The 124,443-nt window shown below is 40.3% G+C and overlaps 3 protein-coding genes across 3 annotated transcripts in view; 1 reads left to right on the forward strand and 2 right to left on the reverse strand.

The window, feature by feature from the left end:
* The window catches only part of TRAPPC9 (trafficking protein particle complex subunit 9), a 352,653-nt gene extending 308,270 nt beyond the window's left edge, over nt 1-44,383 (reverse strand). Inside the window, exons 1-9 of the mRNA XM_063131169.1 lie at nt 44,330-44,383; nt 41,938-42,538; nt 23,274-23,419; nt 22,386-22,514; nt 17,206-17,232; nt 15,717-15,838; nt 13,338-13,463; nt 8,357-8,573; nt 5,256-5,399 (exon numbers count right to left, since the gene is read on the reverse strand). Of these exons, the coding sequence (XP_062987239.1) occupies nt 5,256-5,399; nt 8,357-8,573; nt 13,338-13,463; nt 15,717-15,838; nt 17,206-17,232; nt 22,386-22,514; nt 23,274-23,419; nt 41,938-42,521 (1,495 nt within the window). The 5' untranslated portion in view covers nt 42,522-42,538; nt 44,330-44,383. The remainder of the gene's footprint in view (nt 1-5,255; nt 5,400-8,356; nt 8,574-13,337; nt 13,464-15,716; nt 15,839-17,205; nt 17,233-22,385; nt 22,515-23,273; nt 23,420-41,937; nt 42,539-44,329) is intronic.
* Nucleotides 44,384-45,269: 886 nt separating this feature from the next.
* Nucleotides 45,270-48,991, forward strand: CHRAC1 (chromatin accessibility complex subunit 1). Its single transcript, XM_063131172.1, has 3 exons — nt 45,270-45,438; nt 46,576-46,702; nt 48,210-48,991. Exons 1-3 carry the CDS (start codon nt 45,286-45,288, stop codon nt 48,344-48,346), a joined length of 417 nt encoding a protein of 138 aa, XP_062987242.1. The 5' UTR covers nt 45,270-45,285; the 3' UTR covers nt 48,347-48,991.
* Nucleotides 48,992-63,164: 14,173 nt separating this feature from the next.
* AGO2 (argonaute RISC catalytic component 2) lies at nt 63,165-120,535 on the reverse strand. Its single transcript, XM_063131183.1, has 19 exons — nt 120,401-120,535; nt 98,459-98,654; nt 94,461-94,581; nt 88,685-88,866; nt 87,734-87,870; nt 87,446-87,580; nt 86,463-86,550; nt 85,207-85,354; nt 83,676-83,795; nt 82,954-83,076; nt 81,670-81,803; nt 78,143-78,327; nt 76,650-76,809; nt 74,305-74,395; nt 72,218-72,412; nt 69,407-69,541; nt 69,076-69,177; nt 66,689-66,888; nt 63,165-65,291 (listed from the first exon to the last, which is right to left on the reverse strand). Exons 1-19 carry the CDS (start codon nt 120,441-120,443, stop codon nt 65,183-65,185), a joined length of 2,604 nt encoding a protein of 867 aa, XP_062987253.1. The 5' UTR covers nt 120,444-120,535; the 3' UTR covers nt 63,165-65,182.
* Nucleotides 120,536-124,443: the final 3,908 nt, after the last annotated feature.

The raw sequence follows: 124,443 nt of genomic DNA on the forward strand, positions 1-124,443 counted from the left end.
TATAAGAGCAAATAGGAGAGAACATGCAAATAGGAGAGACGGCAGAGGCAGTGGATTGGTCTACTGATTGGCGATGTCACAATGACCTATAAGAGCAAATAGGAGAGAACATGCAAATAGGAGAGGAGGCAGAGGCAGTGGATTGGCCTACTGGTTGGTGATGTCACAATGATCAGCAGGACTGGTTTTGAGGAGGCCTATTTCTTCGATTTTAAGACAAACCTTTGACCTCATAGAGAACATAGTTACATAACAACGCTCGCGTATTCGAACGCAACGCTGTGTCAAAATTTCAAAGCAATCGGTGAAGAACTTTCGGAGATATAAAAGCATGTTTTTACGGTGAGGAGGTTACTGGAAACTCATGGCAGTTACCTTTCTTCTGAACGTGTAACTGTCACAGGTGTGACATCTATATTCACTCAGCCAATTGCGAGAGTACATGCAAATAGGAGAGGAGGCGGAGGCAGCGGATTGGCCTACTGGTTGGCGATGTCACAATGATCAGCAGGACTGGTTTTGAGGAGGCCTATTTCTTCGATTTTAAGACAAACCTTTGACCCCATACAGAACATAGTTACATAACAACGCTCGCGTATTCGAACGCAACGCTGTGTCAAAATTTCAAAGCAATTGGTGAAGAACTTTCGGAGATATAACGACAGTAACGAACGGTCTTTTTCATTTTTATTTATATAGATGTAGTCAGTCAAGTACCTAAGCAGAATCACCTGTGTTTTTCCTTCCCTTTGACTCTGTTGTGGTCAATACACCTGAAACAAGTACCAATGTGTATCAGTTCATGGCTGGCAGGCTGTAATGCAAGTACTAACTGGGCTAATAAACACTAGGTATGATGTTGGAGAGTAATTTCTCTTCATCTGTAGAGGGATTGCTCAGCCATGGCACTATAGAGGGCATAAGGTACGTGGAATTTATGGAATTGGGTTTTGTTCCCCAGAGAACAGCAAGGAAAGGGACCAAAATTCATGGATACATGTATTTGGAGCCTCTCAGGCTCAATTCCCCACCCATAGAATGGAAATTATGGCAATAAAGTTCAACTGGACATTTTGAGGGCAAGCTCAGATTATAGAGCAATTTGCAACTGTAAAAAAATGCTATAAAATTGGTAAATGACAGCACAAAACAACCTCTTTGCATCATATCAATACTGATAATATACACATATACTGGTAATACACAGAAATACAGTGGTGACTGTAAAAGTGATAATATTTATAAATATTCAGAAACATTTTCAAACTCACAGAATGGAGCATCAGAAGTCACACACAAATATTTCAGTTTTAATCAGAACCACCTAAACATACGCCCCAAAATATATGCTGTTTTGTTTTTCACCATTATAATTAACCAGTTGACACTGGGGGGGGGAGTTAATGAGTTACGCAAAGACAAGTTGCAGGCACTTTCAGTTAACCAACATAGTTTTCAGCACATTAAACCAGCTCATTAGCCAAATGTCACATAAGCAATCCTTTACTTACACTCATGAATTAATGCCAAATATTACTTTTTTTAACAAGAGTCCCTGCTCAGTCTGATTATATCCTCAATTATTTCAGCCTTTAAATCAATTACCCAACATTTATTTAAAAAATAGTTTTCCGCAACTATCCAATATAACTTGTGTAATTCACTGTTAAATCCAAATGGCATATTACAACTGTTGCTGAATACAGAGCTGAAAAATAAAACCCAAGTCAGTCTGCAGAGTGTTTTCAGTGGGAGGACTTTTCTTTTAATAGTCTCTAAGAAAGCTCCAACTTTCCAGAACTAAGCCTGCTGTTCCCTCTGAGATACCAATTATGAATGAGGTTGGTGCAGATGTATGAATCCACAGCGAGCTGAATGTAAACGTGGCCTGAACATTACGGCACAGAGTGTACTTACCAGATAGCTACAGAGCCTGCTGTAAACACATCCATGTGGAGGCACAATATAGTTCTAAATGCATTATTGCAGGGTTTCAGTGAATGGTCTTAACCTGTAGGCTTGTGAAAAGTCAGTAGGTCTGGGCTTGGTCCCTATCTGGATGGGAAAACCTATGTAGGAATCTCAAGCCACAGCTAAACCTAAGGTTTATCCTGGGATCATCCAGGGTTCGCCCCTGCCTGAGCACTGGATCCCCTGTGTGTCACCTAGATGAACAGATTTGACCCCTGGATGATCCAGGGATAAACCTTAGGTCTAGCTATGGCCTCAGTCGTTGCTTGAATTAAAGCAAGGAAAAGTAGTGAATTGCACAAGCCCCATTGCTGATTACATCACACCCCATTTTAGCCAAATCACGAACCTTCTAAAAACCACAGGTAAGAGAGCCAACCCCTCTGCTCCCCCCTCAGGCACAATAATTCAAGCACTGATCTAAGATACAATATTATATGTTCCCTGACGTCAACTGAACAAGTAAACTGGCAAATTGGATCAGGTATGGAAAAAGTTACAAGGGAACTTAAAATTACTACACTATAACATAATATTAAATCAAGAAAGGATTCTCAATTTTATGCAGTGAACACATCCTCTGCACATCCTACAATATACCATATTGCATACTATTGAACGCAGCAAAGTCTGTGTTTAGGTTTCCATTTTTTTGTAATATTTGGGAGACTAAAAATTAGCTATCACCTGCTTGCCTTTGACTCTGCTCTTGTGATCTCAGAAAGTGGAAACAATTTACATATGTGGTGGGACTGTAAACATGTGCAAAAGTTGTGGAAGATGGTTTTTTATGAGATTGAGCAGATAGTGGGATTTAAAGTAGAAGTCACACCAAGGATTGCACTACTTTCACCGCAAGAAGAACTTAAATGTAATAAAGAAACGAAAGAGCTAATAACGAATCTGTTGACGGCTGGGAGACTGATTGTAGCCAGGAACTGGAAGATGCAAGGAGACTATTGTATTGAAGAATGGTATAAAGAAGTGTGGGACATTGCTATAAATGATAAATTGACATGTAATATTAAAATGAAAAAAGGTATAGCAAAAACAAATGATTTTGAGGGTATATGGAAAAAGTTCCTGGAGTTTGTATTTTCTAAAGGCAGTGGGAAACCACCAACAGAAGAAACTATGAGTTTTTGGAAACAGGAATGAGATCCCGAGGGGGGGGGAGCACTGTTATGTTTAGCATAAATATGTTTAATAGGCAAAATTTGAATATTTGATATTAAGGTAATTTTATGTATATGTAACAAGTTTTTTTATTTGATGTTTTGTTGTTGTTCTATGTTGTTTAATAAAAAATTTAAAAAAAGAAAAAAAATGAAAAGGAAAAAAAAAAAAGAAAAAAAAAAAAGAAAGTGGAAACAATGCAATATTTGCACAAACAATACAACTTCCATGGAGGGAGTAAAAGACCATTTTGGTTGGAAAAAATCTCCCACAAAACCTAAGGGCAGGAGAAGGCAGGCAGGCACCAATGTGAGCAGGCAGTTATGCTGACTGTCTGGGGGAACCATGTGAGGGAAGGCCTGCAGTGGCTGAAGGAAGAGAGAAAACGTAGGGAAGTGGACTGAGTAGCAGGAGCCTCAGGAACAATGGAAAGCCATTTCCCTCCACCCACAAGGGATGGAGTTCCAAAAACTGGGGTTTGTAGTGGAAGACTGAGCTGGACACCTTGCTGCTTGGAAACCTAGAAAGAAGCTAAAAACTGGGATCTGGAACAGTTCCCTGAGGAGAACCCTATAGGGAATGTTGCACCAGGAGGAAATGGGAGGAGGCTGCCCCTTCCTGGCTCCCAATTCAGGACACATGCTTTTACCAGCTTCCCATCCTCCCAAGTAGGACTACTGCAATAAAGAACTCAGGAAGATAAGTGGGTGCTTTGTCACCAGCTCTGGGCTTCCAACTGTCTGTGGGGATGGAGAGCTTTAGCTATAGGTTACTTGGGGTCTCCAACTGGGCCAGGGGTCATTGTAGTCCAACCCACTATGACTTGCAGGGTTTCTTATTCTGATTTGCCAGCCAGTTGCTATCTATGCCAGCATGGCGTAGTGTAGTGGTTAGAGTGTTGGACTGCAAGTCAGGAGATTCAAATTCTAGCCCCCACTCGACTATGGAAGCTCACTGGGTGACTGGCCGAGCTACCTCACAGGGTTGTTGTTGTGAGGATAATATGGAGAGGAGGATTATGTACACTGCCTTGGGTTCCTTGGAGGAGAAAAGGAGGGATATAAATGCAATAAATAAATAAATAAATGTTACTTCATACATCACAAACCTTAGTTACACTGTGGCTGTTCTGAACTATAGCGTAATGTCAGAGTAGATCCTGCAAGTCTGACTAAAGCTAAATTAAATTAGAAACATGTTAAAATTAGCACAAGAATATAAATGAAACTGCTATCAGTGACTTCACTTATGTTCCCAAGAAAGCACATGTTTTGGGCTCCTCTACTTTTGAAGTTTAATTTCATGCACCAGCCATGCAAAGCAGCATCTTAATCCATCTCTGCATTGTGATTTTTCAGAAAGCTATTCTGCATTAGAAACTTTTATTCTTTATTATCTCATTCTTTACAACAACTATTTCACTATAAAATGCATACACAAAGAAGAATACTTCAGGTAGTTTTACAGAGCTAGAAATAAACATTACTATAGCAAACCACCAATAAACCAAAACGGATAAAAGCAGAACATAAAAACTGAAAAATAAATACTAAAGCCACATTAGATAAAACAGTACAATACTAAAATAGTTATGCACAAAACACTGGATACTCTAGAATTAGCTGTCGATAAAACAATAAACTATATTAAAATGTCTGAGCACAAGAAATAATTTTTATCTGAAACCAAAGAATACAGACTTATGGAGGACATTCCAAAGACAGGGTACAACCATAGAAAAGGACCAAACTTTGGTGACCATCTACTTAACCTCAGTTGGTGGTGATAGCAGGAGTATCTCCCGAGAAGACAGGAATAGGCAGCCCTTGCAATACCATTTTCAAGCATTATAGGTCAACGCCAGCACTTTGAGTTGAGCCCAGCCGCACACAGGAAGTCAGCATGACTGTTTTAAAACTCGCACGATGTATTCAAGATTTAAATTACGGGGATTTTCAAAATCAGTGAGTGATAAGGCCAAGGGAGAGGAGCAGCGTGCTGCTCAATCAAGGAATACCGTGAATCCCACAGGGCATGCCTAAAGTAGTAATTTGGATCCCATCGCTATAAAATAGATAATTATATATATATATATATATTAAAAATACCTTGATCAGAAAGAAAATCCAGCATGGTTTGCAAGAGAAAGGATAAGTGTCGGACAGAAAGTGCTGGATTTCCCATTCTTCTAGAGGCATACACTAATTCATGAAGCAAACGCATCTGCACAGCAGCCCAACCACGATGAGTTCCTTCAATAACAAACAACAACAACAAGTCAAAAATGTTTGTTGAATTAATAAATCCCCAAAGTGAACAGCAATCATTGTTCAACAATATGTCTTCTGTAAGTCCATTTGATGGTGAATTTTAAGTCCCTTTAATAGATAATTTTACAAATCCAGACAAACACTATCTAATAGGTAGGCTGGAGCTGCAGCGTTCAAGCAGTTACTCATTTGCCACACCCAATTCCCAAGACAGCCATCCTGTTGGGTAATGCCTCAACAGAGGGCTGGGGGCAGCTCATCAGAGGTCACCTACCTCGTGCCTCACCAAAAGATTTAAACACGTCTCTAATGCCAATAATGCTGGTCCTTGGGGTAAGAAACTTCAAATTAATTGTGCCTAAATCCCCCAGAAACCTCTGAACCACCCTGCAGAAATCTCCATTCTTATAGTACAGTACTGTACAGTATTCTATGCAATAAACATTTTTTATTTTTTGCCATCTGAAAAATAAATGAGATTTATATTTTCCATTTCATCAACTAAATTACACTGTAGCACAGAACACAAATCATAACAATCAGCAAGGTGTTAATTTCTTCTTTCTCTCAAATTCTTTCTAGTCATTACCTCATCATTCTCACTAAATTTAGTCATTCAAGCTACAGAAAGATCATTAGCACCCCCTGAAAACGGGGCTTAAAAATCAATTCATATTAGTCAAATCTTAAAAATGACAGGTTGGATCTCATCTTTCGCAAATGGAAGGGCTCCTTCCATGCATGGAAGATTTTGATTTAGTTGAGGGATCCCGCTGGCAGATTGCCACCCCACCTGCATTCTCTTCGCCTTTCCCCACACTGTTCCAGAAAATCCCCCTGTTCTGTTAGTAGAAGTGGACTGAATCCAGAAAGCGAAACGTTTGGCAAACGTTATAAACAGCATCCAGAACTATGAAACACCAGAGCCAATAAGGCCAGGCTTCCAACAGAGTGAAACCACCACTACTACTACAGGACATAGTGGCTCAGTTCAGACAACACGTTTCTCAATGGCGGTTTTAGAACTCCACAGTGGAGTTTTTACATCACCGTTGAGAAATGTGTTGTCTGGCGGGAAAACTCCACCCCACAGTGGAATTTTTGGGAAAACACTCCACACAGAATATCCACACTGTGCAGAAGAGAATTCTTGCACAACCATTTTGTTGCATGTTGTGTGGAGGGCTCCATGGAGTTTTCCGTTGTGTTGACTTTTCCCACTGGCTAGAGTTACCTGGCAAGAGCGACAAAGGATTGAGTGCCCGTCTAGGAGAGCCACCGGGATATTTTTTCCAGCAATGGCTGATGGGATACCATCAGGAGAACCAGGGGAGAGAGGGTGGAGGAACTGTCAATCAAACGTCACAATAGATTTTACTCAACTTCACGGCAACTCACTATCACACAACAGTGGCGTTAGGACATATTTGTGAGGAGTACCTCCTAAAATCCAACCGCTGAGTGGAGATTTCACACTGTGTTGACTAACATGTTGTTTGAACTGAGCCACTGAGCATGCTGATGTTTTGATTCACAAGTAAGCCGGGCTCATAAGGAAACTTACTAAGCTCCACGCAGCTGCTAGGGAACGTTCCACTTCCTTGTGACCCTGTTTGCACCCAAGCTCTGCACCCTGGGTGGCCCCTGCCATTGCACCAAACTGCTTTAAAAACCAAGAACATATTGAGCCTTAGCTTACATATTTTGTGTGTGTGCTCCACTACCAACAATATTCCAAAACCCCAACCCTCCAAAGCAGATTTTTGGAGGATGCAAACGCTCCAAAACATTTCACATGATTCTTGCTCAGGAGTACCTGTATCGCTTATTATTATGAAGTATTTAAAATCTAACCATAACAAATGCTCTTAATATACACTGCTGGGCATTTTGTCTTGTTTTGCAATTTCATTTTGAATATATTCAAGAGCGAGTCTTTGAACCTTGCTGTGAATCTTGCCACTTCCACTTCAAGCTTTTTGCCATCCACTCTTTATGAAATCTGAAATGGCAGTCCTAATCCTTGCTAACATTCTCTCTAACACAAACTATTTCTATTAAATATGTTGAAACTGACAAATAATCAGATGCTACATAAAGTTTATCACAGCTGGCATAGAGAAAGCCACCATTCCGTCTCAGAAAATTTGCTTTCTACTTGGCCTTTGATTGCCTGGCTTTGCTTCATGACTGTACAAAGCCATGGGTTAGTAACCAATTGTGTCCCAGTACACAATGATGTTGCACCAGTATAAAACAACGCTTATGCAACATAACTAGTGTTTCCCGCCTTGCTATACTTTAAAAGCAGGTAAAAACTTCTTTGTTCCAGCAGGCATTTAGGAATAGTCCGGATCTTTGTTAATGCCTTGGATTTCTTGCCATTTGCCTTTTAATCTTTTAAATGTATAACTAGTTTGATTATATTTTTTTTAACTTTTGTATATTTTCATTTATAGGTTTTAATTGTGTATGTTTTCATTTTGTAAAACCACCCTTGAGAGTTCCAGTATTGGGGAAAAGGTGGGATACAAAATAAAATAATAATGATGATGATGATGATGATATTAATAATAATAATAATAATAATAATAATAATAATAATAATAATGGCAATGGGGAAAAGTGCCAATTTGCCAACGAAATCTGGTGGTGGCAACACCAGAATTTCAGCAGCAAAACATCGCTTTCTTCCATTGCTCTAGCAAGCACGAGCTGCATTGCAGAAGCGCTGGTTTACGCTACTGCAACATCATTAGTGCTAGCGCTGGGGCACAGCTGGATATTACCCATAGGGCTGAATGGTGTATCTCCCATTCAAGTCCTGATTTTAATCTACTGACTTATCTACATTCATTGACTAAACTCCATAAAAAGCAAAACAATGGCAGTTTTCTGGATGGCAATGGCGGTTTTTTATTCTTTCTTTTAATGTGTACCTTTGCTGAAGTCCTTAGGATCCAAAGATAGACTGTAACCAGGAAGAGTCTCCAGGAGAAGTTTATAGCAGGCTCTCCAGCCGGGCTCTGTTATGCTAGGTGCCACACACTGCATCGCTGCCACACGCTTGAAAAAAGCTGATTTGCGATAAAATCCAATACGCTCATAAAGCTCAGAAAGAATGCTGTAACGCTGAATTTTTTCTTCTTCAGAAAGCTGAAAAGTTAAACGAAAAGAAAATTAAGTGTTATAATAAGCAAAAGATTCATCCAAAACAAGTTGACATGTAATACATGAACGTACGTAGACAGTTATACAGCCTCAGATAAAGACAACAAAAATATGGAATTGGTCAAAAACCTCACAATTGTACAGGATGACATCTAAAGAGAAAGGCAAGTAATGACAGCCATGTAATGTGACAGGATGACCCAGTAATGCAAATATGCTGGAGAGAAGTTTCCACTATACATACTCATGCTGCAGTTTGGCTCCTCAGCTGTAATGGTAAAATATCTTAAACCTTCTGCTAGATGTGCAGTTCTCACCTGCATGCCTGCACATTTTATTGAATCGTGTCCATCAAGAGCAAACCAAATAAATCCTTGACCACAGAACCAATATATGTTTTCCATAGCCCATATTAATAGGGTTTGGTTTTCTCTGCTACCTACATAATTGGTTTTTTTGCATGTTATTATGATGATGCTTTTAACTTACGTGAGTCACCTTGAGCGGTTCAAGTACTGAGCTGGAAAGGTATAAGTTATGCATAAATAATCAATTATATGGGCAATATTTGTGTGAAGCCTATATGAAATATTGCAAGCACAGCTCTGAAAATCTCAGCAACATAAAGATTAACTATATCCCAACAGATGGATGGTGGTAGGGGAGAGAATACTGTCACATCTCCAACATATTAAAAATTATTCTGGGTTCCTAAACAGTTTGATATAAACACTTGTGGAAAAATATAAACAGAACTTTAATAAAACATAGGAAAAGTATCTGTATATTAAAATTTGTATCATAGTTGCATTTTTATGGCACTGTAAAGTGGGCTTGGTGTTATGGCCTATAGATAGAATCCAAAGACCTATTAAACTAGTTCCATACATATAAGTTACTTCAGAATTGAGTTTCTTGAATGGCAGCTCACATGAATTGTAGAATAGTAGAGTTGGAAGGGGCCTATAAGGCCACTGAGTCCAACCCCCTGTTCAATGCATGAATCCACCTTAAAGCATGCCACATAGCCACTTATTATTATTATTATTTATTTATATAGCACCATCAATGTACATGGTGCTGTACAGAGTAAAACAGTAAATAGCAAGACCCTGCCGCATAGGCTTACAATCTAATAAAATCATAGTAAAACAATAAGGAGGGGAAGAGAATGCAAACAGGTACAGGGTAGGGTAAGCAGGCACAGGGTAGGGTAAAACTAACAGTAGAAAGTAACAGTAGAAGTCTGCACAACATCAAGTTTTAAAAGCTTTAGGAAAAAGAAAAGTTTTTAGTTGAGCTTTAAAAGCTGCGGTTGAACTTGTAGTTGAATTGAGGTAAGCTGCAAAAGCAGTCAGTGAATGACACAGGGTTCAGATGTTCCAAGAAAATAAAAGGTCAACTGTTCTACTGGGCTAGCACATCTTGGAAATAGAAATTTATTTATTTTATTAGTCCCCACAATACAGAATCTGACCAACACTTTCACTGCAGGACTATATCTTATTTTAAGAACTGAAATTTTAATGTTACTGACTACTGGGCGACAAAGAAAATACTCTACTTCTAGATGGGATCGAAATAGTATGTTTTAGCTAGACAAAAGATTGACAGCAAGAGTATAACATGTAAGCCACAACAGAAAGTTCTAGCAATCAGAGATTCCCAGGAGATTCAGGAGGGGAAGCCAAATGACATTTTGGTTTTTTACACATCTAAAAATTCAGACATCATCAACTGTTCAGCAGATAGTTCTTGCTAAGAATCCAAGTTGGGTGACAAGCAATGAAAGTCTTGAGGGGCATCAAATAATACAACTAACCCAAAATACCAATTCTGTTTCAGTTGCATCAAATCCCATCAGGACTCATTATTTCTGTTGTTTGACTGGAATATTTTTAAAAAGAAATAAACCCACAAGAGAAAATAAGCCTGCAAGAGAAAAGTATTTTGTTTGGATAACTAAAGGATCCGTTAAGCAATATTTTACATCAGCCGTATTCCAGCCACAGCAATCACAAGTTCTTATAGTGCAACACTGCTGACCCCTAGTGAATAATATACAACATGAACTTAATGAAAGTCTGCTACAATTCCTGGTGACGTATATCCAAACATCCTGAAAAAAAGTTTTCCTTTGAAGAACAAAAAATGAGAGCAACACAACATCAGCAATGCCAAATATTTAGAAAGAAAGAAAATGTAAGAAAGAAAATTCCTCCAAGGAAAAACATCTAATGATGTCTGTTTGCTTATTTGTTTATTTATTGCATTTCAACAGCTGAGGCTCTCTGAGCAGTTCACAAAAATAAGACTTGACCAATTATATTCATATTCAATGAACACTATAAATTGATTTTATAAAGTGTTAGGAAATATTCACTTTTGTCTACTCTCCAAGTTCACAGAATCATAGAATAGCAGAGTTGGAAGGGACCTATAAGGCCATCGAGTCCAACTCCCTACTCAATGTTCAGTCATTTCTATTCCCAAGAGCTCAATTTAAGCTATTTTAAAGAAACTTTACAGATTACACCAGTAATCTGCACATTCACATCTCACTACTGAAATGGTTAAATAGTTACCATTAAAAAATCAAATATCAAGTTAGGATATATATTAACAAGTGAATATATTAATTCAACAAATACTTTACAGATATATGTAACATATACTTGGCTCAGCAATCGATAAAGATCTTGGAATTGTTGTAGATCACAAGCTGAATAGGAGCCAACAGTGCAATATGGCTGCAAGAAAGGCAAATGCTATTTTGGGCTGCATTAATAGAAGTATAGCTTCCAAATCACGTGAGGTACTGGTTCCTCTCTATTCGGCCCTGGTTAGGCCTCATCTAGAGTATTGCGGCCAGTTCTGGGCTCCACAATTCAAGAAGGATGCAGACAAGCTGGAGCGTGTTCAGAGGAGGGCAACCAGGATGATCAGGGGTCTGGAAACAAAGCCCTATGAGGAGGGACTGAAAGAACTGGGCATGTTTAGCCTGGAGAAGAGAAGATTGAGGGGAGACATGATAGCAGTCTTCAAATACTTAAAAGGTTGTCACACAGAGGAGGGCCAGGATCTCTTCTCGATCCTCCCAGAGTGCAGGACACGGAATAACGGGCTCAAGTTAAAGGAAGCCAGATTCCAGCTGGACATCAGGAAAAACTTGACTGTTAGAGCAGTGCGACAATGGAATCAGTTACCTAGGGAGGTTGTGGGCTCTCCCACACTAGAGGCCTTCAAGAGGCAGCTGGATAGGCATCTGTCGGGGATGCTTTAGGGTGGATTCCTGCATTGAGCAGGGGGTTGGACTCGATGGCTTTGTAGGCCCCTTCCAACTCTGCTATTCTATGGTTCTATGAACTTCTATAACTTCAAATTAAAAGCAAACAACTCCATCCATCTGTAAAGTAAATATGAAACTGCTCATATGTAACAGACACCAAATATTTCAACGATAAATTGGATTTCTTCAGTGGTCTAATCACAATTTCTCAAGTAAGTTTATGGGGAAAAAAGAATAGTGCTCTCAGCCAGATCTGCCAAATAAAGTTAAAAAGAAAACAGTAATATCAACAATGATAAAATATCACAAAATTTATTTTTTATTTAGTATTGCATTTATATCTTGCCTTTTTTCCTCCAAGGAACCCAAGGCAGTGTACATAATCCTCCTCCTCCTCTCCATTTTATCCTGACAACAACAACCCTGTGAGGTAGGTTGGGCTGAGAGCACTATTGACTGGCACAAAGTAACCCAGTGGGCTTCCATGGCCGAGTGGGGACTAGAACCCGGATCTCCCAACTCCCAGTCCAACACTTTAGCCACTACAATAAGACCATTAGGTTATGTCAGTAGTGATAAAACAGGTAAGTTGGCTGATTTTTGTTCAGTTTGACTGATATCAGGCCTTTCAGGAGAACATAAAGCAGTATCCAATTAGAGATGAGCATTAATGCTAATTATGCTGCACTACTGTAAGGAACTTCTACAGCAATGCCAATAACATTAGTTAGTTCAATGGGTTTTCCGAGGAATCCCATCACACAGCGAACAGTATTGCTGTTGCGTTACAGGCCCCCTACACTAGTGCAGCATAATTTACATTAGTGCTCATGTCTTATTGGATAGAGCACATAATCTTTATGCTCAAGCACCTCCATACTTGTCACTGGATTTTCGCTGGAACAGGTGTCACTGTTTACAACATAGGGTTATAGAACCCAAACATCAGAGCTGAGTGCTCCTCAAATTGCACATTGCTTTGACACTTTCTTTCTGCATTGTATTCATCTAGAGCTCCCCGTTACATCAAAACCAGGAAACTCTGACATTAAACCAAAGTTCTGCAGTTTATTATTCTGGCTTGTTAACTAAACCAGAGTTCCCTGTTACATCCGAAACAGGGAAATCTGGCTTAATACAACCCAGAAATGAAGCACTGAAGCAGGAAATGAGGGGAGGAGAGGGGCAAGGGAAGAGTGTTCAGCCCCAACATTTGTTCCCAGCTTCATAAACCATTGTACCATAAAATAGATGACAACAAAATAATACAGGCTCTGAGATTACAAGTCTGGACCTGGACCTTGGGTTAAGTTTCCGCAAAGGCATCTGGTTGGCCACTGTATGAAACAGGATGCTGGATTAGAAAGGCCTTTGGTTTGATCCAGCAGTTTTTTTTCTTAAAACAGTTCAAAAGTTGACAGGTAAATTATTTCTTACTTTGAAACAAGGAGTGTTCTCACCTGACGAAGGTTAATATAAACAGCATTCTGAAGGAATTCAGAAGCTTCCATGCTTCTTTTCTGAATTGCCAGCACTCTCACCGCCTTCACACAGGCTTCCAACTCGATGACTCCAGCACTCTTGTACTACAAAATAAGAACGTATAAGTGACTAAGAGTACACCGTCCTCAGCTCCTTGGAGGAACAGCAGAATATAAATATAATAATCAGTTAATTAAAAATAGTTTTCCCAGACAGTTTCAAAACTGTAGGGCCTTGTCTAAAGATGCAAAGAATCACAGGAAGCAATTATGTTCTCATCCAAGGACAAAATGCATTCCGATGTGAATCCCTAACACAATGAGCAGAATTCAGAGAACCGTGAGCAAAATTCTACTCACAAGATTTTCCCATCTTTTCCTTTGCAATACAGCCCTTGCATATCATATATAGAATACAGAATATCTTATTCCAAGCTCCACATTAGTGTAATACCTTTATTATGCCAAACAAAAGGACACAAAAAATGTGCAAACTTTCGAGATCTCCAGATCCCTTCATCAGGCAAGATGTTACAAAAAGCAGTTGCGGGGTGAGGGGGTGGGATAGGGAAACAAAGGCGGGGGGGAAAGACTGAATTGATGTTGGAAGTCAATATGTCTGCATAACCATAATCTTGAGATGGAATGGAGGAGAAAGGGTTTGCAGACGTGTAAACAGGGCTCTATCAGGTAATGTGATTGTTTCCGGGTTTCACCAAGAGCTGCCCATAGCATTGCTGGGATGAAGAAGGGCTGATTCGTTTGATTCTCCATTTTTAGTTACTATAAAATGCAATTTAACCACGGATGGCAGATCACATACTTGATGTGACATTGCAACACAGGACCAGACTCACCATAAAGCAGCTCTTCTGGTAGCTTTCCTATAACCCACAGCCCCACAACAAAGCAGAGCTTTTAGGGCTCTGAAGCAATAGGGAAGATGGAAAGGATAGGTGTAAGTCAAGCAAATCGACTCCAGCAGATATACGGCTGCCTGGTAATCAGGTTTTTTAAGAGAGAAATGCTTATTACTCCTGCCGTTTCTCTTTCTTTTTCTGTTTCTTCTCAGTACATCCCTTATACGTCCTGCCCTTCTAGGCCGTAAGTCAAATAGCAAGGGACAATGATCAGAATTGGCTTTACTGCTCAACCACAAGGCAAGAACGCCGCTATTTGTAACAACAAATGTGGCAGGAACCTCTGATGACAGAGGCAAGATTTTCCAAAAGGTTTATTGAGTTTGTTAATTTGGTAAATCCACCTCTAGAGCTGCAGGGTGTGGGACTCAACCCCGCAACACCATGACTTGCAAATCTTTTTAAAGCCTTCTCAATTAGCGTTGGGCTGTATTTATTAGTTGTATTTAAAAGACACCTATAAAACTACTCCTCTAGATGTCATACAATTATTTTGAAACAGAACAATAATAAGATAAAATACAAAGATCTAAATCTAAATCTAATAAAATACAAAGATCTAAACACTCATACATTCTCCCCCCTCCCGTCTCCAGTGAGGCTGAGAGGAGAATATGAGTTTTTGCTTCAGTTTTCAATAAACAATGAACAATGCTACATACATCTGAACTGCAACTGTAGTTAGCATTAACTACGGTTTAATGAAACAAACCAGCTTCATAAATCTCACTTTGAAGTTGGCTTGTTTCCCCTAAACTAGAATTAATACTAACAATTGTTTCTCCACGTTTGGGCATAATGCTACAAACATGTTCATATAAAAATTGAAGTGAAACTTTTCAGTCACAACCATGCCAGATAAGGACATCGGTAGCTGCTTTATACTGATATCAGACCATTGATCCATCGACCCCATTATTGTTGACACTAGCTGGCAGCAGCTCTCCAGGGATTCAGGCATTCATTTTTACAGACCTACCTGGAGATACCAGGGATTGAACCTGAGATCTTCTTCACACAAAGCATGTGCTCTACAACTGAGCTATCTCTCCTCCCCAAGGGAGAAGGGAGCTGACAAACCTGAGGCTTATTCACAATGATAAACTGTAGTTTATCTTTACAGACAAATACTGCTAATCTTCTGAAGATAACATATATATTGTGTCTGTTCACTGTAATATAGGAGCACAAGCTTAGAACTGTACCCTGAAACCACAAATTCAAAGTAGATTTTTTTAAAAAATCAACATTGTGTAAGTATTGGCAGCCACAGGGTCTGGTGCTGGTTCATATTATCAGCATCTCCACACAATCCCCACTGTCTTGGAAGCCCAATAGAAGTCCTGTGCACTCTCACAGGAAATCACCCACTACCATAGACATGAAGTGAAATTGATGGGCTTTATTTCACATCAGAAACTCAATGTAACAACATTACCTTGCTGTAGTAAGAAATGGCCTCTTTGTATTTATCTATAATGTCTTCAGGGCTAAGACAGTTCTTCGCACGTCCTATTTCAGTACTGGTATCTGCATTAATGCCATTCGAAGTGAGGGCCCCTGCATTGGAGTGAAGCAGGAAATTTCAAATTAATAGTGAATGCCAGTAAATATGAACCAGGATAAAGTAAAACAAAAAACTATGTTTGAGGAATTTCTTTACCCACAGGAAGTTTTAACAAAGAACTAACTAATCAATAATTCAAAGTACAAAGTGAAGAACAATGAAAACAATCAGGATTATTTATCCAATATACTCATTTATTATATAATATATAAGAAGGAAAGAATGGGAAATATGTAATATCGCACTCCGCTTCCACTAATTCCACTGCACCATGGTATCTACCATAGCACAACAGGAGCTAGAGCCTCCAAAAGCCACCCTGGAAACAAGTAAAATGCAAGTTTCCGGAATGAGGCAAGTCAGTAGAACTCCCTGAGCTCTGCTGACCTGCCCTATTCAGGGAAATGATTGTTTCCACTTGCGTCCCACTAGCATGTGTGTGGCATTGGAAGAGTATCCAATATATATCATTTGATAAGCATACATAAAAGAATATCTGGCGAAAATAACAAACTTATCCAAAACTATGGGGCTGCTCACATATAATGGCAGTAAATTGTGGGTTAATTAATCACCACCACAATTTGCCTTTTTTGAATATTGAACCACCAATTTAGGGATGCTATATGACATCTGAACTCAGACAATATTGGTTAATTGTGGGTTAAACAACCCACAGAAAACCTAACTACTAACTGAAGGTTATCTGTGGGCTGTTTAACTCATGATTAATCTATAGCATCCAGGTTTGGACCTCATATAGCAGGCCCCAATTAGCCTAATTGGGGGCTAATTATTCAAAATCACCACAGAAGGTGCCCAGGACAATATCCAGTCTTAACATGCAAATCTGGTCTATATGCTGCTTACGTGTTACTGAAATGCTAACAAAAACTTAAAGTTCTGTAAAGTCTTCTCAAAGTCAAGGCAATTTATTGCCCTAACAGAAGGAAAAGCTTCCTAATGGTGCCCAGCATTTTGCCTGTTGGCCAATATGGGGGTGAGAAGGGGGGAGGCTTGTGCTTAAATATTTTCATATACTGTCTAGAAAAGTTTAAATCTCCATTTTCCAAAGGCACTATAATTAAAGAGAATTAAAGTTTAAAGAAAATCCACATGCGTCTATTATATTTTAGGAACATGAAGGGGGAACCCAAACAAATGAGAATTTTCATATCCAAGTGCATATATTAGCTTTTTGAATAGTGGATCCACAATTTATCAAGATCAGTGGAGGTGGGAACTGAGATACCAAACTCAGATACCATTAAAAAAAAACTGCAACACATAGACACTAGAAGGAACAGTTAGCAAAAAAAAAAAAAATTATTGACACAACACATTTATAAAGACAATATACCTGGATCAATAAGAACTTCTTGTGCCCCTAAGGGAAAACCAAAGGGACAACATTAACCTTCTGCATTGCCAAAACAAAAACGGCTATTAAATATATTTTACAGAGAGCCAATCAGCTACAGAATACCAGAAAGCCAGACTGCTGACACTAAAACAAGCATGGGAACATACCAGCTGTCATATGACTATGATATAATTAATTTTATCATTCAGCTTTTACAGCCTTACAGATGGCTCCACACACATTATTAGCTCACAAACATGTTTAGTAAGCCATGTGCTCTGGCCTGTGCCAATATATCATAGTTCTTTGGATATTGGTCAAGCTTCCCTTGATGGCTGCCCAGAGGAGATTCTTACACACCACAGGTAATCAGGCAACCAGGTTATTTACAAACTTAAAATATTATGTAGAAGTGGGACCTGCAACACAGTGTTGCAGAGTATCAATATCCAAAGAGGAATGTTCCTGTTCAGAGCTTCAGGCAGCTTAGAACAACCTTGTAATACTGTCCAGGCTACTCAGGGAGGGAAAATTTCAGAAATCGGAACCTTCTCTTGTTATGCTGTATGGTGGTAGAGACCTGAGCATTTCATGGTTACATAGTAAGGGGCAGGAGGTATGAAGTTCTGGAAACTGAATCATCAATGTATAGTGCACCTCCCATTTTATTAACTACTTCCTGAAAGGTGGAAAAAAAAATCATGCCATAGATTTGAAACCTGAGAGAGCTGAGACGGATACCAACATCATCTTATAGATCTAGTGATGAAAATTGCTTGTTATAAGATATTGATATTCATAGTTATAGATCTAAACTCAACTTTCCTTTTATTCCATGCCAAACAATGATATTAATAACAATATTTTAAAATCACTTGATCTGTCTTGAAACCATAATAAATTATTCAAGGACAATTTGATTCATTCTCTTCTGTTTGAGTCATCTTATTGAGTCTAAAATAGTTTGTGCTAGCTGCAGGTTTGAGGCATAATAGTAATAATATTATACAAATATTTTTTTTTTGTTAGTCACATTGGATTTCTTTTTGAAAGAAAGGTAGGATATTTTAATTAATATAAATATTTATAGCTCTGCCTAAAAACTCAAAAGGTTTAATTCCTACTTTAAAGTAAGAGCAGAAATCCAAGCTTGTAAATAGCTCACTTGTCTTGTTGCCTGCAGTGATTAAGAATTGCTCCCATGTAACAAAGCAGCAAAATGACTGTGAGATAGAAGAGAGATTTAAATCTTCCTAAGATACAAGAGCATATCTTAAAAATATAAAAAAAGACACGCTACAAATGTGCTACAAATGATTGACATAGGTATTTGTGGACGAAGAGGCTAATAACCTTTGTAGAGTTATCTGCAAGGATGGTTAAAATCATATCAATTTTAAGTTTAGCCTTCGCTCTTATAAAAACATTTTGTTTTGCTGACTCATGAAGCAAGTAGCAACTGCCCTCCTAAACAAGGAGGCATGTGTACTCTCTTATAAAGACGCAAACGTCCATAATGTAGTGGGTAAGAAACTAAGGCTGGAATACTATGCTCACTAACCTGGGAGTAAGCCTCATTGAACTCAATAGGGCTTATTTCTGAGTAGACCTACATAGGATGGCACGGTACACTATGGATCAGGAAGTCTCAGTTTGGACATTAAGGACACAAATTCACTAGGCAGCATTAAGCAAGCAACTTCCTCTCCGCCTCATTGTCTACTTTACGGGGTTGTTGTAATCCTTACAACAAGATCATGTACGTAAAGCACTTTAGAGCATTAATAATACATACTCATTAGAGGATTTTAATCAAGATAAAAAAGTCTGGCTACACATGTGATTTGGCAAGTGGTGTCCTCTGTTTAACATATAGGAACACAAAGCCAGCTGCTCACACTACCCATTCTTTGTGAGGTTGCAAACAAAGCTATCTCATGCCCTTCTGCCTCAAACGGAAGCAGACTTTTAAGCATAGTGAACATACACTGTGTCTGTCTAGAACAAGAATGTTTCCACTGACACTTCCTCAGGCCTACATATACAAGGAAGACAGAGACCATGTATCAGACATGGGTTTATCTTCCTTTTGGTCTGCGGGTGGGGAAAGAAGGGCATAGAGATCTTTCTTTTGCCTCTTTTTGCTTTTGTCTCCTGGGTTCAAGGCAAGCACTCAGAGTAACAGCAGCCTGAGGATCAGGAAGAGAGGAGAAGGCAACCAGACAGTCATTGGTGACACGTTGCACTGTAATGATTTGCAGCGTTGCCTTAAAATGTTATAAAAATAACCATGAGAACGTAAAATGGAAGCAATCTCCTCTCTGACGAGGCTAGAAGCAAATACAAGTTATAAGAAAAAAAATAGGCTGCACACCCTGCAGAAGTGTCTCTTCCAATTCAAGTCTAAAAATGGTTTACAGGTTCTGTAGCCCCCTAGCAGACTACTTCTATGCACATCCTCTCAAAAGAAAAGCTCACTGAGTTCAATGGGGCTTTTTGCCCCAAGTAAATGTGCACAGCAGCCTTCTCGAACCTGGAACCTTCCAGACGTTTTGTACTTCAACTCCCATCCTATGAAAATTACCCATGCTCACTGAGGCTGATGGGAGTAGTAGTTCAAAATAGCTAGAAGACACCGTGATGGAAAAGGCTGGTACCTTCCCTTTCTTACTGTTTTATTACAATTTTATTAGAATTTATTATTATAAATTCAAGCCTATTTATTTTTATTTTATTTATTTATTTATTACATTTTTATACCGCCCAATAGCTGAAGCTCTCTGGGCAGTTCACAAAAGCATATGCGGCACAGGGTCTTGCTATTTTGTTGTTTTACTATGTACAGCACCATGTACACTGATGGTGCTATATAAATAAATAAATAAATAAATAATAAGATAGCGACTAACAAGTGTTCTGCATAATTTCCATACTAAGAAAGTATTCCATAAGCATAATTCACAAAAGTAATATGTTCCGTTAGAGTCCACTAATCAGGGGTTGCATAAATAGTATTGAAACACACTTAGTATATGAAATTAAGTATATACAATATTAACTATAAAGGAATGATTCATGAATATTGCACTTCTATACTACAGTTTTAAGCCATTATATTTTATATTGTATTTTATGCTGAATTTTGTAGTTTCAATTTCTGTGAACCGCTGAGAGATCTTCAGCTATTGGGTGGTACGGAAATTTAATAAATAAATAAAGTGCTGGTGACCTTCAAAGTTATAAATCAATTAAAGATACACATTTCTGATGGACCACTTGCTCCAACATAACCCTACCCAGCCATGAAGATCCACAACTGAAGTGCTCCTCTGTAACCCAACAATGTCAGAGTTTGGCACGAACACAAGAAGGGGCCTTTTCCGTGACCACACATAGGCTTAGTTCAGACAACACGTTAGTCAATGCAGTGTGAAAACTCCACTCAACTGTTGAGTTTTTAGGTGGTACTCCCCCCAAAACATGTTCTATCTCCACCGTTGTGTGACCGTGGGTTACCGTGGAATTGAGTAAAATCTATTGCGACATTTGACTGACAGTTTCTCCGCCCTCTCTCATCCTCCCAATGGTATCCCATCAGCCATTGCTGAAAAAAACCACCAACCCAATCCCAGTGGTTCCCTTAGAGTGGCACTGCCTCCTTTCACCGCTCTTGCCAGGGAACTCTGTAGCCAGTGGGAAAAGTCAACACAACGGAACACTCTATGGAGCCCTCCACACAACATGCAACACAATGGTTGTGCAAGAATTCTCTTCTGCACAGCATGGATATTCTTCGTGGAGTGTTTTCCAAAAAAATCTACACTGTGTGTTGCGTGGAGTTTTCCCTCCAGACAACACATTATTATATTTATTTGTATCTCGCCTTTTGCCCAATACTGGGCCTCAAGGCAGCCTTACAAAATTTTAAACATATACATTTTAAAACCTATGAATAAAAATATACAAAAGTTTAAAACATATTCCAATATTAAAACATTAAAACATTAAAAATACATGACAATTTTAAAAGACATTAGCACAGATGGAAGCCCAAATTAATCAACAAAGGCCTGCTGGAACAAAAAAGTTTTTGCCTGCCACCGAAAGCACATCAAGGAGGGAGCCAGTCTAGCTTCCCTGGGAAGAGAGTTCCAGAGCACTGGAGCAGCCACCGAGAAGGCCCTCTCCCATGTTCCCACCAGTGCGCCTGTGAAGATGGTGGGACTGAAAGAAGGGCTTCCCCAGAAGATCTCAAAGCACAGGCAGGCTCATAAAGGAGAACACGGTCTTTCAGATAACCTGCATCCGAGCCGTATAGGGCTTTATAGATCATAATCAGCACTTTTAATTGTGCCCAGAAACAGACTGGAAGCCAGTGAAACTGTTTTAACAGGGGAGTTGTATGCTCCCTGTAACCAGCCCCAGTCAACACTCTGGCTGCAGCTCTCTGAACCAGTTGAAGCTTCCAAACACTCTTTACAGGCAGCCTCACATAGAGCATGTTACAGTAATCCAATCGGAATATAACTAAGGCATCTGTGAATTTTTGTGAACCGCCCAGGGAGCTTCAGCTATTGGGCGGTATAAAAATGCAATAAAAAAATGTGTCACGATGGTGTAAAAACTCCACTATAGAGTTCTAAAACCACCATTGAGAAACATGTTGTCTGAACTGAGCCACAGACTTCGGAGTTCTCTCCCTCAAAAAGTTTACCTTTCCTCCTTTTTCATGACTTTCAGCAGGAAGCGAAATGAGCTGATTTTAACTGGATATCTTTAATTGTTGCTGCCTGTAGGTAAGATTAGTGGTTTTTTGTGATTTTGTTTGTTTGATTTCTTTGGTATGTTATTTTTATTTTGTATTTTTAATAGGATTAGTTTGACTTTTTGATGAATTTTCTTTTTATCGTTAGCCACCTTGAGCAATATTCTGCTTGAAAGGTGGGGTAAATGTTCTGAATAAATAAATACTTTCTAAAGCTAGCTACTTGGAGTACTGTCCGAAATGTACTTATGAAAGGCTAAAATGCAGCATGGGCACACTTTGAACAGGCTACATCGGTTGGAGAGAGAGACAGACACACATGCACAATGAAAGCTAGAGGCTGCCCAAAAAATTTAAGTTACCAAATACATTATGGAGAAAATCCACCACAAATATCAAATGTATGGCTTACCTGGTCTGTGCCTGTTGCCTGCTTCTGCAGGAAGGGAACTTCCTTGTGCCCTGCGAGAACCAGATTTACCTCCTGTACCTCCGGGATAGTGATAGATAACAGAGGCTGAACATAATCCTTCAAGAGCAGCTACAGATAAAAAATATTATTTTAAATAGCTGTAATATCCTATGCACATAATTGCAAAATATATAAGGCATATAGACAGGGAGTGAGGCAGGCCCAGATAAACAAAATTGCAAAGGACTGCCAAACCAATCTTAACATCCACTGTGCTTTTCATAGGAAGGGGGGGAGGTTCAAGCATAGGAAGTAATGCTATAAGTATTTATTTTACACACAGGGAAGTAGTAACTATGTCTCTAAAAAGTGCTACTACTTAAGGTGAATTCACAGAGCAATTAGGACAATGAGTCTCTTATCACACTAATATCATTCACACACTCCGGTGTCATGAAGTTTCACTCCAGTACACCTCTCATGCTGAGAAACAAGGCTAGGGAATGAATTTCTATCTCGTAGATAGAAATTTCTACCTATTCCATATTCTTCAGTCCAGAAAACCAAGACAGCACTAAGAAACAAAGAAAATGCACACAAAACAAAGAAATAACTGCAAAATACGAACAAATAGGAGTTAAGCTGTTCCCTGGTGTGTGCTACAAACAGCATCAAACCAAAAGCACAAAAACCTAGCTGAGCCCTGAGGACTACAAATTACTATAAATTTTAGGGTCATCTCTATTCTGACTTTTATTAATTATTTTTGTTAATATATGGCTTCAAATATTCATTATTTTCCCTTAAGTGCAGCTAGTAAATAGGCACCAGGAATTGAGACTCAAAGCTTTCTAAATACAGTTAAGTTCTATTTTCAGTCATTCCTACCTCCAAGCCACAAAAAGTCATTTACAGAACGGAGAAGTTCCACAGCCATGTGGTAGTGTACGAGAGAATCTTGTAACATTCCAGCTTGCAGACATAGGTCACCGACATGCTTTCGCATACGACCCTGGCAACGCTTCTTATAATGTCTAGAACACAAAACACACAGTGCAAAATTAGTTCTAGTAAAGGCAATGGATTCATTTGCTTTTAACGCTCCTCTATTAATTTAACCCATCACTGACAGGAGTATAGTCATTTCTCCTCGCCAATGAGCAAATAGACCAATTCCAGCTACCAATGTACTCACTATAATGGGCAAAATACAAGCAATGACGGCTGCCATCGGAAAACATTGAATCAAACATATGGAAACAAGCCCACATCCTGTATATGTAATACTAACAATGGTTCTGTCTTTACAACCAATTGTTAAGTGTTGGCGAACTTCACCCAAAAGTTCTATATGCCCTTTCTGATATTTCACTTTGTCTGTTCCATTCCTTTTTTGATGCCATTAATTGACCTGATGTCATGCTGGGCTTGTCAAACAGAGGTATTATCCCATGTAACTGAGTGCTTATGAGAATTTGAGGAAACGTAAAATAGAGGTTCCAAAATCAGTGTGCATGTTGTGTTAAACTAAAACCACACATCCATTACCTACTGAGGGCTGATAAACTGAGACTCAATCCAGAAAAGACAGAGATACTTATTCTGAGTGGTTCATCTGTCCAGTTCAGTGGCATTCAACTCTGGTTTTACACAGTGCCAAAACTTAAATCGTATTTTGGAGTATTAAAAGAGTAAAGCTAAATGAAGCAAAGAATGAATCTTGTTATATTTAGTACAACATCTTAAGGAGACATATATGGGAAAATAGAATTTAAAATAGCAAGATATTTGGGGATCATTCTCTCTCCTGAAATGAAGGTACTGATAGTTATCAACAAGGAATTGGTTATTTTTTTTCAAAAATAATAATAAATACAGATCTTGAAGAATAGGCTGATCATACATTTTCATGGTTTGGTTAATTAGTATTCACTAAAATGATAACCTTGCTTAAAGTTTTGCTTTTGTTACTAATCTTTCCTATTTGTATTTCTTCATTAAAAAAAGAAGTGGGCATTTGTACTACTAAGTCCTTATGGGTTTGGGAATAGAATGTGTGGGTTATGGCTGAAAAATTGCAAAAGAAAATACAAAAAGGATGTATAAAAATGGCTATCCTCATGCAACGGTATAATACAGAATAGTTTGCTGCGCTTATATAGCTTGTGTATGTACAGAGCAAATTAAATTAGTCCCAACAAGAACAAACTGAAGGTCATATATTGTAAGCTCAGTAGTAGAGAACTTGCTTTGCATGCAGAAGATCACAGATTTGATCCTGGCATCTCCAAGTAGGGCTGTAAAAAATCCTGCCTAAAACCCTGGAGAACCACTGCCAGTCAGTGTTGACAATATTAGGATAAATGGACCAACGGTCTGACTTTTTACCCTGGACAGTGCCAAGACATATAACAAAGATTATTAAAAATAGCTCTGTTTCATATGCTACATTATAAATTTAGAATACATACAAAACTAAAATCAGTTCAATCTCCTATGGATTAAAAACCCAGGACAATTATCTTGAGAGAACAGAATATAATTTATTGTATTTATATCCCACCTTTCCTCCAAAGGGCTCAAGGTGGTGAACATAGTTCTACCCCTCCACTATTTCACCCTCACAACAATCCTGTGAAGCAAGTGTTAAGTATATGAAAAGAAATACTTGCTTAGTCATTAAAATTGTGTGTGTATGGCTATCTCAGGGTTAAACAGAGAAAGTCTATCTGTGGGCAATTACCTTGAGATAGAGGCTGTTCTGGGAACTTTGCCAAGATTCTAAGTTAGCCTCATCACAGCTGTATGTAATGTAGATAAGAATTGTGTAAGATGTGTATATAGTTTCTCACTTATGTAAAATGGAACTGATCACTGCTCTATGATCACTGCTCTCTGTGTATGCTTCAGTGTGCTGATCTGAACTGATCTGAATTGAACTGCACAGAAGCCTGAAAGAAATAAACCAGCTCTGCTGTGTAAGACCTGCGTGATGTGTGTTTGTTTCTGAGCACAAACAGAGTTCCAGACAGAGAAAAGTTCTGGCACAATAACCCAACAAAGGTTATGGGCCCAGTCCAGTCCAGGCAGCCTACGCCAGCCTAGACCAGCCTACGCCAGCCTAACCCAGGCAGAAGAACCAGAACTTGATGGGAACGGTGCAGTACCAGAACCAGGAGTCTGCTAAAACAGAAAACTGTTGATAGAAGAAGACATCAAGCTAAAGCCAGTGCTGCAAAGTGAAGAAAAATCTCAGTCGGCTGACTCTGAAGAAGACTCTGAGCAGGAGGACGGTGAGATACCAATTCCTAAAGCAGAAGAAATGGCAGGAGCTAATATGTCTAGTTTACATCAATTGTTAGAAAAGCTGAATGACTCTAACTATGCATTATGGTCTTACAAAATGCAAATGTATCTGATTCAAGCTGAACTGTGGTATGTAGTCACAAAAGATCCACCAGATAGAGCAGATCCACAGAATGCTAAATGATTTAAAGACGATGCAAAAGCAATGGCAGATATTGCATTAGCTGTAGAAGACTCTCAAATTTCCTTCATTCAGTTTTTGAATACATCAAAAGAGTGCTGGAATGCGCTACAAGCTGTATATCAAAGAGAAACAGCGAGCAGTAAAGTAATTCTAACCCGGAAGCTGTATGGAATGAAGCTGAAACCAGGGGAGTCTATGTCAAACCATTTGAAAAGCATGAGAGAAATCTTCAATCAACTCAGGGCACGAGGGATGGAGTTTACAACTATACACCAAGTCTATGTGATTTTGTCAAGTCTTGATTCATCGTACGACGCGGTTGTCACCATGATGGAAAGTCAAGAAGAGAAAAATTTAACCCTCGAGTATGTAGCTGGAAAACTACTGGAAACCTATGAAAGAAGACAAGCTTCAAAACAACAGAGCTTTAAACATCCTGTGGCTGAATTTCAACAAAGCCATAAATCTTCTGATGTGGTGGCTGCATTAAAAGCAAGGAAATGCTTTAATTGTAGTTCCACAGAACACTTAAAGCGGGATTGCAACAAGAAGAAGAAAAAGCTGTTGACAGCAAAGTAGAGAGAAGAAAACAACATGAATGAAGCTGAATCAACAAAGAAGTGTCTTCTAACAAGAGTCAAAGAGACAATGAATCCTTGGTTTTTGGACTCTGGGGCTTCAATAAGTATGGCAAAAGACAAACTTTCATTTGTAACCTTGGAAACTTCTACTTCAGAGCAAAAGTGTGTTACCCTTGCAAATAGAACAAAAATCCAGATTTGTGGTGTGAGTAATGTATGTTTTGATTGTCTAAGAGTTGAACTACAAAGTGTTTTATATGTACCAGAATTAGAAACAAACCTTCTAAGTGTGTTTCAGTTAACAGAAATGGGGTATGAGGTTTCTTTTACTGAAGAAAATTGTACTATAAAACAGAAAAACAAGGTGTGTATGCAAAGAATAATGAAAGAATCTTTGTATGTGATTAATACTTGTACAAAAAATGAAGTTGTAGCCAGCAAAGTCACAACAAAAACAATAGCCAATTGCAAACCACACCAAGAGTGCATCCATTTGACTCATAAAAGGTTTGGTCATGCTAACTATAAAATAATTTCTAAAATTCCAGAATTGTGTGAAAGGGTGAAAATCAAACCATGTTCTAACTATGTAGAATGTAATGTATGCAGTGAAACCAAGTGTCATAAGTCAAACATTCCAAAACATAGTGAGAGAACAACAAAAAGAATTTTTGAATTAATTCATGCAGATCTTGCAGGTCCTTTTAAGACAAGTCAAAGAAGAAACAGATTTTTCTTGTCTATTGTTGATGATTACAGTAGATTTAGATTTGTGTATGTGTTAAAACAAAAGAGTGAAACTTTTGGAAAGTTTAAAGCGTTTGTTAAGTAGAATAAAAATAGATTTAAAGAACCTATAGCTAATCTAAGAACGGACCAAAGAGGTGAATTTCTTAGCAACCAATTAAAAAAATTCCTCAGTGATGAAAGTATACAACATGACCTTACTGCTCCATATTCACCATTTCAAAATGGAGTTGCAGAAAGAAAAAATAGAACCTTGCAGAACATGTTAAGAGCTCTATTGAAAGAGTCAAGATTGTCTAATCTGTTCTAGGCAGAAGCTTTGTCCACCTCAAATTATTTGTTAAACAGGCTTTACCACTCTGTACATGAAAAAACCCCATATGAAATGTTTTACAAAAGAAAACCTAGAGTGTCACATATAAGGGTTTTTAGAAGTAAATGTTTTGCTCATGTTCAGAAAGAAAACAGACCAGGAAAGCTAGCTCAAAGAGGTTTGGAATGTAAACTGTTGGGATATGATACACAAACAAAAGGCTATCGTTTGTGGTCTCCATATCACAAAAGTGTAATTGTGAGCAGAGATGTAGTTTTTCATGAACAAATGCAAGAAACAAAACAGTATGTAAGTTTGCCTGTAGAACAGAAAGCTGTAGAAACAGAAGAAATTCCTGAACAATCTCAGCAAGAGAGAGATAGAGAAGAAACTGTAGAAGAAGAAACTATGCCTGTAACTATGCCAAGACGATCAGAAAGAGAACGCAAAGCTCCAATTCGTTATTCAGATGAATACCAAAGCAAACAGGTTTCTCATAGAGCATTACTAATAGCCTATGAACCTACTTCATTTGAAGAAATTCAAAAAATAGAACCTACAGAAGCTCAGGGCTAGCATGAAGCAATGTCAGAAGAAATCAGAGCAATAGAAAAAAATGAAACGTAAGAGCTAGTACCTTTACCTGAAGGTCGCAAAGCCATTACCTGTAAATGGGTATTCAAAGTAAAACAAAATGAAAAAAGACAGGTAGAACGTTACAGAGCAAGATTAGTAACAAGAAGATTTGCTCAAAAATATCTAATAGATTTTGAAGAAGTTTATGCACCTACAACAAAATACTCAAGTGTAAAACTTTTGTTAAAAATTACAACAGAAAAACAATTGAATGTATTTCATTTTGACATCAAAACAGCTTTCTTATATAGAGATTTAACAGAAGAAATTTACATGACTCAACCAAAAGGTTTTGTTAAAAATCCAAGGTTAGTTTGTAAATTGAAAAAATCCATATATAATTTGAAGCAAGCAGCAAGGTGTTAGAATAAGAAACTAGACAATATATTGATCAAAATAAGTTTTAAACAAAACAAAGCTGATCATTGTTTGTACACAAAACAAGATAGTTCAAATGTAGTGTATTTGCTGATTTATGTAGATGATTTGTTACTGGTTTTTAATGAAAAAGAACAGAAAAACACATTTGTAAACCAGCTGCAAAGACATTTTGAATTAAAAGACCTTAGTTCAATAAAAAGTTATTTAAGAATGCAAATTTCAAAAGATTCTAACACAAAGTCATTTCTGATTGAACAAAGTAACAAAATTAAAAAATTGCTAGAAGAACACAGCATGAAGAATTGTAAAATTGTTGCCACTCCTATGGTCACTGATTTTCAAAATCAGACAGACAGTACTGAAATAGAAGACATACAGAAATATCAGAGTGTGATTAGAAGTTTACTTTATCTAGCAAACCTAAGTAGACCAGATATTACATTTGCTGTAAATCTTTTAAGCAGAAAAATGACAAAACCTTCTGTAACTGATTAGACAACTATAAAACGTGTATTGAGATATTTAAAAAGTACAATCAATTACAAATTGGAAATATCTACACACAAAGATAGAAATTTCTGTGTTTATGCAGATGCTGACTGGGCTAACGCAATTGATAAAAAGTCTACCAGTAGAGCAGCATTCTTTTACAATCAATCCTTGATTGATTGGTATACAAAAAAACAAAATTGTGTAGCAACCTCTAGTGCAGAAGCAGAATATATCAGCTTATCTCTGGCTTATAATGAGATTGAGTGGTATAAACAATTATTTGCTGATCTAAGGTTAGAAATTGAGACACCAATAACCATATTTGAAAATAATCAAGCATATATTAGTATGGCTACATCTGAAAAGTGTAAACCAAGAACTAAACATGTAGATGTTCGTTATTCTCATATAAAAGATATAATTCAGAAGAGCTAGATTAAGCTTGAATATTGTCCATCTAAAATGATGTTGGCTGATTTATTCACAAAACCAATATCAATAATAAAACACAAAGAGATGCTTTTAAAGCTGAGTCTCAGATTGTAACACAATTTAAACAACATGCGCAAGAAGAGGACTGTTAAGTATATGAAAAGAAATACTTGCTTAGTCATTAAAATTGTGTGTGTATGGCTATCTCAGGGTTAAACAGAGAAAGTCTATCTGTGGGCAATTACCTTGAGATAGAGGCTGTTCTGGGAACCTTGCCAAGATTCTAAGTTAGCCTCATCACAGCTGTATGTAATGTAGATAAGAATTGTGTAAGATGTGTATATAGTTTCTCACTTATGTAAAATGGAACTGATCACTGCTCTATGATCACTGCTCTCTGTGTATGCCTCAGTGTGCTGATCTGAACTGATCTGAATTGAACTGCACAGAAGCCTGAAAGAAATAAACCAGCTCTGCTGTGTAAGACCTGCGTGATGTGTGTTTGTTTCTGAGCACAAACAGAGTTCCAGACAGAGAAAAGTTCTGGCACAATAACCCAACAGCAAGATGGGCTAACAGTGTATGATTAACCCAAAAGCCACTCTGTGAGCTTAGTAGCTAAGTAGGGATTTGAATTCACATCTCCACAATTCTAGTCAGACACTCTAACCACTACACTATACTGTGAATGGGTCACACAACTCAATGTTTTAGACAGACAATAAACGGATTTTTAAAAATATACATTGGATTTTGCTAAAAATCAGAAAGCAATAATGACTCATTTCAATGTTTCAAATTAGATAACTGGAGTTTGAAAACTTTATAAGGAATCTTAATGCAAGATTAGTATTTGAAATTGCAATACTTTCAGATTTTAAGTACTGCTAGCTAAATTATATTCAATCTGTATTTATATTTTGATGAGTAGCTTTTTATATGTAAATAAACGGGGAGGGCTTAGTAAAAGTTAGTTACTAACTGAACAGATATACATATCGGGAATATCTATGAAAATACACTGATATCTCTTGATAACTCAGATATTAACCATACCTATGCCCTTCTGAAGTCTCATTCTGCACACATTTTGAAACATGGACAATGAAATGGAGTTTCCTCAAACATCCTATTTGCCTCTCTACAGTACTTAGAAATCAATGCATAGAGAACGGTAGTAAAACGATGCAAAGATTTCCTTCAAAATCAATCTAGTTTTGTCCAAACAAAAGGAGTTCCACTAGAATTAAAACAGAAATCTCAATACAAGATTTTAGATGATTTAAAAGGTTACTTGTAAGAATTGTACTGCAGTATTACATTTGAAAAGATGCAGGTTCATGTTTTAACCAAACCATTAGTAATCACAGAATCAGCAACATAAGAATTAGCTAAAATGTATAGATTTGATGATACCAAGGAGAAATAATGCAAAAATTAAAGTTTTAGAAGTGTTTCAGATCATTAGTGTTATTAAAGCATTAAAAAACATTATTGCTGGATGTTGCTGCTGCCTGTATCTCAGTAACATATTTTCACATTCAGTATTTAATGAAGTGAATAAACTTAATGCCCCCTAAAGTATGTTTTCAATAGCCATATGTGAAAGAAAAAAGATAATAATCACTAATACCCAATAATATAACAGTAGTAATTTTACTAGTTTTTTACATAGTTTTTTTTAAGACTTTAAAAAGAAAAAAAGGAAGAAATAAATAAAGAAGTTTCCTCTATAATTAATGTACTGGAAATATTTTATATAAGCAATTGTAATTCTGGCTTTAGGCATGAATCTGTGCTATTTTCCAGATTCTATATTCTGAGTGTTGTGAGTCACCTTAGTACTCCAAAGCAAAATAAAACAGAATAACAATTAAATAAATCATTTTATTACAGGGGTGAGCAATTGGAGGTCTGGGGACCACAGTCAGCTTCCAAATGCATACTATCAAGGGGCTGTGCTGAGAACCAGGTCACACCCACTACCCATGCACTTATTATGTACCTCAGCCATTTTCTCATAAATTGGGACACAGGCAAAGGGTTCTTGGGAGGCAAATTACATGTCAGAGACTAACATATAGTACATTGTCACAATACCATTTTTAAAAGAGCAAAGAAACTTCAAAGGCAAGAAGTAACATTAAAGTAAAGTAAAACCGTAGCTAGACCTAAGGTTTATCCCAGGATTGTCCTGGGGTCAAACCTGTTCATCTAAGTACCTCACAGGGCATCCAGCGCTCAGGCAGGGACGAACCCGGGATGATCCTGGGATAAACTTTAGCTACAGCCTAAGTCTCTCCTTGACCATTTATCTGCTCAGAATCCATCACTTCCCCACAATGCGCCCCATCCCTATTGAAGCTACTTTGCTCCTTACAAAACACTGTTAGTATACTATTACCTTGATTAGTATGTGCTGTGGAGTTACAGCTGACCTACTTCCTCCCCAGTAAGAGCTGCAACTGTCTCTCTTCAGCTCTTACACACTTCAACTGTACTCCCATGCTTGCAACAGGACGTAAGCAAATGGCAGTCAAATGCACAGTGGCGATAACTCCAGTAGAGCACCTGCTGCTCTTCACGCTAAGGAAGGGCCCTTCACCTGGGTCTTTGTTCACATGGATGTAAGTCCATGGGCAGAGCCAATAGTGCCGGCTCTTCAGCAATTGCTCAATTCAAATAGTCCCCTGTTATTGCCAATCAGGAAATTAAGGTCATCAGACTTGGGCAATCCTAAACTCCCGAGCTTTCATTTAAAAAACAACAAAACTGGCTATCACTCATGTCTATGGAAGAATGACCAAAGTTAGTTATAAAGGTGATCTTGGTGACCTCCATCCAGCTGTATGTGAAGGCTTTTATGTCTCCTAAATTTCCAGCAATTAAGGAGCACACAATCTAGAATATGCCAGGGGGCATAGAACCAACATGTATAACCCATGCAAGAAAACTATACTTTTCAGTATGAAACTTCTCATTTGAAAGTATGCAGACAATACCATTTTGTACTATTTTTCTCAGTTATCAAAGGATGTTGAACAACCGAGAATCACAGAAGAAAAATGATACATGCCCACTACCCATATTATTTATTATTATTTATCTATTAATACTTATATACAGGCTAATATAATAAAATCCCTAAACTTCACACTGTGCATAGTTAATCTATAGAATTCGCTATAACAAGATGTAGAAATGGACACCAACTTGGATGGCTTTAAAGGGGGGTTAGGCGGATTCATGGATGAAAAGAGTATCAACAGCTCCTAGTCATGTTGGCTATATATTACCTTGCCTATGAATACGTTGTTGGGGAACACGAATGGGAGGGGTACTTTTGCATTCATGCCCTTCTTGTGGGCTTTCCCTGGACACCTGGCCAGCCATGGTGGGATCAGAATGCTTCCTGAGACCTTGGAGACTGATTGTCAGACAGACAATATTCGGCTAGATGGTCCAATGATTTAAGTAAATATAATAAAGCTTCATATGTTGTCTCAACATTATCTCTTCTACCTCTTTTCTTTCTCCTCTCATTCCCTTCCTCCTTCTCTTAAGAAACAGTAAACAAGAAAAGAAAATAGTGGTGGTGCACTAGTAAAATCCACTTTAGAACAGGCCACAAACTAACTGCAAGAACCATCACATCATTTGGAGCATTTAAATGGAATAATCCAGAAAATCCTTTTAATTGCTATTAATGTAATAATCCTTATTTTTAATTTTAATGTTTAATTATTCTGTGAGCAAAGTGGTGTATTTACAGAAGATTGAATTCCTTGACTGTTGCAACACAAATGCTACCTTGCCTAACTATATTACTCCCTCAGATCAGTTATGTTATGGACCAGAGAAAGTGGTCCATAACATAACATAACTGGGTGTCTAGAGCTAACTTTTAAAAAAAGAAAAACAAGAAGAATTTTGTGACATCTTAGGTAATAGATTATGACAAAGTTTCATGGACTACACCTGAGTTCAGACATATGCATTAACAAATGTTACACAGATGTGCAAGGTTGGGGGTGTTATTGAATGCACCACAGAAGTAGTTCATATTTTCCAGTTTTCCATTGACATTTTTGAAGGCAAGCAAGTATGACTGTTGCTGTTTTACAGATGATGTATCCAAGCAGCATCCATACCATGCCGAAAATTACACTGTTTATTTATTATATTTATATCCTGCCTTTTTGCCTCCAAGGAAGCATACATAATCCTCCATTCCATTTAATCCTCACAATAACAACCCTGTAAGGTAGGTTTGGCTGAGAGTCTGTGACTGGTCCAAAGTGAGCTTCAAGACTGAGTGGGAGCTAGAACCCATATCTCCTGACTCCCAGTCCAACACTCTAGCACCGGTACACCACGCTGTTGGCAAGATGTTGGCCTAAGTAAGTCCCTCTTCTCTCATTCCAAGGTCTAACATCCTCGCAAGTTACATCTGTGAAGGGCTTTCCTAAAGAAGTCTCCATTTTTGCCATCAATTTTGTATATGTAAAAAATCCTATATCCCACCTAAAAATAAAAGCATTTCCCAAAATAAGAGCCAATTACCAAAGACTGTTAAAGAACAGAGGTTCAGAATTTCCAAAATATGCTCACCTAAGCAGTGACAACTATGGGTCTAATTCTGGCTACTAGCAGGAAAAGCTTTTGGTGTGCTTCACCATAGCAGTAATGAGGGTTTAAAAAAAAACCCCACAGATGTCAGCATATAAAGGCAAAGAATAGCCCTATACACTTGTGCCAGGAAGCAGTATCAGCTTCATTGTTTGGAAGGAAGGGCCTGTCGCATACTGCCCACTACTCTTCTGAAGTAAAATCACCGTCTCATTAGTGGGCACAAAAGACATACATTTGTTTGACTCAGACATTTGAAGCTATAATACTAATCGTTGACTAACAGAAACAATTATCAGCTCAAAATTCTATTAAATTTGATGGACTCCTGCAGAAGCAACCATCCTCACCAAGCTGCTTTGTGCAAGTAACCCAACATAAAAGACAGTGTTATGTAGAAAAACAAATAAACAATCTAAAGATGATTCAGTGGAGTTTATTTCCACTTTCTTTCAGAACCATAAATGTACTTGGGACAGACAATGGAATGCAGTGACAAAGACTCAGTTCAGACAACACGTTTATCAATGGTGGTTTTAGAACTCCACGTAAGAGTTTGTACACCATCGTTGAGAATATCCACGCTGTGCAGAGGAGAGTTCCTGCACAACCATTGTGTTGTGTGTTATGTGGAAGGCTCTGTGGAGTTTCCTGTTGCATTGAGTTGACTTTTCCCACTGGCTACAGAGTTCCCTGGCAAGAGGGGCAAAAGGAGGTAGTACCACTCTAGGAGAGCCACTGGGGTTGGGTGGTGGGGTTTTTTGCAGCAATGGCTGATGGTATACCATTAGGAGGACTCGGAAGGAGGAGCTGTCAATCAAATGTCGCGTTCACTTTTACTGAACTCCATGGTAGCCCACAATCACACAACAGTGGAGTTATAACATGTTGTGTGGGGAGTACCCCCTAGAAATTCAACCATTGAGTGGAGTTTTATTTATTTATTTAATTACATTTATATACCGCCCCACAGCCGAAGCTCTCTGGGCGGTTTACAACAATTAAAAATAGTAAACATTAAAAGTATACAAAAATTTAAAAAACATAAAAACAGTATAAAAACAACAGTATCCATTTAAAAACAACAATTCTGGGGTCCATTAAAAACAAACTTAACATTGTTAAATGCTGTTAAAATGCCTGGGAGAAGAGAAAAGTCTTGACCTGGCACCGAAAAGATAACACTGCATAGAGAAACGTGTTGTCTGAACTGAGCCAAAGTCTCAGAATACTGCAAAAGTTTTCTTTCTTGAAATAGCACAACGTATTTCAGCCTTGTATCATATATATGGGCCTTCTTCAGGTGTCAATATTTCTTTAAAAATGCCTGTAGCGATCTCTGAAAGGATATATCTCCAAGATGCCATGATTTATCCTGAGACTTCGCCTCTTCAGTCCATTGAGCCATAAATGTAATTGCCAATCAAAAAAAGAAGAAAAGAAAAGAAAAAGAAAAGCCTGATTTTTATTCCTTAGGCTGCATTATTTCTTTCATTTCTTATTTTTACCCTTCTCCTTTTGTGCCATCTCTATTAGATTGTAAACGAGGACAGGGATTATCTTGTTTGTTCATGATTTTATGTAAAATCTTAAGAGTTTTCTTTGGCTGAAGAATGAACCAAAAATATTTAAATAAATAGTAAAATTCCAATAGTATAGTAGCCTGTGGAAACAATCAGTTGCCATGATCCTTTGTTCAAAGACAGACTTCATCTGAACAGGAGGAAGGAGTCCTATATATTCTAGGCAGAAGATAAGAAGTTGCTGCCTAGAGCTACTAAGAGGAAGCAAGCAAGCTACTTAGATGTAGAAAGCCAGGCACATAATGGGCAAGAATGCTTGATCAAGGTAGAACTGAAAAACAGAAGGAGAACTACAGCTCAAACAGGGAATTTTAAACAATAAGAAGGACAGGAACATTTAAACAAGGGAGTGGGCAACATGTGGCCCCCTAGGCCTTTTTTGCAGACCGCCATCACCAAATCTGCCTTCAAACTTCAGGGATGGGCAGAGACTTCACCCCTTGTGTTTTCAAGCAAAGTATGGTTGGAACAAAACTTAGTTAGTCCAATTCAGATGCAATGGCAAATTATGTTATGTCACAAAAGAAGTCAACAGAGTGTGAAGGTATGAGGGAGAATTCAAGTCCAAAGCTCATGCACATTATGCCAAACCATGGATTTGGCGCTACATGTCAATCAGCCCACTGTAACATTGCATTTTCTATAACCTGCAGTGCATGCCAGAAAATGGTGTGTGTTCTTTCTCCATGTTAGTTTCAAAACTACCATTCACACACACATATGCACAGGTTAAAATATGCCACATTTCTCTTAGTATAATGTTAGAGATCATTTACAATGATCAGAGTTCAAAACAATGTATCATTCATTCCTAAACTGAAAGACAATTTCAGAAGGAATTATTATCTCTTCAAAGTTTCACAAGCAAAACAAAACCATGCAAAATAATTTGGTGAAGATTTTCATGTTACAAGAAATATTTACACCAAATTCAAGTTAAGATGACATGCTTATCTACAAGTACTGTCAGCTGTAACATCACTCAGCCTTTTGAAACCAACAACAACATTACAGTTCCATTAATTTTAAATTTTGAAACTGAACAGGCAAGACCTCAGAACACCTGTACAGTTTTAAACCAGAATAATACACACAAACTTAGCAGATTCTGGAAGTCAGAAGCTACTGAAGAAAATCATTTTTTTTTACTACTCTTTACTCCCTTCCCACTGCTCAAAAAGGCAAATAAGAATTAAAAACAGAATCATCAAAGGGATTTGCCAAATGCCAAAAGAGATTAATCAACAGTAGGAGTCCAGGCAGCAACAGTCAATTGCTGTGTAAAATAAAGATAAAGAAAATCAACACTATATTATGCAATGGAGGCAAAGTAAGAAGGCAGCACACAAAAACTAGCTAGTTTTTAAAATACGTGATCAAAAGCCTACCTTTTGAGACCCAAAAACACACTCACAGGGCAGTACGAGAGAAGAAAAAAAAAAGAAACAAGAAAGGAAGGAACAAAACAAAAATTAGAAACATACAGGAATTGGGGGGGAAATAGACAGCCACATACACACAGAAGTACTGAAGTTAAGTACATTATTTATTTAGTAAGAAATGTTAGTAAGTCATACCATAAGCATTACAAATTTGAAGAGGAAAGTAACTGTTAATTAACTGGTCTTCATCAACATGTTAACAGTAGAAAGCAATGTGAGATGCTTTATCAGTCCAATATCAAATGATGTGTACGTTATTGCACTTGGATCAGTTTACCATTTGACTAAAACACTAAAAGTAATTTCTCTGTTTTTAAAAACTACAGAAAATTCTTTAACAAAACATAATCCCAATTAGAACAGTTGACATTATTAAGGATGGAACAGCCAGAGACTGAAAGTTGAAAGAGACTGAATTTGTGTTAAATGGTATTCTATGGAGTTATGTGTTCCTGGGTTTTTCTGCCTAAGAAGCACGTATCAAGAACCCCAGAACTGCCTGCAATACCTCAAGCTTTTTAAAGATTTATCAGCACATAGCTTCTAGTTAAGATCAAAAGCCTTGGCTTTCTTTTTGGAACAGCACAAGACACACAGCTTTCTTAGATCCCACCCTATTTATGATTCCCACAAGCGTAGAAAGTATTTGGTGCATTGTGAGGAAAGGAAAGGAACCTCTCGTGCAAGCACTTGAGTCATTGCTGACTCCTAGAGGGACGCCTGCTTTCGCTGATGTTTTCTTGGCAGACTTTGTAGCGGGGTGGTTTGCCATTGCCTTCCCCAGTCGCAGTTACCTTTCCCCCAGCTAGCTGGGTACTCATTTTACCAACCTCGGGAGGATGGAAGGCTGAGTCGACCTGAACCAGCTCCCACTGGGATCGAACTCAGGCCGTGGGGAGAGTTTTGGCTGCAGTAACTTCCGCTTACCACTCTGCGCCACACGAGGCTGTGAGAGACAGTCGAATTCTCCCCTATTTATGTGAATGAGCTAAATTCCTTTTCTTTTCGCTTTACTACAGAGACATTATTAAGAGTAATTAGTTACCAGCTGTTCCTACTCTTTTTGAACTACTTTAGAAGCATCCTGGTGTAATTCTTCAGGAGGATTTAGCTGTGGATAGACATCAGTTATAAACACATACATGGTGCAAAGTCTTCCCAATCATCCCAACATAAGACTAATTTCCAGTATCAATAAAATACATATGTTGCCATCTCAGTATAAATGCTGATGTTGGATCTTTATTTCAGCACCATGGACAGTGGATGGGGTCCCAAGAACTGCTTAGGCTCATGCATGTGTCTTAGTGAAATGTATACATTTGTCTTTAAGCAGCTGACGTATCAAAAACTGCATCTGAAATTCTTCTCAGCTTCGAAAGCAGTTCACGTGGTAGCATGAGAGACTGCCCCTGGGAAGGGGGAGTCTAAAGGCTACTTGGGCTCACATGAACTAATGGTTATTTGGATTCAGGACAGTAAATTTCCAAAACACACAAAAATAGGAATGTTAAGTTTGTGGTGGAGGAAAAAATGAACTTTGAGCTGGGAGCTCTCAGCTAACCACACACTCACTTGAACAAATAATATTGCTTGTAGATTTTGGTCCAGCATTTCTTGTTGTTTTTGTTCACTAAACACAAAGAGGCAAGAAATAGAGCATTTACTGAAAAAATTAACTATATAAAATTTGGTGGTTACTGAGAGGTGGAAAGATCTGTATAGAAATTTAATTATCCAGAATCTATCATAGGAAATATTCTTAGATCAAAAGGGGCAAAAAAATAAGTCAGAGGCTACCCTATTTCTTCGATTCTAAGACACACTTTTCCCCCCATATAAATATCTCTAAAAATGGGGTGTGTCTTAGAATCGCGGGTGTTTCTTAGGGTTTTTTTTCTGTTGGTGGTACTGAAATTAGTGTGCATCTTACAATCGATGGCGTCTTACAATCGAAGAAATACGGTATATACTCTGAAGGAAAGAAAACACAGTGTTGCACACAGTTGTAAGATTCAAGACAAATAAAAGGAAGTACTTCTTCACACACTGAAGGCCACCAATTTGGATGGCTTTAAAAGGGTGTTGGATAGAAGCCTATCAATGGCTACTAGCCCAGATGACTATGTGCTACTTCCAGTATCAGAGGCAGTAAGCCTTATGCACCAGTTGCTGGGGAACCTGGGTGGGAGGGTGCTGTTGCATCATGTAATAAATAAATAAATAAATATGTCCTGCTTCGTTGGGTTGGCCAATGTGTGAACAGAGTGCTGGACTAGATGGACCCTTGATCTGATCTAGCATGGCTCTTAAGTTCTTACCCCTTTTTATCTTTGCATTTTCTGTCACATTATTTATTTATTACATTTTTATACTGCCCAATAGCCAAAGGTCTCTGGGCAGTTCACACTACTCTCAGCTCCAACTTAATGACTCTCTTCTACAACATTTTAGAAGTAATAGTTCCACTACTCCATAAAAGAAAAGAAAGCATTTTCTCTTTGGAATATAATATCAAATCCAGCCTGCCCTGCAGTTATTCCAGCACCGCTAAGGGCCCTGCCACATAGCATACCCATGTAAAGAGGAACAAACAAGATAATTCAGGTCTAATATAGTTCAGATAAATACAGATAATAGCACCCTAATCACATCTGCAGAGCAGAATACATGCACATCTGCAGAATAGACTATATGCATAGTAACATAAAACTCACCCTTGTCACATTGTAATTTGTGTAGACCAGCCGCTCACTGATATGCATTCAATTTTCAATAACATCTAATGTCAGTACAATAAAATGCACTTCCTAAATAATGTATAGAAATCAACCAGAGTCACCTAACTGCTATTGTCTACAAATAAGTTACTAACTTCTATCGGTTCGATCTAATGTTGTGCAATCAGATCTTGGTGGTGTGGGGGACTGCAGGGGCAAGGGGAAATACATTCAGCTAGCAGATGACCAGCATAGGATGCAATGTGCATATAACTACTACAAATACCAATAGCATGGGATACTTTACTTTAAAAAAAACACCAATTACACAACCTCTGCAAAGCACTTTAGAAAATAAGGAAGATCATTTCTCACCTTTATTGGAGTCCCAAAAATAGAATAAGATTTCTTGTTGATTATCCAGCCATTATATGATTTGGGGGGGGGGGGGTCCCTCTCTGAATACGTCACAGAAAAATATTTCTCTCCAATATTATTACTATTATCCCAGTAAGGTTAAAAAAAAAAAAAAGGAATTCACTTCTCCTTTATGTCAACTAGGATTACAAATCAATTCTTCCTGTGTACTTTTATCAGTTATCTTATGAAGTTTTGCAACATGCAATATCTTAATCAGCCACTAAATGATCATAGAGGATTTTCATATAGCTTTTAAATTGTAAACTAAAACATGCCTACCTTTACATGACCCCCATGGTTTTGTGTGCAGGGAAGATCTACATGAGTGCAGCCACAACCACTCACCTGTTTGCCTACAGCAAGCAGAGTGGATAAAAATCTATGGTTTTTTTAAGGTAACTTGTAAATAATAAGTTAAAGAATAATGTCGTTATTAAATAATCTAATAATAAGCATGTTAGAATTAATTAATCTCCAAACTCTTTTAGATCACTGAGTTAATGAAGGTTTTCTATATCAATTAAGAACCAATCTGATAATTCCTCAAGTATGACTATTTGATGCAGAGATTTTGGGTTTGCATTATTGTTCAGAAAACATCCGATTTAAATTGCCTTCAATCACGACAACCTGATGTCAAGTAAGAATCAAAGTCAAGCAGTCAGGCAAGCATTTCCAAATTGAAAGTTGTTGTTTCAGACTGTTACTGTGGCACAAATGTCTAGCATTTGTAAGGGTGAGCAGGTGAGCTAGTAAAAACAATATGTAGATTAGAGCAGTGCTGTTGAAGAGGAATCAAAGTATCTTCTGCAAAGGAAAGACCTGTCTTAATAACTTTTCAGAATTCTGTAAGTGTGTCAATCAACAAGCAAATGGATAGGAGTGGCCCTGCAGACCCAGGGCATGTCTACACCATAAGGTGTAGAGGGAGGCAGGGGGGAGGATCGCAGACTTACCTGCTTCCGTGATCCTCCCCCAGCGTCTTGCGGCATCCTGGAAATAAGGAGGGACGTCACGGCCTCCATTATTTTCTAAACAAGGAAGGAGTGCAATTGCACTCCACCCAAAAAGTTTTTTAAAAAACAAAAACCTGAACCCACTCCCCACCCCCACCCTTGGTGGGCACAGACTGCTCCATGCCTATTTTCAGAGCCCCACTACTTGCAGGGACAACCCAGGAGCAGCGGCCACACGGCCCGCACTCCTTGGGATGGTCCCAGGACCACAGAACAATTGGGTTTTCTGCAGTTCCCGATATCCCAGGGAAAGTCCCTGGTTGCCCCTGGGATCCCCTTTGCATCATCTGGAAGCACAGGGATGATCCAAGGACGACCCCGGGATATAGGCATGGTGTAGACATACCCCCAGTGGACTTGGACTTTCAAAAAGCTTTTGATGAAGTCCCACAACAAAGGCTCCTTGAAAAATTTAGCAGTTATTGGATAAGAAGATGCCACCACAATCTTTCAGGATTCCCCCCTTTCCCCTCAGCCTCTCACCCCATTCAGCCAGGTCCCCCGCCCCAACACTTGGGGGAGTCTTTTCAGAAAGATATAGCGGATAAAAGAGGAATGGAAAAGTCAGCTTCCACCAGCCCCATTGTACATCTTCAAATACAGCACTGTACAATTAGATATAGCTGACTTGTCAAGATTCATAAATTCTAGGAGCTCTGAAGCTACTTACCTACTGTCTGTATCCAGACCTACAAAATCTTTCTTTTCAAAAGGAACACAAAGAAGTGGGATCTTATCTCCGGATTTATCTGTGGCTCTGTCAAGACGTTTGGATTCCAATACAATAAAGAGAGATTCAATGAAGTCCTCTATTCTCTTCTCCACATTTTCACATTCATCATAATTAGGATAAAATGCCACATCTGTTCGAGGTTGCTCTGCAATTTCTCCTTGAAGCCCGAAAACAAACAGCCGCGAATCATAAAGAGTCGAACCATATATTTCCTTCTGAACATGGAATTTTTCAAAGGTCTGGGGCCAGTCCTTTCCAGAGGAACAGTCCGTAATGGTTATGAGCCCCACAACTTTGCGGTGTGTCTGAAAATCTCCCCATTCATTGTTCTCTGGTGGGTAGTGATGCCTGTACCGGATATAAAGTACACGCTGAGAGTCACGGACATTGATCTGACTCACTGTTGAGATTCGCTTGTAGATCTTGAAAAAGCTCTCTTCCGGAACAATCCCAACTGGCTGGACCACAACTAGCAAAGTTTGATGATCCTCCGCACATTGCATGTAATCAGGGACACTCATTTTGCATCATGTGTATGCTAATAAAAAGAAACAAAAGAATTATTTCTACATTGCTATGGGAGTGTAAATCATTATTAGACTGATACTTTATTTCAAAAGTGAAGTATTAGATCTACTTCACTAGATGCAAAGGGGAAAGGCAAAATCTGAGCTGTGAGCCAATACCCATACTCCATGGCTCATTATGGAGATGGCCTTTGGATTTATTTCGTATAACCTGCCATTTCCCCTCATTTTGTGCCTTACAATGTAGTTGTCCAAACCAAAAGATAACTATATTCAACATGTATTAAGTTAACACAATTATTTACTTCTCTTAATTTTGAAGGCAAAAGAACATGCAGAAACTTTTCAGAGATGGCCTGTATCTAATATATTGCAACTTATCTTCAGCATTAATCCAATTGAAAATAGTTTCTGAATAAAAAAGCTCCCCCCCCCCGGAACGTTTAGTGTGTACATGCATGGAGCAATTTTCACACATCACATACTTGGGTCAGGGGATCTAGTCTTTACAAGACAAGCAATGCCCATGTTAAACTGGTCCCGGCCCACACATCTGACAAACCAGGGGGAAAGGCAACATTGGCATATTGTGTCGTTTTCTTCCTTTTTAAGGAATGTCTTCCCATTTAACACAAAACTGCGAATCTGCAGACCTAGAAATCTATGCCTCTCAGAATGCACAATATTAATAATATAATAATGCACACCTGGATTTAGTTAGAGACATGGGATTAGGCTAAATGATAGTTTAAGGTAGTTTAACAACACTCGGTCCAGGTTATTTGAAGACCGTATTCTCCTTTATGAGCCTGCCCGTGCTTTGAGATCTTCTGGAGAAGCCCTTCTTTCAGTCCCACCATCTTCACAGGCACGCTTGGTGGGAACATGGGAGAGGGTCTTCTCGGTGGCTGCTCCAGTACTCTGGAACTCTCTTCCTGGGGAAGCTAGACTGGCTCCCTCGATGGGATTTCGGAAGCAGGCTAAAACTTGTTTGTTCCAGCAGGCCTTTGGAGAATAATCTGGTCCTCCATCTATGTTAATGTCTTATAATTTTGTTGTGTATTTTAAACTATGTTTCTCCCCCCCCCCCATGTATGTTTTAAACTTTGTAAGGCCGCCTTGATGCCCAGCACTGGGCAAAAGGCGGGATTCAAATAAATATAATAAGAACAACAACACCTCCAAGGATTATAAACTGAACTAGATGCCCCACATAAAGGTGAAGCAGCGATGAGGGGGTCTCTGAGCATGTGCAGTGTGCATTTCCCCACCCCCAAGGAGTACAGGGCGTAGAGAAAGTCAGTCGAGGTGCGAAGCAGGAAATCCAGGCTTATCAACCGGGGGTAGAAAAACGGCACCGGCTGAAATCCCGTTTTGGCCACCCCTGTTAAAGCTCCACTCCCCCGCTTTCGGGGCCCTAACAGGCCTGTTTACTCAAAAGTAAAGCCTTATCTCATCCAATGGGTCTTGCTCCCAGGTCAGTATGCATAGGACTATATAAAATGAGTTAACCACAGCATATGCACACACGCACGGGCCTTGCTTGTGTGCGGGCGGAAAAATAGGCAGAGTTTGCAGTCGGTTATAAATTCAGAATATTAATTGCAATTATTATTGTTGTTGTTGTTCACTGAGGCATCTCTAACAACGAGGGAACAAGATTGGACGATATAGGGACCCCCACAGAGGGAGGGAGGGAGAGGGGGGCAACTCCTTCCCCTGACTGAGGTAAATATTGCTGAGGCGGACGCGCGGCCCCCTCCCGCCTCCCCTCCCCCGCCGGGTCAGGGGCTCTGGCTCACCCACACAGCCGGTGCGACGTAATAGCTCCGCCTCCTCTCCCTCACGGCGCCCGTCAGAAGGGAGCGGAACTGACGGCAACCACTGCGCAGCCGCGTCGCCTCGGGAAACTGCTTGCGGACTACGCATGCGCCGGGGTCTTTTCCGCGCGCCTCATAGCTGCCGCTTCCCTCCCCTCGCGCAACAACAACAACAACAACAATCATCATTCAAACGCGCTGTCACATGTCTGAGGGGGACGGTAGCCGGCAGGACTCAAAACTAACCGTCATCGTAGTCACGTGGCTCTGCCAATCCGTTAATTTTAACTTTTTAAAAAATAAATTAAAAAATCATTTTAATACCCTCAGAGAGTGTGTGTGTGTGTATGTGTATATATATATTTATTGCATTTTTATACCGCCCAATAGCCGAAGCTCCCTGGGTGGTTCACAGAAACTGAAACAATTCAAAGTATAAAACAAACCGTATAAAAACATGATATAACACACATTAAAACGGATTAAAACGTATCATACATGATTAAAACATCCTGAAAACGTTCTAAAATTTCACTGGATAATATATATATATACTTGAAAGAACATTCTGCTGACACAAAAGAGATTTATTTATTTATTTTCGCTCCAAAGGTATTAAATATACCTAACGGGGTTAACATTTATTTATTTATTATGAATAGCGTGAGAGGTTTTGTTTTAATGTCCACGGTTGCTACGGCATTTCGTTGAAGCGCCTGGTGGGATTTGTAGTCTTTCCTCTGAAAGAACTCGGGAGTACGTTCTAGGGGAGGAAAAGACGACGGAGGCGTGGGTGTGTTCGCAGTGCACGGCGGGAAAGGTAGTTCTTTGTGCCCAGCCGCGCCGTTGCCGCAGGCGAGGCGGAAACTACCACCCCCACGAGGCAAGGCGAGACTTCGCGCGGGGGGGGGGAGGAGGTTGGATGGTCCAGGCGGAAGATGGCGTCGAGGTTGAGCGGAGGCGCGAGTGGCGGCTGCGGGGAGAACCGGCTGGTGTCGTTGCCCTTGTCTCGCATCCGCGTGATCATGAAGAGCTCGCCTGAAGTCTCCAGCATCAACCCGGACGCTATTTTCCTCACCGCCAAGGCTACGGTAGGCCCCGCCGGGGACTCTCCGAGGGGCTCGGAGCGAGACCGCGGAGGTCCCTCTGCTGAAGGCAGACGGACAGACAGCCCGTTCGTAGGGCGCGCAGATTCCTGTGGGGCTCGCATTAAAAAGGAGGCGAACCCTCATCAAAAGCCGAAAAAGAAAAACAGCCTTTTGGCCTAGCCTACCTCACAGGGTTGTTGGAGGGGGGAGGGGGGCTAGGAAGGGGAGACGTTATTTCCGCCCTGAGCTCCTGGAAAGAACATAAGTAGATGCCTTATTTATTTATTTATTTATTACATTTATATACCGCCCCACAGCCGAAGCTCTCTGGGCGGTTCACAAAAGTTAAAACAGTAAACATTTTAAAAAAAATTATACAAAATTTAAAAACCATCAGAAACATAGAAACAACAGTATAAAAACAAGAGTATCCATTTTTTTAAAAATGGGTGCCAGGTCAGACGGTTTTTGTGAACCCCCCAGAGAGCTTCGGCTATTGGGCGATATAAAAATGAAATAAATAAATAAATAAATCACCTATTCCACTATTGTCTGTCTTCTACTCTTAACTGCCAGCAGTTTTCCACGATGTCGGCCCAAGAGGGGCCTTTGCATCGTCTGCTCCTTGGTCCTTTTAACTGGAAATGCCAAGGGCTGAGCCTGGGACCTTCTCTGACTGACCTTATGGGGAAGGACCGGGGGAATAAAAACGTAGTTAAGATATTGCTGTTTCCAGCTTCTGAGAAATAAATCACTTTTATCAAACTAGTGGTTCTTTTTATCCCTGAGTGGAGATTTCAGGAGATCCCCGTTTTGTTTATAGTTAATATTCGTTACAATATAATAAGATGATTGCTGGGAGATGATCACTTGTACAAAAGTATTAATAGAATGTGTATTAATAGTTCTAAATTTTTGTGAACTGCCCAGAGAGCTTCTGCTATCAGGCAGTATAGAAATGTAAGAAATGAAATGAAATCCAAGTGGAACTCAAGATGCTTAGTCTTTTTGTGAAACTCATGCCAATGTCACTGGTGTTTGCTTCAGTGTCTACAAGCCTGTCTGGTTTTAACAAAGTGATTAGTGTAATTAAATAAATACACCTGAGCTATAAGCAGATTGAATTCTTCTTATCCTTAGGAACTATTTGTCCAGTATTTAGCCACACATTCCTACAAGCATGGCCAGGGCAAGGAGAACAAAGCCCTAACCTACAATGACCTGTCTCGAACAGCAGAGAACTCTGAGACCTTTCAGTTCCTTGCAGGTAAATAATGACCAAACTTCTAAGAGTAAGTAGGGGGAATAATTGGTAAATGGTGGCAGGAAAAAATGGAAAATTTTCAAAGCATCAGTCTTAGAGACATGCTAAAATTTCTGGGATATACCGTCTTGTGCGAAGTCCAAATAAGAGAGTTCAGAGTGGCTTGAGACATTAAAAAGAAACATTGCCATCCAAAGCTGCAAAAGATAGAACAGTTCTGTATCTGCTTTCTTTAGCCACAGTTTTGCACCTAGCTCTGGTTAGTGGATCTCAGGGTTATCTAGTGAGAAACAAAGTAAATTCCATAAACCTTAGGGTTGCCCACTCAGTGTCATGGATGATGGACAGAGAGCAAGTGCTCTGTTCAAACCTATTCTGGTTTCTAAGTCCTTACAAGCCACTTTCCATAGGTTTTACCTGTCCCACCATGGTGCTGTCCAGATGTTTGGACTAAAATTCCCATCAGCCCCAAGCAACATGACCAATGGTCAGAGGTGATATAAATTGTAATCTAAAACATTCCCATCATGTTGGGGAAGGCTGGGTTTTACAAACTGTTCCTGGACAACTGTTGGCATGAAGAACATTTTTAAGTAACTGCTCGGATTCTGAGACTGAAAAATTGATTGATTGATTGTTTGCATTTATACTACCACCCCATAACTGAAGCTCTCTGGGCGGTTTACAACATTTAAAAACAGTAAACATTAAAAACAAATATACAAAGTTTAAAAACAAAAAGCGTAAAAACAGTACCCTTATAAAAACAGCTATTCTGGGGTCCGTTAAAAACAAATAAACTCAGCATATGTTGTTAAATGCAGTTAAATGCCTGGGAGAAGAGAAAGGTCTTAACCTGGCGCTGAAAAGATAACAATGTTGGCGCCAGGCGAGCCTCGTCGGGGAGATCATTCCATAATTCGGGGGCATCACAGAAAAGGCCCTCTCCCTTGTTGCCATCCTCCAAGCTTCCCTCGGAGTAGGCACTCGGAGGAGGACCTTAGATGAGCGGGTAGGCACAGTGAGCGGGTAGGTTCATGTCGGGAGAGGCGTTCCGTCAGGTATTGTGGTCCTAAGCTGTATAAGACTTTATAGGTCAAAACCAGCACCTTGAATTGGGCTCAGAATCGGTCTTACATGTTCAAACCATCTGGTTCCAGTTATCAATCTGGCCACTGCATTTTGCACAAGCTGCAGCTTCCGAACTGTCTTCAAAGGCAGCCCCCGTAGAGCATGTTGCAGTAATCTGATTTGGAGGTTACTAGAACATGGACAACTGAAGCTAGGCTACCCTGTCCAGATAGGGGCATAGCTGGGCCACCAACCAAAGTTGGTAGAAGAAGGCACTCCATACCACCAAGGCCACCTGAGCCTCAAGGGACAGAGATGGTTCTAGGAGAACCCCCAAGCTGTAAAATACTGTTTTGGGTACTAAATTCCATGCACCCCTAGTTATTTTGCAGCAGCTGAAAGAGTACTTTATAATTTAATGAACGTGACATTCTTCTAGATATCCTGCCAAAGAAGATCTTAGCTAGCAAATACATGAAAATGCTTGAGAGAGAAAAAGAGGGAGAACAAGAAAAGGAGGAGGAGGAGGAGGAGGAAGAAGAAGAAGAAACAACTGAAGATGAAGAACTATCTTGAGGATAACAAGTGATGATGTACACCATATTTTTAGATGATGTGCGATAAAAGAAATTCCTGCAATCTCTGTATTGGTTAAAAATTAAGCAAGCGGATTTCCAAACCAGTTGAACTTTCAATTTGCTTTACAGTGATTATAGTACATCCAAGATATTTCTAAGCAGGACTAAATATATACACAGACTTTGTGTGTGTGTTATTTTAGTGTTTGGATGACCAGTAACCGCATATTGGATGTTCTTGTCAGGTGAATAGTTGATCTCCAATTCAGAGATTTCATCTTTGCCCATATTGGGCAAATTCCAGAAGTTCAACAATTTTAACATGCCAGAATTATGGCAGTAAGAATATTTCATGTATTCTCTAAAAGGGAACAGTTGATAGAAACTTGAATATCATCTGTTCTAAGTTAGACTGTCCAGCTTAGTTGGGAACAAAAATAAGAACTCATTTTGGTTTTGTCAATGACTGTGCAGTGTTGGTATATTGCATCTTAAAAGATGGGAACAACCATGCTGCCTCATGTGAATATGTATATTTAGGTTTGTTTAGACTTAGTTTATAGCAGAGCTGTGCATTGTTTTGATATATCTGTGTAACAAAAGTTTTTATCATATGAATAAAACAGAAATCTGTTTTTGGTAACAGTAGAAATATTTGAAGGAATGGGGTGAAAATGTCGGCAGTAACACATGTTTTATCAAAACAGATGAGTCAGGAATTTTATGATCTCAGCCTTGGGTCCTGAACAGTGTTCCTGCAGATATCTGCCTTGGCACCACTTTTTTAACTGGGAGCCGGGCACACTGCAAAGTAGCGGGCCAGCCTGCAGGCCATCTTCATTTCTAAGAATGCTTCAGCCCCACATGGGTTCCAGAGGCATTCTTAGAAAATAAAATGGTAAGCATCTGTAGCCCAGTGCTTAATTTTGAAGTGTGCCAAGCCACCCAGGAAAGAAAAGATATTAAGGGAAGGTGTTTTACCTGCACTGCACGTGTCTTTTATCGATTTGGGATGTGTATGTCCTACCTTGTTTGCTTTTGGTCTCGTGTGTGTTTTTGGTACTGTGGTATGTGTGTTGCCTGGAGGGGGGAGATGCAATTTTGTTGTTGTTCTGGGGTCCAGTTCCAGCAGTGGATGGGGCTAAGAGTCCAGTGGGCAGAGAGAATTGAAAAGTGGGTGGAACCAAAGCAAACTGGGTGAGGGAAGATATAAAATGTACCAATTAGTTCATCTTCCCACCAAGCATACAAGTCTTAGCTCAATACTTCATTTATCTACTCAGGAGTAAGCCCCAGTGCAACAGCTTTCACACCTGAATTATAAAATATAAAAGTATGTAAGTACAGCTAAATTCTGAAATACAAAGGTATTTAAGGTTTAAATACCCAGCATTTAAATCACTTTTATCTCCAATTAGTGATCGGAGTTAACAGTAGGGGCTTCTTGAACTCAGGTGAAGGGATGGGGTCTCTGGAAGAAGCTTGCAGGCCAGAGATTCCCTATGCCTGTTTTATGGAGATAAGTATCGCCAGTTCCATCTCTCTTGGCTTCCTCACCAAAGTAAGGGTGACCTTGTTTATCCCTCAGCTTATGACCCTTGGGTGAAAGTTCTGGGTGATATGGTTGGCCAAAGAGCATAGCACACTATTGATAGTGCTTCCGAATGTTAATGGTGAGCTGGTCAGATGGTAATGTACATTTCAATATCTGTGTAGTCAAAGGATGAAAAGTTTCACTGGAACTGCAGTCAGGGGAAAGGGGTTTAGCATCTCAAAGTGGCATATTGTTAAGAAATATGTTCACTCTGGAGCAGGTATGAGCAGGTACATTGGGTTCTTGATGAATTTGAAGCAGTCTGAATGGCTTTTAGCATGTGCATTTGTTCCTCCATTTGAGATGGAGACAGTAGGATTCTGACTCAGGCACTACCAGAATTCTAGGTAGCATTAAAAATCCTGGACCCAGTGTTGAAACGGTCAAGTCCCAGACAGTGCAAAATCATGTTACCAGCCTCCTATCTGGGTGAAACGGGGCAAGCCAGAATTGGGCATTGGTTAGGTCTTTTGGAATACCTTACTCTGAAAAAGGAGGACTTCATCTCATTTGCTTCAATGGACATGGGTCCATGAAGCCTGTCTCCCTCAGACCTGGTGAACGTAAGGGCAGCCTTAATTGCCAGGACTCATTACAATTGCAGAGACAGAACTTCTTGCTGCCAATCCACCTTTCCCAAAGTTGTGGCCCTGTCTGTGTAGCAGAAAGTCTCAGTGTTACCTTGACCTTGCAGTCCATGATACAGTGTTACCTTGACCTTGCAGTCCATGATATGTTCATCCTGCTACTACCTTCTGAACAAGTTGTAGTTTCTGGACACTGAAAAGCATAACCTTATCTGCAGCATGAAGGAAAAGCTCATACAGAGGCCAAAAGTAAAACCTGATGTCTGAAAACCAGAGTACTACCAGAAGCTGAGATGATCCTGATTAAAGGAAGACAAAGGGCACACAGTTGCCCCAACTTGAGTTTTCAGTGACTGCTAAGTCCACCCTTTGAACCAGAGAATTATAATGGAAGGGTAAGGAATGTCCAAGACAGCCATTATAAAAAGGGCATTAAAAGTTTTCTGAATGAAGTTTAGATGTTCCTATGCATTTTGTGAGCAAGACATTTCTTCCAAGTTAAAATCTGTATAGGGATAGCCGTATCTGATTGACCGTTGCCATCAGTCTGTCCAGAGTCCCATGGGAATGAAGTCCATAAGGAAATAGTTCATCTTCTACACACAATACCAGTGATGAAAAGTATCAGAGCAGTCCAGAGGAGACTGAGGCTTCTTTCCCAGCAATGACGTTCACTGGGTGACTGACAATGGACTCATTTATCATCCCTTCGGTTAACAACCTCCCCAGGGGGATTGTTGAGAAAAAATTTTACCACCATGGACTCCTTGGAGAAACAGCAGGTAAAAATCTAATTCTTATTATAACAGAAAATGATTCATTTGAACTTGTAAATATGAGTAATTTATTGACATACTATGAGGCAGAAACAAAATTGACACCATACAAAATAACTTTATAAAATATCATTCACATATTTCATCAAGATTTACAGCATTTTGAGCTTGTTACATGTCTGATGGTATGGAGGTAAAAAAAACACTACGCTAAATCTTTAGTAGTAGTTTATATAATATATATATATATATATATATACAAACACACACGTACACAAGAAACCAAAACAAAAATAGAAGGTTAATTTGACATGGGTTTATTGCAGAAGTAGTGCAAAGTATTTTACTAGCAAGCTGTAAAACAAACACAGAAAGAGGAACCACCTAAGCTTAAAACAGGACAATAAATGTTAAATTTCACAGTCTTCTGAAGCGTCCTTCAAGAGTTTCTCTCCCTCCACGCCCCCACCCTAACAATTCCCTCTTTATCCATGTTATAATATGTTTGAGCCACGAAAACTACATAGTTATTCTGAAGGAAATTAGATCTAAACATTCCAAGCAACAGGGCACATGTTGTTTGAAATCACTTGGAAGGTAACTCAATTTCTGTATTTGCAGAAATTAGGGTGGGGAGGGGAGTTTTTGGCATAGCAGTGTGGCTCAGCCTTCCAGTTAGGTTATCCTAACTGATTTGTTAGCTTATTCCTTGGTCAAGATATAATCATTACAGGTCCAAGTTGTAAAGCAATAAGCAATCCCCCTGTCTCAGTTATGTCAAATAATTATACAGAAAACATATAAACCAAGAGGAAACATATTGCCTGTTTTACAACCTTAGTATCCTTCTCAAAATCTACTTTGTAAAAACAGTCACTACATCCTCTACTGTACAATGCAGGGCAGACTTGATATAAAATACTGAACTAACACCAGTAAAGGATAAGGATATCTAACCAAGTGAAGAGAGACAAACTCTCTAAATTCTTCAGGAGATCCAACAAGTACAAATTAAAAGCCAGGTAGCCGGTAACAACAATAAAATTAATGAAAGCCAAACAAAATGCTCTATGAAATAAAAAGGAACAAAATGCAGCATATTCAGGCTCTTGTTTCAATCTTGAGGTACCTGTAAGTCTTCTTACCTTCTGCCCAAAGTACTATGGTATATTAAAACATTTTAAAATTCTTTACCATAAGCCAATTTACAGGACATTATTACTGAGAAAGTGCAACAATGCTGATCACTTCTATGCAGCATATTAAAAGGATGGTTACTCTTTTATAAAATATAGCTTTACTTATAGACCCGTCAGGGCAGTTTTGTAACGCACACATTTATTTCCTGTTGATTGAGTCTCTCTGCAGCAAAAAATCTCCTTTAGGGTATAGCTTAAATCCTGCCACTTAGGAATGTTGATGCTCTGTTTTTTATTTTTTTGCTTTTTTCAATATTAAAACTAAATATCATTTTACAGGAAAAAATTCCATGCTGTATTGGTTACTGTTTATAAAGTCAAATTTCCAATCTTCAAAAGCAATAGTATATTACAACTCAGTCTCCAAAAAAAGTAAAAAAAGTTTTATATAAAAAGGGTATTCAAAGTGTTATATAAAAAGCATGCAGAAAGTTACTTTGATGTTTTATTCCCTTACCTGACATATGCACACACCACTTCCACTTTTTATTATACACATGTATATGTACAGCTTGGATATTAGTAGCTACATATACACACATTTTCACACACACATACTGAGCTCCGCAGCCCACAAAAGAATCTGGACGATCAAATCCCAGCTTAATAAGCCAATACACTTGCACTTCAAGCGACTCCATGCAGCCACTTTTGCACAGGCAAACAAGCCAAGAAGTGTGAACAGAGTGCTAGACTAGAGGGTTCCTTGGCCTGGTCCAGCATGGCTCTTACATTTTTGAGCCACAAATAACCATCACACGGCAAGTATGGTTAATGGCTTCCAAACAAGCCAGGATATGGAAGCCACCTTTGAACTATGGCTTCACATTCAGGAATGTTTTGAAGCCATTAACCATGGGTTCCTAGTTCAAGCACAGTGGGAAGCCATGATTAATTATGGTTTCCTGGCTTGTTTAACTACTTGCATGAAGGGAGGAGCCAAGTAGGTGCAGAAGGCTTGTGCATGTCCTGGCTAATTAAACCAAGGTTTTGATATTCCAAATGTGGCCAAACATGCCCCTATTTAAATGAAGGAAGCAATTCCTTATGTGCAGATGTTCTTCCTTCACCAAAAGAAATTGGGCAGCTCACACACACTTTAACTTGTGCACACTCGTCCCAAGATTAAACGGCCAAGCCACTTCCTACTGGGCAAACCAGCTGAGAAGCTCAACGGAGCATGGTGTATGACCATGCAAATGTATGCATAGAATAATTTGGGATCTAAGTATCAATGCTTTGTTTCTGCTTTTAAAAAAATTCTCTCCGTATTACAAGCATTCCTTGACGCAGTATATTTTTTATAGTTCAATACACAAAAAATACACTTTCATATTTTTATTTTTTTAGAAACCTGACACAGTTTTCAGTTTTGCTGTTAAAAAGGATTTAATTCTATTATAGGAGTATGACTTGATTTTGCTATGCATTGGGACTCAACACAAAAGGCACAAAGAAGAAAAAAATTCAAATGCATTTTTGTAGCACAAACCCCGTCCCCACCCCCACCCCAAATGTCCTTTTCTTCAGAGGACAAATAATCACATACTGTTTGGTCACTTTGGACAATCTCAATGATAATTTGAATAAATTAGCACCCAACTGCTTAGTCTGAGGTAGATCCAAACTGGAAAGAGAGCTGGGTCCCCGCCACTCCATTTGCCACTCTGATTAATTTTGAAGATAGGATTCAATGTCAGTTATAAGATGCAAAAAACCATCACTATTGCAGAATTTAACGTATTTACATATTTAAAAATAGTCAGACTCCTTTTTCACACAACGACATTTCGGTTGGGGAAATGAATCAATATCTATATTAATCCTCTAGCCCTTTAAAAAGAATTTAATCAAATTACTTAATATTTTCTCCACATATCGCAACACTGTTAGGATCAACAGCATGGCTGTATCCTGGAGTCAAATCCAGGGAACACAATTTTTGTTTTAAAAAAAACAAAAAATCAGTAGGATGAATTATAGGCAAGTGCCTACAGTGAGTGCCTCCTCAAAACTTAGAATGGTTTTAAGGATAGAACCATTTGCTTTAAAAAACAAAAAACCCTCTTGTGCCTTCACAGGAAAAGAGCAAGTCTTGCTAAATTAATGTTTTTGCATATTCTGATCTTGGACAAATTTAATACATTTGTTAAGGCTTAAGTTAAAACAAATCATCCAATAGCATCAAGCAAGCATGTAACTAAAACTGCATAAGGTACATACACTGCGTTAATACTAGCTCTCCTACAGGGAGCTTTTACAAATGAATGTGTAGAGTGAAGTATACAATCTATATAATGAAATGGAAACTGTACAACATTGCTAACAGGTAAAAATAAAATTTCATTTTCCTCAAGTGCTAATTTTACAGTTCTGCAGAGATTATTATCCTGTGAATCTAGAACCCTGCAACACTGAGGCAGCGAAAGGGTGTAAACTAGTTAAGGCTGCAATCCTATACCTACTTACCTGAAAGCAAGCCTCACTGAAAACAATGGGACTTACTTTTGAGTAGACATGTACAGGATTGTGCTGTAAATAAATTAATGCTTAGTACCCTTTGAAGTAAGGCCCTTCACTTCTCTCCTTTTTCATTAACTCATCATTTTTGAATGATGACCAAAAAAAATTTTTTTAAATTCCAAGCCTTATTCTTTTTCCTTAGCAAGGGGAAATATGCATGATAGAGAAGTTCCCAAGTCTTTCTCTCTCCGCACTCCACCCTTCTCAATGGATTGGATCCAGGTTAAGTTAGTTGAGCTTGGGTTCCACTGAAATCAATGGGACAAGTTAATCATGACTTATATCCCACTGATTTCAATGGGAATGAAGTCTGGATCCCACCCCCAAAAAAAGAACTAAAGAAAAACACCTACATTAATTGCTACATTAAACTACAAGTTAAAATACTCCCAGGAGATGTCAGTTAAATCTGAAGTTACCAAAGCTTAAAGCTCAGACTATATTATACATTCTAGTCTTTTGTTCCCCCCTCCCACACACTTCGTAGAAAGGTTTTCTACAATGTTCTATCATAGATTAACAGCTTTTGGCCAGATCATTCACGTTTGTCCACATGCTCTGGGGTCTCATAACCTGCAACTGCTAAAATTCTGAGGCCATTTCACAAATTACACAAACAATAATCCCATGCTCACCATCCAGGAAACACTCAACAAGAAAGCGCAACCATTTTTTGATCAAACCCGTGTGGCTTAATGTGTGAAGCAACCCTCTGAGGAACAGAAGACACTGTGGCTTTTAGAATACACGGCAAGAAACAAAAGAAAGATGTCGATGCACCTGCCTCCTGAGAAAAGCCTGGATTATCATCAGCAGTTTCTATCAGTAGGAAATGGGAAGTCGGGAAGAAAATAGCGCCAAACGTCTGTCTCCCTACATCCTTTTATCTCATAAAAACTAAAAAGGTGCCCACAATACTGCCCACTCATCATAAAGAGAGGTGGGGGGGTTAAGAGGGCAACAGGCCCAAATCCTTTTCCTAAGCAGCACACCCTTCCTGGGCATAATCTTGAAGATCCACAATATTGATAAAAGTCAGAGCTATTTGCAAACATTATTCTTGCTTTGTTCCACCAGTATTTTAGGGCATTTTGACATGTCTAAGAGAAAAAGCTGCCTGAATTCAGAGATTTCCCAAAAGATTACAGATGCACACCTTATATATAGACTTACTCTAGAAGCAATTGCAGAATCTTTCTTTCAGAAAGGATCACAATGTTATTTACTTGCAGAGAAATCCATAATGATATGCAGAATAAAAGCTCATCTAGGAAGTTATCACTGAGCTACATCTTTGTATTCTTTATGGAGTTTGACAAGATTCTGAACAAGAGATACAGAGAAAGGCAGCCTTTCGATTTGTAAAGTATTCATAGTAGGCTAGCCCTCTTTGATGTTTGGTTGTCACTCTTGCAAAGTTCACAAGATTCCTATTATCTCCAGTCATAACAGTTGTGAGAGGGCTGTAGACCTGAGCATCATAGAGAAAGTCTTCCTCATTTCTAAGTGGTTAGAAAGAAGGGACAAGAAACACCTGACTGACGTTCAAGAAGAAATATCTCCTTTCCCCATGGTTAAAAACTCTCCTGAATTGTGATTCAGGAGAGTAAGATTCAATGTTGGTTTCTTTCAAATCACAGTTCACAAAATCAGGGGCTGCCAAGTCTTAAGTGCAGCCCTATTGGATCTTGTTTCCTGGTATCCAAGATGTCTCCAGGAATGCATTTATACTACACTGGGGAGGAAGAGATAGAAAGATATGTTTGCATGCATAAGTCCATTTGGGACTATCAAGATAAGGAGCCAGCACTGCGTTCCGAACAGGGCCTTAAGACTGCTTACTATTTCTGGCAGGCAACCTGAAGCTAGTTACTTTGCCTGACCATCTCTTTTTTCAAAATGAGGTGGACATGAGCCAAAAAAAAACCCCACCTCTTAAAGGGGATCACACAGAAAGATCTGATAAGGCTGGGAAACACTCCTATCAAGAACCTGGAGAACTGCTATCTGTCATTGAAGACAATGCTGAGCTAGGTGCACCAAAGATCTAAGAGTATAAGGCAGCTTCCTATGTTCCAAAAGTAATGCTGCACCTCCAAGGCAGTTTTGAGGTTGTGTTTGATGCCACTTGAAAACCTACTTTTGAATCTCAGGGGAACTTTCAAAAGCAACTTGTGATGTGGCATGACAGGGTCTGCTGTTCAAAGACAAAAATCCCAATCCAAGGTTGGGGGCCTACCTTAAGTGGCTCTGGATCTTGGCCATTATTAGCAGAAAAATATAACTGACACTTTGCCATTGCTCTTACTCTACCCAAACATCAAAGGATGGTTGGAATTATAAACAGACCTATTTGCAAACCACAAGTGAATGTGTCTAATCCTGGATAGATTACATTAACATTCTAAACTACAAAACGCTGTTAATAATGTCCTAAACTATGCATTAACGATCCTATGTCACAATAAGTGATTTATGAGTAACAGCTCTATGATATGCAGTAGCAATCTTGACAACAATATGCTTACATATGAAAAGCATGATGTATTCAATCATCAGGATAATGTGATGATTACAAGAGTTTTCTACATCTTAGTTTGAGGTAAAAGCACCTTTAGTTGCACCTGCAACTTATTTTAAGATGTGAGGTGTGACTAAATCCTTGTTCAATGAAAGAGAACACACTCATAAACATTTAAGTTTGGGGGGGCAGAGGTTGGACATTTAGAGTATAAGTTTTGACTGGTTTAGGGAAAAAATAGCATCTTCAAGGATGTTTCATGAAATGCTACCTAAATAATAACCTAAAAATATTTAACTCAGAATTTCACTCTAGATTCAAAATGTTTAGCACCTTCAGGTTACCTTTGCACTAGTTCTTATGCCCAAGGAATCTTTGGACTTGTGTTTTGTACAGCAGCTCCACAAACCAAAGAGACAAAACCTCCTCTGTAAAGGGAATTTCAAAATCAGCATGTGATATGGAATGGGAGTCTGCCATTGAAAGGGAAAAAGTACATGCCCGAGCTCATGGATGTATCTAACGCAGCTTTCTGGATGTGGGCCAAAACACCCCAAACACAAACTTTTCTAGCATGAGATACAATGCCGAAACACTAAAATCTTTCTTATTTGGAAACAGCAATCTGGGGGGGAAATGCAGTTACAAGACTGAACTTGACAAACGTACTGTTATCTCTAAAGAAAAATGTGAGCATACCAAATTCGTAAGAACAATTTGCCTCACACTTTGCACGGTTTACGGAAAGCTTCATATGGATTTTATTCAGCCTTGCTTCTCTTTCTGATCAAAGATGTTAAAAGACCCTATATATGGCACCTATTGATCAGAAGTCAGTAAGTCATAGCAACTCAGGTCCTTCAGTGAAATTTGGCTACTTTCAGTAATGTTAAATATCATTGTAGCAAGGAAAGCACCCTAATATATATTTTAAGAAATGTAGGAGGTAGTCTTTAAACTCTTTATCTGCTTGCTAACTAAAGAGTACTTTCCTGCAATCCAGCCAAGTCACTACATTCTCTTTGAATACTTCAGGCAAAAACATGAAAAAGAAAGCAGAAACTTAAATGGGACACAGTCAGGGACATACCACACCAAACAAACAGATCATGAGAAGAGGCTTAACCTGATAAAGTGACTGACGCTGAAAAAAAAACCTCCCTAACAGTGCAGGGACATGGGATTTTCTTTCTATGAGCCATGCCAAAAGTAATTCAATAGTATGGAGAACAAGTTACTAGCAGATATATTTATGCCCTGGAGCATCTTTGGATATATATCACATAACAGGCTTTCCAAGTCACAGCTATTCATATGGACTGTACATTAGCATGTAGATTTCTGGATGAGATTGGGTCGGAGCAATTCCCCTAGATAAGCAGCTCTGGCACACACAAGCCTGTGTTTCTCCCACTGATAACCGGTTTCACACAGCCACTGTGACGGTTTGGTTTAGTTCACAGTAATGTTAAAACATCCCCAAGCGAATCAGGTGCTGAAGTTCTCCACTACTAATTTCTATTGGCACAATCACAGAAACTGCGTTCTTTGTACATAGGAAGCATGGGCAATGGTCACAAAGGCAGAGAGTAACTGCATGGTAGAACTATGTACAGCTGGCTGATTATAACATAGCAAAGTGCATTTCAGAGAGGGACAGAAAAGAAATTATGGAGTGAAGGCAGACACACAAAAAATCACAAAAAAATATAGAGCAATAAAAGCAAACTCTGCCCTTCAAGGGTTTGTCAGCTACACAGAAATGGATAAAATGCAGAAATTATGTGCATTCAGTTCATCTCTTAATACTGTAAAATGGGTCATTTGCTCTAGAAATAAAACAGTGAACGCAGACTATTTCTCTCTTGGCTAGTCCTAACACTATGTACAGTATTATTCAAATTACTACAGCAGATGCAAACAAAGTCCATTGCAGTACAAAGAAAGTTAAAATAATCAGTGCAATTACATCCTGCTTGAGTTTTCTCCTAGAAATAAATGACTGCTAGTATTCCTTTATATGCAAGTTGCCAACGTGTAAAGGAAGATACACTGCAGGGTCTCAACCTCAAAGAGCCAATACCATATTTTGAAATCTACAAAGCTGTAATAAAAAATGAAGAACCTCTTTTGAAGAAACACGCTCAAATTAGCAAATGCAATTTAATCTACAACTACTACTTACTAGAGACAACTTATTTACATTCTTTTCCTTATGTGTAAAAGACCTTATGGCTTACATAATGCCACAGGAGTTGTAATATCACATATGGGGACATTTCTATCTACAATCCCCACAACAAGAGACCCTATCTCATCCACTGTTCTGGCACCTTCCCCCTGAAGTATCAAAGTACAAATGAAAAGGTTTAAAGAGTTATTCAGAAAAAAATGTCACTTTTAAGTAGGGGTCAGAGTTCACATTCTTTGCACATAGAGGGTTCTGGGTTTGATCCCCTGTATCTCTGTGTGTGTGATATGGATCAGGTCACAGATGATATGAAAGTCCTCTGATTGAGACCCTAAAGAGCCTACTGTCAGAGTAGACAATACTGGCTAGATGGACTAAAAGTCTGACCTGGTAATAAGGCAGCTTCCTGCGTTCCAGCTATCCCTCAGAATTGTGGGTAGAGCAGGGACCATAAAGAGTGCATTGCTAAACACAGAAGACCCATGTCCATTTCTGTAGGTTGAGGGAGATTATGTGGACTCCAGGAGATAAGACTTAGTATTCATAGAGTGTGCTTGCATATTACTAGATACCTCCAATCCAATCTCCCTTTCGTTGTTCCTGGTTTGTTTTTAAAAAGCTCTGTGGGGGCTAGAGTGCTAATCTGTTATGGCCTCTTCCCCCATGTCAAGTTTAGGGAACACATGCCAACCCCATGCTTAAGAACTTAAAGCAGGAAGAGTCAACACACACACACACACACCTACCTATCTTTCTCCAAGAATTTGGTATCTCACTATGCTTCCATGACTTAGGCATTCTTGTATGCCTCTCTTACAGCTACATGTTGTTGACTGGATTTTAGGCACAAGTGTAAGCTTGTAGGAACCTAACTGTAACAAGGGAACAGTTCTGCAGCATGTTATATATGTGTAAAGCAGAGGAACCCGGAGCGGAGCGGGGCGGGGGGGAATGACACGCTGTGAGAATTCATCTCTCCCCTGAGTAAAACCACCACAACCAAACCTGCGGAGTCCACCTGCAGTCACATGATACGTTCCTTCCAAGTTTAGACAACCACCACAAAAAGCCATTGCTAAGCTTTTAGATCGGACCATTATTTCACTGCTCTAGCCATTATTGTAGCAATATTCAACAGCAGGGCTTCAAATGTATTGCATATCCCAAACCAAGTCAGCACCCGAACAGTAATAAAAACTAAGTGGCTCAATTGTATGTGTGCTTAAGACCCAAGATGAGAAGAAAATTCAAACAACTTGGCTGGGCCTGAAAACTGGTCTAACTCAGATAACAACTCCAAAAATAGCCAGGGAGGAGAGTCAGCCATGGCTCTCCCTTTCCACACCTCACATCCTCATCTCTGGCCAGGAGAGCACAGCCTCTGAGCAAAGGGCAGCAACAGCCATCCTCGTATGCTCCAGAAGACACCAGTGCTCTCTGCATCAAGAACATTTGTTTAAAAAGGCACAAGAGACCAATTATAGTACATTTGCTTTTAAAACTAAAATGGCTTCAGTTATCATGGCTGGTTCATTGGTTCGCGCTCCAGAATAGCAGCATTTCCTTTGATTGCTGCACTCTTCTTCTTTTACATCTCAATACTGCTAACATTCTAGAACAAGGAAAAGCAGGGAACGAAAGTTACAGCTGGCAAACTTGAATCCTATGTATGTGTTCTTCCCGAAAGCTTCCAACAATATGAGGTTTCTTACTTAGCAATATAAGATCAACGGCATACAACTTGTGTTGACAGGGCTAGGGCATCAACCCTTTGTTCCATACAGAGAAGTTACATCAATTTTAAGCATCAAACTAGCAATAGAATACATAAACATCCAGCACACCCTAATCCTTACAGCTGAAGTATGAGGAAATACTACAGTAATTACAGGTAACACAATTCTGCAACACCTGTTTGGCTACAACTGAATATGGATGCCTGGTTTGGCTACAATTGAACATGGATGCCAATTTTTACCAATTATGGGATTCATTAATTTATTTTTTAAAAGACCATGACAGACAATCAAACCAGGTTTCTCTACAAGCAAAAGAGAAGCAACTTTTTAGAAAGAAGCCAAATTAGTATCAAAACAGTTTCATTATGAAGTGATTCTAACAATAAGACAATCAGATTTAGAAGCATTTCCAGGTATGTATGTCACAAGCCTGAACTTCCACTCAGTTTCTGTAAACTATTCCCCTTTGTTCTCATGGAGAATGTTTTGGATAAAAGTGTAAGAAATTATTCACCTGAGATATTGCTGTGCTTACAAGAAACATTGCAGTAAACAGCTACTTAGAAAGGTGTGTTCTTTGTTTCAATTTGGAGTTTTGGTTTATGCATATATTATAAAAAGCAGTTCCTGTGCATAATCAGAGTGCCCTACCTTTTCAAAGTGCATTGTCAATTGTTAAAAAAAAAATTACAACCCTCCCCCACCCCTGAAGCTGAATTTTGCTAGACATAGCTCGCTATGCATCTTACAAGGAAAAAGCAAATGCCATTTTTAAGATTACAGTATACAAGATTAGAAGAAACAGAACCACATGCGTTTTCCCTTTCTGTCCCAACAACATCAAACGTTCAGAAAATCATCATATTCCTTCTGCACAGAAAGTGATGCACACAAAATGGCCGCATATGCCAGTGACAAGACAACATTAATTCTTTGGAGAAGGATCTACACAAGCCCCTGACAGTAATTGTGGGTATACGTCCGCAGTTTGAGGAACCTGACTGAAGGATAAAGTTGAAAAAAGGAAGAATGAACAAAAAAATTAAGTGGCTGCAAACAAGAACGTAGAGTTAGCAGCTACTGTTTTAGCTCATTGCAACCATGGAAAAGAGCTCTTTGCCTGTGACCTGGTCACCCAGTTCTGGATAGGAAGACAAGGAAGATTCCACCATCTTAGCCCATCTTTTTCTTCCTGATATAGGTTCAAGGTAATGGAGAAACAAGGAAAGAATAAATGAATGTCACCTTAAATGCCTGCCTAGAACAGACAGCTAATTAGGACAAAACTTCAAAAGCAGGAGATTAGCTTTTAAAACTAGTTTGCTCACTGTCTGAACAGTGGTCAAACTCGAACGTGACTTCACATTTCAATCTCTCCCCTAACACTAGCTGGAAAGTGCAACAAATCCATAAACGAAAAACTACATACTATAAGTTAAGAAGATGCTGCAATCTGCTTTTCACAGCAGAATAACAGAGACCCTGTTAGGATCTTGTTTTTCTTAAATCTATCAAGACGCTGACACTGCAGTGTACAGCATTTTAACACACACACACACACACAGTTTAACAAAAGAAATTATGATGTACTCTTGCCCAAAATACCTGCTGTTCCAGCCATATCCATTTGGCAACACGAGGCACTGCTTACTAGTTGCAGACTTTAACTGGTATATAACTTAGATTCCTAACATTTTTATAGGCAACAAAATATGTGAGCATTTTTTTGCTCAGGCATAAACAATCAGTTCTGCAATACCATAATAACCCTAGCACAGCCTGATCCCATTTTCCCTACTTCACTGAATGGAGAATGGGCACATATCTTGCAACAGCAGCTGTTCTGCTTTTCAGGAGAAAGAAAATAAACCTGAATGAATCTTAGGAAGGTTTAAAAAATATTAAGGTATTTAACACTGACTCAATGTGATTAGTTTTTGAGTGTTTTTTTTTTTTAATTCAGTGAGATCAGATTAAGAGGAAAACTTCCTGGGCTTTGTTTTACAGTATCCTAGTAGTGTTCCTGTTGTCATCATTAGTGCAATGGTGTTTGTGAATAATCATTTTGATGAATGTTGTGCAAATAGACAGAAGCTTTTATTTTTAGTAGATCTATGTCTGAATTAATGCTTCTCTAAAGAAAATGGCATCCATCCTTACCCCTTTCTATTCATTTTATGTGTAAGACCATCACTTCCCTCTTCAAGTAAACATTAAATGTCTTTCCTTCCACTTCTGAGTCTCAGATGATCAAACAGAAGAATTATTTTTGTGTTTGAATTAATCTAGAACTGTTCTTTCATGTCCATGAATAAACTACAAGGTGTTAGATGTACTGAGCTAGTTGAACTCTTCAAAATCCTTCCAGATACAAGCTGAAGAAATGATATATATACACCAGGTAAATCTCTCAATTCTGCCACACAAGTCAGTTGCATATTCCTGCTTTTTAAAAGGTGCAATACACCTAGTACTGCTGCAGCATAACCTCTATTCATTTTAATGGGTTTTGGGTAAAGCACTGTTGAAATGAACAGAGAACTTGCGATAGCTATGGTTGATGAATTCTGACCCAGATCACTAGTGTCCACACAATAAATTTCTCATTTCTAAAATCCAAAGCTTTTTTTCAATTTATGATATGTTAACAGAACTATGTTGAGCACTCCTTAGTAAATAAAAATAAATAGCATCTAGTCTATCATGTTAATACTGTGAAACATATATAAATTTTACATTAATTCAAACATAACAGTGAAAAAGATTGTACTGTATCACCACAGACCCGTATTCTTTAGAAAAGCTTTGGAAAATTAAGTGTCACAGTCCTATAGGACAAACTCCATGATTAATAATTGTAATGGATATTTTTTTAAAGGAAAAAATATATTTTTAAATGGCACGCTTTGCTAATCTTTCAGTGGACCTAATAAAAAGTATAGATAAAGCTCCTTTTTCTAAATGAAAGTATTCCATAATCCATTCTACAAAAAAAATAAACAGCACAATGAAAGACATTCAAGAACAAACTTCAAAAAAATACTTTTTGCCCATAGACCCTCACAGACTGTTCATCTATAAAACACAGCAGGGGACAAACCAGATTTCTCCCCTTTTACATTGCAATAATAAAAGATTTGTGAATGCATCCAGAATGATAGAAGATTTCGATGGCACCCAAAGTAGTGCTTTTTTTCCAGGGAAAAAAAGCAGATTCGTAGCTTTTTCCAGGCCCAATAAGCCTGATCTTAAGCAGGCATTTTCAGATTAATTACAAACAACTATATATGGAGAACGGCATAACTAAATGAAAAGTGTTTGCTGGGTTAGCCCTGAGATCACAGCTCTAGATTTAGTTACAGAATGTGGGTTTTCATTATTATTATTAATTATTATTATTAATTATTATTATTAATTATTATTATTATTTTCCTTTTCTCCTGACAAGCAGCTTTTGATTTTGGCAAATCCACAATTCTAATAGCTGTGCAATTTTATACAGGTCTACAGTTCACAATCAAGTCTGAAATTCCGGACGGAAGGCTTCCTTGCAAATGGAAAAATAATAATTTAAAAATCTAATAAAATAAAGATGCATCACTCATTGCTGGCTGTCACTGTAGCTTGGGCAACTGTTGGTCTAAGTGCAGCTGGTCTCCTGTGAATCCAACTCGGAACTGAGTTACTTAAATCATTGCAACATGTCAAGCAAAGTACATGGTGCGTAATGTATCCTGATGAACCTGAACAGCTTTTGCAAGTGCTTGATGATCTCTGCCATTGCTCTGGCCTGAAGTGTGACTCCCTTCGGCACTAGAAGACGTAGAGGAGTAAGGAAGAAAGAGGAAATGTTACATGAAATATATTTACATATAAGGCAGTTGTGATTTGTCACTATATGTTCCCATTAGCCCAGACCACATCAGATGAAAAAACACCAAACAGAACAGACAAGACATTTAACCACTTGGGCCCTTTTATTCAACTGACCATTGGATATGTGCTAGCCATGGGAAAGGACACAGAAATGCCTAGGTCTTTCAGCTCCCAGCTTCTAGTAACAGATTCAGGGCATCATATCTAGAGAGCTGCTGTGAGACAGCATATGTGGGCTTTTCCTGCAGTCTACCCTGCATCTACATGGTGATGGGGAAATTAATTTTGGTTTCCCAGAGTAGCAAGGCATTCCTCTCAACACACAGGCATCAACGAAGATCCCGCTCAGCCAGCGACTTTACCCTATTTCCCTAGTTACCCAGTATGGGACTACATGACTTCACTTGCTTATCCATAATCTCTCTTTTCCAAGAGAGATTAAGAGTGCAGGGCAAAGAATAATGGGCTCAAGTTTCAGAAAGCCAGATTCCAGCTGGACATCAGGAAAAACTTCCTGACTGTTAGAGAAGTATGACAATGGAACCCATGACCCTAGGGAGGCAGTGGGCTCTCCCATACTAGAGGCATTCAAGATGCAGCTGGACAACCATCTGAGCAGGAGGTTGGACTTGATGGCCTTATAGACCCCTTCCAACTCTACTATTCTATGATTCTATTTTTGTCAGGGGCCACCCTATCATTATAACACTTTTTTCCCTTTGGGATTAACTACAGGCAGTTATTTTACAGCAAGGAAAAAATCACCCCCAAATTGGGCCAGTAATCCAGCCAACTCCAGTTCACTATGCTAAAGCAAAATGGTTCTTGTTTTACTGTATGTACCGTAGGAATATTACTAAACCTGAAGAATTCCCAAACCAATACGATTGCCTTAGGGTAAAAGAACCCAGAAGTCTAAATTATCAGGACAGATACATATTCAAACATACAATCCCTTAAATGGATTGTTTCTTCCTAAAAATCAAGGGAACAGTCAATCAATATAGGAAGGTAATGTGTTCTCTTGCTATAACATTATATTCACACTTAATCATCACAAAAAGATCACCCTGGATAATGAAATGTAACAGCCTGTTGAGAAGACCCATCAAGAACAGATAATCATTGAAGGTGTATCCCAATTAAGATGGGATGTAGGAATTTGCCTTGAAGCTCATGGCTAGCTCCAGCTCCATAACATCTGTATTGGCAATCAATATACATCATTCACTAGACCAACTAGCTACAGGAAGATTATACAGCCCCAAAGAAATCTAAAAATGGCACAGACACCAATTATGCCCATGTGCATCTATCTCAAATATGTTACTCACCTATCATGCTCTTTATCCACCAGATGATACCTGGCTCTGAAGGCAACCAGGTGCGCATAGTATGCTGGTGCAGGGATTGAAACAGAACGAGTACAGCGTACATACGTATGACACAGTTGGTAGGTAAGAATTTGAAGCTCATCCGAAGAGAAACGATTGTCATCCCAGAGAACGTGGTAATGAGATGGTCTGCTTGTTCCCTGAAATCAGATCACAAACAATGCTAAGCAAAGGCTTCCTCCCTCCATGGCTCAGTTGAATGTCTCATGGCAGGAGATCCACATAGGATTTCTGTAAGCTGCCCTCTGATTTTTTAAAAAAATATTAAGACAGGGTAACAACAAAACAATAAAAAAGCTGATCCTTCATCACTTGAATTATAGTTCAAAAATGCACAAAAGCCAGGAAGCCACCAAAGAATTGATTTTGGGGGAAAGGAGGCTTGGCCCAGAGGACTGAATTGGGACACCTGGAGGGCAGGATTTGGCCCATGGGCCTGAGCTTCCCCACTCTTGTTCTAAGGAAAGTTGTCGGATTAACACCCCATCCAAGAGCTGCATATGAGAATTATTAGTGCATTATTGGTGTTGGACAAAGAAAGGTGCACAAGACAGAGTAAGCAGAGAAGAGGGAAAGCAAATCAAAACTTTTGACATAAGGAAAATAGTAACTGGAGATAAATTGTCTCCCTCCATTTTGGCGTTTGTACTAATTCAGAACCGCAAGAGGTCTGACCAAGAGACCTTCGGGTCTGACCAAGAGACCTTCAGAACTGCAAGAGGTCTGATCAAGAGACCTTCGGGTCTGACCAAGAGGTCTGACCAAGAGACCTTCAGAACTGCAAGAGGTCTGACCAAGAGACCTTCAGGTTACAACCCACAAAGATCTTCTCTTTTCTTGAAAGCTCATTTACCATGTGCTCAATAGTAATTATTGTACAAAAGGGCCAAAATATGCCTGCAATTCCAAAATTCATGCTTCCCTTTCAACTTTTTTCAACTGAAATCTCTGAAGATTTCTTTTTAAATGTTTCTTGGCACACTGTATTTTTCCAGAAATAAATTCTATTGTGGTATTTAGAACAGAGAACATAAGAAGAGCCCTGATGCTGGATCAGACCAAGGGTCCATCTAGTCCAGCACTCTGTTCACACAGTGGCCAACCAGCTGTCAACCAGGGACCAACAAAGTAGGACATGGTGCAACAGCACCCTCCCCACCCATGTTCCCCAGCCATTGATAGCCTTCTCCTCCAGGAATTTATCCAACCCCCTTTTAAAGCCATCCAAATTGGTGGCCATCACTGTGTGAAGAAGACCTTCCTTTAATTTGTCCTAAATCTCCCACCAATCAGCTTCACGGGATGACCCCAGGTCCCAGCATTCTGAGAGAGGGAGAAAAATGTGTCCCTATCCACATTCTCCACACCCTGCATAATTTTGTATCATGTCTCCCCTTAGCCTCCTTTTTTACCAAGCTAAGCAATCCCAGCTGTTGTAACCTTCTCTCATAGGGGCGATGCTCCAGCTCCTTAAACATTTTAGTTGCCCCTTTTTGCACTTTTTACAGCTATAATATCTTTTTCTAGGTGTGGTGACCAGAACTGTACACAGTATTCTAAGTATGGTCACACCATAGATTTGTATAAAGGCAATATGATACTGGCAGTTTTATTCGCAATTCCTTTTCTTATAATGCCTAACATGGAGTTTGCCTTCTTTACAGCAGCTACACAATGTTCGGTCACCACCAGCTCAGATCCCATCAGGTTATACTTGAAGTTGGGGGGGGGGGGTTTGCCCCAATGTGCATCACCTTACACTTGCTTACATTGAACTGCATCTGCCATTTGGACGCCCACTCTCCCAGCTTGGAAAGATCCCTTTCGAGCTCTTCACAATCCCTTGTGTTTTAACAACTTTAGAAGGTACAAACTTGTGCTCCCTTTTATTTTCCTCACTTGGGCAAGACTTCCATTTTCTAAAGGAAGCCCTCTTTCATACAATAGCTTCCCTGACACTGCTTGTGACCTCTTGTACTTGGTGCTACCTTTCCTAACCTGTAGAATACATTTTAGTTGAGCTTCTATTATTGTACTTTTGAGTAAGATCCATGCATTTTGCAAGGATGTAATCCTCTTGATTTTCCCTTTCAACTCTCTTTTCACCAGTTCCCTCATTTTAGAGAAGTTCCCTCTTTTGAAGTCAAATGTGACTGTTTGGACTTCCTGGGCAGTTCCCCACTTAAAATATATATTGAATCTGATAGCACTGTAGTCACTGTTATCGATAAATGATAATTCAAGTGCACACTAACTGAGGTGCAAAAGATGAAGAATGACCACAACACACTTGCCCTACAAAATGGGATTACACATTAAGAATATACCTGAATACCAGCATGACTACACAGGTAGAAGTCAAACTCTGAAGGGTGGGTGATTTTTGTGTCCACTGTTGTACCTGCTGGAATGTTTCCACTTTTTCCAACCTGTGGAAATAAAGTAATGAGACTTTACATTACATTTCTCCCCATACTCTGAAACTGCGATACAAAAACGGAATTGCCTATTTGCTGAAAAAGTCACTGAGTTGTCTAATTCAGATGTTATAGTATGAACTGTCGATCACTTTTTTTCTTGTAAGACAGGCCTCTGGCTGGGACTACACTACCTATTTCATTATTTGCAGGCTTTCTCTCCAGAAAATATGATACATACCCTTTCATTTTTGTCTGTACAGAAGAGCCTGGTGTGATGCCTCTTCTGCACAACAATAAACGTAATCCCAGGCTGGTAGTCTTTTTCAAGCTTAATACATGCTTCTCTGATAGCCAGCAATTCATGATGGAGAACCTACGCCAAAAGAGGGGTGGGGGGTAGGATGGGGAAACGAAACATCTTGAAATGTTATGAACACACAAATCGCAATAATAAAGTACATTTTTTTCTAGAGATGTGACTGTTTGCGTACCTAAGAGCTTGCTTCAGGTATTTTCCCTGCAGCAAAACAGATGATCTTAAATGTACAAAAACACGGGACCTATCCTACATTCTTTACTTAATGAGATTAAACTAGACTGTACTTGGAAGCAAGAGCAACATTATAATCAAAATCTGTATAGGTCCAGGCACGCCAGTTGGGATTGGCAAACGCTTTATTTTACCCCAGTACTGTTTATCAGCCATGTAGACTTTCAATTCTAAGGCCTGATTCAGACAACGCAAATGAACTTTAGGGATAGGATGTGAGCCATGGGATCAAACATGCACCGTCGTGAGGTAAGAGCCCTTCTCCTGAGCCTCTAGCGAGAGCAGGGGAAACAAGGGGCCTCTTCCATTAATTTACAACCAGACATTGGGGAAGGGGACTTCTGCCACTTTTCCTTTTTCAAAGCATTTCAGAAGTGCCCTCCTGGGTACCTGATGCAGCACCAACACCAAATTAAAAGTCGGGAAGTGTGGGGTGGGTGGGTGAAGGTCTATAGGAATCCGATCTCCCTCTCTACATTTTTAGAAGTTTTTTAAAAAGGAAATTTTAAAGGCACAATTACAAATGATTCCAACAAGAAAAAAAAAAGATAGAAGACAACAGAGGAAACCAATGTGGCTCCACAAAAAAGCTTACAGATGACTCGAAAACAAAAAAGGATACATATAGAAAGTGGAAGGAAGGCCAGGCTACAAAAGAAGAGTATAGACAGGTAGCACAGAAGTGCAGAAATGACGCCAGGAAGGCTAAAACTGAAAATGAGCTGAGACTAGCAAGGGATGCTAAAAGCAATAAAAAGGCTTTCTTCAGATACGTGAATAGTAAAAGACAGAGGAAAGAAATGGTGGTTCAACTGCTTAATGAGGATGGCAAATTGATAACAGATGTCAAAGAAAAGGCCGAAGTGCTCAATTTCTACTTTGGCTCAGTCTTATTATTATTATTATTATTATTATTTATTTATATAGCACCATCAATGTACATGGTGCTGTACAGAGTAAAACAGTAAATAGCAAGTTTGTGAAAAAATTCACAAGTTTTTTGTGAACCGCCCAGAGAGCTCCGGCTATTGGGCAGTATAGAAATGTAATAAATAAATAAATAAATGTGGGTCTATGACCCGCCCTGGAAAAAGTGAAGTACAAGCTGGAGGGGCAGGATTGTAGTTTGAGATTGATAAACAAATGGTCAAGGAACACCTATTTTCTTTGAACAAGTTCAAACCTCCACGGCCCAATGAACTGCATCCTAGAGTAATAAAGGAGCTGACAGAAGAACTCTCAGAACCACTATTATCTTTGCAAAATCATGGAAGTCAGGTGAAGTGCCAGACATCTGGAGGAGGGCTAATACTGTCCCTATCTTCAAAAAGGGCAAAAAGGAGGAATCTGGGAACTACAGACCAGTTAGTCTGACATCAATCCCTGAGAAAATTTTGGAGCATATTATAAAGCAGTCTGTAAGCACCTTGAAAACAATGCAGTGATTACTAGAAGCCAACATGGATTTGTCAAGAACAAATCCTGTCAGACGAATCTGATCTCATTCTTTGATTGGGTAACCTGTGGACATAATATATCTTGACCTCAGCAAAGCTTTTGACAAAGTACCACATGACATTCTGATCAGCAAACTAGTTAAAAGTGGGCTAGATGGAACAATTATTAGGTGGATCCACAGTTGGCTACAGAATTGGACTCAAAGAGTGCTATCAATGGTACATTCTCAAGCTGTGGGGAGGTAACAAGCAGGGTACCGCGGAGCTCAGTCCTGGGCCCAGTGCTCAACATTTTTATTAATGACTTGGATGAGAAGATGGAGGGAATGCTTATCACATATGCAGATAACACAAAATTGGGTGGAAAAGCTAATACCCTGGAAGACAAAAGCAAACTTCAAAGTAATCTTGATAGGCTGGAGTGCTGAGCTGAAAACAACAGAATGACATTTAATAGGGATAAATGCCAAGTTCTACAACTAGGAAAAAGAAAACAAATGCACAGTTACAAGATAGGGGACACTTGGCTCAGCAATACTACAAGCGAGAAGGATCTTGGAATTGTTGTAGATCACAAACTGAATATGAGCCAACAGTGTGATGTGGCTGCAAAAGAAGCAAATGCTATTTTGGGCTGCATTAATATAATAATTAATAGAAGTATAGCTTCCAAATTGCGCAAAGTATTGGTTCCTCTCTATTCGGCCCTGGTTAGGCCTCATCTAGAGTATTGTGTCCAGTTCTGGGCACCACACTTCAAGAAGGATTCAGACAAGCTGGAAGGGGTTCAGAGGAGAGCGACGAGGATGATCAGGGGTCTGGAAACAAAGCCCTATGAGGAGAGACTGAAAGAACTCAGCATGTTTAACCTGGATGTGCTACCGGGTGTGCTACCCCAAGATTCTTGGAAGAAGGATGGGACAGCAATGTAAGAAATAAGATTAAACGGTAAAAAAAAACTACTTTTCCTTTCCCAAACTAACAGTATACATACAAACAACACAATATTATGTAAAAAGAAAAGGAGAGGGGGAACGATTACCTGTTGGAACTGCCCCTCTGAAACACCATCTCTGTAGAAAATAATCCGTGTTGGTTTGAATCGGGTTGATTTATAGAACTGAATCAGTAGCTCCCTAACCATGGCAGCCAAATCTTGGATGATTTCTTGGCGATGCTGCTGGACTCTCACAGTGGCACAGTATCGATTAGGGTGGGCATCCATGCTACCTACAACCTGTTGGAAGGGAGGGAGAGTGTTGCTGGTTTTTTTAAAAAGGAAATTGCATTTAAGAACTTGGATTCCAATTGCCACATGGACAATTGGTCCAGTTATAAGGCCAGATACAAAATGGAATGAAACCTCTTCCTGTTAAGGATCTAAGGCAGATGTGCCCAACCCATGGCCTGCATAGGGCCCTCCACTGCTCTCCGTGCAGCCCGCCAAGCCAGTTTTTCCCAAAGCCCAGTTGATCAGCAACCTATTTCATGTGTGTTAGGATGGGCAAATACATCCAACAATCACAATATTTAACCATCCAATAAAAACTAAACACACAAAGCAGCAGACTATTCAGCAATACATGATTGAGGGGCCTGAATGACAGGATAATAAACAAAAGCCCAATAAAATAAACTGCTTTGGGCTGCACATTGAAACACCTGTAAATGGGGACCAAACGAATCTCAAGGGGAGCGAGTCCCATAGCCTGGGAAGTGACACGGAAAAGGCTCTGTCCCAACTCACTACCAGCCACACTCATTCACGCACTGATTATCTCTCGGTTGGACTACTGCAACCTTCTTCTCTCTGGCCTTCCCTCGTCTCACATCAGTCCGCTGGTCTCTGTCCACCACTCTGCCGCTAAGATCATCTTCTTGGCCCGCCGCTCTGACCATGTCACTCCACTTCTGAAATCTCTTCATTGGCTTCCAATTCACTCCAGAATCCAATATAAACTTCTCCTGCTGACCTTCAAAGCTTTTCACGGTCTAGCTCCTGTCTATCTCTCCTCTCTCATCTCACACTATTGCCCTGCTCGTGCTCTCCGCTCCTCTGATGTCATGCTTCTCGCCTGCCCAAGGACCTCCACTTCCCTTACTCGGCTTCGTCCTTTTTCTTCTGCTGCCCCTTACGCCTGGAACGCTCTTCCAGAACACTTGAGAACTACCAACTCAATCACAGCTTTTAAAACTCAGCTAAAAACTTTTCTTTTCCCTATAGCTTTTAAATGTTGAGTTTGTTCTGACTCTATACTGTTAGCCTCACCCTACCCGGTGCCTGTTTACACTTCCCTGTGCCTGTTTGCATTCTCTTTCCCTCCTTATTGTTTACTACAACTTTATTAGATTGTAAGCCTATGTGGCAGGGTCTTGCTATTTACTGTGTAATCTGTACAGCACCATGTACATTGATGGTGCTATATAAATAAATAATAATAATAATAAAGCCTTGGTGGATGACTTTATATCTAGGCTAAAGAAAGAAAAGAGACACTGAAACTATGCTGAACCTTAATGATGTCCATAAGTTTCCTTGCATTCAATGTGTCGTGGTAGTCTTTCTATTACCCATTTAGGTGATATAATCTTTAAAAGGACTAGCTACATGTAGTGGCCTGATACACTCTAAGCTTGACCTAACTGAGCACCATTAACTTTACCCACAGGGTTAAAGAACCGACTGTGCCCAAGCAAGGGCTGTGATCCTGCATCTTCATTTGAATCATATGCAAAGCAGGAAAGAGATGAAGCACAGCTGTGAGGTTGCTTGGGCTCCGCTTAGGTTCTAAGGAACTACGAGCCAGGGGCAAGCTCAGCAATCACAACTGCTGTTTTTCTTCTTTTATCTCTGGCTGGTCAAAAAGCATAGGAAACTTCGCCAAAATCAGATTAAATCAGTTGAGCCGACCAGATCTGGAACCTGCAACCATTCACTACAGATGCAGGAGAAAGACTGCCTTTAAAAGAGGAGGTGGAACTAGCAGAAAGAGGAGAGTGCCACAGTGTTTTGAACCACTGGAAGTTAGTGAGGAATAACAAGATAAAATATAAATATTGTAAAACCACTGTATTTATATACACACACGACAATTACGGCTGGTGTGATTGATAATACAGTTTACTCACAGCAGCGATGGATGGTTTTTTCCCATCTCCAGCTGGTGGATGAGTGACATCTGCACCCAGGAAAATTACAGGCTGTTGAAATACTGGAGGCCTAATTAAGAGAAAGTACAATAATACGACATATTTACACAAAAGTTCAAGGTGATAAACCCACCTTTTCTGTGACTATAGAACACTTGGTCTCATGTTTTATTGTATACAGCAGTGTTTTCAACTGCATTTTTTCATCTGATGAGAGACAGGCATACTAATCTCGCACTGGGCTTCAAAAAGCATTCAGGAAAAGCAAGAATGATTACTGCTTCTGAGTGCCTCTGAAATCCAGTGCGATATTAGGAATGCGACCTGCCCTTTCTCCAATTCAGGGGAGGTGGCCAGCCAAAACCGATGGACTCCTACCTAATACTACATGTGGAAGCAGGACAGTCACCATTTTCACATAGCATGAGTTTCAACAGCCAACAGTAACTTGTGTTTCAATACTTGTTCCCTGCTTTAAACTTGGCAAAGGGAAAAAATGATTGTCTAAAGAGGTAGACAATTTTCATGAAAAAGTTCTAAAATGGCATTTCTTGCTTATCCATTCTCTGTAGCATATCCAGAGACACATATATTCAAGAACTATTTCTGCCGAGTCAAACTTTTGTGCGTTTTTTACTTTTCTTTGACGCCTCCATCAATGCCATGTAACTCCCAGTTAATTTCAAAAATGGAGGGGGCTATTGTTTGACCAACACAAGCCTTAACATTGATGCAACCCGGTTTTGGACCAAGAAATAGCCTTGGTCATGCTGATGTAGGACACATGCTAGGGAACAGATGGGTGAAGTTCTCCTGGACCTCTCAGTGGCTTTCAATACCATCAACCATGGTATCCTCCTTGGTTATCTATCCAGAGTGGAAATTGGGGGGGGGGATGACACAAGTGGGAGGGGGGGACTATTATAGTGGCTCCAGTTCTTTCTGGTTCAATGAATCCAGAAGGTGGTGCTGGGGGATTCTTGCTCCATTCTATGTCCTTTGGCCTGAAGGCAGCCTCAAGGTTCCATGTTGTCCCCCTTACTTTCTCCCATGAAGCCTCCCATGAAGGGAAGTGATCTAAAGGTCTGGGCTAAAAAGTCATGAGTATGCAGATGACATGCAGTTCTATCTCTCATTTCAACCTAGTAATCCCAGGGAGGCTGTGGAAAACCTGAACAGGTGTCTCTAGGCAGTTTTCAGATGAATGAGGACAAACAATGTGACCCTTCATCCAGGCAATACAGAGGTACTGTGAGTGGGGAAATCTTGAGAAGCTGGATGGAGGGGTAAGACTGGTGCTAGATTGGGTTAAGAGACTAGATCTGCAGCTGAGGGATTTTCCTGAAATCGACACTATCATTGAAGGCGCAGGTGCCATACGTATCCAGGCGTGCCATTTATCAGCTTTAGCTGATTCATCAGCTGCACCCCTATTTGGATAAAGCACACCCTGCCACAGTCAATCATGCCCTAGTTACAGCCAGACTAAATTACTATAATGCACTTTACCCGGGGCTGCTTTTAAGAAGTAAGTTACACAGTTGCCTGTGGGAGCCAAGCAACATTCTTCACCCACCCACTTGATTGCTGTAAACAGGGCCTTAAAAACCTGTTTGTTTACAGCTGCTTTCAATTGATTGAGATGAGGTTACCCTGTGCTTTTCTACTGTAATTTAAATTTTCAATTTTAACTGCTGGCTTTCTGATTGAATCGTTTCATGTTATTATTGTGAGGTTTGTGTTCTATGCTTTACTTTCTATTTATCTTATGGTGATTTTTTTTCCTCTTACGAACCAGGTTGTATAGCCCTGAATGGTTGTATAAACTCCACCCCAGGTGCAACACAACAAGATGCACATTTCTTTCAATCATAGACTATAGGGTTTTTTGTTTTGTTTTAACATTCAACAGCCTGGCCATCAGGATTCAATGAACAACATCATTATCATTCTGCCTCTCTCTCCTCCAGCAACAGAAATAGTCAAGACTGGAGAGTGTTTTAGTACTATATAAACAAGAGCTCTGCATCTCAGGTTCCAGCTTGATTCTTAAGAGCACAATTAAAGGGTTTTCGGTTTCTGCCTTGTTACAAGATGTTAATTAAAAACTAACCAGAGAAACGAAATGACTTTTGTTTTAAATAAAGCTATTCTGCAGGATAAAATGCAACTGAATGCAACTATTTACCGGAAATTTAGAGGAGAACCCAGGCACTGCACATGCACATTTATTTCCCTTCACATTTATAAGCTACTTCACTCAATACCAAAATCAATGCCGCTGAAAACTGAATTATTTGCACATTAAAAAAACAAAACCTTACCTTCCCTGGGGCAGTAAAATGTTATTTACTCCTCCCAGTTTGACATTGATCTTTAAGCACAGATTGGAAAGAGTCTGCGGTGTTGTCCTTTGCACGTTTTTCATCTGCACACACTGAGTGGCCATGCCCAATACAGTATCACCCACACGTTTCACCTCCGCTGCCAAGGAGGAAAATGTAAAAGAGACCTAGTTTAATTACTCTGTCACCATTATAGTTCCTCTTCCTCCAGAGCCAGTCTCTCTACATAACATCTACTCTTTTTTTAAAAAAAAAATATTGTTGCATTTATATCCCACCGTTTTTCCTCCAAGGAACCCAAGGCAGCGTACATAATCCTCCTCTCCATTTTATCTTCACAACAACAACCCTGTGAGGTAGGTTGGGCTGAGAGTCTGTGACTGGCCCAAAGTCACCCAGTGGGTTTCCATGGCCGAGTGGAGGCAAGAACCCGGATCTCCTGACTCCCAGTCCAACACTTTAGCCACTACACCACAGGTGCCATCTGAAGTTTAGGTGGTGCGGCTTCCTCTTGTTCTCTCCAGGCCAAGAGGGTGTCCCAGGTGGAATATGGCAACCCATTGGGGGTGGAGGGGGGGCCTCCAACTCTCAGGCAACTGAAACGGGCGGCCTTCTACCAGCCGGACTGTGAGGACTGGCACACCCAGTGCTCCAAGCCCGGGCCAAAACCTTTCTTGCAGAAACAGACCCCGGAAGATGCTCCTCCATCCTGTCATTCTCCCTCCATTCCACACGTTCTCAACTCAAAGGGGAAATAGCTGTGGGGGAGGGGGGCATGTCCTTCCCCCATCCTTTGTGGCTTCCTTTTCTAGACTTGTGGCACAGTCATAATTAGGGACGGGAGGTAAATTAGTTTGGTTTGTGAACTGGCCTAATTAACATTTTCTGAATAATATACAAAGTGGAACACAACTATCTTATATTTGTGCTTCTCCAAATTTTGCAACGAAGTACATACGGGGAAATTCCGCACCAAAAAAAAATGCATCCATTAGGGGAACACGTATGCAAACATCAATGAAACATCTGTGTAAACGAAAATCCACACCTTTTTTTCATGCAGACTTAAACATGCACAAATTAATGCAGAAATGGGATGGAACGAACCTGTGCTTCAAAAAAAAATTGATTATAGAAAGCAAAATAAGACAATTTGTCCATCCCTAACTATGACTGACCAAAACCCAAGATCAGGTACTTCCACTGCATAAAAGGTAAGCTATACACAAACATCTAGAGATCCAGCAGAGAAAAAGTAGGACGAATCTGATTTAGATGATTCAACTGTAACTGCTATTTGGGGAGGGAGGCAGGGTTTGAACATCTTGTTTTATTTATTTAATTATTTAAAATATTTCTGGGGCGACTTTCAGGGCAGAAGCCCTCCCAAGGGGGCTTACAGCAATAAAATATTCCTTGCAGTATTGTACAAATTCATACAACCATGCCAACTATAACACCCATATACTGACCATAAACAGGAGTTTTCCCTGGCAAAATGACTACTACAAGCTGCAACCCGGCATAGGTGTTCTTTAGATGTCGAAACATTGGCTCCACACTATCTGCTCCCTGGGCATATTTACAAAAGCAAGGTTGTCCCTGGATGGGCATTCCTGCATCTCTTGATATCTTCCTCAGCTGTTCTGTGAAGGATCTAAAGAATAAAATAGAAGCAAGACACAGATTTAAGAGAATTAAGCCAGTATTTTGCACTCAGTTAAACCAATATAGCATTGATAGCATGAATGACATTTCTGATTACAGAGCTCTTCAGTTTTGATTCATACAAGGACTCGATTCATACCACAAGATGTAGTGATGGCCACCAATATGGATGGCTTTAAAAGGGGGTTGGATAAATTCCTGGAGGCAAAGGCTATCAATGGCTACTAGCCCTGATGGTTGTGTGCTATCTCCAGTATTCAAGGCAGTAAGCCTGTGTGCAACAGTTGCTGGAGAACATGGGTGGGAGGGTGCTGTTGCACCATGTCCTGCTTGTTCATCCCTGGCAGATGGCTGGTTGGCCACTGTGTGAACAGAGTGCTGGACTAGATGGACCCTTGGTCTGATCCAGCGTTAGGGCACTTCTGATGTTCGTCCAAATGCAATCAAGTCCATACAGTTACCAAGCAAATTTAAACGTCCCTCCCAAAATAGTTGCACTACCACATTCCAGCTGCTGTCTCTACAAACATGCACACACACACTCACTCTCTTAGGGTTTCAGAGATCAAAACAGTTCTGGCAAAGGTATTCTTTACGGTATCATTAGTATCTGTTACTACTAAATTTGTGGTGCTTTAAAATAATACTATTTATTTACCAAAATACATGGAATGTGAAATTTCAGAAGTAAAAGAAACAGGTCTATGTCCCAAGAGGTTTATAATCCAAGGCTGCAATCCTATGCAGATTCACTTGAAAGTAAAATCCCTGAAGTCACTGGGAATTCCTTCTAAGAGAAAATGCACAGCAGAAGTACCGACCAACTTGTGGCCCTCTAGATGCAGTTGAGACTGCAACTCCCATTACCCCGCACCACTGTCTACGTTGGCTAGGACTGATGCAAGTTGCAGTTCAACTGCATCTGGAGGGCAACAAGTTGCTACTGGCGTGGGTTGTTTGTTCTTTTAGTCCCGATTTCAATTTGCCAATGATTAACGTAGTCTCAAAAGTAGGTAAGATTTATTTTATTTATTCATTTCATTTTAAATATTTATATATTGCCCTTCATTTTATGGGGCTTTCACAAAATGTAATTTAAAAATCCTAATAAATCTGCAACAAACTTTAATAAAAAAGCTGAAAATACATAATAGAGGCAACAACAACACCCAGGTTCATAAGGCAATTTAAAATGCCTGGGGTGGGGTGGGGAATAGATTTTGACTTGGTGCCAAAAATATTATCATGTCAGCTCCAGGCTCACCTCCATGGGGAGAGTGTTTCACAATTAGGTGTTCCACATATCCGGAGATAAGGACCCAGGTGTCACCAATATGCAGATGACACCCAGCTCTATCTCTCCTTCTCATCAAATACAAGTGAGGGAGTGGCTGTTCTGAACCAGTGCCTCAGTGCAGTAATGTACTGGATGAGGGCCAATAAACTGAAACTAAATCCAGACAACTGTTAGTGGGTGGTTCATTTGCCTGGCTAGATGATGTTCAACCTGTTCCGAAGGAGGTTGCATTCCCTTTAATGGATCAAGTTTGTCATTTTGGGGGGCTCATGGATCTAGAACTGTCACTCGAGGCATAGGTGGACTCTGTGGCACGGAGCACCTTTTATTAGGGATGTGCTCCGCTTCTAATCGGACCAGCAAATTAGAAGTGGAGCGGGGGGCTTCGCCTGCCCTTAAGGCGGAGGCGAAGAGGATTGGGGGGCCGGCGGAGCGTGACGAATAGGATCGAGGTGAAGGCGGATCCTTCGCCTCAATCCGGAGCTCCGCCGGAAAGGTAAGTGGAGTTTACCGGGCCCTGCTGCTGTCGCCCATGTGGCGACAGCGGCAGGGCCCAGTAAAACCCCCCTCCTCTCCCTTACCTGCGTCCATCCGCGGTCCGTCGGCTTCTTCAATTGAGCCAGCGGTTCAACCAGGAAGTCTAGGCCGCACTTGCGGCCCAGACTTCCTGGTTGAACCGCGGGCTCAATTGAAGAAGCTGACGGACCGCAGACGGAGGCAGGTAAGGCTCCCCTCCCCCTTGGTCCCTTACCGGGCTCTGCCGCCGTCACTGTAAACCCCCCCCCGCCCTCCTCTCCCGGCCTTACCTGGCGCCACTCCCCTCCACTGCGGAGCTCCGATTTGGAGCCGGAGCTCCGCGGCGAAGAGGAGCGGAGTATGGGCGGAGCGGGGTGGAGCGGCGCAGACCGATCCGAAATTTTCGGATCGGCCCGCGGGGCGGAGCGGGGGGTCCGTGCACACCCCTACCTTTTATCATCTTAGACTGATATACCAACTACATCCTTACCTGGACAGAGATAGCCTAGCTACAGGTTTTCCTTGCTCTGATAGCCTCTCATTTGGATTATTGCAAAGAGTTATTCATGGGCTGCCTTTGAAAACGGCCCAGAAACTAGGTGATCCAAAATAGGGCACAAAGAATGTTAACAGGGACTGGCCACCAAGTCCACATTACAGCAGTATTTTCCCAGCTGCATTAGCTGCCAATCCATGTCTGGTCCCAATTTAAAGTGTTAGTAACTAACATTCAAAGCCCTAAACAGCTTGGGACCAGGCTACCTGAAGGATCATCTCCTCCACCACCTTGGACTCTTAAGATCTGCTTCAGCAGTCTTTCTCCAGGAGCTCCTGCCAAAGAAAGTGACGTGGATCACTACTAAGAAGAGGGCCTTTCCTGCTGTGGCACCTGGTTCTGGAATGAGCTTCCTAGAGAATTTCACCTAGCACATACATTGTACTCGTTTATAAAGACTTTTTTATTCTACCAGGTATTTTAGTTTTTTCAGTTTGTTTTACATCTTGGATTTTATTTTAACTATTGCATGGCTGCTAGCTTCTGTTTGGTTGTTTTTATATTATAATTTTAAACTTTTATATTGTATTTTATTGTCTTGTATTTTATGGTTTCAATTGTTGTGAACCGCCCAGAGAGCTTCAGCTATTGGGTGATTTAAAAATGCTATAAATAAATAAATCTGGGTGTCACATAATGTACCACAGGTACTTGGAGAAGAATCTCCCCTTAAGCATTTACGCAGGGAAAGGTTCTCCTTCAGATATTTGGGCCACAAGGCATTTCTGTTTATGATACAGATAAAGGCACAGCAAATACGACATTAGTATGTATTGTGTATTTTCAGTTATATTAACAGCATTTCTCAAATTTCTGGAGGAGTCAATAACTGTGTCATTATAAAACTCTGAAAACTAAGTGGCATGTCTTAAGGGTCATATATGCTTAATAATGTCAGAAGCTATGATAATAACATTCAAAATCACTATGGGAACATAACATTAATAAAATAAAAAGCTTACTTAAGGTGGACCTCAGTGCACTGGCGCTGCGGAGCAAAGCAAGCAATTGCCCAGACTTTTATTTCAATTCCAGTGTGAAACTGTTTGTTCCTCATATCCCAAACCCCTTGAACTGGTGTAGCAATTGCTTTGTTCTAGAAATAGGAAAGAAGTAGTGAATGGTTTACTACAGCAAAAGAACACTGCAAAGACTTTGAAATATCTCAAAATACCCTCATGTCAAACCTCTACACTCTCGGGAAACCATAAAGTCATCCACTGAAGCTTCTTTATCAGGGCTCTCCCTGTAAAATGTATTACAGACCCAAGAACAATCTATGACTTCTAAACTCTGCGGCTCAGTTCAGACAACACATTTCTCAACGGTGGTTTCAGAATTCCATGGTGGAGTTTTTACGCCACTGTTGAGAAATGTGTTGTCTGGAGGGAAAACTCCATGCAACACAGTGGCTTTTGTGTGTGTGTGTGTTTTAGAAAACACTCCATGCTGAATATCCATGCTGTGCAGGGAAGAATTCGTGCACAACTTTTGCGTGGCAGGCTTCATGGAGTTTTCCACTGCGTTGAGTTGACTTTTCCCATGGGCTACAGAGAGAGATGCTGGGAGTGTTTCTTTGCAGCAACAGCTGATGTGATACCATAGGGAGGTCTGGGGGAGGAGAGAGGGCAAAGGAACTGTCAATCAAACGTCGCAATAGATTTTACTCAACTCTATGGTAGCCCACAGTCACACAATAGTGGAGTTAGAACATGTTGTGTGGGGAGTACCTTCTAAAAACTCAACCGTTGAGTGAAGTTTTCACACTGCGTTGACTAACTTGTTGTCTGAACTGAGCCTGTATCTTCTTTTCTATACCTAGAAGTCATCACAGCACATAACTGCCTGCAATCACCCGTAGGTTACAATGAGGAAGACAACTCATGGAGCTACAAAAGACAACCAGGATAGAGAACAGCTTCTATTTTTTTCTGCCAAATGAAAGAGGGCATCATTTGCAACTAAATACTTCAGATATCATCAGATCATTTCCAAGAGATAGGCAGATGGAAAAGATTTCTCTTAATAGAGCCACTCCAACAGGAAGGAATGTGTGGACAAGAGAATTCCTGGCTTATAGACACTCAGACAACTTTCACATTAACAGCATATGTGAGCCAAACAACTACATTACAAAATAAAATTGTGGCATACTATAGTACTAATATTTATTGTCCTGACAAACCATAAAGATGAAAAAAAGAGAAGAAATTGCTACAGATCGCACAGGATCTCTGTTCACATACCCTGCCTCCATACAGAATTGAAGGCGGCTGCAGGACCCGACCCGTCACATCAGTCATTTCATCTTTGACCATAATTCCAAATTCACGAACAAAAGGGTCAGTATTAAAACTTGCACTTCGCATCTAGAAGCAAAAGATAAAGTAACAAGGACAACAATCCTTCAGTACAATACGATGGAAATCCTCAAATATAGTCCTTGTGTTAGATCAATGTTCTTTTCACCCAAGGACGAGATCCAAACAGCCCTTAAGCACGACTCCACCATTCCAGCGACAGAGGGTTCAAAAGCGCTTTATTGATTAGTAATCAAGGCCTGGTCTCTTCAAAGGGAGCAATCAGCAATTCATTAGCTCTTATAGTTGCAAAGGAAAAGTAAACTTTGAAGCAGGTGAAAAGTGGCCAGATAAGGCTCAGAAAACAGAGTGGGGCTGAACAATGTTTTGAAATATTGGGGAAGTGGGACTTAACACTATATAAACGCCTACTCGTTTTCTCAGCCCTTCCAATGCTGTGACTTCACTTTCCGTTCACCACCCTCCGTCATCACCAAGACATTTTCAAACTTTTTGAAAGACCAAACCTTGGAAGTAAAATTGTGTGAAGTAAACACCTCACATATGGGTAAGATATGTGCTTCCTTTCCATATAGAACATGCAACTCTATGTATACTTCTGCATCCCCACTTCCAGAGAGAGAGAGAGAGAAAGAAAGTGGACTCACCAGTTTGCTAATCTCTTCTTGACGGTCTGGTGCTGATCTAGCAGTTGCCCTTATCATAGTGGAAGTTTGATTGTCTGTCAGCTTCTTTATACACCTCTGTCCTGCCACTATGTTACATACCTAAAACATTACAACATACGAATTAGTTTTTTTAAAATATTATACTTATAACCTTCCATTACATGGGCCTTCCAGTGCTATACCATCCAAGGGAATCATAGAATCATAGAACAGCAGAGTTTGAAGGGGCCTACAAGGCCATCGAGTCCAACCCCCTGCTCAATGCAGGAATCCACCCTAAAGCATCCCTGACAAATGGTTGTCCAGCTGCCTCTTGAAGGCCTCTAGTGTGGGAGAGCCCACAACCTCACCAGGCAACTGATTCCATTGTCGTACTGCTCTAACAGTCAGGAAGTTTTTCCTGATGTCCAGCTGGAATCTGGCTTCCTTTAACTTGAGCCCGTTATTCCGTGTCCTGCACTCTGGGAGGAACGAGAAGAGATCCTGGCCCTCCTCTGTGTGACAACCTTTTAAGTATTTGAAGTGCTCTCATGTCTCCCCTCATTCTTCTCTTCTCCAGGCTAAACATGCCCAGTTCTTTCAGTCTCTCTTCATAGGGCTTTGTTTCCAGACCCCTGATCATCCTGGTTGCCCTCCTCTGAACACGCTCGAGCTTGTCTGCGTCCTTCTTGAATTGTGGAGCCCAGAACTGGACGCTATACTCTAGATGAGGCCTAACCAGGGCCGAATAAAGAGGAACCAGTACCTCACATGATTTGGAAGCTATACTTCTATTAATGCAGCCCAAAATAGCATTTGCCTTTCTTGCAGCCATATCGCACTGTTGGCTCATATTCAGCTTGCGATGTTCAGGTCCACAGCTACTTAGCTTCAGCTACGCTACAACGATAAATGCTCCTAGACCATGTATTGGGCTCAAAGCTATCCAAAAACAGAACACAGTGGGCAGCCTTCCCCAACATGGTACCCTCCAGATGTTTTGGACGTCAACTCCTGTGAGCCCAAGCCAGCATGGCTAATCATCAGGAATTCTGGGAGTTATCGTCCAAAACACCTGGTTAGGGAAGGCTGATGATATAGGGCCTGATTTAGCCCGCCGCTGCAGACACATTGCTTACTTATGAAATGCTCCCCAAAGAGCTTAACAGAGCCCTATTTTCCCCACGATGCATACAAACATGCACCACACCAGGCGATTTTGTAGAGGAAGCCAGTGGGTGCCTACCTGTCTGCCATATCCTTCTCTAGCCTCCCTCTCTTCACCTGGCCAAGGAATGGAAGATCAGAGCTGATTTAGATAAAGGGGGTTCAGAAACATGGTGATTTTTCACTGGAGACGTTTTACAAGCACTTTTGGCATTAGTGCTGTTCCGCCTTAAGACAGGGGGGGAAAATGACCGCAGCCTAATGGGGAAATAATATGCTAAACTATTGGCAACACCTCCTAGAACCAAAAAGTTAACAAAAATATATGAGGAAAACCTGCCTATTTAGCAATGAGATTACTTGCCTCCAGAGGAAGGTATGTATGTTTCTGCTCCTGTCCAACTTGTAAACATGGAAGATGAGGGTAGCGTAAAACCAACTTGTGCCTATCCTTAAAATATTGCGCTACAGTGCATTCAACTGTCTGTCCGCTCTCCTGCTGAAGCGGGAATCTACAGGAAGCCAAGTTTGAGAGGGAAAGAATGCAATTTACTACTTCCACATTACTTCATATGATGTACTTCAGAATGCAAGTTTAGAAATGCTTATGTCTGCCTCTGGAAACAGGCAGGTGGATGCTACGTAGTCATAATGCCCAGCACTTGTCACGTTGGATGGCTCCATCTCCCAGAGGCTAGAAGCCTAGAGCAGGCCTCAGGATGCACTTGCTGCAATTCTAGAAGCTGCACAGAATTTATTTATTTATTTAGAATATTTATATACCGCTCCCCATTGAAAAATTTCGGGGCGGTGTACAAGGTAAAATGAAAATAAAAACAGACTAAAAACAGTTAAAACAAAATTTAAAAGAAGCAATAACAGTAATCCAAGGCTGCATGTTAGAGAAAGGCTTCTTGGAATAAAGATGTTTTCAGGAGGCACCGAAAGGAGTTCAAGGTTGGCGCCTGCCTGACCTCCAGAGGCAGGGAATTCCACAGGAGGGGTGCCACCACGCTGAATTCCAATCGGAGGATGGATCTATGTGGAACCACCAGGACCAGGCCCTTGGATGACTTCAGTGACCGGGCAGGTTGGTAAGAGAAATGACACTTGGAGCAGTTCACAGGCAACAGACAAACCCTGTTATGAACCCTATAGACTTTCAATCCCTCTTTAAATACAACCTCTGCCACTTCCAGTGATAAACGACCATTATGATTAGAAACCACTACCAGTCTGTGCAAAATAAAATTGTGATCTATACATCCACCTGTTTCTTGCTAAACATCTCACCGGGGGGGGGGGGGGGTACATGATATTTAAACAACTGAAAAAATCAAGATGGGGCAAAATTAAGTCAGCATTGTGGGCCCTGGAACAAAAGAGTCACACAGCCCCTGAAAACAACATATATTTTTCCTGGCATCAGGAAGGGAGAATTTTGAACTAGAAAATGTGACCAAATCAAAGTGTCTTCTTTAAGTTCTCTATCTGATCAATATATATTAAAGGATAAGTAGTCTCACAATCAATGAGTAGAAAAGAAGATGCAGGACGCATGTACAAAGTAAATTACTTCTTTTTAAAAAATTACTAGCAAAATCCAAAGACGAGTATTACGTTTGGTGACTTGCTGGTCGTCTGGTAACGTTGCATACGCGGTATTTTCTCTTCATTTGCCCACAATGAGTGATTTCCACCTTCAAACCTAATGATTTAGGAATGTAAACAGTCAATTTCCATCTCCTTTTACCCAAATTCCACAAAAGGAATACAAGGTGTCTTGTGACACCTTATGGTTCTTTTGCTGCAACGGAACAACACAGTTACCCTCTTATAATTTCAGAAGTTCACTGTAGTGACAGTAGTCTTGTATGCCATCAGTAATTAGTAGTCAATTCTCTTCGCAATTCAACAGTATTTATTATAAAATCTACATATATTACTGAAAATGGCTCAATCTGCCCTAGATCTTGCAAACCACCCAGAGAACTTCAGCTATTGGCAGGTATTGAAATGCAATAAATGATGAATAAATCAATCTTTTATAAAATAAACAAATAGATCTGGAAATGTTCACACTGTGTTAAGAAAACACTGCTGTTTAAAATACTTGAGAAGTATAATTGGTGAAATATTGTTCAAGAAGCATCCCAGACAGGTATCATTAGGTGAGCCCTGTACCAAGACAACACATTGGGGGGATAATGCCCTATAATTTCCCCTTAGATCAGCAGAAGACACTTACTATATATATTTTTGTTGTAGTAGTAGTAACAACAGGATTGGATCAAGACTTAGTCATGCTTTAAACCCACCGAAATATATGTGACAAATTAACATACATACACATATACAGGCACTAGAAACTTCAGGGAATTTCAAACCTATTCTAAAGACGCATCAGTTTGACTTTTGCAAGAATGTTGATCTCTTGCAATCCTAATTTTACTTCCTTCAGATCTAAATGTCAAAGTCATCTCAAATTAACCATATTCTAACAGTTCCTCAAAAGCCAATTCACCATAAAGCAGTCACTGCAAACATTCACAATTTTCTGCACACAGGAAAGTTTCCCCCCCAGCTTCTTTTAACATTCTTACCTTTAATTTCTTTGGTAAACTTAACCCTTTGGGAATCTGTCAGAGGTTTCTGTTGTTCTTCAATACTTTTGAAATCCAGAACTTCACATACAAACTCAATTACTGGCTGTGCCTTATAAAATGCTGTTGCAGATACTAAAAATCAAAAGAAAAATATAGGAAACAAATGACAGAAGTAAATTTTACAGATCTAAGGATATCCTTCAGAAATTTGACTAGAGAGCATTCTTTCAGGCAATTAAACAGAAAAGTAAACAAACACAGATGGAAAAGTAACACAAAGCATACCATCAATGTTAAGCATCATTTTCCACAGTGAAGGCCTAACTGATTGATGGAATCCAAACCAAACTTCTCTGCCCCCACCCAAGGGGTTTGAGCATCCTTCTGATGCAGTAAAAAAAGACCGGCCCACTGGAGTATACCTAAAATAGAAACCAAAGAGATTATTCAGACAGACCCAAGTAGAAAACATTTTTACCTACATTATTTCAAAGATAGCCCTGGTCCAACTGTATTATAGCACAACTAGGAACAATTCTGATCAGTATCTGGAAAGTCCCGTGGAATCAGAGTTAGGCTAGCGTTGTTTGCAACAATAAGGTTCATTGTGATTGCCGGAAGGCCGGGGCGGGGGCGGGGGAGGAGACAAATAAAAGCCATATGGGGGTTGCATAAGGGCTAGCCCCAAATACTTGACTTTTTGGCGGCACATCTTAATCACCCACATGTTTGGTTTTTTAATGGTTTTTAATGCTTTATGTGTGTATGTTCTGTGTTTAGAATTTTAAATTTTGTATACTCGTTTTAATCTTAGTTTTAGAATTTCTGTAAACCGCCCAGAGAGCCCTGGCTATGGGAGCGGTATATAAGTGCAATAAAATAAATAAATAAATAAATAATTTTTGGGGCCTCATTTCAACTTCTGCCTTCAAGGGTTTCAGTTCAGTTCAATGTATGGGCAACTTCCAAGGTGCAGTAGCTTTGATATAGACCCGCTTGTCCCAGTCATATGAACCGAGGAGCTACACACACATTCACACTGGAGTTCCATAGGTACATTAAAGCTCACACCATTTTGTTTAAATCTCTCTGTCTTCAAGTAAAAGGACCAGAAATTTGCTTTTTAAAACAAAAGCTGAGACTTTAAGGCAATTAGCTCCAGCACTGTAATTTCCCTAAAGACCTAAATGTAGTAGCAATAATAATAATAATGGACATTTTCCTAATTTCCCTTACCTCATGGAAGGCAGGTGCCTCATTACTACATCCAGTGCCTGAATTGTTTCAAAAGGAACACTTGGAAGACGACCAGAGAGAGCATCATGTAAAGCCTGCAGACTCACACCCGACATCCACTTTATCGCCACTTTAAATATTCTGTCTTTCCCTTCTCCTGGCAATGTGACCTCCAATTCCACCTGCAACATTTGGAAAGCACAACAAGATGATTCTTTCCATTTAACGATGCACACTAGAAGCATAAACAAAGGGAATTAAACTCTTCTGAATAAGAAACAGTCAATGAAAGTAACAGCAAAAAATTCAATGCAAATTCAGCTAATACATGGGACTGGGCGGACTTTGTCCATTACAAATTTGTTCTCTCCTCTTTCTCTTCTGCTATTTCATTGGCCAAACAGCAGTATTACTCAATGTTGATCCAGTCAAATGCTAAGCATCCTCAGCGGCTCTTTGCGTCCTTCAATTCTCTTCTGAAGCTTAATCCACCATCTCTCCCCGCCTCTCTGTCTGCTAATAACTTTGCCTCTTTTTTCAATGCTAAAATCCAAACTATTCGCTCTGATCTGGCCAGCTCTGCTCCTCTTCCAGTTCCTGTTCCTCATCTGTCAGTTCCTCCTGCAAACTTCTCTGCATTTCCTTCGGTCTCCGCTGATGAACTGTCTACAATACTGCGCTCTTCAAAGCCTTCCACTTGCTCTCGTGATCCGATTCCTTCTCGCGTCTTTATTAACCTTATCCCTGTTATCCTCCCTTCCTTGCTTCATATTATTAATTTTTCTCTGTCCTCTGGTTCATTTCCTTCTGCTTTTAAACATGCTACAGTCTCTCCTATTCTCAAGAAACCTACTCTTGATAGGCTATCTCTGTCTAACTACCGACCTGTCTCTTTGTTGCCGTTTGTTTCAAAGATCCTGGAGCGTGTGGTCTACTCTCGTTGTCTTGATTTTCTGTCTAGTAACTCTGCTCTGGATCCTTTTCAATCTGGATTCCGTCCTTTGCATTCCACTGAAACAGCCCTTACTAAGATTACCAATGATCTTCTTATTGCCAAGTCTAAAGGCCATTATTCCGTTCTTATTCTCCTTGATCTAACTGCAGCCTTTGACACGGTTGATCACGATCTTCTTTTAGATTCCCTTCATGACCTCGGATTTTGTGGCTCTGTCTATAACTGGTTTGCCTCCTATCTAGCAGGTCGCTCTTTCAGCGTGTTGGCTAATGGCAGCTCGTCTTCCTCTTTTCCCCTTTCTGTAGGGGTTCCGCAAGGCTCGGTGCTTGGTCCGCTGTTGTTTTCTTTATACATGTTGCCCTTGGGTAATCTTATTCAATCTCATGGCGTCCAATATCATCTGTATGCCGATGATACACAATTATATCTTTCATCTCCGGATCTTTCTCCTGATGTTCACGATCGTATCTCGGCATGTCTTTCAGATATCTCAGCTTGGTTGCTTCATCGTCGTTTGAAACTTAATATGGCAAAGACTGAATTGCTTGTTTTTCCTCCTAAACCTTCTCCTCATCTCTCATTCTCTCTTACTGTCAATGATGTTACACTTACTCCGGTCAAGGAAGCTCGTAGTCTTGGCTTTATATTTGATTCCTCGCTCTCCTTTATTCCTCATATTGAGGCAGTAGCTAAATCCTGCCGTTTTTTCCTGTATAATATTGCCAGGATTCGATCATTTTTGTCTGTCTCTTCTGCCAAGACTCTTGTTCATGCTTTGGTTATTTCTCGGTTGGACTACTGCAACCTTCTTCTCACTGGCCTTCCTTCTTCTCACATCAGTCCGTTGGTTTCTGTTCACCACTCTGGTGCTAAGATCATCTTCTTGGCTCGCCGCTCTGACCATGTTACTCCACTGCTGAAATCTCTTCATTGGCTTCCAATTCACTTCAGAATCCAATATAAACTTCTCCTGTTGACCTACAAAGCTTTTCACAGTCTAGCTCCTTCCTATCTTTCCTCTCTCATCTCACACTATTGCCCCACTCGTGCTCTTCGCTCCTCTGATGCCATGTTTCTCACCTGCCCAAGGGTCTCTACTTCCCTTGCTCGGCTTCGTCCATTTTCTTCGGCTGCCCCTTACGCCTGGAACGCTCTTCCAGAACATTTGAGAACTACAAGTTCAATCGCAGCTTTTAAAGCTCAGCTAAAAACTTTTCTTTTTCCTAAAGCTTTTAAAACTTGATTTTGTTCTGACTTTTATACTGCCTGTTTGGTGCATTCTCTTCCCCTCCTTATTGTTTTATTATGATTTTATTAGAATGTAAGCCTATGCGGCAGGGTCTTGCTATTTATTGTTTTACTCTGTACAGCACCATGTACATTGATGGTGCTATATAAATAAATAAATAAATAAATAAATAAAAATAATAATAATAATAATAATAATAATAATAATAATAATAATTTAAATACCAAAATTAGAACAGAACAGTAGAAAATTTGAGACAGATTTCAATTTATTATGTTTTTTGAGTTGCTTTTAGCAATTTACCATGTTTTTATTAGATTACTTTATCCTGTTTGGGATTGTTGTTGTTGGGTTTTTTTTTGGTAAATTGCCTTAGTTGACTTCAGAAAGGTAGCATAGAAATACCATAAACAAACGAACAAGCAGTACATAAAAACACAGCAATTAAAAGGTTTCCCCATTGCTGGGCACACACATTTGGGTCAATTACAAGTGAGCCTCTTTGGAGAGAATGTTCCAGAGTTGGGGTGCCACAACTGAAAGTACCCTCTCGCTGGTATCCACCTAGCTCCTGAAAAGGGGTCACAAAATGTCCAGAGAAGCTGCTCTGAATAATTTACTTTTCTTCAAGTTGGATCTTGCAGGCCACACCTCTAGATCATCATCATCACGTTTTGACAAAGCTGTTTCAGGAAGCAGATTTTACTAGTGCTGTGATACACAGACTTCAGGTAATAAACAAGACAATGTGTCTTTTATCACCAAGTCTCCTTCTTCCTAAGTGTACTTGGCTTTTGCCATAAGTCTCCCCAGAAACCCAAACAATAGGCTCAACTACTTTTTCAGATCTAATTATAAGTACACTATCCATTTAATTTAATTTTATGTTATGTGAAACAATCCAGGTCGACATTTTTACCCCAAGATCAGTTAAGAGCAGCAAAGAGAAGGCGGGAGTAAAAATGTGAGCATCCACGCTTTTATGCTCTTGGGGGGAAAAGGATGCAGCAATCTTCCTCCAACGTTCAGAGCAGTTCCAAGTATAATGTTCACCTGCAGCTGACCTGGAAAACCTGAGCAGGCTACAAGCTGGAGCACCTATATGCAAACTGCAAACCATTCCAATCTTCTATATCTGTGATGTGGGGTGGAAAATTTTCCAGTGCTTTATTTTTTCCGTGGAAATTTTTGTCTTTTGTAAGTGCATTAGTAACAATGACAGGAGGCCAATTGCAAATAAAATATTAAGTAAGTTTGGCAATTTCAAAGTTGAAATTCGTGTTTCCCATGTGATTATCCATAGCAAGCATGTGAGAGAATACATGTATGTCATTGAAATACTTAAACATCTCAGTGTGAAATGGAACTAATAAGTAGTGATAGCCAAACAACCTCAGTGGCAGACTTGAACTCTGTTTAAATTGCTGAATAGTTGTCAACCACAATTCTTTGGGTTCCCTAAATTAATTAGTGCAGCCTTCCCCAACATGGCGCCCTTCATAGTGACTGAAGGATGCTGGGAGTTGTAGTCCAACATATCTGTAGGGCACAAGGTCAGCAAAGGCTGAATTAGTGGGTCAACGGTTTTCAGTACCTTTGTTTCTTTCTTACATTTAATTAAGGGAAGTACATGCTATTGTCTTTAAACTTGTGAAAGTATTCCACTAAAAGTACATACATAATATAACATTTAAATCACATGAAGTATGCTTTACTTTACTTTCCTCTAATATTTCAGGTCACATACTTGTGGGGTATTGCGACAAAAAATTAACATGGGATACTCTTTTAGCTTAATTGATTCATTTTATTTTTTAGTAACATGCTGAATTAGATCACTCTTTAGTGATTTTCCAATGCAAACTGAAAAATTTCCAATCCAAATTTTTAATTCAAAGTTTTCTGGAAAACCCACATCACTGTATACTTTATGATTTAAATTCCATCGAATAGACCTTAGAACCTGACATTTTTTTCAGGACAATTCTACAGCAAAATATGCAGGGCTCCAACTATACTAATGATGCTCAGAACAGACATAGCGTAATTGCAAAATACCCAGACATGTTCACACACACCACCCTAATCCAGCACTTTCTAGATCTGGAGTGGGTAACCTGCAGCTGTCGGACTGACTCCATGTGGTCTTCAGCCTAATTTCAAAAGCCGTCTGCAGGTGGCCAGCTCAGACCTCTGGCAAGAGTGATCTGTCCTTTCCCTGGCAGCCTGCTTTGTGGGAATGAAGAAGGGGGAGAGAGAAAAGAAGGTACCACAAAGAGAAAAGGGGTGACCACTTTTGAGTCTGCCCCTGCCCACCACTGCCTTCAGTCACGCTCACCAGTGACATGCAGCCGCCAACAAATCACATATAAAGGAATTTGGCCCTTGAGAGTAAAAAGGTTGCCTATCCCTACTCTAGATGCTATGAGAAGAAAAGCCAAGGTTTTGATTCTTACAGACAAAATCTTATACAATGTGAACATTTTCTACTTCCAAAGTTTCTTTTTCACAGAAGACACTTTACAAATAACCACTGTAGTGTTGGGCATGTGTTCCAATATCTACAACCATGGGTAGCAAACCACAGGAGCAACTGGAAGTCACTTCTCCTATCCACTTTTGCATTTACACTGGCTAAATCTATGGTTTAATACAACATACACAAGCAGGAATGAGCCACAGTGAGTGTTCAGCTTGCACACTCCTCTCTCCATCTCCACTCACACAATTAAGAGTTCAGAAGCTTTTCTTTTCCATGGTTAGTATCACCTACCGCTAGTTTAGAGCAAGCAAGCTAACTTTAAACTGTGGTTTCTGAATCTGGTTTGTTTAAACTAACCATAATTAATATTGAACACGGTTCTTAGTTCAGAGAACACCAGAAGCTGTAATTAACTAAAAGCAGAGGCAAAAGCTTTTGCACTCCTCCAGCCATTCTCTGGTAAGGTTTTGCTGGAAAACCCCACTGAAATTTTCACCATTGTTCAAGACACTGCTTCCCACTGTTGGTACAAAGACTTACTGTTTTATTTGCTAAAAACAAGAGTCTTATGCACCTTAAAAACTAACAGAGTTATAGCATAAACTTGTGTGAACTACAGCCCACACGATCAGATGCAGATTCATCAAATTCACAATGTGCTGCAAAACACTTTGTTGATTTTGTTGCAACAGACTAACATGTAAATCGTTACTAAAAGCAATGAGTGTGTCAACCCAAAGTATTTTACAACCTCTGTCTCTGTCTTAGAAATTGTAGTGTCATGGTTAGAGTATCAGACTAAACTGTGGAGACCTGTGGGTACAAGTCCCCACTCAGCCATGTAGCTCACTGGATGACACTGGATCAGTCACCAACTCTCACCCTAATCTAACTCACATGACTGTTGTGAGGATAAAATGAAGGAGAAGACCATGTAGACCATGTATACCACCTTCAGCTCTTGGAAGGAAACTGGAGATACAAATGTAATGAACAAGCAAGAACTTGGAAAGCATGCACCATTGTCAAATTAACAAAATCATATACGGAACAATTGGAATCACAGTTCAAGCTGGCATTATATACTTACTTTATCTCTCCCTATTGGAAGTGGCATAGCTGTATAGAGGTTTTTTCTCCCATCAAATACTGGCTTACGATCCCCAAATATCTGCGCTTTAAAGTGCTGGACCATGTGTTCAACTATTTCTCTGGAAGCAGAGAATTATGTTAACAAAGTTTATCCCATTCTTCAAAAAAAAAAAAAAGGTGTTACAAGAAGAAGCCATCCCTGTTTTATATACTATAGCTATAAACAAAAACAAAAATGTCATTTAGCAGAAAAATACACGACTCCTCCAATCCATATTGCAAATTGTGTGGGGAGAAGAAACAAAGGAGAATGGCTTGCCTAAAAATGTATGGAAGAAGGAAGATTGAGCCAGGAGCTTCCTGATTTCACAACTCATGCCCAATAAAAATGTGATGTTGGGCAGAAAGAAAAACTTACCCACACAAAATCCCATGCAGCTGACTCCCCTGTAAGCCATACTGTTAGCCACTGCACACATAATACGAGCAAGTCAGCACAGGATCCATTTCCTGGGCCATAACTCCACTGCATTCCAGTGCACAGGCTTAAGTGAGATAGTTTAAAACCAAGATATTAGGAGTGTGGAATACTAAATGCACAAGTTTATGTCGCTCAATGGGTGGTGGTTAAATCTGGCCTCTGTTATTTGTCACTACAAAGAAAGCCAAGGATGTACATTGGTTTGGGCTGACTCTCAAATCGACTGAGCCACTTCAGAGGGATTCCTCCAATGAGATCAGACCTGATGCTGTACTGTTCTGTAACTTCATTCATGAATTGGAGCTACAGAGGGACGAAGAAAGACACTGTCTTCAAAAATTGACTAGTTTACTGTCACTTTCCCATGAATGACAAACACCAGGATGGTGGGGTGGGGAGAGAACAGGAATTCAGTGACTGTCAGGTCTATCTTCTGATCACAGAGAACAGTTTACTAGGGCTTTTCCAATCATTTTGCCTCTGGGGAAGGAGATCTGAATGAATCTTATAAAATTCATTGCTCAAAGCTGCTCTTTGATAGTTGTTCTCATCTGAGCTGCAATGTTTTGAAGAGGTTCCAAGTGAAAGAGAGGAGTTTTTCATTTGTGATGTTACTTGTGTGCCTTCCTGAATTCTTCATCCTTCAATCCTCATTTTTAAAACAATGCCCCTTGTTGCAAGCTTCTCAGTCCTAAACTTTCCTTTTGAATTCCAAATCTATTCCGTTCATTTTCACCCTCTGGTCCTTAAATTTCATTTATTCGTGTTCATTTGTGTTTGCTTAATCTGTCTTTTTGTCTTTAGAACTTAGGTGCGTACTCCCCCTACCACCAATTTGGGCCTTAATTCTGTAAGATAGGTTTTATTTAGAAGCAGTTCTGTGATTCTATCTCTGTTCCTTTAGTACTGTAAGAGTGTCAGAAATGTATATATTAGTTATAGCATGTTGCTGTTACTATTACTTCTTTGCTGAGTTTTCCTTTGTGGTATGTCTGGATCTTCATTTTTATTTTTTGCTGTGTGAGTGTTGTGTCTGAATGATTTCATTTTATACACATACACAGCTGTACATGATCCATTATTGTGCACTGAACTACTTAGTTACAGAGAAAAAGAGAGGAGTTAGTGTGTGCAGTGTCATTTCTGCTTCCAGTCCAAAATTCCAATCTAAACCATCCTTCATCTTCATCTCCCTAATTTCAACCAAAATTATTTACTTCTTTTTCTTCAAGCAACCAATCCACCCTCATGCTTTTCCTCTAATGAAGAATGCATGACCCTCAAGATATTGGACTCCAACTTCCATCAGCTCTAGCCAGCTTAGTCAATGGTGAGGGATGATAGGGAGTTTCAGTCCAATAACATCTGGAAGACCACATGTTTCCCCGTCCCTGTTCTAGTAGCCACTAATTCTCATTTTGCTATAGTGTTTTCTGTTTTGTAGAACTACTAGACTTTGGTGTCCTCTCCACTCTGCCATCCCCCGCCCCCACTCTCAAGACCATAGGGTGCAGATCTGGAGCCCTGCAGTCTGGGAGGGCCCCTTGACAGGTGGTGGGCAGTACTACAGGCAGTGGCTCAATCTCCACTTGGTGTGCCAGTAAGAGAAAGCCCTGCCACAACTGCAGTCCCACAACACACCACGTTTCTTTATGAACTATGAATAGCACTTCACTGAGCCAATCAGATGCTGCCTTTGTAGGCATTCAGCCAATGAGGAACTGGAGCACAAGGGGGCAGTACTCTTGCCTCTCCAGTGCCCACATTGGCCACACACCCAAAGGCAGCATCTGATTGGTTCCGTGCAGTGCTAATCACAATTAGTAAAGAAAAATGGTGTGTACACTAATGCACCATATCAGTAGTGATTATTTATAGAGTGCTATCTATGGTCACTTTAGAATCATAGAATAGCAGAGTCGGAAGGGACCTACAAGGCCATCGAGTCCCACCCCCTGCTCAATGCAGGAATCCATAAAGTGTTACTCTCTACTACATACAGTTTACACAGTGACTTAGGCAAAAAATGCAGATTATTGCCTCCAGGAGTTTGCCATCTACATATTGGCTGGGGGAGACAACTGAAGGAGCAGGGAGAACAGCAGAGACCAAGGTAAGAAGAGAGTGATATGAACAAATGCAGTTGCAGACACAAACTTAGTTACAGCAGGGGATAAGAGGTACAATGGCTTCAATTAGACATTTCAATATCAAAATGTTTCTAGAAATACTGGACTGGTGAAATGTTTTCTACTTTGTTGTAAGCCTTCAAGCAATCAGAAGGAAAACGTGGCTCAAGCCAAACATATTTTTTGGTTTATTAGCTCAAGCACAGTAGATTTATAAAATTATCAAAAGAGATGCAACTCAAGTCTGACCCACACCTGCCACCATGAATTTTCGCTATATTTTGTTAGAAATAAATTCAACCCCAAACAATTCAAGTACAATAAATTGTATCTAACTCCAAGTAGTATTACCTTAATGCTATTTTGCCATTTTCCGCACTTACAAAGAATGTGGTGCGGGGGGGGGGGGTGTTCTTTCCCATGACCAATGACACGTTTGAATCTTCATTTTCTTTGTGAAATGCTTGGCACTTTTCAAGATACTGTGGTGTTATACGGTAAGGGTACAAAATATCCTGCCAGATGTGGGCAGTTCTCTGCAAATTGGCAGTATTAATGTTATTTAATGGAATAATTTATATCCCACATTTCCACTTATCAGACTGTTACTCAAGACAGCTAAAACCAAGGAACAGAACATTTTCACTTGTTTTCAGTCTTCCCTTCATAAAATAAGGAGTCCGCCCAGATCTACACCAGCCTTGGGGTAATTCAGGGATCAGAATGCAGAGCAGCACATGATTGCCTACAAATAAGCTCAGTCACTATGGCTTTTATAGGCAACCATCTAAAAGACCCTTGGGATGAAACCCAGTAGCCTACATCTGTCAATTTTCCATTCACAGGAAATCTGATGAAGGCGTGTAATCGCTTACCTGTTGTTATATATAGTTTCTCCAAAGTCCTTTTATACCACCAGACAAATGAGTTTACTTCCCCCTGCCAGCAGGTGAAGACAGGAAAACAAGTGGTTGGTAAGATCACCTCTCCATTTGAGGCTTGATAAGAAATTGCAGTACCAACCAGAAAGCAAGTTCAGTACTGGTTGAAGCAGATGAACTGCAGTGAAATCCGTGGATATGTACTGCCATACCACCAATACCAACTGAAGTCTGACATTTTATTTAAAACACAGTACCGCTAATCACAGGGTAAGGGAGTAAAGGAGGTATTTAGGATGGTATAAGAAGATTTGGAGAAACCAATTATGTATTTATGAGGAGCTACTCTTAAGTGCAAACAGAACACAGAAATTAATGCTTCTGGTTTACTATAGGAATCGACCCCCAGGTAAGAAATGGTTCAAAGTTTACTTGCAGTGTACTTGTTTTTGAAATGAAGCAAATGAAATATAAGAAGCTGAGGAAAAAGCAAAATGTGCAGTACCTGTTAACCCTTCTAGGGCACTTCTCTGGCTTTATATCCAATTCATAATGGTAGATGTCGATTTTGGGAATGTCCATTTCAAAAAAGTTGGCTTGTAGTTTGATTGTTCTCCCTGAAGTACCAAAGTCAGGTCGAGGAGGAGGTTTAAATGCATATGCCTGCACTGGAGGTGGCAGTGGCGGAGGTGTTGCAAGTACTAGAAAGGGGGGGGGAAGCACAATAAGTGATACAGGCTCCTAGAATACAAGTTTCAAGGATATATATTTATTTTTTAGAGAAAAGCGTGTATACTCCTTCAATCTCGTTTCCACCTCTTTTGTTATTAATAGCAAAGTAAGAAATATGAATAAACAAGAGCGAAAGGCAGAATAGAGGATGTGTAATCAAAATTATCCAGTAATTTTCCCAGTTATTAATTGTGAAAATCACTCTCAATATAGTAAAATCAATGGCTGCAGTCCAAATATTATTTAAGCAAGCCAGAGTACTTCACTTAAAACCAGCTTAGCAACAAGAGATTTTAATGCAAGCCAAAGAACATATACTATAGAAAACAGCTGTACAGCAAAGTAATGAGAGAGAGGGCATGATCCACAATCCATCAAAGCTGGTATTATTACCACCATGTAAGTAAATAGGATTAACCTGATTTAAGTGCAGTAACTCTGATGATGCTGTTTGTGGATCACATGCTGAAATATTATTTTGTAACTGCTTTTCTCCAAATTGACATGATATTTCTATGCTCATTTCAGTATCTGTAACAAGGTTACTTCCAAAAAGCTAAATATATTGCAAATCAATATAATAACTAATCAACAAGATGGGGACCTAACATTAAATTTCTTTATATTTTAATTATACTGTAGGAGTACACATAACATTTAGTTCAGAAAGCAAGAAAATATGGACTTGCTCAGACTTCTGACTGGCTTTCAATGGGTCTAATATGGTAGTGACCCAACACAGACAGCAATTATAACGCAGCATTATACTAATAAATAGTAATTTTTACCATATACTCATTGTACTTCCTATATAGTGCTTATACTCTCCATAGTCTCTATACCACAGAAGATTGCATTTCTCACAACAATAAATTCAGAAATAATAAAACAAGTTAGAATGAATCCTACTTCTCTGCATTTTGCAATTGTTTAAAAACGTTGTAAGAATATATTGTTTCATACAGTACAGATGGTTGCCATGACTAGACAAAGATACACATACCCACAAAAGAGCAGTCCATGCAGAACACCTGGAAAGATCAAAACGTCCCCATACCATCTGTGTATTAAAGTCCAAGAACTGTCCCTGCTCTTTAAAGTAATCTTCCAAACTCATAAATGGTGACAATTCTTGCTAAATTGTGAAATATAAGGCTATATGTCTCTTGCATTCATGTCATTTCAAGGAAATTGGTTAAAATTCTAAAGGTCAGTTGCTTGTATGCAGAGATTTAATTTAAATGCAGGATTTAAATCAAGTTTCCCAATAGTTCCTCACATTTCCTAAATAACGATGCATATTAACTGGTTAATCTAAACCACTAAAACATGTTAATATTCAATTACATAGAGCACAACCCTATCTAGGAGAGTGTAATTCTTTCCAAGATTGCACTTTGTTTCTCACTTCTGCTCCTTCTCCCATACTTCAGAATTCTCCTGCCATGACCCAATCTCACCCCAGAATCACAACACAAAAACAAAAAAACTAATTAACTATCCTAAACTTTTGCTCATTTAAGCTAATTGGTCTTAGTTTGAGACAAAGAACACAACTCAACATCCAATCATATTTCTTATCAGTATATAAATCCCACACAAAGAGACCATGACGCAGAGTAGTGGTGTGCAGCATCACACTATATCTCTCTGGTCCCATTGGAGGCACACTTAGAACTTATAAGGGGGGAGTTCAGTGAGGTCACCTTGCATGCTGAAGGAGTACTTTGCACAAAGAGACCTGTCTCTAGAACACTCGTGGAAACTTGAGCATATTGAGACCCCAGCCAAACACCCAACCCCATTCTACTCCAATAACTAGGGATGCCAGAATAGTTTCCCAGGAAGGACACATGCTGGAATGTCTTTCATGTCTACCCACATATACCCTTTGCCATGCACATGAATACTATGTCTTGTCTGAATTGTATTGCTCTGACACTCTCCCCTCCCTCTCACCCATTCATCTCCATGTGCAGGTGCTCCTAGAGTCTATGACCAGCTGTTGAGGTTGCAGGTGAGGAGCAAGACAAATACCCCATGATGTACCTGACTCATGTATGCTGCTACGGTTGAGAGGCTGGTGAACTGTATGCTTCTAGCTGACCAGAATAAATATTTTACGTATTGTGGTGCTAGCAATGTACGTTCTGCTCCTGAAAGCTCTTCTCTCACTCTTGCCAACAAACACAACTTTTCATTCGGTCCCCTCCTGTCAGATGCCCTACTGTCAACTTTGAAAGGTTCCATAATGAATGCATATCTTGAAAACATACACAAGTTTGTACATGTGTCCAGAGGAGCACATTCGATAGCAATGCATAATTTTATACATTTCTATCATGTTTCCACTTACTCATCTTTTTTTCTAAATAAACCCTTTTTTCTAAATAGGCCCTTTCATTGTAGGGGAGTTGCTCTAGGCCTCTGATCATTGCCCTTTTCTGCATTGAGACATACGATATATACAAATAATATTGCTTATGTTTAATGTTTTATTTGCTAAACATAGGTCTACCAAGCATGCTAAATTAGAACCTGCTGTAGTCATTGGAAAAAATTCTGATTCACAAGTTCCAGGACACAATGAACATCTCCCTCCACCCCCTACAACTGTCTTAATTATTGAAGAACCATTCCAGAACTTATTAATGACACAGAAACGACTATATCTAAATAGCAAGAATACACATTACTAAGAATTATAGACCCTGTTCAGATGACATGTTAAGCCATGGTGGTTAAGCACTTTGAGCTAAACATTATGGCTTAGTGTGTATCATGTGAACCATGACTTAGCGTGTCGTGTGAACCACGGTTTAAACACACTAACCATTTGTTGCAAAAGGGTTCGTTGTGTAACCATGGTTTAGCATGTCTTCTGAACAGGCCCATATTCACATCTTTTCCTAACTTGGAATTATTGACTCGGGACAATAAACCCAAGAGAACTGGCATGCTCACTTCCATTCCTCTCTCTCTCTACTATCACGTCCGTCCTAGGGGGAAGCTTTGCTCTCTCAATATTTGTTCAACTGAGAAACCTTACACCAGAAAAAATAACATACTAATCAGCCTTCGGCAATTACTCTAAAGAAATGAGAAATTCTAGGACTTATTTCCAGTTTATATTTATTTATTACATTTATATACCGCCCCATAGCCGAAGCTCTCTGGGCAGTTTACAAAAGTTAAAAACAGTAAACATTAAAAATATACAAAATTTAAAACCATCAAAAACATTAAAACAACAGTATCCATTTAAAAACATGTTTAATGGACCCCAATTCTGGGGTCCGTTAAAAAACAAACTTAGAGTTGTTAAATGCTGTTAAATGCCTGGAAGAAGAGAAAAGTCTTGACCTAGCGTGTGAAAGATAACAGTATTGGTTCCAGGCGAGCCTCATCGGGGAGATCATTCCACAGTCGGGGGGCCACCACCGAAAAGGCCCTCTCCCTTGTTCATGTGAGTCCTGAACCTCATTGGCACCCCACAAATACTGAAGTGTATTGTAGAATGTGCTGAAACCACTATCATTGCCACTATCAACCTTGTTGCATAATTTCTGAAAGGTAGTTACAGAATTCCAAGATTCTGTGTACAGAATTTGAGACCACCGCTTTATAACCAACTGAATAGCTTCACAATATGTAAAAGGAACAAGCAGCTATTACTAAATTACTGCAGAGGTGATCACCAATGGGCTGAAAGGTAGGCTATTTAGGCAGTCAAGTTAAGACCTCTCAAAATACCTGGACATTATAGGTACTTCAGCATAATCTGGGTAACATGCCTACTTATTTAAATGACTTTCTATTCATTGAACTAAGGCACCAGAGATGTCTCTGTAGCATAAAGGTTGAACAGATGAATGAGTAATAAGTGCAAGCAAGCTTCCACTTAAAATTTTCTGATGATTGATTACACACTCCAAACTCCACTGAAATACAGAATGAAAAGCTGAGTGCAAGATCCTTTTTTTTTAACTTGAAGAGGGGAGGAGAGAAAAGACTTGAGTTCATATCCTATTGGGGACCTGGGAATACTCAAGACTCCCACCTGGTCTAGTTCTCTCTTGTGTGTGATGGCAGAGGAAGGATAATTTAATTTCTGCTGGACTCCCAGCAAAAGTGCGTTTTGCTATGTTCTTCTCTCAAGCACCTGTTTTTCCCCGCTGCTGGGAAAGACAAGAGAAAGGAAGGGGATTGAACGGATGATCCTCCAATCCATTTCTGAACTTCCTGTAGGTACACCCAAAAGCCACTCATAAATATTACATCTGAATAGCTTGACATGTGATTATATTTTGCAAACTCAACACAGCACACCTTTGTAGGATACTAAGGTCTACCAAAGCCTATTTTATATAGCTTTAAGAAGGTCTTAATAGTTGCCAGCTTATTGGAAGTGAACTCCTTATCTTGGACTAAACAGTAAATGTTCTTTCTCCATCTTTGCCTATCAGTTCCAAACAGAAGAGCGTTATGGAGTTGAAGTTATATGATACTCTGAAGAATAATTTTGAAACTTAAAACCTGTGAAATTTATTTTCAAATACATCTCCAAGTTGTTCAAGACTAAGCAGTTTTAAAAATTACATATGTCATTATTTTCATTCATATATGTAATTTCTCTCTCTAAGAACTACTACGAACCTTACAGCTGCCAATACGTAAAACAATTAAATTTTCATGAACTTGGATATGCATTGAATGTATTTATTTTGTCAAAGCTCTAAAACTGTTCCAGAACTACATAAATGCTTAATTTCACAGTATACTTGCTACAGCGAAGATGTCTTAAATAATGACCAATTATGCAAACTTAAAGTGCAAACAGCAACTCTAGTAGCAGAACTAAGTAAACGGAAATTCAGTTATGAGCTTCTAAAAATATTATGGGTTGGATCCAGATTTGACTTAATTAGTCATGACTAACTTAAGTCTCATTGTTTTCAATAGGTCTACTCTAAGCATGACCAAGTCTCGATGTAAAAGCATGCTAGCATGTTATATTTTTCTCAGTGATAAATGAAATGTAAGATCTTTGCATATTAAAAAAGGCTAATAGTGGAATATTACTTTCAAGAACAAGAGATCACAGAGTAATTTTTCTTCCATATATAAAAAAGCATCCAATATTATCATTTTCTGGTATTCTAAACAGGAATATACTTTAATATGATTGTAACACATTAATTGGGACACCAATCCAGTGAACTGGAACCCAAAGAACTACACTTCTATTTGGCTTTTCCAGCCCCACCTCATACTACCCCAAAACTCATTCCTCAAGAGGTACAAAATGTAGTGAAGTAAAAGGGACAGGAGAGGAATCAGCAATCTTCCATATACATATTTTTTTTTAAAAAAAAAGTTGTTTAAGACTAGACTGCAGGACACGGAATAACGGGCTCAAGTTACAGGAGGCCAGATTCCAGCTGGACATCAGGAAAAACTTCCTGACTGTTAGAGCAGTACGACAATGGAACCAGTTGCCTAGGGAGGTTGTGGGCTCTCCCACCCTAGAGGCCTTCAAGAGGCAGCTGGACAACCATCTGTCAAGTATGCTGTAGGGTGGATTCCTGCATTGAGCAGGAGGTTGGACTCAATGGCCTTTTAGGCCCCTTCCAACTCTACTATTCTATGATTCTATGACTACATATAGTCCTGTAGTTTGAGCCAGCCTACTCCCGCAGGTGGACCTGATAACAGCCTGAGCTTGTCACTGCTGTCACTTCAGATAGAGCCAGCAACGACCTCAGCCTACTCCTGGAGGCAAATGCAATGCCCAAATGACACTCTTCCTTACAGCTGAACTGGACACTTTCTCCCCACCTTGGCATGCCTACTGTTGGTACACCTAGTGCCAAAGCCCACAAAGAGACCAGCTCTACCTGCCCAGGGCAGCACCTGTTCACAAGTCTGCACCCACCTGAGGGTGTGAAAGGGAGTCTATTACACGAACCCCATGCAACATACATAGTGATGAGGGAGGGACAAAAGCTTGTGCCAAGGGCTGATTTTCAATAGACTGCAATAAGGGAGCTGACCTGCTAGTAGTTTTATATTAATAATATCATATGCCTGCTAAGTGCACACTGAATGTTCAGTTTAAATCACAAATACAGATGACATTGTTATCTGAAAGACTGATTTTAATTTCCAAAATAAAATGTTAAAATTTCAGACTGATTAGTGATGTACCAAGGAAGAAATCAGTTATCTCATGACCTTCAAAGATTTTTATAAATCCAGATAACATTATTAGTCTAATTGTAAAACTCTATGTGAACAATCAAGCCAAGCTTAAGTTACTTTTAAGTAGTGATGGGAAAATTCCCATCAACTCACTTGGAAAAATATGTGGTTTTTAAGCTCCCTTAAGAAAAGCTTGAAACTAACAAATGGATAAAACATATCCCTCCAATACTAATTCCACCCCACCTGCCTGGCAACAACAACAAAAACTTTTTAGAGGGTAACTGGCAGTAGGAAGGTTTTGCCAGGAACGTTGTGCAAACAGCTCAAATGAAACACAAATCCAAGGCAAATATCCCTGATTCCGAAATATTCATACTGACTCCAAATATGAGGTGACTCAAGTCTGAAGCAGTGTGAAGGTCTCAACACCTCCAAATGGACTTATATGACCGCAAATTTCACCCAATTCTGCCAAAAAAATAAACATGTTATAGGTGCTCATTGAAATTAGACAATGGGGAAGACACCCAAGGCTTCAAAAAGTGAAGTGAGGCTCCACCTCAGATGCGAGCCAAAGCACAGAGTCATTCCGTGTTCTGAGCCAAGACAGCTATCCAAGCCAATGGGGCAGGTTCTGAGGACAATTTGTTTTTCCTGTCTACAGCCATATTTGTTAGAAAGGTCTTTCTTTCTAGCCTCTGAACTCAAAAGGACTCCACTGTGTATGCTAGAAAGAACAATTTATACCTTTTTTCTGCTTTGCAATTTCTGAGGCAGAGGGTATCTACAAAATCCTATGTTACATGCTAGGAAATGACACTCCTTTAAATGTGCAACAGCATCATCTCTACCTTAGTGAAGACCTCCCCTGTTTCCAGTGACAACTCTCCCCTGAATCATCCTCTCTTTCTCAAGGTAAGGGGAGACTGCTTGGAAAAGTGAGCAGTAATGCAGGCAGGGAATTTTTCCATTATTCTATTCTTCCATGGAAATTTTTCCATTTCGTACCTTCATTAGTAGCAATGAACTGCAAATACAATATCAGGCAAATTTGGCAGTTTCAAAATTGCAATTAATGTGTTTTCAATTAACCCTAGCAAGTATGTGAAAGACTGAATACATATCATTGAAATTCATATATGTCTCAGAGTGATATGTAACTAAGAAGAAGCGATAGCAAAACTGAAGGTTCCCCAGCAACTTCAGTGGAGTGGAGTTGAACTTCGTTGATATAGATGAGTGGTTGCCAGCATTTCATGCACAGTTCTTTGGCTTACTAAAATTAATTAGTGCAGCCTTCCCCAAATTGGTGCTCTTCAGATGTGTTGGACTACCACTATCAACATCCCAGCCAGCCATGCTGATTAGAGGATGCTGTAAATTGTAGTCCAACACATCTAGGGGAACCAGTTTGGGGAAGGCTAAATTAGTGGGCCAGAAAAAGGAATAGCTCAGGATGCTGTAGACAACTTTATTATAAACAAGCCTGACGTGTTTCAGCCTCTAGCTTTCTGTTAGGCCTTCTTCGGGAGGTTGTAACAATGTCTGCAGAAATTATTTACAACAGAAATGTCTCATGGGCCAATAGGTTTCAGCATCCATTTTTTCCGTACATTTAAACAGTATAAGGGAAGTACATGCTATTGTCTTTAAATGTTGACTTGTATTCCAATAAAAATATATACACAGTGTAATATTTAAATCACATTAAAGGTGCTGTATTACTTCCCTCAAATATTTCAAGTTAAGTACTAGTGGTATATTGGAGGGGATAACATGGGGTAGTTGTTTTAGCTTTGTTACTAAATACAAGTAAACATGCTAAATAAGATCACTTAGGGACATCAGAAAATGTTCCCATGCAAATTGAAAACTTTCTGATGAAAATTGCCCTATACAAATTAGTCTAATTTGCATAGAAAGATTTTGCAATTCAATGTTTTCTGCAAAACCCACATCACTGGTCATCGAAATAGGATGAAACCTACCTAGAGTTAAACCTAAAATAGGACAAATATATTATTAATTTATTTATTGCATTTTTATACTGCCCAATAGCTAAAGCTCCCTGGGTGGTTCACAATTATTTTTTAAACTCACTCAATTGGGAATTCACCCCATCAGTACTTGGGCAGAACAATCCTATACTTACGTTATGCCAGGACTGGGGGCATGATACTATGCTGGTGGAATGGCCACAGTGGCCAATAAGTATTTAGCCTAAGAGGATGAGGGAAAACACACAAACAGAAAATTCAAAAACAGCATAAAAATGACAAACATGCCCACAGCATCTCTGAAAACTACCACCAAAGCAGCATAAAAATCAAGAACTATTCAGGCTCAGGGGCCTGACACCTTATAGTCCAAGAATCCTGACTTATTTCATTGACCTGGGTCACACGATTAAAATAAGCGACGGTAGCTTATTAAAATAGCACTATTGCCATAATCACTGCCCGGCTGCAGCTTGCCATGTTATCCAAACCCTAGTGGCATGGATTGTTGGAGAGGGAAACAACCTTCCAATAACCATGGGCTGTTGTAGGGTTCTTGGAGGATTGTTCCCCCTTCCAACAAGCCATGCCACCCTGATTCGAACGACACAACAAACTGAACCCTGGTGTTGATTATGAAAATTGCGCCCACACACAGCCCGATTTAAATAAGCCACACTGTGGGAGATAAATACATCCTTAGGTCTCTCACTGGATTTTTTTTAAAAAAAACGCCAGCTATGAAACTATAGAATTCATTGGGAGCCATACGCTATGTCAGCAGACTCCGTACATCAGCCTGATAAGTATGCCAATGGAATGGAATATAAGAAGTGCCATGCTGGATCAGCACTCTGTTCACCCAGTGGCCAACCAGCTATCGACCAGGGACCAACAAAGCAAGACATGGTACAACAGCACCCTCCCACAGGCTTACTGCCTCGGATACTGGAGGTAGCACACAACCATCAGGACTCGTAGCCATTGATAGACTTAACCTCCAGGAATTTATCCAACCCCCTTTTAAAGCCATCTAAATTGGTGGCCATCACTACATCTTTGGGTAGTGAATTCCATAATTTAACTATGCGCTGTGTGAAGAAGGCCTTCCTTTTATTTGTCCTGAATCTCACACCAATCAGCTTCATGGGATGAACCCAGGTTATAGTATTTTGAGAGGGGAAAAAATATCTCCCTATCCACATTCTCCACACCATGCATAATTTTGTACACCTCTATAATGTCTCCCTTTAGCCTCCTTTTTTCCAAGCTAAACAATCCCAGCTGTTGTAACCTTCCCTCACAGGGGAGATGCTCCAGACCCTCATTTTAATTGCCCTTTTCTGCACTTTTTCCAGCTCTATAATATCCTTTTTTTCAGGTGTGCGACCAGAAAACCACCAGCAAAACAGCTGAAACAGGGCAGTCACGGGTGGGAAGTGAGACTCTGTATGCCAAATCCTATAACTCTTCAATTTATGTCTATGCTAAGACACAACTTACTGAACACAATTTGTCAGTGCCAAAAGATCTCCATTGGCTGCAGTTTGTTTCCAAGTGCAATTCAAAGTGGGGAAGGGTTGTAGCTTAGTGAAGAGAACTTGCTCTGCCTGCAGAAGGCCCCAGGTTTAATTCCTTTAGGAAGGGCTGTGGAATACCCGTCTGAAATCCTGGAGAGCTGCTTTCAGTCAGTGTGTGCACAATTCATGGACCAACTGTCTGGCTTGCTATAAGGCACTTTCCCATCTTCCTTGATTTATAGTCTTAAACTGCACTGAAGGACCGCGTTCTCATGCAAACCTGATGCTGTCATCTGAAACGGTTCTCTAAATGCCCCTGCTCTCAGAAGGTGAAGTGGGTGGCTGTCAGGTACAGAACCTTTTGTGTGTTGGTGCCCTGATTCTACAAAACCATCCCCAGAAATGTTCTCTTCATAAAATGAGTTTTTCCTTGAACAGGTCTGTGACTCTATAATAAACCTTCATTGATCAATCAATTAAAATCTATTTCTCTAGAATTTCTCTACTTGGGTACTTATATGGAATTTGGTTTTCTGCCATTTTGCTGTTTGGTGTGTGGCGGGAGGGGGTTGTGTGTTTTAGTTGGCTGTTTTGGTTTGGTTTGGTTTGATACATTATTCTTGAAATATTTTAAAATTGATACTTCACTGCACTGACGGCTATATGGTGAAGAGTAAAAATAGTTTTAAATACACACAACTGTTAAATTGTACCTCTTCTGACTCTATGGACATGAATGATTCATTAAAGACAGAGCTTTGCTTATTCAGTAGTATAAAACATAATAAATAACTAAAATAAAAAGAAATAAAGAAAACTCCTGCCCAAGAAAAACTAGACCATCAGGAAGGAGGCTAGACTCAAATTCCTCTCCCTGATATTCAGTTTTTTATGTGAAGAAAGATTCTTATACGATAAATATATTTATGTAGTGCCCTATTCTCCACCCACACTCCTGTAGCCTGAAGTGGTATAGTGCAAGAACAATTTCACCACCTCATCTGTTGATTCTGTAAATTCTGTAATTTAAATGTCTTAAATTATTCAAGCTTTGTTTCAGCCTCACAGAGAGAAGACGCCAAATAAATCTGACTGAATCAGTCAACAATCTGGATGGCTTTAAAAGGGGATTGGACAAATTCATGGCAAAGAAGGCTGTCAAGGGCTACTAGTCTTAATGGTTATATGCTACCTCCAGCATCAGAAGAAGTATGCCTAGTTATTTCTTACTTATTTACGATATTTATATACCGTTCCATATCTAAATTTGATTCCAAAATAGAACTTAAAAATGAAATAGTAAAAAGATAAAAAGATTAAAACAGCATATTAAAATTGTTCATTTTAAAACAGAATACCAATAAAAACCACGCCTGGTCACTTAAGAATGTTTCCAGGAAAAGAGCTGTTTTCAGAAGGCACCAGAAGTAGCACAGTGTTGGCATCTGCCTGACCTCCAGGGGCAGAGAATTCCAAAGAAAAGGGGCCACCACACTAAAGGCTCTTCTTCTGGTGGACTCCAATTGGGCCATAGATCTACATGGAGCCGGCAGAAGGGTATATCCTGCTGAACAAGAATCAACATGACTTCCGCAAAGGCAAGTCCTGTCTCACTAATCAAGAATTCTATTAGAGTGTCAACAAACACGTAGACAGGTGTGATCTGGTGGACATTGTTTACTTGGACTGATCCCTCACCAAAGACTCCTGAACAAACTTAGCAAGAGTAGAGGTCCTCTTATGGATCAGTAACTGGTTAAAGAACGGAAAGCAGAGAGTAGGAATAAATAGTAAATTCTCCCGATGGAGGGAAATAAATAGTGGGGTCTCACAGGGATCGGTATTGGGACCAATTCTTTTTAACTTGCTCATAAGAGATCTGGAATTACGAGTGAGCAGTGAAGTGGCCAAGTTTGCCAATGACACCAAATCATTTAAGGTTGTTAAAACACAAAGGGATTGTGAAGAGCTCCAAAGGGATCTCTCCAAGCTGGGAGAGTGGGCATCCAAACGGCAGATGCAGTTCAATGACCCTAAGGTCATCTTCAGGGATCCTTCTCCGTGAGCCCCTGCCAAAGGAAGTGAGGCAGGTGGCTACCAGGAGGAGGGCCTTCTCTGCTGTGGCACCCCAGCTGTGGAATGAGCTCCCTAAGGAGGTTCGCTTGGCACCTACATTATATGCTTTTAGACGCCAGGTGAAGACCTTTTTATTCTCCCAACATTTTAACAATCTATAAATTTTAAATAACATGGTTTTAAATTTGTAATTTTGCATTGCTGCTGTTTTTATCTGGTTGAGCTTTTATATTGTATTTTATATTATGGTTTTATACTGTTGTTTTATACTTTGAATGGTTTTAATTTTTGTGAACCGCCCAGAGAGCTCCGGCTATTGGGCGGTATAGAAATGTAATAAATAAATAAATAAGCAAGTGTGCACATTGGGGCAAACACCCACACACACATCAAGTATAACCTAATGGGATCTGAGCTGGCAGGGACCGAACAAGAAAGAGATTCCAGCCAGATTCCAGCTGGACATCAGGAAAAACTTCCTGACTGTTAGAGCAGTACGACAATGGAATCAGTTACCTAGGGAGGTTGTGCGCTCTCCCACACTAGAGGCATCCAAGAGGCAGCTGAACAACCATCTGTCAGGGATGTTTTAGGGTGAATTCCTGCATTGAGCAGGGGGTTGGATTCAATGGCCTTGTAGGTCCCTTCCAACTCTGCGATTCTATGATATCTTGGGATTGTGGTGGACAGCCCAATGAAAATGTAAACCCAGTGTGCAGCAGCCATAAAGAAAGCAAACTCCATGTTAGGCATTATAAGAAAAGGAATTGAGAATAAAACTGCCAGTATCACACTGCCTTTATATAAATCCATGGTGCGACCACACTTAGAATACTGTGTACAGTTCACCACACCTAAAAAAAATATTATAGAGCTGGAAAAAGTGCAGAAAAGGGCAATTAAAATTATTAAGAGGCTGGAGCATCGCCCCTAAGAGGGAAGGTTACAAAAACTGGGATTATTTAGCTTGGAAAAAAAGAGGCTAAGGGGAGACATGATAGAGGTGTACAAAATTATGCAGGGTGTGGAGAATGTGGACAGGGAGACATTTTTCTCCCTCTCAAAATACTAGAACATGGGGTCATCCAATGAAGCTGATTGGTGGAAGATTCTGGACAAATAAAAGGAAGTTCTTCTTCACACAGCATAGTTAAATTATGGAACTCACTACTACAAGATGTAGTGCTGGGCACCAATTTGGATGGCTTTAAAAGGGGGTTGGATAAATTCCTGGAGGAGAAGGGTATCGATGGCTACTAGTCCCAATGGTTTATTTATTTATGTATTTATTTATTACACTTATATACCGCCCCCATAGCCAGAGCTCTCTGGGCGGTTTACAGAAATTCTAAAATTAAGATAAAAACGAGTATACAAAATTTAAAATTCTAAAACACAGTACATACACACATAAAGCATTAAAAACCATTAAAAAACTAAACATGTGGGTGATTAAGATGTGCTGCCATATGCCTGGGCAAAGAGGAAAGTCTTAACCTGGTGCCGGAAAGATAGCAGCGTTGGTCCCAGGCGAGCCTCGTCAGGGAGATCGTTCCATAGTCTGAGGGCCACCACCGAGCCCTGTCCCTCGTTGCCACACTCTGAGCCTCTCTCAGAGCAGGCACCTGGAGGAGGACCTTAGTTGTTGAATGTAGTGACCGGGTATATTCACGTCGGGAGAGGCGTTCCGTCAGGTATTGTGGTCCCAAGCCGTGTAAGGCTTTATAGGTCAAAACCAGCACCTTGAATTAGGCTCGGAAACATACAGGCAGCCAGTGCAAGCGGACCAGAGCAGGTGTTATATGGTTGAACCTTCTGGTTCCCGAAATCAATCTGGCTGCTGCATTTTGTGTGCTGGTTGTGTGCTGCCTCCAATGCCTGAGGCAGTAAGCCTGTGTGAACCAGTTGGTCCCTGGTCAACAGCTGGTTGGCCACTGTATGAACAAAGTGCTGGACTAGATGGACCCTTGGTCTGATCCAGCATGGCACTTCTTATGTTCTTATGAGCATGTATATCGTTTGCTGGGGGAAATGGACAGGAGGGCAACTCATGACCTGCTTCGGGGGTTTCCCACAGATAGCTGGTCAGCCACTGTATGAACAGAATGCTGGGACTAGATGGACCTTAATCTGATCCAGCAGGGCTCTTCTTTTGTTATGTTCACACATACAGATCTACCTCACATACCTGTAACATATCATCATCAGTTACTCCTGCTGTTCAAGATGAGACAGCCGAAGAAGTTCAGTTGATTTAATGAAGTATCCTTATTCACTTGGGGTGCAACATTTGGGTCATCCTAGATCAGCATTCCCCAACCTGGTGCCCTCCAGTTGTGTCGGCCTACAACTCCCAGGGTTCCTGACCATTGGCCATGTTGGCTGGAGCTGATGTGACTTTCATGCTCAAAACACCTGGAGGGCACCTGGATGGGAAAGCCTATCCTATTTTGAGGCATTTCGTCAACTAGTAACCTCAACGTTCTGCTTGTGAGATGAAAGTTCTGTGACTCCACCTATTTAACCAAATGACAGTAAAACAAAAAGAACCAAGTAGTGGTATGTTGCCTCCCACCCCAAGACCAATATTCAGAGGTTATGTACATGCTTCCAGAGGTGTAAATCAAGAGATTTGGCAGTGCAGCTGTCACATATTAGTAAGATTACCACTGAGGATAATCATAGGCAGAGCCGAAAATATTTCAAATTCCTATTGGGGTGTTTGTTTAGTTAAGGTCCTAGGCTATGGCATCTTATGTCTAGGTGCTGCATTACCAAATTTATCAGCCTTTTCTGCTCCTAACTTTAGGAATTCATGCTAAAACAGCACAATATCAGTGCTGCTTCATCATTTTTCTGATGCTATACCCTTTCAACTGATAATACAGCAGCTTCATTTATGAAGATACTCCTGCAGTTACTACAACAGTTACAATATTATTACTTCTAACTATAATAGTGTTTAGGCATGAGTTTTGGCATTTCGGATAGCACACTCCGTTACCTGATGTGTTGTTTTAAAAAACTACAAACTAGATATAGCCTTTTTTTTAAAAATAGTCACATGTATAAGGCCTTAATCGTGTTTTCCTCATGCATTGTTCTGGTATGTCAATGAGCACAGCAATTTATAAGACCCTGAAAATTAGTCTTGGGCTTCAGTTAATAAAATGATAAAATTAGGGTTATACATCATATAGGACTGCCAAGTTTGTCAAACAGGCTCTGGAGAAACTTAAGCCACTGGCTGCCATAAAAATTAAACTTGTCAATATAATATAACTTGTTAGCAAATATTGTTCAGGATTACAAAATGTTTTAACTTGCTCTTGTTAGCCACTTTATTAACACTTTGTCTTTTGGTATTTCCTCTGGCTGAGAGGAGTATTTTATTATGTTTCTGTATGTGCAATAAACTGTTGTTGAATTGAAATTAAGAGATATGGAAAATTCACACATGTGCTCCTACACTGTGAGGAGAGAGTAAAGAAATTTGGCTCTCTCGTGATAGTAGTCACTTTAAAAACTAGTAGCACTGGCATCTGAAGCAACCCATGAAGATGCAATCAGATTACAGGATATTGTGAAGTCACTATATCAGAAGGAAGAACACTAATCAGGATTAAAGAAGAAACAATCCCTTGTAGCCATATAGGTCTTTAAAAGTCAAACTATGAATATTTTTTTCAATTCCAAGTTGACAATGCTGCAACTCCAATACAGTGAAACTGCCCTAAACTTCCACTAGATACAGGAAACAGTTTTTGATGACATCAAACCATATCCCTTTACATGTATCTCTGTAGCTATTTTCTGGACAGCACTATGCATAATACATCTGTTATGTATTTATTTACAAGTGTTTACAAACCGCTTATATCTACAGATTTTGAAGTAGTGCAATAAAAACGAAAACAAAAAATTAAAGCAATACATAGTTAATAAACTGTACCTTTATATCCATGAAAATAAAATACATGGTAGGCTAAGTTACACCAGGAAGACTTGCATAAATAGATATGTCTTCAACATGTGCCTAAAAATAAGAATTGTCGGCACATGTCTAATCTCAGGGGACAGATTATTCCACATAGTGGGCGCCACCCACCATGCTAAATACCATGCTCCGAACAACCATGAAATGAAACTCAGGCATCATCAGGAGGGCCTCAAACAGATGATCTCAAGGTTGAATAGATATATAGGGGGGAAGTGGTCTGTCGGGTAACCAAGTTGTTTAGGGCTTTATATAGTAGCAACAAAACCTTGAACCTGGCCCAGTAGCAGATATGCAGCCAATGGAGTTGGTGTAATATGCAGTTCATAGGTAGACCCCTCAGGAACCTAGCTAGCTTTCTGTGCTAGCTATCAACCTAGATTACTAGGAACTTTATGTGGGCAGCCCCCATAAAGCGCACTGCAATAATTTAACCTCGAGTTTATCAATGCCTGGACCACTGTTGCCAAACTATCCCAGTACAAGAATAGCAGCTGGTGTACCAGCCAAAGCTGGTAAACATCACTGCAAGTTACTGAGGTCACTTGAGCCTCCAGTGACAAAGAAGTACTACCGGATTGCACATGCAATCCTTCAGAGGGAGAGGAACCTCAAACAAAACAGGTAGCCTACCTATCTCTCAGAAACCATTCAATCCCAAGACCTTCTTGCCAAGATTCAGCCTTAGTTTACACCACTGCATCAAGGCAGTGGTCCAGAACCTGCACAACCACACCTGATTCAGATGTAACAGAAAAATACAGCTGGTCCATATCTCCTAAATTGCTCCAAATCTCCTAAGTACCACTACCAACAGCTTCCTATAGATGTTAAATAGCACTGGAGACAAAATGGTACCCTGCAGCATCGCACCACACAATTGCCAGGGGGCCTAGAAACACACTTCCAACAACACTCTCCTGAAATGACACTGTAGGTAGGAGCGAAACTACTGCAATACATTCCTCCAACTCCCAACCCACTGAGCTGGTCCAGAAGGATATCATCATTATCAAAGGCTGCTGAAAGATTGAGCAAAAGCAACAGCATCGTACTCCTCACATCTCTCTCTTGATGAAAGTCATCCATAAGGGCGACCAAAACGATTCAGTCCCAAATCTGGGATATTAAGTCCATAACTGTTTCAGCTGCAAAACAGTAACATATAAATGTGAGTAGTATTTTAGGCTGACATAAACTAATTTTTTGCCATGACAAGTTTGGAAGACCACTATTGGGCAATCTAAAATGGGAGTACCAGGTAAGAAAATGAAGCTGTCTTATAAAAAGTCAAATCATTGGTTAATCTAGCACAGTATTAACCCATCCCAGCCCTACCATCCAATATTTTGTTCCAGAGACTGAAATCAAGACCTTATACATACAACACATGTCCTCCTCTGCTTTTCCTGAAACTCAAAAGCTCACTGTGACTCTGATGGAAGAATATACACAGCAGGATGTACAAACACTTGCCTGCTTTGGTTTCAGCTGAGTAGAATAACTCATGCTTAAGAACGTAGGAGCAGCCCTGCTGGATCAGATCAAGGGCCCATGTAGTCCAACATCCTGTCTCAAACAGTGGCCGACCAGATGCCTCTATGAAGCTCATACGCAGGGCATGAAGGCAAAAGCCATCCTGTGCTGTTGCTCCACAGCAACTTGTATTTAGTGACAATACTGCCTTTGAAACTAAAGGTTCCATAGAGCCATCATGCCAAACAACCCATTCGTTATAGACCTATTCTCCATAAATGCCTAATCCCCCTTTAAAGCCACCTAAACGGGAGGCTTCACTTTGTTTTGTGACAACCAATTCCATAAAAGATATGTTGTGAGAAGTGCTTTTTCTATTTGTCCTAAATCTCCTACCAATCAAATTAATTAGATTGTCCTTAATTCTATTATGAGAGAGGAAGAAAAAACTTCTCCCTGCAACTTGCATATTTTTTATAAACATCACACTCAACCTTAGTCATTTTTTTTTAAAAAAAAAAACAACTTAAGAAGCCCTCAACTTTTTAGCCTTTAAACACCTTGTTCATTTGTACATTTCTCTGCCATTACCAGTTCCAGACCTGTCTTTGGGCCTATTCAGACCACATACTAAGCCAAAGTTAGGCTGCTAACCCTTTTACAGCAAATGGTTAGTGAGCATGTTTAAACCATGGTTATGTAGCCATCATGGTTAGGGACAGTTCACACGACACACTAAGCCATAATGCGTAGCTCAAAGTGTTTAACCATCATGGCTTAGTGTGTTATCTGAACAGGGTCATTGATGGGATATGAAGCTTCAACTAGCTAATAAGGTCCTACAGTATGTATCTGAACACCATTAAAATATAGCAGTAAAAAATCAGAAGTGTGAAATAACTATTGCAGAGCATGTTTAAACCCTTACAACTCTATAGGCAACTTCAGAGGGCCTTTCAAGACATTAAATTCATGTAAAAATATTGATCTTTAATACTATACCTGTATTAGCCCCAAAACAATTCCAATGGCAAAATATCCCCACATAATGTGAGTATCCTCACTACAGACAGTCAGACGATGGGGTGGGATCACCCTATTCATATTTCCTACTACTGATGTTAGGTGCTACAGGAAAATTCTTGGCCTCTGTAGAACACTTTAAGAATCAAAATAACTTTTAATATGCTTACAAAATAGCACAGGCACTTGGGAGGGAAGACCCACTCATCACTAGCAATTTCAAAGCAGCATTCAAGGAGTGTCCATATCACTTGAAAAGTGATATGCCACACTGCATTGAATGTTCCACTGACAATAGTTGGGTGGGAAAATGTGTTTTCCAAGCAACAATAATTGCTTGGGTTTGAGGAAAATGCAATCTCCCCGCAACAAAAGCTGTATTTTGAGAAGAGACATCTGGGTTTCATGCAACAACTGAACATCACTTATTGGACTTTTAACAGGATGTTTGGAAAAGCCCCGTTTATGGTCCACAAGCGAGATACCAAAAGACATCTCAAGTATGCTGCCTATACAATGACAGTAAAAAATGTTACACATGGTTTTAACTTTAAAGAACCTCCAAAGATTTGCCCTAACTAACTACACATTTAAATAGCTACCACAGATATTAATCAGTGCTTAATGGCAAAAAAAGTACAACTTGCCATGTTTCTCCGCAATCCCCACTGATAATTGAAACAGCAGAGAATCACAGTATAGTTTTATAGCACTATGGTCTTGAGCATATAAAAAAATGCAGGAGCAGCAATAGAGCTCAGTGCACTTCATTAATCGCATTGGTCCAACAGTAGCCATGCTGGGTTCCAAGCAATGCACTTCATATCATGGGCAGCTAACCTGTAACAATAGATATCTAGATAGTGACACACTTGGACATGAGCAGCAAGACCCATGAGCCATAACACAGAATCAGGCCTTTATTCCTGCGCTGTGCCGATGCACGCTCCCCAGCTCAGTAAACTAGAAGCAAAATCACATGAAGGATACAAGTATTGCATATGTATTGTAGTAGCATTATGTTTTAAACCAAATTTGTGACACACTTTCCAAACAGACTGGACACAACTCCTATAGATAGGATTAGCAGCTGTGTCTACAAGAAAGACACTTGGCACAAAAATGTCTAAAAATACTTTATTCTACTGCCTATCTTTGACCCTGGACATAAACTTTGGCTGATATGCCAGCTGCGCCCCTTCTTAGAGTCAGAAGACCTAAGGACAGTAGTGCACGTGCTGGTAACCTCAAGGCTTGACTTCCGCAATACGCGCTATATAGGGCTACCATTGTACCTAGTTCGGAAACTTCAACTAGTTCAAAATATGGCAGCCAGGTTGGTCACCGGTACATCTAGGGGTGAGCATATTACCCCAACATTAAAATCACTCCACTGGCTGCCAATTAGTTTCTGGGCAAAGTACAAAGTGTTGGTCATTACCTTTAAAGCCCTAAATGGTTTGGGGCCAGGTTACCTGCGGGACCGCCTTCTCCCATACAGTCCGCCCCGCACACTCAGGTCCTCTGGGGTGAACTTACTTCAGTCAGCTAAAACTAAGTTTCCCAGAGGACCTTTTCTTCTGTCGCCCCCAGATTGCGGAATGGCCTGCCGGAGGAGATTCGTAAAATTAACTCTGTGTGTGATTTTAAGGCAGCTTTAAAGACTAGCCTTTTCTGGCAGGCCTATCCAGATCAATGTAATATCAAGAATTTTTAAGATGTATTGATTGTGTACTAATGTTGTTCCCTGCCTCGATCCAAAGGGAGAGGCGGGTAAGAAATAAATATTATTATTATTACTAAACTGTGCACAACTAAATGTGTGTAACTTATCAATACAAGAAGAGTTGCACAGGATAGTGTCCTCAAGTGCAGAGGAATATTGTGAATTTGATCCAACTGAAAATGTTGGCCAATATAATGCACAGTAGCGGAAAAAGGGTACAAAATGATTAGCTTATGTTACCAGCTAAAGTAACATCAGGAAGTTATCTTCCTCCCTATTCAACCCAGCATTAGATCCAGATGGGACTCCAATCTGTTAGTGAGCCAGTAATTGGGTGGCAATTACTCCATACCAATTAACTTGGAAATTAACATGATCTTGTGACATCAAAGCAGAAATCAGTAGTGCAGCTCTGTGGTGCAGAAAGCAGAGGGCGACAAGATAACATGGGGGTTATAAAAGAAACGGATGTGTGTGTTTATATGTTATTTATATCCCGGTCTTGCTCCAAGGGCTCAGACTGGCATACATGCTCTCTTTATCCTCACAACTGTCTATAAAGCAAGGGATGCAAGTAGCCCAAGGGAGCTTGGTGGCTGAGTGAGGATTTGAACCCAGGCCTCCTTATCCCGAAGACTGGCACTCTCACATCACACAGGCAGATATGTGTTTTACTATGATTTTATTAGATTGTAAGCCTATGCGGCAGGGTCTTGCTATTTACTGTTTTACTCTGTACAGCACCATGTACATTGATGGTGCTATATAAATAAATAATGATAATAATAATACATTAGTACCAACAAGACTCTTGGATTCTCATGAGAATCCAAGAGTGGCTGAGTGAGGATTTGAACCCAGGCCTCCTTATCCCGAAGACTGGCACTCTCACATCACACAGGCAGATACGTGCTCTACATTAGTACCAACAAGACTCTTGGATTCTCATGAGAATCCAAGAGTGGCTGAGTGAGGATTTGAACCCAGGCCTCCTTATCCCGAAGACTGGCACTCTCACATCACACAGGCAGATACGTGCTCTACGTTAGTACCAACAGGACTCTTGGATGGATTCTCATGAGAAGAGGCACTGTCGTAGTAGTAAACAAGGAGGAAATAGAAGCAGCTCGGAGACCCCGCCGCCTTTCTACCCGTCCCCAGGCAGGGGCCATTTCGCGTGGGCCGGCCGGCCGCCCACCCGATCCCACCACCGAAGGGGCCTCAGGAAACGCGTCGTGTGTTCGTGTGTGTGTGTGTCGGTCTCTCTCTCTCCCGGCCCCACAGAGCTCTTCCACGAGTGAGGAGCGCGGGAGGCGCCTCAAACTCTTGTGGGCCAAGCTGGTTGGCAGGAGAGACGTGGAGAGCGGGACCGGAGGGGGAGGGGGCAGGGGGAGCGAGAGAAGGCGCGCGCGGCAGGTCCAGCGGCCGCGTCGTGGTGGCAACGGCGCCCCCCCCTCCACACACACACACACAAACCAACCAACCAACCGCCGCCGCCGCCGCCTCGTCGCGCGCCCTCCTGAAAGGCCGTTGGCGGCGGCGGCGCCTCGTGCTCCCGCTCCCCCTCCCCCTCCCCCTCTCTAATGCTGGTGGGCACAGAGAGAGGGAGGGAGGGGGGTTTGCGTTCGGAAAGGCCGCCTTTCTCTCCCCTCATGGCTCGTTGAGGGGGGGAGGGGGGAAAAGAAAGCCCACTCACCGGGTCCCGCGGCCACGGGGGCTGCTCCCCCCGGCGTGTACATGGCTGTCGGTGCGCGGGCGGCGTGGCGCCTCTTCTTCTTGAGGAGCTTTTTTTGGGGGGGGAGGGGGGAGGCGAGGTGAAGCGAGGCAGCGGAAAAGAAGATATTTTAAACCCGCCTCCTCCGCTTCCTCCTCCTCCTCCGCCTCCTGCTGCTCCTTCTGCCTCCCCCAACAAGCTGGCGCTTCAGCCGGTCTCCCTCCCTCCCGATCTCGAACCCCCAACTCCAGCGCCGGGCACGATGAGGAGGGCGGAGGGAGCCGAGCTGAGGCGAGGCGGGCAGGGCCCAAGCGGCGAGGAGGAGGAGGAGGAGCCGGGGGAGGCAGCGGAGGGTGGAGCCGGCGCTGGTCACGGACCAGAGGAAGGGAAGAGGCGAGGCGAGGCGGCGGCGGCGGCAGACGCTCCGCCCAGCCCGGCGCCGGCTCTGCTCCGGCCCCGGGCTTTTGCTTTCTCTCCCCCCCCCTCCATCCCCACAGCCGCTTCTTTCTCTGACGCGGCAAGATAAAACACTTTGAAAACGGGATATAGCAAATCACTTTGTTACCGTCCGAGACCAGCACGGAAAACGGTATATATAATGGCTGAGTTCGGACGACACGCTAATCAACCGTGTGTGTGTGTTTAATAGGAACAGAATGGGAAACAAGCGTTGATTAGCGTGTCCTCCGAACTCAGCCAATGTGTCACACACACAATGTCCCACACAGTTGTCAAAACCATTATAAACCGTAATAAAGCAGCAGGGCGGTGCCAGACAATTTTGCCCTAGGCAAGGTGAGCTACTTGCACCACCATCCCCCAAAATTGCGCGGAAGTCCCAACGTGTGCGCCGAGTGGAGAGCTGGGACTGGCTCACTTCGATTTGGGACTGAGCTGTCTGGAATTCGCCATGACTTCCGTGCGAACGCAACCCGCTATGCATCCTAGCGTCCTGATCCCCTCCGCATGTTTACTCAGGGAAATAAGGCTTCTGCATAAGGAGGCATAGGCGGAACGGGCAACACTGGTGCCTCCCAGTGCAATGCTTTCTCAGATGCAAGTCCCATTGATCCACGTGCGCAGGATCGGGAAGCAGGAGAGTTTGCCTTGCGAGGAGTCCACAAGTCCCTAGCTTTCCTGGGGGAAGGGAGAGGGAGTCCCGCTTGCCCACCTGCCTGGACATCGCGGCCTGTTTGAGGAGAGAGGCGAGGCGACCCGGTGCCCTTTCCTCGGGAGTAAGGCAGAGGCTGGCTTGAGCCAGGGTCGGACTCGCCACGTGCTTTTTCTTCTGGCTGCGGCCTCCCAGCTCTGGGAGGGCAGCTTCGGGGTGGCTAGAGCGGCTCTGGGAGGGCGGCTTCTGGGCGGAAGTCCGAATGTGGAGCCCAAGCACCCACCCTAGCGTCCCTGGCTTCGCTTCGGCTGGGTGGGTGCGAGACACCGTCTTGCCTGTCCAGGCCCAGCTGAATCCTCCGGCTGGCCCAGGCCGGCTCACAGCCAACAATAAGTGTGAGTGCTGCACTGCACGGCGCCCCTCTTAGCTTGGCGCTCTAGACAGCCGCCTGTGAGGATGGTAGGACTGAAAGAAGGGCTTCTCCACAAGATCTCAAAGCATGGGCAGGCTCATAAGGGAGAATACGGTCTTTCAAATAACCTGGACCCGAGATATATATATATATATATATATATATATATATATATGGCTTTGAATATCTACTCTGAATAGACTCATTGAAAGGAATGGGATTTAAGTTAAGGATGATCCCCATGTCCCATTCATTTCAGTGGAGGATCGGCAGGTTTGAACAGGACCCTCTCTTGGTGCCACTACAATTTGGACTGGGCAAGAAATGGATGCAAGGAGCAGCCACACCTCTGTACACTCACAGGCCAGGTTCGGACAACACGCTAATCAATGGTTGTTTTCCATTTTGTTGCTAATAATAAAAATAATATTAAACCCCACCCCCAGTGATTAGTGTGTCGTTCAAACCCGGCCACACACTCTGTAGGTGCCTCTAACCAGGCTGCATATGCCCAAATTTTAATTAACAAAGACTGGCAGTAAATAATGGCAGAACAGTGATTTTTCCACAACATGGAAAGTAAATGTGGTTGGCCATGCTATTTAGTTCACACATACAATGAGAGTCTAAAAAATGCAGGCAGCCGTGGTGACACAGGAGGGGCTAATAAAAAAACAAAATACCCACTTTTAAGACCCATGGAAAGTGAAAGAATAGTAAGCTAGCTTTTACACTTCACAATACTCTTTAAACTGGATACTAAACAAAACAAGTGGTAGAGACAGAAAAAGGTGTTGCTTGCAGAGAGCATAGGATGTGATTTCTTAAGTCAAACATTACACACAATCTCTCCTCTACACCAAGCAGGATATTGCACTATGGAAGTGGTATATAAAAGGCAGGAGCCACACTACTGCTTTATAGCGGTATTGAAATGCACTGACAACTGTTGGGGCCCACTGAAACATGCCATATACTGCTTTCATAGTGCAATATCCTGCTTGGTGTAGATTAGGCCACTGTTTAGAAGAGAAGTCTCTATTTTCTGGTAACTGAGCCTATTTGCTTTTTGTATATGTATTTTATGTAAATTGCTAATGTTGTCATTCTTCGTAATTCAGCCCCCTCCAAAGGGTTTCTGGAAATTGTGTCTCCGCATTTTTAAAAGGTTATTTGTTACATTTATATCCCACCTTTTCCTCCAAGGAACTGGGTACATTAACCTCCTCCTTTACATTTTATCCTTTCAACAACCCCTTGCGGTAGTTTAGGCTGAGAGTCAGTTACTGGCCCAAAGTCACCCATTGAGCTTCATGGCTGAGTGGAAACTTGAAACCAGATCTCCCCAGTCCCCATCCAATGGACTAACCGCTATACCACACTGGCTATAGTGCACAGCCTGCCTACACTACACAGCTTGCCATATATGTGCTGTTGAGGCAAATTTGCACTCTTTTTAACAAACTTCAGAACTGTTCTGTTTTTCTAGCATATCTGCAATGTAAATGGCTTGGAATGCTCTTCCAGAGCAACTACGTACCACGAGTTCCATTGTAGATTTTAAAACGCGTTTGAAAACTCATGTTTTCAATAGCTTTTGGTATTTTAGCTTCATTTACTGTTCTTATTGCTATGATTATTCTCTTATTTATGCTTTGTGAACCCCTTCCCCCCCCTTCATATGTTTTAATGTGATTTTAGATTGTAAGCCTCTAGGCAGGGTATCGCTGTTTTATTTGTATATTTTGTACAGCACCAAGTACATTGTTGGTGCTATATAAATAAATAATAATAATAATAAATAACAGACACCATTCAGGCATTCAACACCCATGGATAGTAAACACAAAGGGCTTCCAAAACCAGGATAAAACAAAACTGGAGAAAATCCAAAATGATGCAACAGAATAGACAAAGTCTCAGGATGTTGAAAAAATATGTGTCACCTCTGCAGGCATTTATATATGAAAACTGACCCGTGATGAAGGCCCATATTCAGAGCTGAAACATGTAGGGCTACTTCTGGAGTAAAACCACATATATATTTTCAACATCCTGAGACTTCTTGTCTTTATTCCATTGCTTCCAAGAACATGCTATTTTGGGCTGCATTAATAGAAGTATAGCTTCCAAATCACGTGAGGTACTGGTTCCTCTCTATTCAGCCCTGGTTAGGCCTCATCTAGAGTATTGCATCCAGTTCTGGGCTCCACAATTCAAGGATGCAGACAAGCTGGAGCGTGTTCAGAGGAGGGCAACCAGGATGATCAGGGGTCTGGAAACAAAGCCCTGTGAGGAGAGACTGAAAGAACTGGGCATGTTTAGCCTGGAGAAGAGAAGATTGAGGGGAAACAGGATAGCACTCTTCAAATACTTAAAAGGTTGTCACACAGAGGAGGGCCAGGATCTCTTCTCGATCCTCCCAGAGTGCAGGACACGGAATAACGGGCTCAAGTTAAAGGAAGCCAGATTCCAGCTGGACATCAGGAAAAACTTCCTGAC

Source organism: Elgaria multicarinata, chromosome 7 (genome assembly GCF_023053635.1).
Source record: "Elgaria multicarinata webbii isolate HBS135686 ecotype San Diego chromosome 7, rElgMul1.1.pri, whole genome shotgun sequence".
NCBI classification, from domain to species: domain Eukaryota; kingdom Metazoa; phylum Chordata; class Lepidosauria; order Squamata; family Anguidae; genus Elgaria; species Elgaria multicarinata.

What these genes read in the sequence shown, in the direction of transcription:
- CHRAC1 (XM_063131172.1), top strand. Translation starts at nt 45,286, where the DNA reads ATGGCGTCGAGGTTGAGCGGAGGCGCGAGTGGCGGCTGCGGGGAGAAC. An exon ending in TCCTCACCGCCAAGGCTACG is followed by an intron (nt 45,439 to 46,575) that starts GTAGGCCCCGCC and finishes TCTTATCCTTAG; the next exon opens with GAACTATTTGTCCAGTATTT. An exon ending in GACCTTTCAGTTCCTTGCAG is followed by an intron (nt 46,703 to 48,209) that starts GTAAATAATGAC and finishes ACATTCTTCTAG; the next exon opens with ATATCCTGCCAAAGAAGATC.
- AGO2 (XM_063131183.1), bottom strand. Translation starts at nt 120,443, where the DNA reads ATGTACACGCCGGGGGGAGCAGCCCCCGTGGCCGCGGGACCCG. An exon ending in AGGGAAAACTCCTGTTTATG is followed by an intron (nt 76,810 to 78,142) that starts GTCAGTATATGG and finishes CCTCCTTGGCAG; the next exon opens with CGGAGGTGAAACGTGTGGGT. An exon ending in GTAGTCATGCTGGTATTCAG is followed by an intron (nt 66,889 to 69,075) that starts GTATATTCTTAA and finishes ATCTGATTTCAG; the next exon opens with GGAACAAGCAGACCATCTCA.